The 144,179-nt window shown below is 36.7% G+C and overlaps 1 protein-coding gene across 5 annotated transcripts; it reads left to right on the forward strand.

Moving 5' to 3' along the window:
* Positions 1-6,914: 6,914 nt before the first annotated feature.
* Positions 6,915-103,058, forward strand: DICER1 (dicer 1, ribonuclease III). 5 transcript variants are annotated; one of them, XM_027856534.1, is made up of 30 exons: positions 6,915-7,002; positions 11,006-11,054; positions 29,196-29,262; positions 29,890-29,990; positions 38,557-38,745; positions 39,380-39,542; positions 40,993-41,123; positions 42,846-42,980; positions 43,629-43,789; positions 50,211-50,379; positions 52,983-53,455; positions 54,970-55,102; positions 56,376-56,618; positions 57,077-57,231; positions 58,288-58,420; positions 59,819-59,894; positions 60,856-60,995; positions 66,824-67,003; positions 67,249-67,462; positions 67,915-68,068; positions 69,950-70,132; positions 70,428-70,533; positions 70,648-70,823; positions 71,744-72,530; positions 77,110-77,265; positions 81,934-82,816; positions 87,803-88,071; positions 97,084-97,246; positions 97,335-97,410; positions 98,574-103,058. In XM_027856534.1, the coding sequence occupies exons 5-30, from the start codon at positions 38,602-38,604 to the stop codon at positions 98,737-98,739; spliced, it is 5,769 nt and encodes a 1,922-aa protein (XP_027712335.1). In that variant the 5' UTR covers positions 6,915-7,002; positions 11,006-11,054; positions 29,196-29,262; positions 29,890-29,990; positions 38,557-38,601; the 3' UTR covers positions 98,740-103,058. The 5 variants fall into 5 exon arrangements, with proteins under 5 accessions (XP_027712335.1, XP_027712334.1, XP_027712336.1 ...); XM_027856533.1 differs by lacking the exon at positions 11,006-11,054; XM_027856535.1 differs by lacking the exons at positions 11,006-11,054; positions 29,890-29,990.
* Positions 103,059-144,179: the final 41,121 nt, after the last annotated feature.

Genomic DNA, 144,179 nt, shown 5'->3' on the forward strand with positions numbered 1-144,179 from the left:
ACCCATTCTCCATCATCTTTTCCCCTTTTCAACTCCTTAGCTTATGTGTTGTCTTCCCCCATTAGGATGTAAACTCCTTTAATATAGATATACCCAGTACATCTTGCCTGCAACAAATGCTCATGCTATCTGTTTATATCTGTCTGTCATTCTTTGCCTTGTTCTTTCTGACTTCTCTAACCCACTCCTACACGTCTATTTTGCTGTTAGGATTCCAAAAGCAGAGGGATTGAATATATAGTTCAATGATGCCTTATTTATGTCAGATTGTAGGGGGAATGAAGTATTCCATAAAAATGAAATTTCTTTCTTTTTTAAAGAGATTTGTTGATGCTTTTTAAAACATCACTGTTATTTCCCACTACATTATGCCCTTCTCCCATGAAAAAAGAACCCCATGAAGCAAAACAAACCAACACATTGATTATATCTGTCAGGCAATGTTTTATTCGAAACTTACATTATAGTCTACCACTTCTCTACGTAAAATAGGGAGATAGGATTCATTATTAGACCTCTGGAGTCAAGATTCGTCAAGACATTGAGCTGGGTTCTAATGTCTTTTGGAGATATTTTCCTTTACATTATTGTGCTCCTTCTGTATATTGTTATCCATAAGCAAATTTTCCAGATAGGTATAATATCTTTATAGTAATTAGCCTATTTTAAGCTTAGGAGATAATAAGATGGTCTGTAGGTTCATTTGGTTCCCTCTTCAGCTTTAGGATCCTTAGTTTGGTCCAGTGTTCAGTCACGATCCCCCAGGTAGGAAAATTCCTAACATTTATACAGAAGTTGGGCTCTTTGTCTCATTCATATCTCTCTCTAGTTAACTCCTGGACTCTGTGATTAAGGCAAATTCAATTTACTGGAAACATATGAGTAATGAAATAGCAAAGTATATTTTAGTGTCTGGCCTGTGGATAAACAGGCTGGGAGGGGAAGTTGGGGAAAGGGACAACTTTTCCTCAGGGATTTCTCTCAGCCTGGATTCTCCACTCTGAGATGCCTTTAGAGCCAGTGACTCTCCTTGACAGCTCCCATCTTTGCCCAGATCAGTCCCCTCTGTGCTCCATTCTTGTTCCAACCTTTGGAATTCAGACCCTTAGAGTTTCTTTCCCTTCAAATTTTGAGATAGCATCTCCCTTTTACACAAATGTATTTGTGATATGACCCAGTCTGTCACACAACTACTTTTGTTAATTCAAGGAAGTACATAGGCCCTGTTCACATTCCATTCAATTCTGATTGTTTGATTCAATAAAAAAAGTGTTTGTACCTAGTCGAGGCATCAGAGCTTAAATTTGGTGGTTTTCACCTCACCCTTACTTACGTCTAATTTATTCCTTTAACTGTTGGAATGTAGGGTAGAACTCTTTCTAAGATACTACACATTATACACTTCTGGTTTTTTTAGACACATAACAGTAAATGTCGGGGCCTTATACACAGCAGACACTCATTGGTGAATTGAACTGAATCAAGAGGCAGTGGCAAGCAACCTTAGGCAAGTCACTTAATCTCCCTAGGTTTCTAATAATACTATAAATTATATATTTTTGCATATATGTATGCACATATGTGTGTATGGCACTGTAAGGTTTAAAAATAATAAATGCTATGTAAATATGTATTGGGAGCTATGAACTACTACAAAAAATTTCATTTGCTTTAATTATCCTTTTTGCCAAGTGAAGATGTTCAAATTGGGCATCTAGGTAGCACAGTGGATAGAGTACTGGGAACAGAGTCAGGAAGGCTCATCTTCCTGAGTTCAAATCTGATCTCAGATTCACATTAGCTGTGTGACTCTGGGCAAGTCACTTAACCCTGTTTCCCTCAGTTTCCTCATCTGTAAAATGATCTGGAGAAGGAAAAAGGAAACCACTTCAGTATTTTTGCCAAAAAAAACCCCAAATGGGGTCATGAGGAGTAGGACATGACTGAAAAATGATTGAATAACAACTATAACAAAATGTTCAAATTAACCAAATAATAATCAAAACACATCAATTTGTAGATGTAGACAAAGTCTGACCTAAATGATGTTGGAAGTATGCATTTCATTGTATAAGGACATGTTTCCTAGAATAATAATTAAGTCTAGTTAAGTTGTCCTTTTTTTAAGGATGCTGTTCTTTTATGTTCTTTTCAAGAGAAAGCAAAATACAGACAGATCATTGTGTGCTTTAAGGAGCCCTTGCCAGTTGGAAGAGCTGGTATTAAATGCTGGCTTGCTATTTCCCACCACAGGGAAGTCATTTAACTCATGTTGACCTCAGTTTCATCATCTGTTAAATAAGGGAGATTTGACTAGATTATCTTGGAAGTCCCTTCCTTCTATGAATCCTATTATTGTAAAAATGAACACCATTTAACAAGTATGAAAAGATCTAGTTGGTGTCTATTACCAAGATCAATGGGACTGCAGAATTGTCAGATGGGTCAATCTTTGCCGAAATTACTAGGTCCTTTTATTTGGTATGTTTTAGGGAGGGCAATGTGGCCTAACTGCAAACATACTGAACCATCTGAATTCACCTTAATGAAAATGCCTTCCCTCTGAGATTATCTCCAATTTATCCTGGATATATCTTGTTTTTACATAGTTGTTTGCTCATTGTCTTCCCAATCAGACTGTGAATCCCTTAGGAGTAGGGACTGTTTTTGTCTTTCTTTGTTTGACTGTTATATTTTAATTCTCAGGGAGTCATATAGATAAGCTTCGCCACTTTCTGTTTTAAGCTATTTATTGTTCTTACATTTATTTCCTCTATAGCTTTTGTTTTATATCTCTTACTTTGTTTCATTTAGGCACTCATACAGTGGAAAATCCTTTTTTTTTTCTTCCCCATCTGGTCAATAAGTCAGTAGTAGTAAGACAGACATAATTCCCTTAACACTTAACAGAGACTGGTATCTCTAAAATAGTACAGTAAAGAGTTGAGGAGAGATAGAACCAGAGATGTTGCCAGGGAACCTTAGCGGGGATCACCTTTAGTCTTATGCCTGGAATGCTTTTTGATGTAGCTTTGTCCTCTTGGAATCTCAACAACTTCCAAGGCTCAGCTCAAGTGCCTATTCCCTTGAGAGACTTTTACTGCCTACCCACCAGCAAAGGTAGCCTTCTCCAATCCTAAATATTTTTGTATTCATTTTGAACTTACTTCTTTATATATGTATTGTTTCCTACAATAAAATGTAGGATCTTAGATAATTCTATTTCTGTTTGTCTTTGTATCCCTACAGTCTAGTACAGTATGTTTCCTGACTAAAATCTTCCAGGTCTACAAGATCTAGACATTGGGTTTTTAAAAAGAGGGTTAGGATTGGAGGGAGAAGGTAATGGTTAGTAGGAAGGGGAATGGATAGGGTATAAACCATTTGCTGGACAGAGAGGCACTAGACCTGAAAAACCTGACTTTTCCATACTAAAAGCAGACCTAATGCTACCGTTACCTCAAACTTCATGGTGGACTTGGGTTTGATATATGAAAGTATAGTGCCTTGAGGAACAAAAGTTAGGCTTGAACATTTCCTTTTATCGTACAATTGAGACTAATTCAAAAAATGAGCCACAGTTTCAAAACCAGATGACACCAAGTTATTTTTGCGTGTGGATTAAGTAGGCTTTGTTTAAATTCTTGAGTCTCTGCCCTTTGTTTTAAATCTAGAGACAACAATGGAATGCATTGGATTTTTTTTTCACCTTATCTTTGCATGAAGGATTTTTTTAAATTTTAAAATCTACCACTTTTAATGAAATATGTCTAGTTGGTTATAAGGAACAAAAGGAAAAAGGATAAGGGAGAGTTTCTATAAGCCAATCATTTCTAGGAAGATACTTCACAAACTATGCTGTAAGGCTGGGTAATTTGGCTGGGCCCCTTGAGTCTCACTTAGCTGTCACTTAGTGGATGTGTAACCATGAGTAACTCAACTAACTTCTTTGGGCTTCAGTTTCCTCCTCTTTGAAATGAGTGGTGGGGACTACATGAGGAGTCCTTTCAACTTTGATAGCCTATCCTATTGTAATTTATCCAGCTTGTGGATTCTTGAGAGTTTACATTTCCCTTTCTCTTCTGTCTCTCTTGCCTATTTAAATGCTCATCACCACTACCATAAGGAGGTATATAGAGTTAGGTAAAGTTTATCAGCAACTGTGATAAAGTTTTATTGGGGGAAGAAATATATATTCTTTTAAATTGACCTTTAGGCTGTGGTACACGTATTTCCTCTTCAATCTGGTCTAGATCTACTCTTTTAGCCTTACCTTTACTTGTCACACTAGGGATCCCCAAGGATTATTTTTTAAAATGTTTCATAGGCTTTAAAGGCAAATCTAAAAAAGGATGCCCCTTGTAAAATGGGTTCTCCCTTGAAGTAAATGTATGGTCTCCAAAAGTGAAAGCTCTCTGGGGGCAGGTAGGTGGCACAGTGGACAGAGCACCGGCCCTGGAGTCAGGAGGACCTGAGTTCAAATCTGGCCTCAGACACATAACACTTACTAGTTGTGTGACCCTGGGCAAGTCACTTAACCCCATTGCTTATCCAAAAAAAAAAAAACAAAACCAAACAACACAAAAAAGTGAAAGCTCTCAAGGATTACATTCAGTTGGATTTGTAAGTTCTGAGATATTTTTAAAAACAAAGACAAAAAAAACCCAAAACCTCAGTCTCACTATTTTATAAGCACATCTCAGAAATCACAACTCCAAGAAAGTTTAATTCCTCTAACATTGACTATTTCTATCTTTTGTCATCTTTGCCAACTCGTTGGATGTGTAGTAAAACCTGAATTGTTTTGATTTGCATTTCTCTAATTAGTTAGTTGGAGCATTCTTTCATCTAGTTGTTAATAGTTTGCAAATCTTTTTGAAAACAATTTGTTCATGCCTTTTGAGGGAATGGGGAATGGTTTTTGGTCATATATATGCATATCTATTTATATAATACCTTTCTCTGTTAGTGTTCTATATATCTGAGATACCAATTCTTATCTGAGAAATCAGATACAAATATTTTTTCCCATTGGACTACTTCTCTTTTTATCCAAGATGCATTAATTCTGTTTGCACAGCAGATTTTCGGTGTCATGTAATCAAAGTTACCTATGTTGTCATGTGTAATTGTCTCTATCCCTTGTTTGGTTAGGAATGTATCTCCTGTCTATAGCTGTGAAAGGTATATGATCTGCTATTTTTTTTTTTACGGTGTCATCTTTAATATTAAAGTCACTTATCCATTTTGAATTTATTGTTATAGAACCAGTATCTACCAGAGGTTTCTTCACCCCTTACCTCCCCATGTGTGGACAAAGTCAAGACTTGATTGGCCTAGGCATGGGGCAAGGTTCAAGTCATGCCTCCCTGGAGCCAGCTTCCTGGTGGCCTCTGTTGAGACAAGGTTTCCTGGTCACCTACTGGCATAGAAGATCACACCAAGGGATGAGGGAGAGTCAAGGGGACCTGGCTTGGTGGAGATCTGAAAACCATAGGAGTCACCATATCCTGTTCTGCTGTGGATATCCCCTCTAACATCCTTCCTATGTTAGGGCGAAGTAAACCTCGTTTTGTAAACTGTTCAGTGACTTAGGAGTGCTTCTTTTCATCCTAAAGTAGAACCTGAACTAACAGGATGCTGGGGCTAGGCCTTCCACTAATATTGTGGAATGTGGTAAAAGATGTTGGCCTAAGTGTAATTACTGCCGGACTGCTTTCTAGCTTTCCAAGTAGTTTTTATAAAATTGAGAGTCCCTTCCAAAGTAATTTATGGTTTTCTTTTCATAGGACTCTGGGTTGTTGAGTTCTATTGTTTCTGATTCTCCCTTGTCTACTCTGTTCCACTGATCTAGACTTTTTTTTTAGCCAATACCAGCTGATTGTGATGACTGCTGTTTTATAATAGGTTATATTATATCCCCTGCAGACCAGGGATTCTTAACCTTTTCTGTGTCCTAGACTCCTTTTGTCATATGGTAAAACACATAGACTCCCCAGAATGATGTTTTTTAAATCAATAAAATAAAATAGACCAGATTACAAATTTTTCAAATACGTTATCAAGAAATCAAAACAAGTTCACTGATTCCAGGATTAGAGTGGGAACTCCTTTAGAGAATGGACTGGGTCTTTTGCCTTTTTCTGTATTCCCAGTGCCGAGCATATAGTAGGAACTTAATAAATGACAATTGATTGATCTCTAAGATTCTTTTTAACTCTCTCTTACGATTCTATGCCGTCCACCTAAGCACTTGAGGGAGATAGTAAGGAGTGAGAAAAGAAAACTAGGTTCCCGAACACCCAAGAGGGAGCCTGCCCCCGGGGCAGTCCAGTAGTGCTGGGCAATAGCCCTTGCTGCCCGGGCTCCCATCCTAGGCTAGTCCACGGTCTCATTCAGGGCCGAAAACACCTCCCCGAATACTCCAACCTCGCGCCCTTCTGTCTCGCCACTCTTCGGGTTAACCTTTCTTTTCCCCGGGCCTCGGCCAATCGCAGGCTCGCTCTCAGAAGGACAAGGAGGGGGTGACTGAGTGAGAGAGGAGGGAAGTCAGGGGGTCTGTGAGTGGCTGCAGAATATGGGAGGGGAGCAAGCAAAGAAGTGGGAGGTGGGGGGGGGGTGGCCGCGAGTCGGTGGTATTCTCAGAGCCTTTTTGCGCCGCTGTCGCAGGCTGAGCGCGGGGAGCTGCGGGGAGCCGAATACGGCCGCTGCGCTGTCTCCGCGAGTGCGGCGGGGAGGGGCGGCGGCGGCGGCGGCGGCGGCGGCCGGAGGCTGATCCAGGCCCAGGTGAATGGAGTAACCTGACAGCCGGGGGAAGAGGCGGCGGCGACTAGCGAACGAGAGAGGGAGCGAGCGAGAGCAAATGGCGGCGGGAGCAGCGGCGGCGGCGGCGGCGGCGGGCAGCGGCACAATGAGGCTCGGGCTGTAGCGGCCCAGGGGAGGGGGGAGTCTGGATATCGGGGTCCGATGCTTCCTGGAGCCCTTCTGCGCCCCATCCTGCAGGTAAGGCCGGCCCCTGGATGAACCACGATGGCGGGGCGAGAGCGCCGCGCAGCCGGGCCTGCCCGCCAGCCAGCGTCGGAGCGGCCTGTCCTCCCGCCGGCTGGGCCAGGCCGGGCCAGGCCGCGCGAGGACGCCATTCGCGGGCTCCCCGCCCCCGGCGCCGGGCCCGCTCGTGCCTCCCTCGGGCTGGCCGCGATCTCGCGGACCGGGCCTGAGCCGTGATCCGTTTCTTTGGCGGCCTTGTCTCCGGCTCGTCTCTCCCGCCGCGGCTCCGTGTGCGGTCCATCCATCTCCCGCCCCCCCACCCCCCGGCCCAACCCCTCCCCTGGAAAAAAAGAGAAACAAAAACCAGCCGGGGATGGAGCCTGCGGCCTTTCTGCAAAGTGTCTTTGCATTTTACATGAGGGGGAGTGGGAGACCAAACAACAAAAAAAGCCAAACCATGCTTCGATCCTCCTTAGCACTCTTCCTCATCCCGTCCGGGACAAGCACTGTTAGAGCACTTAAAACCGTAAAGTCAGCTACAAATGATAGGAAAAACCCTATTTATCGTGGAAGCGAAACATTGCCCCAAACCCAGTCCCTGTCGCCTCCTGCGGTGAGTTCCAATCCATCCCCCCCCCCCAAGTATCCTCTCCCTATTATTGGCCTTAGTTTTATTCCTTTTTTTCTCAAAACGGGCAGGAATGATCTTGAAAAATGGCAGGGCTGAAAGATTGAGGCTATGATATCACTTAGAGTGAAAAGCTTGTTTGTGTTTGCTGGCAGATGACCAGAGGAGAGTCCTGACTGGCAGGTGGGTAGAGGCCATCTTTTTGCCCCTCCTCCTCTTATCAGTTTTTATGCATTGCTTCTTCTGCTGGGAGCTGGGGATGTCTTGAATCCCAGACGGCTTTTTTTTTTTTTTTTTTTTGGCCTAGTAGGAAATGGATGCTTTTGAGTAAAGAAGGCACATCAATTCTGGTTTGTGTTTTTTTCAGAAAAGCTGGATTGATTTCTTCAAGTGATCGGTTTGGTCATGTTGCCCGCCATTTAGTGCATCTTTACTAGTTTCTGGCTATTTTAAAAGCACAGTGCTAAATACATACTATGTTCTCAGTAAATACTTGACTGAATAATTTCTAATATATTGCATTTGAGTACTTTCATTTAATTAGTGGAATCAATATGCTAAGAGATAATTAACCTTTATGAAGAAGGCCTCTTGGGGAATATGTAGACACCTTATATGTGTGATCCCTTATGTTCATAATAGTAACTCATATTTACATAGCTCTTTAGTTTTAAAGTGCTTCCTAGGAACAACTCTATGAAAAAGTATTTCCATTTTACAGATGATGAAACTGAGGCTCAGTGAGGGAGATTAAGTGATTTAACCAAAGTCATTTAGCAAGTAGAGCTAGACTCAAACCCTCTTTCCGTTGAACCTTATGCCATATCATAATGTTTATCTGATAGATTGAAAAAATTATAGTTGAATCATCAGACATTTATTAACTGTAACTAATACGTTAAATATTTAGAACATACTTTTTTATACATGGCCTTATTCTCCTATTCTGGTCACTTTGGCTTTTAAAATTTAATTGGAATTTCTTAATATTTAAAGTTACTCCTTTACCATATTGGTCTAGGATAGCTATTATTTTGCAGTAGATTACAGAGGAAATAAAAGTTCCTGAACTGACAGGAATAAAAAGCAAGTTCAAAAGAAAAACAATATATGCAGTTTTTCCTTTTTTCATTGAAGAATTGAAATAGTAATGTTGACAGTACTGAAGTAAACATTACTTATTAACTAATTTTTTAAAAGAACTGAGCCTTGAGTGTTCCTTAAGATAATTTAAGTGATCTGAGGAACAAACTTATTTGTGATGAAGGGCTTATTAATATTTATGGAGATTGATATCAAAACTGAAATCCTCAATTTATTTTGCAATATGAGTTTTTTCATGCTAGTTAATCTGTTTTTTATGGTATACAGTTAATGCTCATTGTTGTATAATTGTATTTTGAAGATTAGTAATAATCATAAACCATTTTAGTTTGGAGGATGAAAGCAGTATAAAAATTATTGACATCTTTTCAATTTATTAAGTCATTTTATTGATAGATAGCTGAGTTTACATTGCCCATTTCTTAAACCAAATCACTTTTTGATCAATTAGAGTTTGGAAAAAGTGAAATAGGTAAGAGAGAAGAATATTTTTCACTCCTTTTTCTGCAAATGTCTTGTACAGATTAGGGTTTTTCTTTTCATGCTTCCAACTCCTGCCATTTCAAGAAGTAGTAGTACATTGGTACACTTTAAGATTTTAAAAGAATAAAAAAAAAGACCTCCATTGAGTTGGGTAGACTCTCTCTGGAGGATCTATGGAAAGACAGGAATAAGAATCGTACAGGATGAGAAGGTATGGAGGGGTTTTGATCTGCATTGATGGAGGGGAGACCTACACCAATGAAATCACAGATCCATCAAACTAAGTAAGATGCTCTTTAAAGTTGCTTCTAATTCTGAAATTCTATGAGTATAGTATACATCTCCGAACACTTAATTCTCCTGACTACTGTACTTTGCTGATGAATGTGATTATCAGTATGGTGCATGTATTCTTTAGCTACATTATTTTTGGTAATGAGTTGAACCTCCTTGGTTTTGGTCGTAGAATACTTTTATTTTCAAATCCTTCATAGTATTCTCTAACTGTTTAAGGTATTGGTAGTTTTTGTGTTGTAGTGTTTAGTTTAATTCAACAAGCATTTAGGTGTCTCCCATGTGACAAGCAGTGCTCTGGCCTCTGCATATGCAAACACAAAAATAGAACAGATTGCTCTCAAGAAACTGCTAAAATGAACGACTATACGTCTGTCATTATAGATAGTAATTCCTTGCTGCTGATTTTTCATGTACACTTTTGTGGCCATTTCCATTTATTTGTAGTAAGGAGAATGGGTTTTAGGAGTGAATCATATCTTAAGAGTTCAGACAGGCAAGCTGTGACCTAAAATATTATTTGGTCCCCAGTGCTTTGAATACTTTGTATCATTTAGTTGAAGTAAGAGTCTGGGCTTGAATCCTGCCTGTGCTGCTGAGTGACTGTGAACAAGTTACTTCACATTCCTGGGCCTCTGCTTCTACATCTTTTAAACGAAAAGCTTAGCCTATGTGGTGTCCAAGGGCCCTTCCAATTAGAACATGTATCTGATCTTATAATCTGATTTATGTCCTGGACTTTTGGCCAAAAGATGTTACAGTGGAGTTTCATGATTTCACAATAGGGTTTGGTTATACTGTTATAATGTATTAATGGATTTATTGCAAAACTAATATTGGCAGGGGTCAATAGCATTGTCTATTACTGGGCTAAATGTGGCAATGGATTAATTTAATTTTAACTGATAATACCAGTCAGTGTATTAAAAGAAGACCATAGCTATTTGAAATGCTTGGGAAATCTAGCTGAAAGTTGATCAGTTTAAGCAGCAATATTTTTTGTTTTATTTTATGGCAGTACTTCCCAGCCTCCTTAAAAAGTGTATTGAATGTTTGATCCTTTCTTAACAACTTAAAATCATTATCAATAGCTGTTATTGTACTGTGTAGTATGTCTCTTTTCTATTATACTATGAACTAATATGTCTTGCATATTTCAGTTTTGTCTGTCTGTAGCATTCAGTTCCTTCCATCTTCCTTTGTAATTTGTTTTTGTTCCTTTGCATGTTTCGTGAAGAAGTTATGTATGGGAAAGAACCCTGAGCCAGAGGGACCCAGGTTTAATTCCCTACCCTTTCCTAGCCACAGTGCTATGGGCAAATCACTTCCTCTCTCTGATCCCAGTTTTCTGAATTACAGAGGGTATGATAATGCCCTCATTGGAGTCTTATGAAAAAGGCTTACTAATAGCATATGTACTGGCCCTAGGATATCCTTGATGGTTTTGTGTGTATGTTCAAGCAAAATTACTTACATATACTTGTTTCTTTGTGATTTCTTTTTTTCCAGAAAGTCAGGAGGGAGGGGACCCCTGCAGTTAAGTGAAGATTCTCTTTAGGTAATTTAATTGAGGTGTATTTTGAGATAGTTATTCTTTGCCTTATATCTAGAAAAGGTTTCTAGAATCTAAGATGAAGTTTATTTTTCTCTATAGGATTAATGTTCTAATCTTTATTGAAAACTGGTGTTTTGTTTTTTTTTAATAAGACCAGGAGTAATATATGAAAATGTCAAGTTAACTAACAACTATGTGGTTGAGGCAGAAAGACCTGAATTCAGATCCAATCTCAGTCACTTAACTAGCTATGTGACCCTGGGCAAGTTACTTCACTTTCTTTGCCTTAGTTTCCTCATCTGTAAAATGAGCTGGAAAAGGAAATGGCAAATCATTCCAGTATCTTTGCCAGGAAAACTCCCAAAAGGGGTCACCAAGAGTCAGGCATAACTGAAACAACAAAACAACAACAAAAGTTAGATTACTTGCATGGATTTTTCTTCCTAAGTTATTTATAGCTAGACCTGGAATTAACAGGTAGAATGTGCTTTTCTCTATCAAAATAATTAGATAAAACTTTTCTCCATCTACAAAAGGATAATTTTAGAGGTAATTGAATTTTGTGCCTCCAAACTTTAGGTGTAAGAATGATTAACATGGTAAAAATTAATCCATTGAAACCAGGGAAACTCAAAACACTAATATAATTTGATTTGGATTTGAAGTATTGGTACTTTGGTTAGAATAAACTCATGTTTGAAACAAATTAATCTCAACATGTAACATTGATGTTTCTTTTGAAAGATGAATTGTTTCTTTAGAGAGGTCTTATTTTCAATGTCCCTTAATATGAATCATCCTCTTGAAAATCTTATTCATATGCACTTTTTGGGCATAGTATGTTTTTCTGGATCCATGGCAGAATAAACTACTCTCAGTTATCTCTTAGTAGTGATGAGAATTGCAGAGCAGGCAGATAATCCTGAAACTAGTGTTAAGTTAGCATAGGTTATTATTTTTTTTTTAATACTAAGAGTTAACTAGATCCTTAGCCCCTATCTGGACTGTCAGTGTTTTTGCTCTTGGCTTCTTTAGGGCTAATGCTTACCTTTGGTTCTTGACAGGGCAAGTTGGTTTATATCTCATATCCAATGGCATATGTTTACTTCAAGCCCATTATATTTACACTCTTTATAACCAAGAAGAATGATTATTACATGTTATACTCATTTCTCAATCTCTTGTTGTGTTGCTTCCCTCCTTATCATTCAATATAAGCTGTTCTCTTCAAGGTCAGTGATGACCTTTTTATTACTAAATCCAGTGACCTTTTCCCAGTCCTCAAACTTCATCACCTCTTTTCAGCATTTGACACCATTGATTACTACCTCTCTTCCACCTGGGCACTCTTTCCTCCCTGGTTTTTCATGTTGCTGCTGTGTTGTGGTTCCCTTCCTACCTATTGCACCGATTCTTCTGGGTCTCCTTTGCAGGAGCATCATTCATGTTTCATCCCCTCTGTGTATCCTAGGACTTTGTCCTGAGCCCTTATCTCTCTGCATACTCTGCTGCTAATCTCATGGATCCAGATATCATCTCTATGCTCATAATTCCCACATTTCCATATCTAGGCTTCTTCTTTCTCCTAAGGTCCAGACCTTTGTCCCCAACTGCCATCTGAACATCTCTACTTGTATGTACCATAGGCATCTCAAACTTAACACATCCAAAACTGAACTTACTATCTTTCTACCTAGTCCTAACTGTCCTTTTTCTGTCGACATCTTTCCTACGTGCTCCCTTCTTTTCTTTGACACTGCTGTAATCCTGGTACAAGCCTTTATCATCTCACTTCTGGACTGTTGTAGTAGTCTTCTGGTTGATCTTGCTTCCTCAAAGCTTTTTCCGCTCTAGTCCATCCTCCACTCAGCTGTCAAAATGAGCTTCCTAAAGTGTAGAGCGGATCATGTCAACCTCTTCCCTCAACCCCCAATTAAATAATCTCCAGTAGCCTACTTTTACTTCCAGAAAAAAATGTAAAATCCTCTCTCTGGTGTTTAAAACCATTCACAACCTGCTTCCTTCCTGCCTTTCCAGTCTTATACTGTACCTCCTTCCAGGTACTCATTAATCTAGTAACACTGACCTTATAGCTATTCCTCTGACAGGACACTCCCCTGACCCTGGGCTTTTTCGATGGTTGTATTCTACCTCCTGGCTTTCTATAAGGAGGTCTTCAATTAGGGTTCCTTGACTTTACTTGAAAAGTACCAACATTCTTCCAGTTATGCAAGTTCAAAACCTAGCTGTCATCTGGACTTCAATTCTCACTCACTCCTCCCTTCACCCCCTTATTGAATCAGTTATGCCAAGTGTTAGCAATTTCGCCCCTTCAGTATCTCTTATATCTGTCCCATTGCCTCTATTCACATCAAAACCACCATTAGTTCAGGCTCAAATGATCTCTTGATTAGACTGTTACAATGGTTTTCCTGCATCCATTCTATCCTTCATCTGAACTGTTGTTTCCATAGCTGCCAAATTGAGATTCTTAAAGAACATGTCATTCCCCTGCTCAAGAAACTTCAGCAGCTCCCTTCAGTGATCTTGAGAATAAAATCTCTGTTTTTCATTTAAGGCCTTTCACAGTCTGATTACAGCCTCTTTCTCCAGCCTTATTATAGATTATTCTTCTTCAAACACTCTCTGGTCCATTCAAACTGATTTACTTTCTATTCCCGCTATATGCTATCCCATCTTCTTGGCCTTTGCTTGAACTGTTCTCGTTTCTGAAATGCCTTCCTTCCCCATTTTTGCCTCTTGGATCCCCTGGCTGTCTTCAAGTCTCAGCTGAAGAACCACATTCAAGAGGCCTTTTCTGACTTCCCTGTCCTCCGCAATCCCCTCCCCTTTTTCTCTCCTCCCAATCACTATGCATTTATCTTTTACTTTGTATATGAATAGATATTACATTCTCCGAGGAGAATGTAAGTTCTGTGAGGATAGGGACTGTCTCACTTTCTGTATTAGTATCCCCAGTGTCTAGCATAGTAATTGATTTTTCAGTAAAAAAATCCACTAGATTGCCCTCTTTGAGGGCAAGACCGTGGTCTGTCTCTGTAGCTCTCCCAGTGCTGTACATTGCATGTAGTAGGTGCTTGATTAGTATTCACTGAATGTATGAAATCTGCATAGCCCTGAGTGTGTCCTATTGAAAACAAGGAAAAAGACTGACCCTTTGCCAGGAAGGCAGCTGCTGAAGTAAAATGTTCTTAAAAGCTTCTAACGGCCATTTCAGAAGCTGGCCAGGTCCTGTTTCCTGTCAGCTATATTCCTATTAGTACTATGGAGGAAATTAAAATTAACCTAGCTTATACAATATTGTAACTGCCAGTTTTGCTATTCTGTTTATTACAGTAATTCCTTTCTTCAATTTCCTTAGGGTGGTTGCAAAGTAGAATAAGGGTAGATGGAGAGATTAGAGAGCCTGTCAGCTTTGTCCTGAGATAGTAATCCTTATTCTTAGGAGCTCTTTTTACTTTTTACCTTCTTACTCTAGAATTCTTTCACTAGTTCCTTAGACTGTCCATCATACCTCAAATTAAACTTAAAGCTGAGATGTTTTTAGTCATGTGATTGTTGGCAATGCATTTAACTTTTAAGCCTTAGCTTTCTTCACGTCTGAAGTAGTGGTAGTAATACCGACTTCATGGAATTGATATTTAGATCTTGAAATGCTGTATGTGTTGACTGCGATTGTGCCTTCTTTCTGATTACTCTAAACAATGTAGGTCTGATAGGAAAAAGATAAAGAGAATATATTCCCTGCATATTTTGGAGGTGTTGATATCTGTGGGCAGGATTGCTGTAAAATAATTTGATTTACGTTACAGGCAGACTCCACGTGTCCCTTAAGAATGGTAGACCCAAAAAGCCTGATGGCCACAGAAATTCTTCTTCTTCTCATCCCTGCTGTTCATCCTTCTAAATATAGACTCAGACTTAAGTGTAGAAGGGGTCTTAGAGGCGAAACCATACCTGAAGAGTGAATCGCCTCAATAGTATACTTGACAAGCAAGCATTCACATTACAAGACCTGTAAAAAAAAAAAAAAACCCTTACTTCCTATTAAATTAAAATTAGCCTCCTTTCGACTTTGATCCATTGGCCTTATTTCTGCACACGGGGTAAATATAATCATAGGTGTATTCCAGTAATAGTTTGTAAAAATGTTTTTTTGAACCTTGAGTCCTTTTACATATTCAACAAATACCTATAGATAATGCAAAGAGACACATAATACCAACACACCTCCTCTCTTCCCCAGTATCCCTGAGTCTAGTTGGAGAGATAAGAGAAATGCATGAACAATTAATTAACAATAGAAAAAAGTATATGATTGTATTGAGTGAATGGTAAGCTTACTAATAAGTGCTTTTGTAGTTCAAAAGAGGGGAGAGATCAAAGACCCTCGAGTGGTTGTGGAAGGGTGTGTGTGTATACAATGTTGTATGTATATATACAGAGTATGTATACAATATTGCAACTTCCAGTTTTGCTATTCTGTTTATTGCAGTGGTTCCTTTCTTTTATTTCCTCACTGATTGTTACATTTTCATTGTGAGCATTTATACCTCAGAAATGGGCAAACACCCCAAATCAGGGCTTGATTTATTGTTTTGTTGATTATCTTGGCTGAAGAAAATAATAGAGAAAATGTTAATGATGCATATTAAACTTAAACATGTCAAATGTACATTTCCCACTCCCACCCCTCAGGAAGAGCCTGTTGTTAAGCATATGTCAGGATAACCCTGGAAGGGATAATGGAGGAGTAGGGAATTTTGGTGGATTTTGAAGAAGGAATAGGCTTGGTATGGAGGAAAGGATAAGGAGTGTTCTGATTTGGAAGGTAGATCGGTTTGAGCCAAGATATGCTAGTAAAAATGAATTAGGCCTGTTTCTGAGACTGTGTCTGTGTATGTATGTGTGTATATATGTATATGTACACATGTACATATATATATGTATGTCGTACATGTAGAGAGTAATGAAATTAGAGTTTAGAAAGATTAGTCTACTGGTTATGTATACATTGGATTAAAGGGGAAAAGATTGGAGGTAAGTTATAAGTGGGTGGAAGTAGGCAGGAAACTTTTTTATGAGGAAAGGAAATAGAATAGTTTAAAGAGACCGACCAGGTTATAAAACAGTTTTTAAAAACAGAAGATATGATAGGCAGGTTTCTTTTATGTGACTGAGTGATATCCTTAAGCATTTTGATTTGTCCAGTAAATGCTTAGTGCTTACTGTGGGCAAACTGTCCTTTCCTTGTGTACAAAGTAATCTGAGGAGAGTCAGAGCACTGACAAAAGCTGGTATCAGAGAAGGCTTCACTAAGGAGGTAGCACCTGAGCTGAGGCTTGAAGGCAGATATGACTTCTTGGAGGGAATGCATTTCCAGCGTGGGGATGGTTGGTGAATAGGATGCATGGAAATAGGAGGTAGAATGTTAGGTGTGGAGAAAAGCTAGTAGTTCAGTTTCGGTGGAGTGCTTGAGTATAAGGTAAAATAAAGCTGGAAAGGGTAGGTTGATAACCAGATTGTCAAAGATCTTTATATTACTGAGGAGTTTGTATTTTATCCTCTAGGCAGTAAGGACCTACTGAAATCTTTTTTGGGTAGGGGAGTGACGTGGTCAGCGTTGTTTCTTAGGGAGAGATTATTAAAACACTATTTGGAGGATGGATGGGAGAAGAGGAAACTGAAAGCAGGGAGACTAATTAGAAGGCAGTTAATGGTCTGGGGAGTAGTGATGATGGGTTGAGTGAGATATCTTGGAAGTAAAATTGACAAAATTTAGCAAGGAATTGGGTGTGGGGGATGAAGGAGAGGGAAAAAAACCAAGGATTACTCAGAATTTACAAAACTGGTAATAGGTGATAAATGGGCAAATGATATTGAGAAAGGGAAGTCAGCAAATAATTCTTACAAAGAACAACCTTCTTTCCATTGTTCCCTCAATCACTGTGTATTTTGTTTATGTCTTATGTTAACTTATCTGTTATCATGTCTTCCTAGTAGATTGTAAACTCCTTGAGGGCAGGAATGGTCTTACTTTTGTATTTGTACTTCCATGTCTAGCACAATGCCTGGCATATAATGAACAGTTAATAAATGTTTGAAAGGAGAAGAGGGTATCCAGGAGGATTATGTGAGCAGTCATGTCAGAAGCTCTAGAGAGGTTCTGGAGAATGAAGACTGAAAAGGACATTGGATTTAGCAGTTAAGAGGTCATTGGAAAGAGTATATTCAATAGAGTAGGATTGCTAATTAGATTGCAAGGGATTGAGAAATGAGTAAGTAGTGAGAAAGTGGAGGCAGTGAGTAGAGATCAGGGGTTAACTTTTATTGTGCCATGGACCCCATGGACAATCTGGTGAAGCTTGTGGACCCCTTTTTCAGGTAATGTTTTTAAATGCATAAAATACATAGGATTACAGTGGAACTCAATTATATTGAAATTCAGTTAACAAAATGTATGTGTGTATATATATATATATATATATATATATATATATTTTAGGCAATTGGGGTTAAGTGACTTGCCCTGGGTCACACAGCTAGTAAGTGTCAAGTGTTTGGTCTGAGGGCAGATTTGAACTCAGGTCCTCCTGACTTCAGGGCCAGTGCTCTATCCACTGCGCCACCTAGCTGCCCCTAACAAAATATTTTTTAAAAAATCCTGTGTCCCAGGATAAGAACTCCGCTAGATGATTGATTCTCTTTTGGAGTTTTGTGGTGAAAGGGAGCAGAACTATAGGATCATCATTTGAGGGGATGTTAGGGAGGGTCAAATGAAAATTTTTTCAGAATGGAGTAGAGAGCAGATCATGTGTAGGTGGTGAGGAAGGAGCCAGTAGATAGTTCAAAGGTATATGTAGAGGCTTTGGAAAGAAGAATTATTTTTCCCTCAAAGACTGTAGCAAAGGAAGAGAGAGGTGATGTAGAGGTGTTTTGAAGTGCAGAAAACAGGCTATTGGGGAACCCACAAAAGATGATGTCCATTTCCTCAGTGATATAGGAGGCAGGTTCATCTGCTGAGAACGGGTTGTAAGGCTCAGGAAGAAGCTATGCATTTATTAAGCACTTACTGTGTCCCACAGGAAGCTCTAGAGATATAAGGAAAGCTAAAAACAGTCCCTGCCCTCCAGGAGCTTATATTCTAGTGGGGAACATGTGAAAATAAGAAGGTGCATAGTAGTTCCATACAGAGTATATGGAAGGTAATCTCAAAGGGGAAGGTACTAGCAGCTGGGGGAATGGGGAAATGTAACTTGAGAAGGTGAGATTTGAGCTGAGTTTTGAGGAAGCCATGGAAGCTAAAGACGCAGATGTGAAGGCGCAGAGCATTTCAGGCATGGAGCAGAACCACTGCAAAGGCTTAGATATGAAATAGAGTCTAGTGTTTGAGAGATTGAAAGTAGGCCAGTGTATTGTACAGTGCATGGAGGGAGATACAGTATTAGAGGACTGGAGTAATAAGAAGGGACCAGGTTATAATGGGCTTTACATGTCAGAAAGACCTTATAGTTGATCCTGGGGGTAATAGGGAGCCATATCTACACTTGGCAGCTAATTCGAGGATAGATTTCAATGGGGAGAGATTCAAGCTAGGGAGACCAGTTAGAAGCTATTACAATAGTCCAGGCAAGATGTGATGAAGGCCTGAACTGGGGTAGCGGCTATGTGAGTTGTGTGATGGAGTACATAAGATGTGAAGGTAAAAATGACAATATTTGGCAATGGATTGTGTGAGGTGAGTTAGAGTGAGGAGTCAGTGGCACTGTGGTTGAGGGTTTGGGTAGCTGAGAGGATAGTGGTGGCTTATAGGCAATTTTGGAAGGGAGGAAAGTTTTGTGGGGAATGATAATGAATCTGTTTTGGACATATTGAGTTTAAGATGCTTATGGGATATCCTGTCTGAATTGTCAAAAAGTCAGTTGATGGACATAGTAGGAGGAAGCAGTATAGCCCAGCTTCTCGCACAACTACTTCACAATTAAATTAAAGGAGAAGATATAGACGCTCATCTTTCCAAGCCCAAGATAATAAATTTGTCCTGCAAGCAAGTGACTAGGGCAATAACTGTGGAACAGCCTGAGATCATGGTCCAGAACTCAGAACTCTGGCAGCACTGTGGGGACACCCAGAGCTAATCACTGACCCCGGCACAACACAAGAAGTTTCCCAGAAGGATTGCCAGTTAGGACAGCCTAGAGCATAGTATAGTGGAATTAGTATACCCTATTTCCCGTGGGCCAACTGCTCCTCAGTGTCCAGAGCTCTGACCCAGCCAAGCAGCCCAAGATCTGGAGCCTGGACTCAGTACAAACTCAGTACCTAGTGGCTCCCAGCACAGAATCACTCAGAACAGATTGTGGACTTGGTCCCCTGCCCAGGAAAGCATAGCAGAAGGATCTTCCAGAGGTTCCAGGTTCACAGATTCATCCCTGAAAGAGCTCCCTACTTAGGTCTGCAATGCCAGGGCATCCAGAGCATATTACTGGAAGAATGACTAAACAGAAAAAGCTAAAGAGCTATTATGAGACTAGAGATGCCCAAGACATAAAGCCAGAAGAAAATAATTCCAAAACATCTATAAGCAAAACTTCAGAGAAAATGTAAGGTGCTTACAAGATCATTTAGAATTCCTAGAAGAAATGATTCTTAGTTTCAACCAAGATGCCCTTCCCAGCTTAACCTCATCACCTCTAATCTCATCACTGTGCTGCTAATTCAAGCCTTGACTAGCACCTTCCTCTCACCTCTGACTGTAGGGCTGGAGGGTGGAGTATTAAGTTCCTCCCAATGCCTTCCTTTATAGAGTTTATAGAATCTGGACTTTTGGGCTCATTCCACTCTGCATCTGCTGCTATGCCTGTTTTCAACTCTACAAAACAAGATCCTCCTGAACCCTGTAGCCCTGGTTGTCCTCTCCCCACCCCCTACTTTCCTGCCTCCTTTTCTGTGTTGTCTCCCTCCATTAGATTATAAGCTCCTTAAGGACAGGAATTGTTTTGTTATTAATTGTGTCCTTAGCACCTAGCACGAAGTGCCTGATCACATAGTAACACAGTAGGCACTTAATAAATGTTTGTTTGATTTTGGATTTTAAAATGGTATTAGGATTAAAACGAGAGTGATAGAAGAAAGAACTGAAAAATAAATGAGAGCTGTGATGGAGACACTTGGAAAGAGAATTAACAACTTGGTCTTTGAGGGTATATCAATTTGAATATTGAAGTTTGAAAGATAAAAACAAAAGTTGGGGTTGTGAGAGGAAGACTGAGGCAGGTACTGGGTCTCTTGAGAAAAGGAAAAAGTGTGACCTGGGGGCTAGTAGATAACAGCAACAGATCTGGGCATTTTGCAAATTGATATAAATAAATGAATAAAGAAGAAACACTTATGAATCATTCACTTTGTGACAAACACTGCTAAATTCTGGGATAAAAATATGAGCAAGCAAAACAGATCCTGTCTTCAAGTAGCTTACATCCTAAGGGTGAAGAGAGCACATCAGGGAGAGTGGTGACCAGGTAAGAGTATTTTGGTGAGGGAAGTCAAAGAGAATGGTGGTATGAATAATAGGGCAGCTGATTGACTTGTCCTTGTTATTAATGATAGTGTTGACATGGTTTCTGTTCTTAGAGCCAGAGTTGGAAAGGAGGGTATGTTCATGGTGACATGGCATGTAGAGCATGAAGATGACTGGTAAAAGGCATGGTGGTCTGAGACTAGGCAAGATTATGTGACATGGATAAAATGAAATTCACCTTGTAAGAAGTTACAGAGTGTGGTATAAGCAGAGAAGGGTCTGGAAGTGACCTCTAGGAGGAAGTGTGAAGATTCTCTGCTTGGCATTTTGTGTGTTCCTGGGGCATGTGGACTGGGAGTGGGGGCAAGGCGGGAGAGCAGCAGACAATTAGAAAGGTGGACAAACACAAGGACCATGTGGCGAAATTTAGGTTTTTATGAGACCCACAAGCTGGAAAGAGAAGGGGAGTTTATAGATCGTTCTTTGTTCCAGAAGGCAGTGAAAGTCAGGCAATAGTGGAAGATGGAGAAAGGAGATGGAATTTTGGTAGCCAAAGGACAGTGAAAGAACCGGGTGATTGGGTATTCTGGGGACCTGCAGGTCTAGATTAAGGGTAGTCAGGATGGGAAGGATGACACTAATGCCAGGCAATATGTGGCAGGGCTGGCCTGTCTGGCAGTATCCAAGGAAGGATGTGGACACTGAATGAGACAGAAAAGGGAGTATCCATGGCCTGGAAATGGCACAGGGAGGAATGGAATATGTGAACGTTCTTGGTCAGTAACAGACGGGACTGTTATTGACACTGGGAAATATTTGTCCTGAAATCTTTGGGTCTTGTTTATTGATTTATTTATTTTCTTATTTATTTTCTCTTTTTCAAAGTAAAACCTTTTGATATACTGTGACTTTTTGTCCTTACAAATAGGATATTGTATAAACCTCTCTAATGTAACCTGAATTCTTTATGGCCTAATGAAATTGTTATGCTTCTTGTAACTGTAATTAGTAACTGTAATTAAATGAGTAATTCAAATATTTCCTAGTTCATTATGATTTGCCAAGTAGACATGTTACTTGGCAGTCATTGATTATTGGTTTTGAATAGTTAGTAGTGGTTTTGAAGGGAAAAAGCCCTGGACTGGTATTATAAGACCTGGGTTTGAATCCTAGCTCTGCAACTTATACTTTTTTTTCCTTCTTTAAAGGCAATTGGGGTTAAGTGACTTGTCCAGGGTCACACAGCTAGTAAGTGTCAAGTGTTTGGTCTGAGTCTGGATTTGAACGCAGGTCCTCTTCACTTCAGGGCTGGTGCTCTATCCACTGTGCCACCTACCTGCCCCGACTTATGCTTTTGTGAACCTAAATAGGACATTTAACTCTCTGGGCCTCAATTTTTGTATCTGTAAAGTGAGGGAGTTGACCTAGATGATCTTTGAAATTCCAGTTCTAAATCTCTAATCCTATGAAAGTCTCTAAAATGATAAATAATTAAGTCTTTAGGTTTTGGTAGTCATCATTTGTGTGACATACTGTGAGTTTTTTCCTTTAATTTTTAAAATTTTGGTATTTTATTTTTTCCAGTTGCATGTAAGAATACCTTTAGCATTCTTTTTTTTTAAATTTTGACTTCCAAATTCTTTCCCCTTCCCACTTGAGAAGGCAAATAATGTGATATAGATTGTACATGTACAGTGGTGCAAAACAGATTCCCATTTAACCATGTTGCAAAAGAAAACACAGACACAAAAAACCCAAAACAAAAACAAAGAAGAAAAGTAAAGTTAAAAAAGTATACTTCAATCTGCAAGATTTTTTCTTTTCTAAAAATTTTTATTAAATGATTAGAAACAAGTAAGACTGCGTATCTGTAAGTCCGTATACATAGTAAATTCCAGGGTTAACTTAAAGTTAGTTGTGTAGCCAGATATTGCTTGAAATATGAGAGTGAATGAGATTGCTAGATGGAAGTAGATGGAAGAGTGCAAAGGTAGAGCTGTGGGAGATGTCCTTCCAAAGTCAGGAAGAATATAAAAATTCACTAAAGCAGATAGGAGAGTGGAGAGGCAGGAAAAGAATCAGACAGTTTCTCAGAAGCTAGGAGAGGGGAGTGTATCCAGAACCAGGGAATGGTCAGTTGTGTTAAGATGACTATCACTTTGTATTAGTCACTGGATACATTATTGCTATACTGTTAAATTTGCTTTTCATCCTTCTGGCATGAATTTTCTGAGAAAATTATTAACTATATTTGAAAACTTTAGATTTATTGTGATAATGGAACAAAAAAGTTGACATTAAAATACAGTTTTATATAGGAGATATTATAAATTTTGTCCATTAGGAAAAGATCAGTAAAGAAAAAAGGGAAAATCATTTGAGCGTCTTTGACTGTTCAGACATGTCTGCCTTTATTTAATGCAGTATTAGTAAACAAAATGCTTGTACATCTTTTCAATGGCACATTCCTTTTATTTCAACACTTCAATGGATCTGATTTCATCAATGTGGGTAATTTCTCCAGTGATACTGACCTCAACTCATGCCTTACCCTCCTATGTAATTCTTTTTTATATCTTCCTGTAAACTCTCCATGGAAAATTAGAGGTTTGGTTAATGTCAATATTCACTTAATTTTTTTTAATTAAATTTTTTCCAATTAAGAACCCATTGTTTTCTCTCCCTCCCAGCTTCTATCAACCCCCAACAACTGAGCAACAGCAACAATAAAAAGAGAAAGAAAAGAAAAAGAAAACCTTCCTAACATAAGCATAGTCAAATAATGCAAATTCTCTCATTGGTCTTCTCCTAAAATGCAGTTTTCACTCTGCTTTTTAAGTACATCAACTCTCTAGCAGAAAGTAAGTAGTATGCTTCCTCCTCATCAGTCCTCTGGAATTGTGGTTTATCATTACATTTAATCAGAGTTCTGTAGTCTTTGAAAGTTGTTTTTCTTTTTAATACTGCTATCATTTTATAAATTGTGCTTCTGGCTATACTCACTTCACTTTGTATCAGTTTCTAGTTTCTTCTGAAACTTTTTTTTATCATTTTTTCCTGGCACAATAATATTCCATTACATTCATATGCCATAATTTGTTTTAACTATTCCCCTCTGGGTGGGCTACTCCCTTAGTTTCTACTTATTTTATAACCCCAAAAAGAGATGCTATAAATATTTCTATACTTATGGATATTTTTCCCTCTTTCTTTGATCTCTGCATTATGGGCTTAGGGTCAAAGGACCATGATTTAGTGACTTTTGGGGCCTAGTTCCAAATTGCTTTCCAGAATGGCCAGACCAATTCACGGCTCCACAGACAATACATTCACATTTCTGTTTTCCAGCAGCCCCTCCAGCAGTTGTAATTTTCCTATTGTCATTGCCAGTCTGATCAGTATGAGGTGATTTGATTTTCATTTCTCTGAATAGTGGTTGTAAGTTATTGTATACTTGATAAATGCTTAGTTTATCTCCTTTTCCAGTTATACATTTGCTGGATAATCACTTTGAAGCTGAGACCATGGTGAGGGAGCTGCCTTTTCCTTGTTGGTTAGTTGGCTGATTGATTGAAGTCTTGCCTTTGACCTATACTCCCTGAGTAACCCTCAGAAGGTCACTTAACCTCCCAGTGCTCCCAAGCAGTTCTTTAAGACTAGACATTGCAGAAGAGTTGCTGACAGGGAAGGAAAGAGAAAGGGTTGGGAAGGAGGAAGGGAATAAATATTTATGTGTACTTACTGTGTGCCAGGCACACATATTTTACAAATGCTACATGTTTTACAAATATTATTTCATTTGATCCTCACAACATCCCTACTAGGTAGGTGATGTTATTATCCTCAAAGTAGCTAGGTGGCACAGTAGTGGCACAGAGTCAGGAAGACTCATCTTCCTTAGTTTAAATCTGGCCTCATACAATTACTAGCCATGTGACCCTGGGTAAGTCACTTAACCCTGTTTGCCTCAGTTCCTTATCTGTAGAATGAGTTGGAGAAGGAAGTGGCAGACCACTGCAGTATCTTTGCCAAGAAAAACTCCAAATGGGATCACGAAGAGTCAGACAAGACTGAAAAACAACTGAACAACACCAAACTAAGGTAAATAGAGGTTAAGTGACTTGCCCAGAGTCACACAGCTAGTGTCTCGAGGTTGAATTTGAACTCAGGTCTGCTTGACTTCAGGCCCAGCATTTTATCTACTATGCCACCAGCTGCCTGATAGTCATTCACATAGAAAATTCACTATGTGGATAAAATCTGGGCCAGACAAAAAAAACGTTTTAACCTTTAACTCATTGATGGTAATGTGCTGCAGACTACTCTTGATCTCCATGTACCTTTCCACAGAATTTGGATCACTTTGGGTGGTTGTGGTGTTCCTTGAATTGTAGTCATGTAGCATGACTGGCCAAATGTTGAAGCTTTAATAAAATGGATTTATTTCAGACACTTGAAAGTGCTGCATGATTTCCCAAATGAAATCTAGCCCTTTCTTCTTATTCAGTTTTGGGACTGGATTATTGTCTGCCTTAATTGCCTATTTAAGATATACTTTTGGCTAGGTGGTACATTAGATACAGCTCCAGACCTGGAGTCAGAAAGACTGTTCTTCCTGAGTTCAAATCCGGCCTAGACACTTAATTAGCTGTGTGACCCTGGCCAAGTCACTTAATCCTATTTGTCTCTGTTTCCTCATCTGTAAAATGAGCTGGAAAAGGAAATAGCAAACCATTCCGGTACATTTGCCAAGAAAACCCCAAATAGGGTCACTAAGAGTTCAACACAACTGAAAAATGACTAAACAACAACAGAAGGATATATTTGATGATAAAATAACCCAAAGATTTGTCTATCAGACTTCTTTTAAATTCTAATTTCAGTGTCAATAATTTTAATATCTCTCTGATGACTGCACCTTGCAGTATGAGAAAGAGGTTCAATGTGTGCAGAATTATGGAGGTTTTGAGTAACTGTGGATTTGTAAATGTTCCAGATATAATTTGTTAGGATATACAATAATTTTATAATAAGTATTCTTCATAAAAGCAAAAAAAGATTCAAAACCTCCTAGGAATAATTTCTTTTATTTTTATTCTAAATTTAAACATCTGTAATTGTAACCATTTCAGTAAACAAACAAAAGAGGATAAAATGTGAATTAGAACTTGTATTCTGTACAGTTTGTTTTTTAAAATCAGCATAGTAGTACCAGAACTGCCTTACTTGTGTATCACCTTCTGAACTTCTGCTTTTTATATGTATTTTTAAAAATGTTTCATTGATTTTTTTTATTTCTTTTTTTTCCATAACTTTTTTTCATTACCTACCCACTCCACCCCCAATCTTCTGCTCAGAAAACTCCCCAGTCAAGCAGAACAAATTCACCCATTGGCCACATATGAAAATGTGTGTCTCATTCTTCCTATCTTAACCAAGAGATGGGAAACATACTTCATCATCACACTCATATAGAATCTTTAGATGCTGATAGCATTGATGTGAGTTAATTCTTTCAAATTTCTTTCCTTTACATTTTTTCATTAATTATATAAATTATATATGTTTTTGGTTCTGTTTGGTTTACTTTGCCAGTTCATAAAAGTCTCTCCACGTTTTGTGGAATCTGATGGTTTTTTTTTTTTTTTCCAGCCAAAGACAAGGGGTTTTTTTTGTTTGTTTTGGTGAGGCAGTTAGAGTTAAGTGACTTGCCCAGGGTCACACAGCTGGTGAGTGTTATGTGTCTGAGGCTGGATTTGAACTCAGGTCCTCCTGACTCCAGGGCCGGTGCTCTATCCACTGTGCCCTCTAGCTGCCCCCAAAGACAATGTTTATTAAAGATCTGCCATATTGGCCAAACTCTTAAGGAATCTGAATATTTGTGAGCTATTGGCTAGGTTTTAAGGAATCTTAGCCAAATCTGATGTTTCTTATTGACACTTCTTATGACACAATATTCTCCATAATTTATTTAGTCATTTCTCAATTATTGGATACTTTGTTTCCATTTCTTTAGTAAACAAGAAGTGCTGCTATAAATTCTTTTATTCTTGTAGATTCTTTTCCTTTATCTTTGACCTATTTGAGGTATATAATAGTGTATCAAAAGTCATACACAGTTTGGTGACTTTTGGGATGTAGCTCTAAATTGTTTTCTGGAATGGTTGGACCAATTCACGACTCCACCAGCAGTGTATTAGTGCCTATCTTCTCAAAGCCCCTCCAACAGTTGTTATTTTCTTTTTGTAGGTTATGGATATGAGGTGGAACCTTAGCTTTAAAAAATATATGTATATACTTCTTTTATTATTAATGATTTGGAATATTTTTTCATGTGGCTGTTAATAGTTTGTTAATTATTGCTTTTCAAAAACTGCTGGTTCATAATATTTGACTATTTATTGGGGAATTGCTCTTTTAGGGATAATTTCTATGTTGCTTTATGGTTTATGTAGCATTTTGCCTTCAATAGTTCTTTGTGGTAGTTAGTACAACTATTTTGTCCCTGTTTTATAACCAAGGAAACAGCCTCAGAGAACTGAGATTACTTGTCCAAGACACACAGCTGAAGAGTAGGAGATTTGAGATTTGAACCCATGTCTCCTGGATCCAAGACCAGTACTCTTTATACTGTATTTCCCACTTCTTCAATCAATGTGATTTGGTAGTATCTTAAAATATCTCTGATATTTAAGTAGCAAGAAGTACTATTCTCCAGACTATAATCCTAGTTGAGAATTAGATTGCCAAGAATTAGAATGTCAAGTCTGAATTCCCTGGAACTATGCTTGTTTACCCTGATCATCTCGAGGCTCTTCTCTCTCCGCTCCCCAATCCCTCCCTCCCCCACTTTGACTTGTTAGGGATAGGGACTAGACTTTGATTTCATAGGTATAGGGAATGCCTGGGTGAGCAGACTTTCTGTACCAGTGCAAGTCCTCTGTAGTTTCATAATCTTAGAGATTTGCTTAAAGTTCTGAAAGATTGTGGCTTGCCCAAATTCACATAGCCAGTAGATGTCAGAGGTCTCACTTGAATGCAAGTCTTTCTGGTCACCCTTGAAGACACTGATTCATTGCTACCTTTCTTACTCTGATAATTGTAAGCATATCCACACTCATTGTTTCTGGAAAGGACACTGACAATCAACTGCCTTTTCTTCAACCCATCATCATATTCTGTTGTTCCCAGACCAAAACTCCATATATATGTTGTCTTTCTTTATTTGAATGTGAACCACTTGAGGGCAGGAGCAGTCATACTTTGTATATATATATATCCCTAGTGCTTAGTATTATGACTGGTATGTGGTAAGGGCTTAATAAATGCTTTTACATTCATATAAACCCTTAATTTCTAAGACTTAGCTATAAATTTCTTTAAGATATTTGTCTTATATTTAAAATGATAACTTAAATCTCTGTAGCATTTTCCTACTTAGGAGCCTAAAGATCTTGAAAATTCTTTTAGTTTCTTTCAATTGTTGGGCAGAAATATTTCTTATTGGTCTTTTAACAGTCACGATTCTTATATTGTGTTTCCCATTTTGTGTGCCATTGGGATTGTGTGGGAGGTGAGCATTTTTTGCTTTAAGGAGAGTGGGAATGAAATCTTGACGCTTCTATTTATGAAGTTAATGGTATTTGAATGTGACACTAGTAAAATAGATGAATTAGAAATTTGTTGGAGCCATTCACTATTGACTATTGTTGAGGAAATCTCATTGGGAAGCTCCAGATGCCTTTAGCTTTCATTTGGGTAGAGTTAGCTGCCATGAGCCTTTGTCTGGAAGATTGCACCAAAGCTATGGTATTTAAATGCTAATGTAGGTTAAGCATGCTGGTTTGTACTAGAACTTGACTAAGTGTCTGATGTGTGGCCTGTCAGGATTCTGGGTTATGTTTAGCTTTTTAGAAGGGCCTAATTGGCAGAAATTGGCAGGTTTGTAATTTTAGCTATGTTCATTAATTAAAATTAGAATCTTGGATCTTTATTGCTTTGTAGCATCAAAACAAAAGGTGCTCCCAATAGATTTTACTTGTCTTTTTAATACTTTTGTCACCAGTAGAATTGTCTAGAGAACTATTAAGACCAGCTGTTTTTAATAATTTAATATTATAGCATTGTGACCTTTCTTTTTTCATAGACTGTTTGTAGAATAGAGATTAGTTTAAACTAGGAAAGCAAACTATCAGGCAGTATTGTCTTTGAATCATGCTAGATGGCATGCATTAGAAATGAAATTAAATACTTAGCAAATTTTAAGAGTTATTTTCTTCTTGTTTTTTAAATACTCTTTATAAAACATAAAATATGATTGCATATGTTAAGTGGTTTGAAACTTATATTATTAAATTTGGTGGTATTAAAAAGCCATTTAAATATAATTGGTCTATTAACTTCTTTATAAGGTATGCTAGGAAATATTAGTTTCTTTGAGGCCTTTTAAAGAGCAGCCCTTACAGAAGTATTCTGTTGTCTGGGTGGAAAAAGAGTATCTAATTTTTAAAAACCTTGATTCCTAGTGATCTAAATTTTAAAACTCAGCGAAACATGCTGCCATGTTAGAAAAAAATGTTCTTTCTTTTTATATTACCTTTTAGGTTATCTAGTGTGAAACAAATTTACAAACTTGGCAACTCTGGAAGAACTCAGAATCAGCATTTTGAGGTAAACATAGACACCAAAGTAATTTTACATATAACCTCGACATCTGAAATTATAAATTTTTATAGCCATGTTATAAAGGTATGATACGAGCAGTTAATAAGGGAGAATTAAAAAGTAAATGTAGGCAGCTAGCATCCACACCTATGTTCTTTTTATCCTAATGTCTTTTTACCTTTTGCTGACAAAGTCATCTGTGCTTTCTTTTTGAAATTAGTTATACCTTTTAACTAAATTCAGATACCATTAGAAGAATTCATCTCTGAATGTTGTAATAATTATCTTTGCAAATTATGTAAAGAAAAATGTAAATCTCAGTCTTTAAAACTTATCCTCCCTTTCCCTGTTACTACTCTCCCCAACAACTTTTTTGGAAATTTTGTATTGAATGGTCTCATTTTCTCAAATTTCTGGCAATTAGCTTTTTATTATAATTGACTTGTTATTTGTTTATAGAGAACTCTGAAATGTAGTTAACTGAGAAAAAAAAACCAGATCATTTTCTTTGCTTTTGACACATAGTGTGTTCTTTTATTAATCCCTTTATACCAGGTGATGTTCTTCCCTTTTGGATTTGTTTGTTTTTCATTTTTATGAAAGTCTCAAACTTCGTTATTTGTTTATTTTTAGAGCAGAAGCTTGGGCATGGTGTGACTTTCCCTTATAAACTGCTATCAGTGTCAAAATGCAGTTCATCCAACAGCAACACAGAGTTCTCAGAAATTAAAACGGTAAATCTAAAATTCAAAAAATAAATAACCCTATGAAGTAGGTACTGCTAGTAGTACTCCCATTTTGCAGATGCATTGTGGTATAGTGGGGACAGACACTGACTCTAGAATCAGAGAACTTGAGTTAAATCTCATCTCTGTTTCCTACCTTTAAGATCCTGTATGAATCATAACTGATAACCTCCTTCAGTTTCCTTATCTGAAGTGATGGAGGTAGACTAGCTGACCTTAGAAGTTCCTTCTAGGTTTAGTTCTGTGATCTATGGTCCAGGTGAGGGAACTGAAGTTAAAAGAGATTGTGACGAAGTCACAATCACACATGGCTTGTAAAATGAAAAAAGAGAATGAGAGTCTAAAAGTTTCTGGAGCTAATATTTTTAACTAAATGATTTTCATTTAAGGCTCAGAATTTAGCTTTGCATATGCTATGTAATACCATAGCTGTGCTCCCATATTAAATTTTTTAATGACAAGTTAAAATTTTGTGGGAGAAACAGCAAGTAACATGACTACATCTGCTGTCTTTGCTAAAGAAATTAATGCTGTCTATATTCAGTTCAACTCTATCATGTAATGTTTTAAGTATACTCTAATTTGTTTTATGTTTTTAAAGATTCATGCAGTTAGAAATTCAAAGTTTTGATCATATTCTAACTTTTGTATTCTTGAAAATTCATGCAGTCAGATTCAATTTCACCATTCAAGTGTGTCAGGATAAAGCTGTAGTTTGGAAATAAATTCTCTTAACCACAGGAATGCTAAAAATTGTACATTTCTCCCTTTCCCCAATACATATTTAAATATATATGTATATATACATATATACATGTACACATACATATATACACACATACATAACACACATATACATATATACACATACATACATACAAAAGTGTGTGTTGCTAATGTAAGATGTGCATGTCCCATGCAGATAGCATAGGTTGTCTAAATTCAACTCATGAGTAGGCATAGATAAATGTCTCTAAAATCTTACCCATTCCTCTCCAAGTGAGACTTTGATTCCTGGCTGGAAAGGTGTAGGAAAAGGGGCCATGAAGTTGGCCACTCAGTTCTCTTCTTAAATGGGGTACTGGATGGGAATTTTATCTCTTTGCACTTGAGGCCTCTCTCCAACCCCTACCCCCAAATATTTCTGGTCTGAGGACATTTTTTTTTCAAGTTCTAAAATAACAAAGCCACTAGCTTCTCTTAACAGTTATCTCTTAAAGGAGAAAGGGAACCTAAGCTTGACTCCTTCCGATCATATGCTAGTTACACAAAAGACCATCTCAAATAGCGAGCAGTGAGTAAATCCATTTATTCAGGCAGATAGCAAATAGAAACTGGAGACGTTCTGCACATTAAACAATACAAGAAAATAGTGGAAAAAGTTGAGATCTTGCTCTGCCCAAAGAGAAGGCACCCAAGAGGAAATTCCCACAGTCTTTATGAAGGCAAACTACAAATCAGGTACGTGTAAGGACATCCAGCTTCTCTTTATATGTTTGTAAAAAGAGTGTTTCTCTTTTTTTCATTAGAGTTGGTTCCTTGAAAATCTGGAACCACATGAGTCTTTTAAAGCAGGAATGAAGCTCTAATGAGAGCTCTCAAACTGTCATGCCAGTTCTCTATTTCATGTAGACATGTAGCCTTCAGTTCTCTCTGGCATTTAATCCCCCACCCTCCCACCGCCCCCACCTCCACCAATTCATACATAATTTTCTGAAAGTTATCTCAGGAGGGATTATTTCCTGAAATTTTAAAAATTTTAAGTTTATATCTTTGTACCAAACAACAAGCATGTTTCCAGGCCCAACTACTATGTGTTTAGGAAATTTGAATTAATTTAGATATTATTATTCTTTTTTTGTTTGTTTTTTTGAGGTAATTAGGGTTAAGTGACTTGCCCAGAGTCACAGAACTAGTAAGTGATATGTGTCTGAGGTCAGATTTGAACTCAAGTCCTCCTGACTCCAAGGCCGGAGCTCTATCCACTGTGCCACCTAGCTGCCCGATATTATTATTCTTAAGAAAAAATATATTTAAGAAGAGTAAAATATTGCCTTTAACCTCTCCCCTCTTCCCCACAAAAAATCCCAAACTAAATATATATTTTTAGATAATATATGCCTCATAATCCTTACCTTTAGGGTAGATGATTATGAGTTTCTAATCATGTTAAAATGAGATTAGAGGTTAAAATGAATTATCTGAATAAGAATCCTTCTAAAATTATAGAAAAGAATCCCTTTTTGTAATGCTGGTATTGAGTGGCTAGGATTTATACTCCCTTATGAGATAACAACATAATATCAAGATATTACTTTTTGACATTAAACTTGAAGGTACAAGATATTGACCCATGTCATGACCATATTCATATATTTTGCATGCCTTGCTGCAATGTAGCGCTAATAATTTATAATTACTTTATAAAGTACTTAATAAGTACTTTGTAATTTAGTCTTAGCCTCTGTATTTGTTGTCAGTTCTTCAATGCTGTACACTGGTGGCCTTGGCTTTTTTATTTTGTTTTAATGTTTTATTCATGCCTTTTGTCTTTACCTCATAGTCATTTGTGGATTTTTCCTTTCCATCCCCACCCTACCCTGAAAGTGAATTCACCATTGTAACAAAGAAAAAGTTAAGCAAAAAAAATAAGTATACAACGTTCTTATCTCTCTGCTCCTTCTCCAGGACCATTGCTGTTTTTGTTTTTGTTGCTCAGAATTCGGCTTCCTTTTTTAGTATCTTTTGATTTACTTGTTTTTAATGTTCTTTTGGATTTGCTTATTTTACTCTGGATCTGAAAATTCATACAAAACTTCCAATGTTTCTCTGAATTCTTTATATTTGTCATTTCTAATGCACAATAATATTTCATTACATTTGTATACCATGTGTTTTTCATCCATTCTCCAGTGAGCACCTATTTTGCTGTCAGTCCTTTGCCATCACAAAATAAAATACTTCTATGAATGTTTCGCTCTATGTTAAACTTCTCTTTAAAAAATAATGAAAACTCCTTGTGGTATATACTCACTAATGGAGGTCTTTGGACTAAAGAAAATGAAGTTTAATCATCCTTCTTAAATAATTCCAAACTGAAATCAAGAACAGTTGAACCAATTCTATTAACAGTTTATTAATTTGCCTTTCTCAGAAGCCCTTTCAATACTGACTATTTCTGGGCTTTTTTTTTGTCATTTTTTGCCAATTTGCTTGGTGTGAGGTGAAATGTCATAGTTGTTTTAAGTAATATTTCTCTTGTTAGAGGCTGCTTCATGATGTGGATTGACAGATAGCTTCACTTTCAGAAAGCCCTGCTTTCAAATCCTAACTCTGACTCATGTAGCCTGTTTTGGAGCAAGTTCAAGTTACTTAACATTTCAGTGCTCCCAAGTAGTTTTTTAAGATTATTAAATGCAGAATAGGTACTGATTTGCATTGTTAGAGGGAATTTTCTCACTGGGAATTCTCTATACCAATGAAATCATGGGTCTAGACAAGCCAGTTCTCTTAATATTAGTTATTTGAAACATGCTTTCATGTGATCATTGATTATAATTCTTTTGAAGACTATTTATTCATATCCTTTGACCATTTGTCTATTGGGGAATGACTCTGTCTCTGGCTTCTTAGGTGGAGTACAAACTTCCTATAGGCCACATGAATCCAGTGTGGCTTTGGACTCTAACCCAGCAACAAATTGTATATATACATTTGTTGTCCAAGGATCAGTATAGCAAGTTGTGGAAAGATTCATTGCATCATTGCAGGGTGGTAAATTTTTCAGTCTTAGCAAAAATACTTATTAGTGGACAGGTTGCAGTTTATGTAGTTGGAGGGTGTGATAACATCAACAAAACCATGAATTACTGAAATATGCAGGCTAGTAAATTCTTAATATTATAAATGACTAAAAAAATTAAAATATTTCAGCATGTGTGTGTATATATCTATATGTCTCTTTGTGTATATATATGCATATATGAGATATATATATATACACACACATATATACATATCCATATATATATTTACAAAATTTCTATTCTGATGCACTGTGGTAGTGATCCTTGATTCTTGAAGGCTATGACAGTGGAGTACAAACTCCATCAGCATACTATAACCTGGGGATTTGGCCAAATGTTTTTTTTTTTACTTTTTAATTGTAATTTTATTGTATTTAAAAATGTAAAAACATTCTTAGCTCCTGGCCCTGGAGGCAGTTAAATTTGGCTCTTGGTTGTAGTTTACTGACCCCCTGCTTTAGAAGATTCTAACAATTAAAAAATAAAATAGACATAAATACTAATTTACATTTTAGCTGTGAAATTATAGTCATACCTGTGAACCATCACAGCTACTCTTTAGTTCTTTTCACTTCTGTAATATAGCCCCTCTGATTAGCTCTCAGGATATCTGCCAGAGTCTTTAAACATTTTTCTTTATCCTGTCAGACATAAAAGTTAAACAGTTCTTTTGACAAAGAAATTATCTTTATTTTTCTCTCTGTACCTCAGTCTCTCTTCAGCCATGATAAGCAACAATCTCTTCACAGATAAGATTTAAAACTTTATCTCTTTACAAATAATTAAAACTCTGTCTCTTTACAAATAGTAATTAGAAGTCTTTATCTCCTCATAGATTCTTCATAGATCAAAGTTGAAATATTCACCCAGCCTCCCTGATTCACCTCAGGGAATGGTACTTAAACTGTTAGAATGTAGACTCTTCAATAGACAATAACAGTTTTTATAGTTTCAATAGAAAAGGCAATTGAAGCTGATGTTACATAAAGAAATCTGGCAAAACCTATGTGACATAATGCAAAATGAAAACAACTAAAAACAAAGAAGAAAGGAGGGAGCTTGACTTAGTCAAGCAGGAGCAGGGAACCTGTGGCCTTCTAAGATCTTGGGTGAGGCCTTTTGACTGAGTCTTAGTTTTATGGAACAAATCCATATATTAAGGGGATTTGTTTTGTAAGGTTTGGATTTGGTGAAGGGCTGCACTTGAGGACCTGGAGGGTCACATGTGGCCTAGAGGCCTTGGGTTTCCCACCCCTGATTAGTGGATAGCATGCTTGACTAGGAGTCAGGAAGATCTGACTTCAAATCCTATCAGATTCTTCCTAGCTGTATGACCCTGGACAAATCACTTAACTTCTCTTTGCTTTCTTTCTTTTCCTTATCTCTAAAATGGAAATAATAATAGCACCTGTCTAATTGAGTCCTTACTAAGGAGCTAATGTTTATAAAGCCCTTCATAAAACCTTAAAGCACAATATAAATGCTAGTTGGTTATTTTCTTACAACTCCTCCAACAATACCTATTCCCATTTTTTGTCATCTTTGCCAATTTTCACTTCAATAATGATAATAAATATTAGGTGTTATTATTGCCTACTAGAGTATATACTAACTGCAATCATACGAAAGGAAAAATGATGAACAAAGAACAATCCTGATTGGAACTTTGGGCAAAGTCACCTAAAAGTTATACTTTAAAAAAAGTATCAGAACTATGATTTCATTGGTATTGACAGCTTCTGGGCAAAAAGAAGCAAGCACCTTTCTATCACAGCAAGTTGGCATCTGTTCTGCAATGGTTTTAAGGGGGTTCCTGGGGCACAATAATATTTATTCTACTTACTTCATAAGGTTATTGTAAGGAAAGCACTTTTATGTCTCTTTGGTTGCAAGCCTGAGTGACTGAGTTGGATGGATCATGATGCCAGCCATAGAAATACAGAAATAAAATAAGTTCCTAAGTCATCCATTCTCCCTCTGGTCCCCTTCTTTGTGTGGAAGTTTCTTTATTATTATTACTAGACATATTGAGTATAAGATATCTGTTGGGACATCCAGTTTGAAAGGACCAATAGGTAATTGGTCTGAAGCTTGGAGGAGAGACTGGTTAGATATATAGCTCTGAGAGTCATCTGCTAGAGACAGTACTTAAACCCATGGTATCTGGTGAGTTTTCTAAGAGAGAGAATATGGAGATAGTAGAAAAGAGGGCCAAGGACAGAACTGTGTGGCATTCCCATAGTTAAGTGGCATGATATGGGTGATAAGATAGTAAAGGAGGCTGAGAAGAAGCATTCAGACAGGTAGGAGATGAACTAGGAGAAAGTAGAATCACTAAAACCAAACTAGAAAAAGTGATGTCACCAAAACTGGAGAGTGTCCAAGAGGAAAGGGTGGTTATCATTGTCAAATGAAGCAGAGAGGTCAAGAAGGATTAGGATTGAGAAAAAATCCATCAGCTTTGTCAATAAAGAGATCATTGGTTACTTTAAAGAAAGAAATTTTGGTTAAGTGATCAGTTTGAAAGCTATATTGAAAAGGATTGAGGTGTGAATGAGAGGAGAGGATGTGAAGGCAGAGAGTATAGGCAAATTTTTCAAGGCATTTGACTGAGAAAGGGAACAGAGAAAAACAGATTCTAACTTAAGGGATTCACCTCACAAAGTGAAAGTAATTTAGGTTTTTTATCAAAGAAAGGGTGAGGGTTTTGGGTTGAGAAACAGAAAAATGTTAATGGAGTATAAAAGAGGAGGGAGAAGATGGTATGAGGGCTAGGGGTGCAACTCCTCCAGGATTTTACCTTTTTTTTTCTTAGCGTCCCACCACAACCTCTGTTTTGAGGACCTTGAGGTACTCTTATCATTGGGGCACAATGGGATGTGGGTACAAGGCTGGGAGAGACAAAAGGAGGAAAACCTCAGGGTGCCAGCAGAGAGAGAAATGGAATTCCTGGACATTATCTGTCTTGGACTGCTCTTATATAAGAAATACATCAAAGTCTATATAGTGTTATTGAACTACTGGTTGGGCAGTCTTGAGATGATGGCTAGGGGATATACTTTGTGTCTAAGTGACATAAACAATAAAATCTATGTCTGAGGGAAGACAAAGGTCATTTCGATTGTATTCCAGTGAATAATGGACAGATTATGTTTCATGTAGGACATTTGTTTATTCTGATACAGACAGAACAAGTGCTTGGTGATTTTTAAGAACATAGATGCCCTTTGTAAAGCTCTGCTATTTTACCATAGTTTGAAAAATACTCTGAGAATGACTGTGCTGAAGTAATAATGATCCATAGCTCTTGTCTCCTTGAGCATCCTCAACTCCCAGTGATGATGCTTTTGCATTATCTACCTTCAAAAAAATGATTTAGTGACTAAATAAACTTTCCTCCCTTGTTGAATTTGTTTCTGAACTCAGTGGTTATGCACCTATGGATTGCTGTAAAATGATTCTGTATAAAAATGTTATTGGATTATAGGTTGAATTAAGTAGAAAAGAATCAAGTCAATATACTATAGTAATATTGTAAATTTAGCATTGGGGTATGGACAGTTGCTCTTGTCATGGAACAAAGACGTTATTTTCTTTTTCTAGGTTTTAGGGGAAGGTAACCAATAGTACAATTGAGAAAAGTCTTCTTTTGATCACTCCTGTTATGAAGGATGGTAGAAGAGATGAATTCTCCCACACTGAGTAGGCTTTACTATAAAGCCAATGGTAATCAAGAGTTCCTGTCTATGGATTGGAAAATTAGAATAAATAATTTATTCAGATTTTATGATTTTAAGTAGTCAAGCCCTTCAAAAAGAATATGTGGACATGGTTACCAACATGTGTGTCACTGGTAGCTAGGTTTCTAGATACTTGGATGAAATGCAGTTTATTAATCTTGTTTTGCATATAGTTTAAATTTTTTCCCCATTACTTTTATATCATTTCCACTTGAAAATGGTATCTCCTTGCTTTTCTACATAGTTAATCTTCACTTGTAACAGAATAAAGAAGAAAGAGGAGGGAAAGTTCACTAAAATCTACCAATATATTAATCAAACTTGGCATTCTATGTAGCATTCCATACTCAGTTTACAAAAGGGAGGGAAGTACTTTTTCTCATCTCTTCTTTGGGATCAGTCTTTGTTATTACAATCACACTGAGTTCAATTCCTTTCTTAAAAATTTATATTGATGGATATTACATTTTACAGTATGATATACGATATAAACATTGTGTATGTTATTCTGATTCTGTTCTACATCAGTTTATAAGTTTTGCCATTGCTTATAATTTTTAAAAAGTATTTTAAAACATACATATAGATATATTTATGTATATTCATACATATGTGATGTAAGTATATACCATACACACATATCTGCATGCATGCATTCATCCACATACAGTTATTTAAATGGTTAAATGGTTGATCAGCTTGAAGGCTCTTTCTTATCTGCAGCAAGGTGAAATGGTAATCTCTTTTGGGTTGAGGTTGATGTGAGACTCAAAGACTTTCTATACTGTTCTGATAGAGTACCCTAATATTAGCAATACCTTATAGTATTTAGGTAGGATACTGTACTTGACTTTGAACACGTTCTTTGGAAATTGAAGAAATGCTACATCAAGTAAAGAGTGGAAAAAGATCCATAGATACGTTATTCTGAGATTTTCTTTATTTCTCTGCGTTTTAATGTTTTATAATAATGCCCTGTTGTGTAATGGTATTCTTTTTCTCTTATAGTAAGCTGTGCTAGAACAAAAATGCAATGAAAGAAACACTGGATGAATGAAAAGCCCTGCTTTGCAACCCCTCAGCATGGCAGGACTGCAGCTCATGACCCCTGCTTCCTCACCAATGGGTCCTTTTTTTGGACTACCATGGCAACAAGAAGCAATTCATGATAACATTTACACCCCAAGAAAATATCAGGTACTAATGCTAATATTAATAATTGAGTTTCATTAACATAAAGTAAACTAGCTTGACATGCGTTACTTGCATCTAGTTTTACTGGTATCAGGCAATCCTGTTCTGATCTATTCTTATTCAAAACACTTTTTCAGAGTTCCATTTTACCTTAATATTTGTGTTTCATTGATTTGATAATATTTCCTAAGTTCCTCATTTTTCCTTGGTCAATTTAAAGATCTCAATATACTTGAACATCCATTTCTTAGATAATTTGGGTAGGCTTCTTACTTTTGTCCTAATAGCCCTGGAATCTAACTGCATTTAAAATAACTTCTATTAAACTGGGAGAAGAAAGTTTTCTTTTAACTTTAGATTTTCTTGTCTAGAAGTGAGTGTTTTTAGTATTGAAGTAAAATTTCTTAAAGAAACTTTGGTAACTATAACTGTTATATGAAATATAAAACTTTCTATCAGATGATTGTCAAAAACATTTCAGCAGGTCTAACTTACATATCATTCTAGAATCTTTTTTTGTGAATTTATTCTGTGATTTCTACAGGAAACAATTATACATTTCTTGCATTCTTTATTGTTGCTGCATTTTACATTTAACAGGTTAAAAGCTTTATTTTTTTTTCCAATGTATTTCTAGGTTGAACTGCTTGAAGCAGCTCTGGATCATAATACAATAGTCTGTTTAAACACTGGCTCAGGGAAGACGTTTATTGCAGTACTACTCACTAAAGAGCTGTCCTATCAGATCAGGGGAAATTTCAACAGAAATGGAAAAAGGACGGTGTTCTTGGTCAACTCTGGTAATTTAAAAAATATTATTTTGTCCAAAAAATTGTATGGAGTAAAAATTGGTGGAGGTTTGTCATAAGGAAATTTTTTCTTGTGTTTATTGATAGGAGTTTGACTAATAATGGCTTTTTAGATTGCTAGGAATAGTCATATTACCTTTTGGTTTTCCTCTTAAATTTACTTGTATTTATTTGAAATAAATGTTTTGCAAGTTCAGATGATTGTGCTTGGTAAATTTTTGATTTACATTATTTTTTCCTGACATAAAATTTATAAAAGAAGTAAAATAGTTCCCCAGATTTTGACATCTGGGTAATGGAGATGACATTTGTTTTAACACAATCAATTAACACACTTTTAAAATTTTACAGACATATTTTTTATTTGCAAGTAAGGGTGGTAAGGTTCTTTATCTGCCTTCTTGAAGCTCTGGCACATATATGAATGACTTTTGAGTCTAGCTTAACTAAATATGCAGTGCTCAAGGTGCTTTATTGAATACTTTAAAAAGTTTAAATCCTTGTTGAGTGATGAAATGATAAATGATCAAATGATTTGAAAATAGTACTACTAGCTATAGAATCACTGTCATTTCTGCCTAAGTTCGTTCCCACTCCCTTGGGCTAGAACAAGTGAATCTTTGGTGACTGGGAATTCTGGTAAGTAAAATTCATTTGTAGAAGTTGGGAAGAAAAGATTTCTCTGACTAAAGGCTGTGACCAAGTGAATGAGGATGGTTAGAAAAGTGACACCAGTTAGTAATATTTTGCCAGAGAGCACTGACACTCTTGTATGATTGATTAAATACTAGTTGTTTTATATATATCTTTCTTTAAACTTAGTATATAAAGTTTATGATTCCACATTTTTTTTTCAACTAGTACTCTTAGTATAGTGGTTTGAGAGCTGGCCCTAGTTAGCAAAACCTGGGTTGTAGATCAGCCTTTGACACATCCTAGTTCTAGTAACATGAGCAAGTCACTTAATCTTTTAGTGCTCTGGGCAATTCTTACATGATAGATAAGTTGCCCATCTACATGGCAAGTATTGGACTGGCCTTGGAGTTAGGAGAACCTCACTAGGAACTTCCAGCACTAATGAAATTACATAGCTTGGTCCAGAAAATAAATATTTATCATCAAGAAAGTGACTTGGCACAGTAGTTAAGAAGACTGGCCTGATAGCCAGGAAGACCTGGTTTCAAGTTCTGTTTGTGAAGCCTATTAGCTATGTGGCCATGGACGAGGCACTTAAACCCTTTCAGTGCACTAACCAGATCTCTAAGACTCTTAGATGATAGGCCACGGCTGTCTGCAAAGGTGAATAGAGCTTTGCCATTGGGAAGTTCCTCATTCTGGTAAAATCATAGTTACGCGCCTTGAAATTTATATGTTATTGGGTCATAGAATCAACTGGGAAGTGTTTATTTTATCTCACATGAAATTATGTGTTGGTATTCAGCAAACCAAGTTGCTCAGCAAGCATCAGCTGTCAGAACACATTCAGATCTCAAAGTTGGAGAATATTCAAGCTTAGAAACAAGTGCATCTTGGACAAAGGAGAAATGGAACCAAGAGTTCATTAAACACCAGGTGAGATGTAGAGAGATTTTTATAATATGTATCATTAAGTATTTTTGAATTTGATTTATAAAGTGATCTTAGCCTGAGTTAGAAATTAAAGAATAAATATATAATTAAAAATTGCCTTGTCCTGTTTTTATCAGTATAATAAACCAATATTTTGATTAGATGGTAAGTTGAATGAGTGCAGGAATAATATCTAACTGAAATATTTTTTTCTCCTGCACATAATAGGAACTTAGTGATTATTGAATTAATATATCAGTCCTGAAGTTGGATAACCCAGTTGTTTAGAGTGGTAATATGATTTTTAGTACATAAAGTGCTAGATTTCGAGTCAGGAAAATTTGAGTTCAAATCCTGCGTCTAACACTTAATAGCTATGTGACCATGGGCAAGTCACTTAACCCCTTTAAGCCTCAGTTACCTTGTTTGTAAAATAAGGATATTTCCTGTAGTACCTACTTCACTAGGCTATTAAGACTAAAATGGGACACATGTGTGAAACTCTTTACAATCCTTGAAACAGTATTTAAATACCAGTTCTCCTGAAAGAAAAGTTAGAGTTCTAACTTAAGAGTGATTTGCCTATCACTTGCCTCTTAATTACTGGACTCCAAGCCAGTAATTCTAGGCAACAGGAGAACAGTTGGAGAAATATGAATTATTATCATACCTCTTCTCCACAGCTTTATGTGACAAAAAGTGAAACTACTTTCAAAATATTACTTTTACATTAGAATGTTTGTAATCTAGGAAATAAAGTGAGGTATCTAAGTGGTGCAGTGGATAGAGCACTGGACCTGGAATTAGAAAGACCTGGATTCACATCAAGTCTTAGATACATACTCGCTGGGCAAGTTTCTTAAACGCTCTGTGCCTTAGTTTCCTCATCTGTAAAATGGGGATAATATTAACACTTGCCTTCCAGGATTGTAATGAGGCTAAAATGAGATAATTTTTTTTTGTCTTGTTTTTAGGCAATTGGGGTTAAGTGACTTGCCCAGGGTCACACAGCTAGTAAGTGTCAAATGTTTGGTCTGAGACTGGATTTGAACTCAGGTCCTCCTGACTTCAGGGCCAATTCTCTATCCACTGCGCCACCTAGCTGCCCTGTAAAATGAGACAGTATTTATAAAGCACTTTGTAAATCTTAAAGCATGTAAAAATGTTGTGGTTTTTAATGTTACTGTTGTTGGTATTAACTTTTCCGAGTTGGAAGGACTCTAAATTATAAAGTCTATGTAACAGAACTTACTAGAAGTTGGTATAATTTCTCAATTTCTACTGAAGTATCAAATGAATATTAGAATCTGAGGGTGGGGGGGTAGAGAGAAATACTTGGTCCATTAACACCAAAACAAATGGCTTGCTTATTGCTTTTTTTTTTTCTAAATTGGTCTAGAAGATTGAATCAATTGGTGTTTTATCAATTTGACAAGTCAATTCAATGAAAAGATCCAGAGATTTTGATATGAATGTAATCACATGGGCAGAGCCCCCATCACTGGGATCTTGGGTCTTTGTCTTACAGTTTTACTTCCATATAGTTCCTAATTATATTTTTCATGTAAAATAAGTGCATGAATTATTTGTGAATATCTTGTTTAACTTAGGTGCTAAATTTTGAAATAATAACCTTTAAAAAAAAAGAAACCACTTGCTATTTTATATAATTTAATTTGTTTAATGACTGATGCACTTTATATATCTGCTTTTATTTTATCTTAGGTTCTGGTTATGACCTGTCAAGTCGCTTTGAATGTTTTAAAAAATGATTACCTATCGCTGTCCAACATTAACCTGTTGGTATTTGATGAATGTCATCTTGCAATCCTGGACCATCCCTATCGAGAAATTATGAAAGTATGGTTGTAAAAGATGCTCAGCTATCAGTGTTTTAAATTATTAGCATCAGTGATTTTTGAAATTAAATTTGTATACCTAATTCATTGTATACAGTAACAGATTATTTCCCAAATAACAATAACTGTGAATTGATAGCAAATCCCTTTTCTCTTCAGTTTTCAAAAACAATAATTTAGGCCTCTTGATTTTAAACTTAATGCCATTACTCACTAAAAATGATGGGGTGTCCTAGGAGAAATTATTTCACCTCTGTGGGCAATTGTTTTCTTATTCCTAAAATTGAGGAGTTTGGATTAGATAGCTTAAGTTCCTTTCCAGCTCTAATTGTATGGGTATCTAAGTAATTTGAAATAAGTTATTAAACATAATTCAGATAACCTATAGGAACAATGTTTACTGAATATATAATTAAATTAACATTTGATTAACAAAGCATTTAAATATACTACAGTAAATTAGGGGGAATTATAATTTGGTACCCCTATAGTAAACCTGTACCAGAATTGTCATTAGAAGTTCTGCTACATAAATCCTTATGTTCATTTTTCAGAGCAGACTTTAAATCTTCATTTTCAGATTTAAGATCACTGGTAATAGTGTTAGTAGGGAAAAATGAAATTCCTAATAACTTTTTTATTATATTAGATCTGTGAAGATTGTCCATCGTGTCCTCGAATTTTGGGATTAACTGCTTCTATTTTAAATGGGAAGTGTGATCCTGCGGAATTGGAGGAGAAGATTCAGAAACTGGAGAAAATCCTTAAGAGTAATGCTGAAACTGCAACTGATTTGGTAGTCTTAGACAGGTATGCCTTGATAGCATACTTTATGTTACTGCGACAAACTCCTTATTCTTGTTTTTTAATACCCTGTCCTGTGCTTCAAACATAGTTTAGTACTCAGTGAATGTTTATTGAATGAATGGAGATCTCTATATTTGATATTATCCTTACACCACGAAACCCTCTGTAGATAGACTGGATATGGGAGAATTTGGCCTTTGTCCCTCTTGAAAGGTTTTTTTTTTCCTTTTTTATTTGGCTTAATTGGATATAGTATTGCTTATTTTCCATTGTTTGTTCCTCATGCCCTGGAATGCTTTCGCTTTTCACCTCTGCCTCTTAGAATCTCTTATCCCTTTTAGAACTCAGCTAAATGCCACATCCTACATGAACCCTTTCCTTATTTCTCCTAACTACTAGTACCTCTTTCATTACTTGTATTTATTTGTATATATTCATATGTACATGCTATTTCTATTAATGAAACTAAGCTTTTTGAGAGCAGGCACTATTTCATTTTGACTTTGTACCCTCTTTGCCTAGCAGTGCCCAGCACATAGTAGGCATTTAAAAAATGCCTTATTGATTGATCCCAGATAGGGGGATAACACTTTTTGCAAAGGCACAGAAAAAGGAAGCGAAAAAAGGAAGAAAAGAGAAGAGGAAAAAGAAGAGAAAAACTGGTGAAATATGAGTATGGTAGTTCTGCCTACTCTATATCCTCAGTTGGCGTAATTCTGTCCACTATCATCTATGATACTATTTCTTCTTTAAGCTTCCTCTTACCCCGAATAGCTTTAAAAACTTTTTTTTTTGGCTTATAATTTGATAAGGCACTCAATTCTAAATTTTAGGTCTTCTGACAGTATTCTTATAGAACAATGTCACACTTTTGTATTCATCCTTTGTTACCTGTCCTTGCTTCCAAGTTTTAAAAACCTAAGTTTGTTGATAATTTCTCTGTGTACTCAATTACATCACTCTCTTTAGACAATTGCCTTTATTGATCTATGTTGAAATTGCTTCTCTTATGATCTTCAGAAATGCATCCCTAAGAACTTCTCATTTCATTCCTCCTGAGCTGACTTCTCTGTAGGATTTTAGGTCTTGAATTTCTACTTGTCCTTCTCTAAAGCATTTGAAAATCTGCTCTGCCAAAATTTAGGGTATATTTTTTTTAGAATATGCCTGTTTTCTCTCCTCTGTTACATATTCTAAAGTTGAGTGATTCCCATAGATCCCAGGGTTCCTATAATCTGAGTATCAGGTACAGAATAAATTATCTTATATTTGAGTTCTTTTTTTCTTTTTGATGGATGAAATTATTAAAGCTAACCAAGAATTTTTTGCTGTTCTCCTTGGGTAGAGATAAACCTCTAGCAAACGTCCATGTAATTGATGTGTTTTCCACTAACTGTATCCCATTCCCAGGCTTCTGATCTGCTTTGTCTTTTTGTACAAGTGGTCTGCAGTATATACTGGATTTCCTCACATGAGTACATCTTATGTAATATATATTTGATGATATAAAATCCCAAACTGTTTGGCTTCACTTTAATCTCTCCTATTTCTTTCGGAATAGGGATTTCCTTTCCAGAGATGTTTTCAAAACATAAGTCCGATTGCAGGAGGGCAATATTTTTTTCTTTGCATAGGGAATAAGCTTATCACCCACACTTTGCATTTGTGTGAGGGTTATGTGAGACCATGGGTTGTATTGCTGGCTCTTTTCTTGATTTTTTTCTTTAATTTTTTTTTGACATTTCTACTGCTCTACAGTCTTCTTCTACCTATGTTATATTTCCTCCTTATGGCATCTTACTTGGCAGATATATTTAGACAATTTTTCTCCTTCCATCTTCCTTTTCAGTTTAAAGCCCTTTTGATGTGATTTGCATGATTATAGAGAAATATAGCTTTAACTAGTTCTTGTCAGATCATCCTTGTCAGATCATCCTTGGTAAAGACCCTACTAAAATTTAATCTGTAGTACTGAAATCCACATTCTGTCATAAATAGCATGTGCTTTGAAAATAAATGTATAGAAATTGATTTTTTATGGAATATTCATTGAAAAGCATAAAAAAGTTGCATGGGATAAGAAGTCAAAGAATTATTGAAGTCTTCATGAATGGAGGCTCCAGAACTACATAGCCTCAAGGACCTCCCTTGTTTACAAAAGTCCTTAGACCTTAACTGGAGAAATTCTTTTGGATATTAGCTCCCCTCTATCTCAGTTTCTCAGATCAGTTCAACAATTTGAATGAAAGATTTTATTAAACTTGCCTGAGTCATTTGAGTGTAGTTCATCTGGAGTTAACCTTTACTTGGAAGTGGCTATTAAAGAGACCACAATAATCCTGTCACTTTCATTTATTTATATATTCCTTTGAGGTTGTCACATAGACTGGTTGTTAGCCATTTACTATCTCCTTGGATTTCCTGTTGGCGTCTTAAACTCAGTATGTCCATAATGAAACTCAGTATCTCCCTCCCTAAACCGATTTCTCATACAAATTTACCATTTTTTTTTCTTTTCCTGTTGAGGACACTGCCATCATTCTCCTCATATTTGACACTTTCTTTTTCCTCCCCCACCCCAGCCCACCATATCCAATCAATTGCAAACTCTTGTTGATTCTCCATCAACAGCATTTCTTGAATCTTTTTCCTTTCTCCTCACACAGCTTCTGCCCTGGTTCAGCCTCTCAAAAATTACCTCCTATCTGGATTATTGTAATTACTTCTTAAATGGCCTCTTTGATTTCAGTTTCTCCCCTTTCTAATCTGTGCTCTGCATTATTGTTGAAATAATATTTCTAAGGGATAAATTTTGATCTTGTCATTTTATTGATCAAAAACTTCAAATGGTTCCCTGTTACTTCTAGGATAAAATATCAACTTCTTTCTTTTGAATTAAAATACAATATGACTCCAGTTTACCTTTCCAGACTTTTTATATATCACCTACTGCCCTTCCCTTACTTATTTCTGAATTTCACTCCTCTTTACCTCCACTCTTAGGATCCTATCCATCCTTCAGGACTCACCCAGTTACCACCTCTTTTGTGCAACCTTTCCTGAAGGCCTTCCCATTCCCCTTTTGTATCTGCAATCCTTAGCCCAGTACTTTGTACTTTGTAGATGCTTAAAAAATACTTGAATTTAGTCCCATTGTTTGTCAGTTATCCCATTGCTGACTCCAAACCTGTAAATTAAGATCCTTCTATTTTCTGTTCCTCCTTGTGAAGATCAGTTATGGAAAGCTATTTTAGAGCTCAAGACTTTATGAAAGGAGACAAGGATATTGTTAAGAGTTTTTTGAAATAAGTGTAATGGAGGTAGAGAAAGAATAGAGGACAGCTCAAATGAGCAAGGCGTGTGAGAATAGTTTTTAAAATTAGTAATATTATATATATACACATGGGCATATATATCCATGTATATCAGTATGACTGCAAAGTACATGCACACATACAAATATATAAACATAGATATACACATGTATGCATGTTTGCTTACAGGTATGTGTATATAGTTCATATATGTATATAGTGCATCTGTGTTTATATACATTTACATACACACACAAAGAAACTGAGGCTGAGAGATGTTAAGTCAGTGCCATACAACTAGTGTTTGAGGCAGGATTTGAAGTCAGGAGCTTCTGACACCGGGTCTAGCACTCTATTAAAAAAAATTAGTAATGTTAAGATTCGTAAAACAATGGCTGAGGAGGGATAGAACTGAAACCTAAGGTCATACAGCCAACCTCTCTTTGTGGATTGGGCCTTTGTGATGGGGACAGGCCTTGCTTAGTTCTGTCTTTGATAAATTTTGACTGCCATTGCCCTTCTGTAGTTTAGGATCATGTGGCTGGTTCTTGAGTCACCTCCTGCTTGTCTGTTTGAATAGGCAGATTTGGGAGCAGGCCTGCCATCTGCTGAAATTCCTAGCTTTTTCATTCATATTCTGGTGACTTAATTTGGGTACTGGCCTTAGTCCTGTCTCCATGTCCATTTCCTTGCACGGTCACCAAGTGGGAGTTGGCTTTGTCTCTTGCTGAAGCATTGATACACTCCTGCAAAATACTGGAGGTTATATTGGCTTCAAGCCTCTTGCAGGGTCTCTCAGAATAGGCTGTCTGGGTATTGTACTTATCTGTCTCATTGGACAGTACCATAAACTGATTTTGAGCCTCATGTAGGGCCTTAAGGTATGTACTCACTGCCCAGTGTGGAACCATCTCAGTTTCCTTTCCTACTAACTTACTGGGACCTGGCTTTCTCCCTATAGTAGCTCCATCAGGTCAGAACTGAAATCCTATTGACTTTGAGCTCCGTTTATTGCATTCAGTCTGGGTTTTGGCTTCCTTGGCAATCCCTGTTCTCTGAACATTTCCATGTTTCTAGGTATCTTTTTTTTTCAGTTTTGAACTAGTTAGAAGAGCTTTCTGGTGTTTCCCATAAGTTGTGTTGAGGCCATTAGCTGAGAATTCCATGTTTTCTTCTCCTCTCATCATCCCATATCACCCAGATGCCTTCTGCCACTATCTCTTCCTTTACCCCTCAGATGAAGAGATGACTTTTCTCCTTGCCTAGGCAAACCCCTATACATGTACAAGTGATCCCATTCAATCCCTCCTTCTCTCGCATAATGCCCCCTCTATCGTACCCACTCTCTCACTTCAGTCTCTCATCTACTGCTTCCCTGCTTTCTACAAGCATGCCTATGTCTTCCCCCATCCTCAAAAAACCTTTACTTGATCCATTCATCCCTGCCAGCTGTCATCCCTTATCTCTCTTTCCTTTTGTGGCCAAAATCCTTTAGGAGGTCTTCTTAATCTCAACGCTCTACAGTCTGGCTTCTAGCCTCATTATTCAACCAAAACTGCTGTCCCCAGAGTTACTAACAATCTCTTAATTTCCAAATCTAATGGCCTTTTCTCAGTCCTTATCCTTCTTCACCTCTGTGCAGCTTTTGACAGTTATCAACCTCTTCTACTTAATACTCTTTTCTCTCTAGATTTTTAAGACATTACTTTCTTTTGTTTCCTTTCCTATCTATCCTTGCTCCTTCTCAGTCTCCTTCGCTTTATTTTCATCCAGGTCCTGTTAGCTAACTGTGGGTGGCCCACAGGGCTCTGTCCTGGGCTACTTTCCCTTCTCCCTCTGTACTATTCCCCTTGATCTCATCAGCTCTCATGGATTCAGTTATAGTCTTTATATCAGTGAGTTTCAGATCTTCTTATCCAGTCTAGACCTCTCTGCTGACCTCCTGGACTCACATCTTCATTTGCCTATTGGACATCTCAAACTGGATTTGCTTTGAATATCTTAAGCTCAGAATGTCCAAAGTTGAATCATTTATCTTTCCCCAAAAACTTTCCCCTCTTCATAACTTCCTTCATATAGTCTTTTGCCAAAGACTGTCAAATTTACTTTCTTAACATTTCTCAAATATAATCCCTACTCTCCTCTGACATGCCACCCCTCTGATACAGGCCCTCATCATCTTTTATTGCAGTAGTCTGCTTGTCGATTTCCCTGCCACAGATCTCTCCTCCTCATTCCAGTCTTTCCTCTACTCAGCTGTCAAAGTGATCTTCCTAAAGCACAAGTCTGACATTTTACCCCTTTCTCCACTCTACCCCCCCCACCTCCATTCAGTAAACTCCAGTGGCTTCTTATCAGCTCCAAGATGAAATATAAATTCCTCTATTTGGTATTCAGAGCCCTTTATAACCTGTCCTCCCCCTACCTTTCCAGTTTTCTTATACTTCACAGCCTGCTTGTACCCTCTTGATCTAATTTGACTGCCCTTTATGTCACACACAACTTTGATTCTTTGGAGATCACAGTATTCCAAGAATCCTAGCCTAACAGGTTATCCAGGACCACATTCGAGTGAGAGATTAATTTTTGAGCTTGATATTGTTAAAAACCATGCACAGTTTTACCGAATGGGAAATTTTTCCAAATGGAATCTAGCCTACTTTTTTCTTCCTTTTAATTCCCGGGACCAATCTTGGAGAAGAATTTTTTTTGAACCAAGAAAAAGAATGTCCTGCTTTACACAAAATGTAGTAAGCCTAGAGAAGTTACTATCCAAAGAAGTGTGATACATATTGAAAGTATAAATGGTTTCAAGAAGTTTTCAGGTAAGTTTATGTTTGAAAGCCCTCTTGATAAGTTATTAAGAGAAGTTTGAGATGTTTTGGGTAAATGCCTAGCCTTTTGAAGTTGACACTAATGGAGAGCAGGCATGCTCCCTCACATTATGTCCTATAATATTACTGTCAGATAAATTCTGTGGTGGGCAAACAATAGGTCTATCATATGATAGTTCTTAAATTTTTATGACGATGTCAAGAAAAATTGTAAAGTTGTGTTTTCAGCAGTGCTTTCTTTGCTGATGAAAATTTGTGTTTATTTTAATCCTAAAGATATACTTCTCAGCCATGTGAGATTGTGGTAGATTGTGGACCATATACTGATACTAGTGGGCTCTATGAAAGGCTGCTAAAGGAATTGGATGAAGCACTTAATTTTCTCAATGACTGCAACATATCTGTGCATTCAAAAGAAAAAGATTCTATATTAATTTCTAAACAGGTAAGAGCATAAATATTTGGTAATGGGAAAGGACTGCTTTAATTGTTTCCTATTCATTTTTCGCCAGTCATTTTGCATTAAACTGAGTGTTATAACCTTATAACTTAAAATATTTCAATTTTATGGTTAAGAAGTTAGGTAAAGAAATTTTCAATGATATTCTAGTAGTGGAAGATAGAAAACTAGTACATAATTTTTTAATACAAAAAAAAAGATAATTCTTCTAAAGCAGCTTTTTTATCTCCTCAAATTAAAATGTATGCAACTTTTTCTCTTTTAAACATTTTTCTTGTTAATACCATACTCCAGTGGGATTCCTGATTTCGGAATTTATAGTTTTTCGTAAATCAGAAAAGCAATGGCACTCTTGGGCCAAGCGTATTTATTTTAGAAAAATAGTTTCAGACTAGCTTTGATTTTTTTGTCAACTACAAAATTTTGTAGTAAGTTTTTCCAATGGCTCATGTCCTAATTGGGTTCTTAATTTTGAGGTCTGAGACTGAATTAATTCTTACCTACCTTATGTATGTATGTGTATACATATTGTTCAAGATTAAAAAGGGATCCTATCAACTTGTGTAACTACCTGGATTAAGATGGTTCTTTCAGTTATTCCTACTTATAGGATCATAGGGACCCACAGTTGAAAGGGACCTAAGAGTTAGTAGAATCCTACTAACTTATTTTACATGTAGGGAAACTGAGGCCCAAAGAGGAGAAGTGATTTGCCTAGGTGACAGAGTAGCAGGATTCAAATACAGGTCATTGAGCTCTAAAATCCAGTGGAATGTCTGCTATACCGCACAGCCATACTCTTAAGTGTTTTGTTTTGTTTTTTTGGTGAGGCAGTTGGGGTTAAGTGACTTGCTCAGAGTCACACAGCTAATAAGTATTATGTGTCTAAGGTCAAATTTGAACTCAGGTCCTCCTGACTCCAGGGCCAGTGCTCTTTTCACTGCGCCACCTAGCTGCCCCAAGTGTATTTCTTAAAAAGTAAGATGGCCAATCCACAAAAAACAAGGAACCATCTTTTAAGGGTTTAAATGGCAAATATGATTGAAATCTGCATTTATACTTTCTAATCAAGGTTAGTCTTTATGTCAATCCCTGCAAATACTTCCTATTCATTTTAATAATTATTCCTCTAGTCCAGGGGTTTTTAACCTGTGGGGGCAGGGGGTGGACTCTATTGGCAGTCAAGTGAAACTGTGGACCTCCTCTCAGAATAATTTATATTTTTTTGTTTTAGAATGAACAGTTGAAGGAAACGCTAAATTTCATTTAAGGCTAGTGAAAATAAAGTTGTAACTGTTTTTCCACCTGAGTTCATTGATTCCCCCATATATGTCCCTGAAGCCTTGAGAGGGATGAGGTCCATGGACTCCAGGTTGAGAACTCCTGCTCTAAATCAGAAAAGTCAAATCCCATGCAAATATTACTATTATATAGATCTTGGGTAAAAATGCCCTTGTTTATCTTACTAAAACAGTTGTAGTAAAGGATCCTCTCTGGATAGATTTAATCTAAAATTTCCCTTCAGTATTTTCTTTTAAAGACTGTTTAGATCCCTGCTTTATTCCAAACATAACAAATGTGGGAGATGGCAGGGCCAGGTAAGGGCAAGGGAGTTTAAGGTCCTAGATTAAACTCTAAAGCTTACAAACTTGAGCTTCTTTGGGAAATGTGTGACTGGTGGGAAACTTTTTCCTATTCCCTCCTCCAAAATAATCCTTCTTTTTGGAGGAAGGGAAACACTCATTGCCCTTTGGAACTCCCTCAGGAATTCAGAACTGTCATCCAGTCACTTTATACCAGGATGTGATCTCATCTTGTCCCTTCTCTTCTTAGAGGGATGACCTAATAACCTCTCTGAGCCTTAGTTTCCTCATATGTCAAATGGGAATGTCATTGTAAAACTTTTTTTTTGCTTTATGGTCAGGTGATTGGGGCTAAGTGATTTGCCTAAGGTCACATTGCTAGTAAGTGTTAAGTGTCTGAGGCTGAATTTGAACTCAGGTCCTCCTGACTCCAAGGCCAGAGCTCTATTCACTGCACCACCTAGCTGCCCCCATTGTAAAACTTAACACAAAGTTCTGAGCAAAATATTTTGTAAACTTTAAAGCGTATTACAAGTGGGAGTTATTGACTATTTTCTAATCATCATCATCACCATCAGGTACAGGAATACTTGCATTATAGTGTTTTCATAGTGTTAATTTAGGGGAAATGTTTTCTCTTTGCTTCTTAAACTAAATTGACCCTTCCTCATTACTTGTATTATTTACTTTGAAATGAGCTAATAAGATTACAATTCTTACTGTGTGAACTTAAAGCTTTGAATTTTTAATTTTTATTGTTTATGATTTTATAGCCTAAAGTCAGATGAGTTGTAATAGACTCATCTGTAGGTTGTAATAGAATCGTGGAATACTAGATCTAGAAGGGGGATTTAATCCTTAAATAATTAATCTTTGTCTTTGTGTTATGAGATAAATTTATTCCCATAATTTGAGAAGTGAAGGCTTAACATTGTGAATTGTCTGATCATTATTGTTTGACTTTTTTTTTTCATTATTTAAAAAAAGTTTATGTATTTTTTATAGATTCTTTCAGACTGCCGAGCAGTATTGGTGGTTCTGGGACCCTGGTGTACAGATAAGGTAGCTGGAATGATGGTAAGAGAACTTCAGAAATATATCAAACATGAGCAAGAGGAGCTGCACAGGAAGTTTTTATTGTTTACAGACACTTTCCTAAGGAAAATACATGCACTCTGTGAAGAGCACTTCTCACCTGCCTCACTTGACCTGAAATTTGTAACCCCGAAAGTAATAAAACTGCTTGAAATTTTACGCAAATATAAACCATATGAGCGGCAGCAGTTTGAGAGTGTTGAATGGTATAATAATAGGAATCAAGATAATTATGTGTCTTGGAGTGATTCTGAAGATGATGATGAGGATGAAGAAATTGAAGAAAAAGAGAAGCCAGAGACAAATTTTCCCTCTCCATTTACCAATATTTTATGTGGGATTATTTTTGTGGAGAGAAGATATACAGCCGTTGTTTTAAACAGGTAAAACTCTATGATTAATAGTTTTTCTATAGTAGAATAAGGAAGTATTTTGCATTTTTAAAGTGATACACAGAAAAACCTTTGAGAGCAACTATAAGGATAACATAAATGTCTCATTTTTATGTAATTGCTAAAAAACAGCTGAGAAGAGGGGGAAAGTACATTTTGGGAAATCTGAAATGAGTACAAGCAGTACAGTATAAGCTAATTCAAGAGATGCATCTCTTACAGTAGATTATGTTTATATGGCTGATGATTCTAGGATCCAAATCTCAGTCACTGTGGAAGCTTCCAGGAACTCTCTGCCACAAACTTGTGGTTTGTAGGCTGCTTCTATTTAATCAAAGGGTATTACTTTCAACTAGATAAATTAGATATCTATAGTCGAATGTTTAAAAATTGATTTATGTACGTTAAAACTATATATTGCTTTTGGTGGATATACTAATAAAAAAGTAATGTGTTTAACTTTCTTTAGCTGTTAGTTGACAGGATATTTGGGCATCCTAGGTGGCATAGTGGATAGAGTGGCCTGGAGTCAGAAAGACTCATCTTCCTGAGTTCAGATCTGGCCGCAGACACTTACTAGCTTTGTGACCCCTGGGCAAGTCACAAAGACAACACACTTTGAACCATTTTTCCTACTTGAGTTCATTTGCTGTGACCACCACAAGAACAAAGAATGCTTGAGAGAGTTGAGTGACTTACTTAGGTTACATGGCTAATTAGTGACTGAGTTGACAGTTCTTTCAAAGTTTTTTTTTTCCTTTCTGGATATTTAGACAATATTATGGAGATATTTAATAAAAATATTAATTTCTGCTTTTTTGTTTTGATTCAGTATGCAGTATAAAATGATTTTAAAGCATTTTATTATTGTCTGGTTCCAGAAGTATACTTTGAAAATCACTGTTCTGTATAGCATTGATGGAAACCAGGAAGAGAGTATCCATATCCTTGAATGATAGGTGTTTTTGTTTTTCGGATATAATAGAACTAATTAAATCACAGGTCTTTGAAAGTTTTGAAATACTAGTATCACACATTAAGTTATAGATTGAATAAATTGACTTTTTTATTTTAAATAAAATGCCTGAGTTAAAGGTAATAGAATATCCACATTATTTTCAAGAATTCTAATGGCTCTAGAAAACTTTAGAGAAAGCAGTTTTCTAGACTGCATGTTCTTCAGCTCTTAATGCTTTTCTTGTAACCCCTTATCACCTAAACAGTTGAGCCTATAGGTGTTGTAATTCTTGTTAAAATGTCACCCTCTTATGCACATATTTTCAGTGGTTCCCTGTTAGCCCCACTGATGTCTTTATAAACCTCTATTTAACAAACAAAGCAGTTGGGAAGAGGAGGTACAGAATACCATGGTCATCTAATGCATGTTGGGAGGTGATGGAGATTGACACTAATTTATATTTTTCATGTGGACCTTACAAGCAGAAGGTTTTCTTAAAAGACCCTCAAGTATGTTTAACTTTCAAATTAATATATAATTTTCTTAGATTGATAAAAGAAGCTGGCAAGCAAGATCCAGAGCTGGCTTATATTAGCAGCAATTTTATAACTGGACATGGCATTGGAAAGAATCAGCCTCGTAACAAACAGATGGAAGTGGAATTCAGAAAACAGGAAGAGGTAATTTAAACAAAAATAAGTTTTCAGTAACTAACTTAGGATTTACACAGACAAGCTGTCTTTAGAAATTTTATTTAGATCTTTAACATTTGTTTGAAATAGTTTATTTACACAAAAGACATCTTTATCATTTAGTAGCTCCATATCGAATCACACTCTGAACTTGAAAAATTGTCCAAAAAGTTAGTGTCTAGTTTTAATTGACCTATCATCAGTAATTTAATTTTTCTTCAGAGGGTTGATGACGATTTCAACTACAATTTCAAAGAAAAAAATGAACTTAGCTCTTGTTTAGAATAATATACTCCAGTTGAAGACTTTTGTAGCAAGTTATACCAGATTGAATTTATGGTTTGATTAACTCAAAGATATTTACACCTTTCTGAATGCTTTTTTAAAGAGACTTTGCATTTACAAAATTTGCGGACTTGATTCGTATTACCATCTTTAATGTCCAAGTTTCAGGTATATTCTTGTAAAGAAACTTAAACTAGAGGTAAAATACTCTTGTTGGAAAAACAATAAAACACTTTCAGGTTTTTAAGTTTGTTTTCAACTAAAGAGTGGTATAGTTCTTGAATCATTTTTGTAGATAAAAGTTTTGTGACACTATTCAAAACCAGTCCTATTGTTCCACCTTTTTGAAACTCAGCTCAATGTTTAATTTTCCCAGTAGAGAGAAAAAAAGAGACCATTGAACCTGGTATATTAGAAAATTTTATACCAAAATGGAATGAATGTTTTTGCTTAGAAAGCTCCTTTCTATGATTGCTGATCACAATTGCTGGTAACTGATGAGCCTCCAAAAAATAAAATAAGCAGGTGCCTGCGATATATGTCAAATATTTGAAAGATTTAGGATATTGAGATCAATATATTTGAAAAACTATATGTAAGAGAAATTATGCAGGTTCTTATATTAACAATATTTCAAGAGTTTTATAAGTGTGTTTAGTCACTTAATTAGATAGACTCACGTCACAGCAGCCCAACTAAATGCTTGGATTTTATGGCTACATTAAGGTATTAATTTGGAATGTACTTTGTGTATTTATGTTGCTTTTAGTTCTTTTACTGTGCTGTTACCATTTTAGCCTGTTGTCTGAATACTCATTATATTACATGTATGGAAATAGTGGCATCAATTAGCTCACTGGTTTTTAGGTTTAATTGTTTTAACTGCCTACTCTTGCACATTGTTTTGACTTCTGTTTTATTGATGGTTGTACAATTTAAGAACTATTTTTATCTTGGGACTTTTTTCTCTTTACAGGTACTTAGGAAATTTAGGGCACATGAGACCAACTTACTGATTGCAACCAGTATTGTAGAGGAAGGTGTTGATATACCAAAATGCAACTTGGTGGTTCGTTTTGATTTGCCTATGGAATATCGATCTTATGTACAGTCCAAGGGAAGAGCAAGGGCACCCATCTCTAATTATATCATGTTAGCTGATTCAGACAAAATAAAAAGTTTTGAAGAAGATCTTAAAACCTACAAAGCTATTGAAAAGGTAGGTTTTCATAAATAAATGAATCTTCAGCAGCAGCATTTCTAGAGAGCTCAGTGTATAGTGATAAGCTTCTATTGAATATGACGTGTTGAGCATTGTAGTCCACCCTATTACAGAACATAACCAAGGGATAGAGAAAACAAAAACCTTTTAATCTAATGAAGAGCTAAGTCTTACACATTAGAATGTTCAGCAGTTGCATTTATTAAAAAAGATGAACATTTATAGAGGAATACAAATACAGATATAATGGAGACTTTGTATTCCTATGTTGAAGGAATATGGCTTGGGAATCATTGGGGAAACCTTTTTGGGGGTGTATGTTTAGGGTTTTGAAGTGAGAAAGGGTCATGGATAAAGAAATGAATTCCTGTTAAGGATTGGCATGTATGAAGGCAGAGAGAATCGACCAGAAGAAGATTTGTTCTCATCAGAAGTTCTTCATTTAAAACATACAGATCTTAAGAAACAAATGTTCCAAGTCAGTTGATTCTGGTGAGACTGAAACTGAACCTATTGTGGATGATGATGACATTTTCCCACCATATGTTTTGAGGCCAGATGATGGAAGTCCAAGAGTCACAATTAATACAGCCATTGGACACATCAATAGGTATGGTACTAAATCATTTGTGTTTATTTCAAGACTAAAAATCTATGGCTGTTAAAAGATTTGTATTTTTAAAAGTAAACAATATCATTTTAGATCTGCCTAAATCATATTGAAATATCCTTTTCCAGATGAGTGATGTACTTTTTTTTTCTTTTTTCTTTTTGGTGAGGCAGTCGGGGTTAAGTAACTTGCCCAGGGTCACACAGCTAGTAAGTGTCAAGTGTCTGAGGTCAGATTTGAACTCAGGTCGTCCTGACTCCAAGGCTGGAGCTTTATCCACTGAGCCACCTAGCTGCCCCAATATCTCACCATGACTTTTTTTTTGTGAGGCAATTGGGGTTAAGTGACTTGCTCAGGGTCACACAGTTAGCAAGTGTCAGGTGTTTGGTCTGAGGCCGATTTGAACTCAGGTCCTCCTGACTTCAGGGCCGGTGTTCTATCCACTGCGCCACCTAGCTGCCCCAGAGTGATGTACTTTTGAAAATACTCATCAGCTGTTTCCACCAAGCCAAGCCATCATACGTATAGAAAGTACACTTTAAACAAAATCTCAAATTCTGGTCAGGAGGTTTAAAAAAAAAGCTGAGCTAATATATAAGCATTCATTGGCAACTCTGGATTAATGGATACATGTTTCTGCTTGAATAAATTTTATTGTACTTGTTCTATAGTAGTTCTTTTTTGAAGTATATGAATATCAGGTGAAAGCATATTTTTTTCAAAGCAGTGACACTAGATTGTTATGCCAATTTGTATTTTTGAGATGGTCTTTATTTACTTTAGCCTGAGAGAGTAGTTTTCACATTTTGGCTTGAAAAAGGTCTGAATATACATACCTGGTTTTTGTAGTATGATGTGTTCTATATAAGCGCATAATAGAATCATTATATTAAAATAAAACACTGATATAATCCTGTATGCCAGAATTAAAAATCACACTCCTTTTAGTACTTTTTATGGTTGCAAGCCAAGTTCATGTTCAAGGTAATGAAAATAAACACCATTATTGTTCTACCCCAGTATTTCCCAACTTTAGAATTTCTTTTTTTTTCACAGATACTGTGCAAGATTACCAAGTGATCCGTTTACTCATCTAGCTCCTAAATGTAAAACCCGAGAATTGCCAGATGGCACATTTTATTCAACTCTCTATCTGCCAATTAACTCACCTCTCCGAGCTGCCATTGTTGTAAGTATGGAAAGTTAGGCAAGACTTTGTGTGTAGAATCTGTAGAGTATTATTTCTTTTTATTTCAGTTTCTACTGTAGAGGAAGCCATACAAGTTATATTTCATTTCTTTTCTTTTCTTTCCCTTCCTCCTTCCAATTATTTTGTTCTGTGATTAAATCTTGTACTTTTAAGATCTACGAATGTGGTTTGTAGGAGTGTAGTTAAAAATTAGGACACCACACACAAAACAACTAGACAGATATATCCTTGTGGAAGAGGAGGAGAAATACCTAAGAATTATTTTTTATATCATTCATAAAATTTTACAGTTGGAAAGGACCTTACAAGACATTTAGTCTAACTTGCTAACCATTTCAGAAGTCCCTTCTTCAGTGTTCCTGACAAGTACATCCACTTTCTGCTTGAGTATTTTCTATTTCTGAAACACCACATTTAGTTGTTGAATGACTCTAATTTAAACAAAAAAAATGCAGTGACTAATTGTGACTTCAGAAGACGAGTGATGAATGCTATTCAATTCTTGGCAGAATGATAATGAGCTAGAGGTGCTAAATGAGATACACATTTTTAGAATTGGCTAGTTGTTTAGTTCTTTTGCTCAGTTATGATAATTTGTTTTAAGGGTGGGCATCTATTGGGGCAAAGCTAGAGACAGAAATGCAGAAAAAAAAGTACTATCATAGTACAGCACATACAAATCACATAGAAAGGATGCAAAGAGGGTAATTTTGTCACTATTATGTTAAGTTTAATGAGTTTTCTAATGAGCTGTATAACAGAAGTTCATGATTGCATATACAGTCCTATTCTTCATATCCTAAAATGTTTATGTTTGTCTATGGTTAAATTTATGATATAAAATCAAATATAAATTTAAAATAAATGGCTATTTGTATTGTGCTGACATCTGCCTAACTTTCATCTATTGCTCCTACCTAAACCTGCTTTCCAGAGCAACAGAGAAAAAGCCTATTCCCTATTCCACATTAAAAATTAGATATCATCACTAATAATTTGTGTTATAGTTACATATATTAAGACAGGCCTCTAGCTACATAAGTGATTGTGTTATACTTGTAATTTTGGGTTGGAATGAAGATTTTCTTTTCACTGTGTATAAAAGGTGTTTTAATTTTATTCAAATTAATTAATTGAATCATAATTTAAAACTGTAATAATGATAACCTTTTGTTCTTCCATAAAAATTTATAAAAATGCATCTTCTCTTAAATGGAGACCTTCCAGTATTTCTTAAAATACAGAATTTTATAATGTCAGGTAAATGGAACTTTAAAATATTGTGTTGAGGTAAAACATATATTACCTATTTTTAAATTAATGGAGTTGAAAACTTAATGATGCTCATATATAAATTAAAGGTCTCATTATTTTCAGGGTCCACCAATGAGTTGTGCAAGATTGGCTGAAAGAGTTGTAGCTCTCATTTGCTGTGAAAAACTTCATAAAATTGGTAAGGATATTTGAAAGGCAGCATCAACACAGAAAATGCATGAATAAAACCTTTGGATGGAAATATTGAATGTTTATAGGGACCCAAATTTGTAGGGATGTTATTACTGTTGATGATGTGCTTTAGTTAAAGGAAATCTTAACAGTATCCTTAACAAATGACTTAAAATAATATAGGAATAGGCTGTTTTGTGTGGAAAAATGCCCATCATTGATTTGCATCATTTTTAGAAATAGCATAATTATAAATGTATTCCAGATATCTATTGCCATGACCCAGCTAGATGATGTTTCTCCTTTAGATAGGTGTGGAAAATTTCTTGTGACAGCCACCCACTTGGATAATTCCATCCTAGTCCATTCTTATAGAGTGAAAAGCAAAATTTAATGTTGGCATTTGCAGTTTTAACGAGAGTAAGATGATGTTTATTTATTTCTTTGTGTGTATGTATGTGTGTGTGTGTGTGTGTGTGTGTGTGTGTGTGAGGCAATCAGGGTTAAGTGATTTGCCTAGGGTCACACAGCTACTAAGTGTCAAGTGTTTGAGGCCAGATTTGAACTCAAGTCCTCCTGACTCCAGGTCCAGTGTGCTATCCACTGCACCACCGAGCTTCAACTAAGATGATATTTTTTGTTCAAATCCCACCTCAGACATTTGTTAGCTCTTTGATCATGGGTGAGTCACTTGACCTTTCTGTGTCTCAGTTTCTTTTTCTGTAAAATAAGGAGTTGGATTCATTGGCCTCTAAGGTCCCTTCCAGTTCTGAATCTGTGATCCTTTGTTCAAAAATGTAATTACAATGATGAATTAATGTTAAATGCTTCTAGAGTTTAACTAGTAAATGTACTTAGTAGAAGTACAAAATGTACTTTACTTACAGAGTGTGATTTTAACTCTTAGAGAAGTGAGGTTTAGGTTACTTATGCTAATTTTCTTTTCTTTTTTTTTTGTTAATGAACAGGTGAACTAGATGATCATTTGATGCCGGTTGGAAAAGAGACTGTTAAATATGAAGAAGAGCTTGATTTGCATGATGAAGAAGAAACCAGTGTCCCAGGTCGACCGGGCTCCACGAAACGAAGGCAGTGTTACCCCAAAGCAGTTAGTATTGATTTTGACTGGATAAGGGCATGATGTCTTTTGGGACCTTATTTCCCATCATGTCAAATCTAAATCCCTTTGTTTCCCTTTGTTTGTACTTTGAGCTTCTTCTGATGATAATTCACATTTATGTGCTAACAGCTTCCATTTGTGTAATGCACTTAAAGTTTGTAAATAGCTTTCCTTGTGATGTGGGCTATACAAGAATTATCCCCATTTTAAAGGTGAGGAAACTGAGGTTCTAAGGGTTGGAGTGATTTGCATAAGGCCTTATACCAAGGTAAGTGGAAAGATAAGATTCACACTTTCCCCTTGATTACATTCCACTGTTGCCCAACACCTACCTCAGTTTCAGCAAAACTAGTCTCCTCACTGTCCCTGAGACAACCAAAGTTCCTTCCTATCTCTATTCCATTGTTCATGCTCTTCTTTCATCTAAATGTCCTGCTTACTCATCTGTAAAATGAAATAATATTTATTCTTAGCTATGTACAAGGTTGTTGTGAGGACCATATAAGATAACATGATGTATATAAAGTCAGTCACACAGTAAATATTTATTAATCAACTATTATGTACCAGGCACTGTACTAAGCGCTAGAGATACAAAAAAACCCCACAAAACTCTTTGCCTCCAAGGAGTTCCAGGAGTCTAATGAGGGAGACAACATGTAAACAACTATGTACAAACAAATTATATACAGGTTAAATTGGAGATAATAGAGGGAAGGCAATAGCATTAGAGGAGATCAAAAAGGGTTTTCTTTACAAGCTGGAATTTGAGCTGGGATTTGAATTTGAGCTGGGATTTGAAGGAACCCAGGAGGTAGAAATGAGAAGGGAGAGAATTCCAGGCATGGGGGAGAGCTAGAGAAAATGGTTAGAATGGGGAGATGGAGTATTTTGTTTGAGGAACAGTAAGAAGGCCAATGTCCCTGGATTACACAGTACAAGGGAATGAGTATTTTACAATGTCCCCCTACTCCTGTTACTTCAGTGTGAGAACATGAGTGTAAGCAGTTCCTACAATAGTTAAAGATTGTAACCTATTCATAACTGCTAATCCTGTGTTATTCTTATCCATGTCCTTTCCTCAGTCATGCAGAGGATCTACCCAGCCCACCTTTTTGGTTATTTACAGTTTCAATATTTCTGAAATTGTGATGTCTCATGATTAATAGACATTATCATTAGATGACTATTGGTGATAAAGGTTGGGCCTCTTAGGATCCAAATGGAAGTTGTTTTTCAGTTGTGTCCAGCTTTTTGTGATCCCATTGATGTTTTCTTGGCAAGGATACTGGAATGGTTTGCCATTTCCTTCTCCAACTCATTTTATAGATGAGGAACAGAGGCAAACAGGGTTAAAAGACTTGCACAGGGTCACCTAGCTAGTAAGTATGTAAGGCCGAGTTTGAACTCTGGCAGAGAAGTTCAGGCCGGGCACTCTATTCACTGTGCAACCCAGCTGTGCCTTCTAAATAGAAGAGATACTCCCTGTCAATTGTCATGTCCTGTAGTTTTCTGTTTGTATGTGATAATGTACCAAGCCCAATAATATAGCAGTTAAATTCAACAAACATTTATTAATCACTTACTATTGTGTTGGACACTGGAAATAGACATACAAAAATGAAAAAAATTGTCCCCGTCCTCAGGGAGTTTATATTTTCTTTGGAAGTTTATATTTTCATCTGTAGAAACAGATAAGTAAATACAAGGTCATTTGAGAATAGAAAAAAACATTGGCAACCAGCAGGGACCTGGAAAGATTTTTACAGCAAGTGGAATTTGAATTGAAATCTGAGGATGACAAGAGGTAATGAGAAAAGAATTCATTCCAGGCAGGGGGGACAACCTGGGCATCTTCAATGAGATCCTTGACCACTCAAAGGAGAAAATCCTACCATTTCACACAGGAAGTCAAGTAAAATCAAGTCAATAAGCAATTATTAAGCACTTACTATGTGCCAGGCATTGTGCCAAGTGCTGAGAACACAAATATAAGCAGAGAAACAGCCACCAGCTCTTACCCTCAAGGAGCTTATATTCTAATGAGGGAAGACAGTATATTAAAAAGGAGTTTGAAAGAAGGTGGGTGGTAGAGAAAGTCCTGTAGAGATGAGGCAGTAATGTAGCCTGGAGAGGAGTGGAGAAATAATTGGCTTAGGCCTTCTTAAAATGGAAGTTCTGAGAGGAGCCAGTTTGGGGGAGGGAGGTCTGCTGATTGACCTCCCTGCTTCTATTCTCTCCTCACCCTGGGCCATCCTCTACTCACCTGTTGATCTTCCTAAAGGGCAGTTCTTTCATCCCTTCCCTCTCCCTTTTTCCTCATTCAGTAAACTCCAGTGGCTCTCTTTTACATCCAGAATCAGATAGAAAATCCTCTTGGCATTCAAAACTATCCATAACCTGATTTCCTCCTGCCTTTCCAGTCATCTTATACTTTACTTCTCCTCATGTACTCTTCAATCCAGTAACACTGGGCTCCTTAATGTTCCTAGAGCAGGACACTCCTATCTCCGTACTCCAGGCATTTTTACTTCCTGTTTTCATGCCTGGAATTCTCTCCTTCTTCATCTCTGCCTCTTGGCTTCCCTGGCTTCCTTTATGTCCCAGCTAAAATCCCACTTTCTGCAACAAGCCCCTTAATGCTAGTACATTTCCTCTATTGATTATCCAGTTTATCTTATACAGATCTTGTTTCATAGTTTTTTGCATTTTGTCTCTCCCATTAGACTCTGAAGCTGCTTGAGAATAGGGACTTTTTAAAAACTCTCATTTACCTTTTTTTTGTGTTCCCAACATTTAGAACAGTGCCTGACACATAAGCCAGTGCTTACTAAATGCTTGTTGACTTGTCTTGTTGACTATACTCCCTCCTCTGAACTTCTGTATGTTCTATGTGTTCTATACCACACACTTTAACAGATTATATACTCTTGTATTCCTGTTACATGTGTGTTTATTGTGTCTCTTCAATTAGAGTATAAATTCCTTGAGGGCAATAATAATATTTTGTAATTCTGTGTCTTTCACAAAGACTAGGTATGTAGGATCACAGATTGAGAGTTGAAATGAACCTCACAGGTCCTTTAATTGAAACTATTCCTTTTACAGGTTAGGAAACTGAAGCTCATGGAGGCTAAATGATTTGCATGAAGTCACACACAGATAGTATCAGAGGGAGGATTTGAACCTTGGCATGTCCTTTGATTCCAGAGTCAGCCGTCTTTCTCCTTTAATACTCTGTCTTGGGTACATATTAAATGTTCAATAAATCAGTACTTGATTGATTTATTGAGTAGGAAAAATTTTTCAATTATGATTCTAACTTATATGCAGTATACTAGCCCAGGGCAAGTAGGAGGCTTTATACTAGTAGTTAACAGCTAAATTTTTTAGGTCTGTCTTTGTTTTGGTACTCAGTAAATAGGGCTTTGACAGTATCACTAATGTCAAATTTGTCTGCTGAGTTGTTTCAAACAGATGGATCATTGTATTTTTAAAACCATGTATTAAGATAAGCTACACAGATAACATGTATTCTGCAGCAGTCATAAATTTTATGTAATTGTCTCTTGGATCTTGAAAATGGTGATATATAGTTTGGGTAGTGATAGTAGTAAGACAGAGGTGGGGAACCTACAGCCTTGAGGCCACATGTGGCACTCTAGGTCCTTAAGTGTAGCCCTTTGACTGAATCCAAACTTGTTCTGTAAATCTTGAACTCAGTCAAAAGGCCCAACCGAAGGACTTAGAAGGTCACATGTGGCCTCAAGGTCAGAGGTTCCCCACCCCTGGTGTAGTAGATTTTGAAACTGCTGTCATGCTTAATAGATATTCATTGAATGATTGGATGATGACAATAGTGACTCCAGCAACAGCATTAAAATAGGGAGTGTAGTTAGAGAACTGCAAGAATTGTGTGCCATTTTGATTTTTAAAAAAAGTGCTAAATAAATGTATGCACATTGGTTTTCACTATGTAACTGTCTTTAAATACATGGCTTCATTTTCTACCCCCCAAGGTATCTTTATTAGAACTTCAGAGAACTTGAATTACCTTGCATTTTTATTCATTCTTTTAGGGCCCATATCCCGGTTTCTTCCTACTTTATGACTTTAGTTCTCAAACATTTTTATCTAGTCAGCCATGTTAGGGCAGCTCTTGGAACCATCCTCAAGATTCCTCTGACTTTTGGTGTGATTTTTATCATTCCTTTGAGAAAGTTATGGCGACAGTAACATCTCTAAGCCATTTCTAGTTAGCTGTGGTAAAAAGATGTATGATGTTAATGGACTAGGCAAGGCAAAATATACTTTTAGAATACAAGGAGATGGTTTGATAGAGAGGAGCTGAAATGGCAAAGAAGAGTTAGAGCAGCACTGGTACTGATACTGAATGATAGCCCATGGTATGGGGGGAAGCACAGTGGCTTTTGGGTCAGAGGACCTGGCTGCAGATTCAGCCTTTGATGCTTATTACCTGACATGACTGTGGGTCAGTTTCTTAACCTTCCTAAGCCTCAGTTTCCTCAACTGTAAAATTAGGGAATTAGACTAAATGGGCTACCTTCTAGCTATAGATATGTAATCCTACAATCAGAGTTTCAGGGGCTGAGTTGCAGGTATGAACTGTGCTTAGCAGAGTCTGTGTAATTCTTTTGAGGTTGCTTTGTGATTTTGGGGGCAGGGATCCTATTTCTAGATATAGCAACACTGGTCTGAAGAACTTCCTAGTATTTTTGTTAAAATTTCCAAATCTTTATTTTTTAGAGAGAATAACAGCTTACCTATTTGCATCCTTGTCTCCAAAATTTTGTTTTGTTTTGCTTTTGCTGTACATATTTTCACCTTCAAAATTCAATAATACCATTCGGCTTCGTGCTTTGATTTGTTTGTACTCTATGATAGTGCCATTGTACTCTGCCTTCCTCAGACCTCACATGGAATATTGTGTTCAGTTCTAGGCACCATGTTTAGGAAGAACATTGTTATGCTCAAAAGTGTCAAGAGGTGAGCAACCAAGATGGTGGAGGGCATTGTAACCATGTCATATAAGGATTGTTTGGATCTGGAGAAGAAAGGTCTCAGGGAGACATAGTAGCTGTCTTCAAGTATTTGAAGAACTATCATGTTGAAGAGACTTAGATTTGTTCTGTTTGGCCCCAGAGGGCAGAACCAGAAGTGATGGATGGAAGTTGTAAAGGAGCAAATTTAGGCTCGATCCCACAAAAGAATTTATAACAATTAGAGCTCTTCAAAAGTAGAATGGCCTTCCTAATGAGTTGGTAGGTTCCTCCTCTAGAGATTTTCAGCAGAGACTAGAGGACCAATTGTTGTAATGGGGATTTCTTTCATCTGTGGCTTAGACTAGACTCAGTGGCTGCTGAGGTAAACCGATCTAAACCCATTATCAAATTTTCTGAATATTCAGTTTCTTGACTTTTTACTAATAAAGAATTTATTGTAGTTTGTTCTTTAAACGACTATATTCATAAATTTTAGGTAGTAAAAAAAGTTTTAGCATTACATTAACAAATGTAAGACCATCTTTCTACATCTCTCCATTAGATTGTAAGCTCCTTGTGTGCAGGAACTGTTTTTTCCCCTCTTTTTGAATCTCAGTGCTTAGCACAGTGCCTGACACATGGTAGGTGTTTAATAAATGTTTACTGATTGATTGATTATTATAGATCTTGTGTATTTATTTCTTAAGCTTTTTTCTTCACAGCTTTTAATTAAAGAAAAATTACTTAATGTCAATGAGATTATTTTAAATGAGCTTGTTTTAGTGATTCTGATTTTTCTCTCTCCAACTATAGATTCCAGAATGTTTGAGGAATAGTTATCCGAAGCCTGATCAGCCCTGTTACTTATATGTAATTGGGATGGTATTAACTACTCCTTTACCTGATGAGCTTAACTTTAGGAGACGAAAGCTGTATCCTCCAGAGGATACCGCAAGATGCTTTGGAATACTGACAGCCAAACCTATACCTCAGGTAGCAATTTCCTATTACCTCTTCTCTACATTACCTTCTACTTCCTTCTCTTCTCCTTTATTTTTCTCCAGAGAAAGGATGGGATTTATATGGAATCTTTTATTAACCCCAAATTAAGTTCAGTGTTTGAAAAGTGATGTTTCCCTTTTATTTAAATATTTCACATCTGTATTTTCTGTGTGTTTATAGGTGATGGCATTCAATCATTAACTTTTGGCTGGGGGCTTTTTTGTGTTGGTGCTTAGATTCCTCACTTTCCTGTGTACACACGCTCTGGAGAGGTTACTATATCTATTGAGTTGAAGAAATCTGGTTTCACTTTGTCCTTACAAATGCTTGAGCTGATCACAAGACTTCACCAGTACATATTCTCACATATTCTTCGGCTTGAAAAACCTGCACTAGAATTCAAACCCACAGAAGCTGATTCAGCCTACTGTGTTCTACCTCTTAATGTTGGTAAGGCTTCAGTCTTAAAATAGAGCAGAAATCCCAACTTTAAATATCCTATGCAGTATCCCACAAAATCACTAGTTCTTTTTGATGGTTAATTATAAGGGATAACTATGGGCCCAGTGATGGACAATATTTCTGTGGTCTGAGCACCAGCCTAAGGTGACCATCACTAGGTGGGTAACAGGGTGATGAATTTTTCACCTGTAGCAACTTTTAGAAATTGTCTTCCAAGCCATAGAAGAATGGCAGTGTGCATTGGTGAAAAGTGGACTGCCTCAGTGAAATCACAGGTCTTTGAAGTATTGAAGCAATTTAAATCTAGGATATAAAAATTTATTTTTCTATTCATAACTTAGAGATGGATCTGATAATGTGTGATCAGAATTGGAAATCTCTTGTCTTTGTCATTTTTATTTCTAACAAAGTAAAGATTTTTTTTTAATCCTTCCACTAAGTTAATGACTCCAGCACTTTGGACATTGACTTTAAATTCATGGATGATATTGAAAAATCCGAAGCTCGTACAGGCATTCCGAGTACTCAGTATACGAAAGAAACACCTTTTATTTTCAAACTAGAAGATTACCAGGATGCAGTTATCATTCCAAGGTGGGTATATCCCATTTTTGCTCATTTAAATGGCTTCAGTATATTTGTATGAATACACTCACCAGCACAAAAGTTTATATATTGATTTTGAAAAATTAATATAGAAACATTATTATTCTTATTTCTAAGTACCCTGTTCCCTCTAATCTTCTTCATTATGTTTACAAATAATTATTTCATGGTAGAAGGATCTCAGCAAAGGAAGGAGAGGTAAATTTAAATGTTTACTTTCTATAGAACATCTTTGCCTGATCCTACTTTCTTTTGCTGCCCTCCTCTGTCCACCCCCAACCTCAGATCCCTACTATAAAATAGAAATAGTTCTTAGAATGGTTTCGGGGCAGCTAGGTGGCACAGTGGATAGAGCACCAGCCCTGAAGTCAGGAGGCCCTGAGTTCAAATCTGGCCTCAGACCAAACACTTGACACTTACTAGCTGTGTGATGCTGGGCAAGTCACTTAACCCCAATTGCCTTAAAAAAAAAAAAAAAAAAAGAATCCATTAAAAATCGTAAATTACAGTGATAGAGTGGGTTGGTCTTTTTTTTTTTTTTTGAGGAGAGAGTAGCAAATATAGCATAATACTGTTACACAACTCATTCAGGGAATAGCAAATATCATGCAATTTAGTTAGACCAAACAAGTTTACAATTTTCAAGGAATTAGAATACTAAAAAATTGAATATATTTTAATCTTTTTGTCACTCAAAAAACATTGCAATGTTTTATTATGCCTTGTGATTGTTATCATTATCCTGTAGATTAGCCAGAATTGAGCTAAACCAACTTTTGCTTTTGTATTCTTTTTGAATAAATAGATTGGGTGTACTTAAAGTATTTATCCTGTAATTTTTTCAGTTTTAGAAATTTTCTACTCTGTCCACCTTGGTGAAACTAAGTAGAAATAATATTCTTAAAAGGCATAGATATATGTTTTACCAAAGCACAAATAAATATTAGTTTTACCAAAGCACAAGTATTGATCATGATGATAATAAGGGGAGATAAAAAGTCAAATGCTAAAGAAATGAATTTTTCTTGCTGTTGAACAGCATATTTTGTGTCCCCACCAAGTATTGAAATAATGTCATTATTATATTCTAGCCAAACCTTACCATAATGCCATGAAATCCTGCTATAATGTTATTAAGCCAATCCCTCATTTATAAGATTCTTCTTATAGAACCATCTGTTACCTATTATATTGTTTCACCCAAGGTTTTACATAGCCATAATAGGCACTTAATTAATGTTTGTTAAATGAATGGAGAGTTAAAAATCAGTCAGGATATGGTTGTCTATATATTTGAGGCCATGTATCTTATTTCTGTAATTACTCCATTCCCCTACCTCAAAATAAGGATATTTGGGGATTTTTTTATTATTCTCATTCCTGACATTTTAAGGCAGTGTCAACTTGAAAAGTATAGGAATTAATGAGATTAATTAAAAGGGCTTTACAATAAGATATAGGTGTAAATTGCCAAAGTTTTAAACAACAGAAATGTAAAAGATACGACGAGTCCTTAATTTTTTTCTTTTGGAGGCAATCGGGGTTAAGTGACTTGCCCAGGGTTGCACAGCTAATAAGTATCTGAGGTCAGATTTGAACTCAGGTCCTCTAGCTACTGTATCACCTAGCTACCTGAGTCCTTAATTTTTTTAAAAGTTGGGTGCAGATCTTATTTTTAGGGTCTATTTGAAATGAACCATCTAAGATATATTATTAGAAATGTATAATTTTCTTAAATGTCATCTAATTTTTCATCCTTAGAGTTATTAACTCAAACTAATAAGTGTTTAAATTAATTTTCTATTAGTTGTGATAGTCTAAACTTAAAGCTAATCAGACTTACCCCTGGCTCCTCCCTTTTTTGTTTAGGTATCGGAATTTTGATCAGCCTCATCGATTTTATGTTGCTGATGTGTATACTGATCTTACACCACTCAGTAAATTCCCATCCCCTGAATATGAAACTTTTGCAGAATATTATAAAACAAAGTACAATCTTGACCTGACCAATCTTAACCAGCCACTGCTGGATGTGGACCATACATCTTCAAGGTGAGAAGTCTCTGAAGTGTGGGAAGGCAGCAGAGAGCATTTGTTGTAGAGAAACTGGGCTTAAATCTCACCTAATGCTACCTTATTTACTACCTTTGTGATCTTGTAAAATGAGGAGGTTGGACTCGTGGCTTCTTAGGTCCCTTCTAGCTCCAAACCTGTATTTGAAAGTCAGTTTACACTAAAGACTTTATTTTTAGAGGTAATGACATATATGTTTATTTTTTTGTCACCTAAAATTTGTGTTGGTTTTTACTATTTGGTATAGTAAAGGACATCTTATCTCTAATTTTAGACTTAATCTATTGACTCCTCGCCATTTAAATCAGAAGGGGAAAGCCCTTCCACTTAGTAGTGCTGAAAAAAGGAAAGCCAAATGGGAAAGTCTGCAAAATAAACAGGTACTGCTTTGACATCAGTATGATATGACTAGATATAATTTTTTATATTATCAAAGTGACCAATTTTTAAGGTCATTAGAAATTACCTGATTAATCCTTTCCCCCTGTTCAAAGATATTGGTTCCGGAGCTCTGTGCAATTCATCCAATTCCTGCATCATTATGGAGAAAAGCAGTTTGTCTCCCTAGCATACTTTATCGCCTGCACTGCCTTTTGACAGCAGAGGAACTAAGAGCTCAAACAGCCATTGATGCTGGTGTAGGGGTCAAATCGCTCCCGGCTGATTTCAGGTAAAATCTTTGCATTATTTTAAAAAATTTTACGTTCTTAGTTTGAAATTCTAGTTATAAAGGAATTGAATAAATGAAGTTTCTAACTTGAAATTAGTTCATATTTTTATACCTTTAAAAAGTTATTCTGAAAAATATTTTAAAAATAAGCGTGTTTGATTATGTGAAATAGAATCATTCTTTGCTTGTAACTTAAATCTTTTTTTTCACTACGTAAAGGAAGATACATTCCCAGGAAGATTGACTCTTGATCATTGATGGAAGGATTCTGTAGGAGATCTGATAGGAGATTCTGAGATGAAACCTGGCTATTAATTTCTAGACATTCCAAAGGATTCTTTCACTTAAAAAAATTCATATCATAATCTTTAATTTTTTCCTCTTACATCTTTTTGCCATCCTCTGCCCTCTTTACTTTCGTTGCAATCCAGGGAAAGTCCTGTGTATTTATTTTTCAGTGCATAAAGATGCATCAAAATAATGAGGGGGACCTGAAATTTTTTTTTTAGTGCAAGTATCAAAGTAATAAAAGCTCATGTTTATATAGTGTGCTAAGATTCACAAAGTTAACTTTCTTCCTAACAATGTAAAGCTTTGGGAGCTTGGCCGATTTTGCCTAAGGCCATGTAACTAATAAATGTCAGATCCATGATGCAGGTTCAGTCTCCCTGACTTCCAAGACTAGTGAGTGTTCTTTCCACTATGCATCTCCATTTGTACTAAATTCAGTCCTTAATAAGTTATAGCATAGTAGATTTTAGTAAGTTGTCTTCTTATAATGAAGTCTGGCTAGATAAGAAAAAGGTTTCTCTTTTGACCCAAGAGAAGATTTAAAGTTTATGTTTGCATGTTTCAACTACTATGTTTTGCGCTTAATATTTTGGAATAATAGCCTTTCAACAATCATATTGTCTTTACAGATATCCTAACTTGGACTTTGGATGGAAAAAATCTATTGACAGCAAGTCTTTCATCTCAATTCCTAACTCCTCTTCAGCTGAAAATGAAAATTACTGTAAGCACAGCACAATTGTAGTCCCTGAAAATGCTGCACATCAAGGCACTAATAGAACCTCTCTAGAAAATCATGACCAGATGTCTGTGACCTGCAGATCATTATTTAATGAGTCACCCAGTAAGATCCAAATTGAAGTTTCCACAGAACTCACAGCAATTAATGGTATTTCATACAATAAAAATCTTGCCAATGGCAGTTATGATTTAGTCAATAGAGACTTTTGCCAAGGAAATCAGCTAAATTACTACAGGCAGGAAATACCTGTACAACCAACTACCTCATATCCCATTCAGAATTTATACAATAGTGAGAACCAGCCCAAACCCAACAATGAATGTACTCTGCTGAGTAATAAATACCTTGATGGAAATGCTAACAAATCTACCTCAGATGGATGCCCTACAAAGGCAGTGACAGTGACCACCAGTTCTTCAGAAACTTCTATTACTTCAAAAGGGAGAATTGATTCTGAACATAGCCCTTCCAATGGGTACTCCTCAAAAACCCTTGGCCCAAATCCTGGACTCATTCTTCAGGCTCTGACCCTTTCTAATGCTAGTGATGGGTTTAACTTGGAGCGACTTGAAATGCTTGGTGACTCCTTTTTAAAGCATGCAATCACCACATATCTGTTTTGCACTTACCCTGATGCTCACGAGGGCCGCCTTTCTTACATGAGAAGTAAAAAGGTAAGCAGTAACGTACCTTAAACTTTCAAAACTAACTCAGAAATAATTACCAGACTCCAGTTTTTGCATAGTATCTGTTTTAATTAGTGTTGTCATATGTAATATCATTTTTGAAAATACCATCTGACTGTTCTGTGCACTTGGCAGCAACCACTCGAGATCAGTACTCGAGCTCCAGTATTCATTTCCCTCCTCTTTCCAGTGACCAGCGAAGATCTAAGCAGTAATAGTACAACTCTTGACATGAAGCTTCTCTTTCAGCAATGAAATATAGAAATTTCTTTGAGTATCTGATTTTCTTAGGTATACTGATTTGCTACTGCTTGAATTCAAATGAAGCGTCAAAAGATGCTTTTTGATTGTTGACTAAATATGTACAAAGCTGTATTCTAGGCACTGGGGGTAGGGGAGGTAAAGTACGAATATGAAATATAGCACACCCTTCCTTGTCCTGGGGAGCATGCAGTCTAATTAAGGAGATGAGGTATGAACAGGGGGAGAAGTTAAATTTCAGTAAAATATTTAAGCGGCAGTACTAAATTGCAGAATAAGAAATGTCATAAAGCAGTATATGTCTAATTATCGAGTCAATTGTACAGATAATTGCTATTATAATTCAGAGGAGGAAGAGAGAACTTCAGGAGTGATCAGGGAAGATTTCAGAAAGGAGATGACCTTTGATAAAAGTCTTAAAGAGTAGGTAGGATTTGGCAAGAAAGGAAGAAAAATGTTCCAGGCAGGTAGAATGTTGTAAGCAAAAGCTCAAGGCATTCTTTGAGTAATATTTCAAGGAAATCATCAATTTCCTGGCAGATAATAATGTTTGCCAATTCTATATGCAAATTTCTAGATAAATTTAATATTAAAAAGTAAAGGGAGAAATTAGAGATAGTAAGAAAAAGAGAACAATGGGGAGGATTAAAATTATCCTATGAATATAAATTGATTTTCTTTCATATTAACTTTTTCTCTTTATATAATTAAAAGACAAGTCTTTTGATGTGCTTTGTAAGATTAAATAGTAATACTTGAGCTGTGCTCAAAAATGCACAGATATTTAAATGGATTCATGATGTCATTGGTCTGTATGTTGAGACCCATTTAAGTCTGCCCACCTTGTGTGATATGAGCTATATTATGATTAGAATTATATCTGTGATTGAATTTCAAAGCATTTTAAGTTTTCTTAACTGTTTAAGACCAAGTTTCATTCTACATAAAGAATTTATGATATTCCATTGTATGTATAATTGGGTATATTATGACATTACTGGCTTCTAATATGTATTTGTTTTAAATAATTGCTAGTCTGATCATCAGAAGCAGTTATTTGATACTTAAGTCATTAAGTTGTGAATGTGGAAAGTTTACTTTTAAAATCTAGTGTCTTTGTATACACATTGTTTATTTTTCTATGTTCTGTATTCTTAGTTGAAAAATAATTTTCAGTTTAGTATTCACATACTAACATGTTAAAGTATGTAGAATGTTAGTTGTATATTGTAATATTTTCCATTTTGTATTCAAGTTGTGTGCTTTAATGAATGTTGAAAATCACTAGAAGATTTGTTAATGTTTTGCTACAACTTTAAGAGATAATGTAAGAGTAAAGTACAGGTAAAAATATATTCAGTATTTCAAGGATCTGTAGTTTCATAAGAGTAGAGTACTTCTGTCAAGAGATTATAGCACCTCTGTAATTAGTAGCTAGTTTATGAGAGTGTTGTGACTGGGAAAATTTATCACTTTATGGTCATTCTGGTCAAGAGTTTTTCTGACATCACTAACCTGGTGCTTATCCAACAGACATAGTTTTTGACTGGGCCTATACTTTGAAGCCGTTTTGGCCTGGTAGGAGCTGTCAGATTTGTATTCCCTGAAATCGTTTTTAAGAACACTTCTGTGCCACAATGAGACATCAGTGAAAGCTTGAAGTGAAGGAAGTTCTATTTGAATGCATTAAATATCTATACAGTACTAATGAAAAATAGAAGGAAACAAAGAAATTGCGAAGTGACCACAAAATGCATAAAATATCTGGAAATTAATCTACCAAGACACACTTAGAACTTAAATAAATATAACTATAGAATATTCTTTATAGAAAAAGAAGAATTAAAGAATTAGAAGATATAGTCACTGTTCATTGTTGGGTTGAACCTATATAATATTACAATGCCAACCAAATTAATTTACAGATTTAGTTACCTATAGAACTTAACATTTAAAAAACTCCTTTGGAGGAAGAAAAGGTTTAGAAACTCAAGAGAAATAATGAAAGAAGAAATGAAGATAATAGCATTATTTGATTTCAAATGATATTATATATTATAATAATAAACCATATTATAATCATCAAGTTTATCTGATACCAGTTAAACAGTAGGAAAATAGATTTGTGGACCTTAAGCAGCAAAACTCTCAAGTAATTGAACACAATCCAGTGTTTCATAAATCTAAAAAGACAAGCTACTGGGGAATGCCTATTTGACAAGAATATATGGGAGAACTTGAAAGCATTTTGGTGGAAAAAATGTGTAGACCAGCATATTCCATAAACCACCATAGGTTCCAAATGCATACAAAACCTAAGTATAAACGGATGATAGCATATTTTTTTTTAAGACAAGAATAACCCAAGTACCTTGAAAGTCTGTGGCTAGGAAAAGAATTAAAAAAAAAATGTTCATTGGTATCTTTTTTATATCACCTCTATTTGCCAATGTACCTTTTCCCCTAATTCTCATTCAAAAGATTATCCCTTTTAATAGAGAACTTCAAAAAAATGGAGGAGGGAAGAAGTTTAGCAAAACTAATCAGCATATCAAACTATTAACATATAAAATGTTCTACACCCTTGGTCTCCCATCTCAGCAAATACATTGGGGAAGATTTGTTGTCATATGTCTTCTTTTGGGGCCAAACTTTAGTTGTTATAATTTCATGCAATTCAGTTGAGATTGTTTTGTTATTATTTACATTTACATTATAGTCATTGTATATGTTTTACTGACTTCATTTTGCATCTGTTCGAATAAGTCTTTCCATACTTCTCAGAATTCATTATTTCTTATAACACAGTAATATATTATCATATTTATGTACCACACTTTGTTTATCCATTCCCCAATGGATGGGTATCCATTTGTTCCCAGTTTTGCTACCACACACACACACAAAATGCTACTATAAATACTTTGGTGGATATGGGGCTTTCTTTTTGTCATCTACCTCCATGGGCAATATGCCTAATAGTGGACTCTGGGTCAAATGGACATTTTAGTCACTCAACCATATTATTCCAAATTGCTGTAAGAGGATATTGCTTATCAGTTAAGAGATAGGGGATGATGATAAAAGACAAAATAGACACTTTCAGTTATGCAAAATTTAAAAGCATTTGCATAAATAAAATCAGTGCTTCTAAGATAACGAGTGAAACTTAATTGGGGGGAAAAGGTCTTTGCTTCAAATACATCTGAATAAAACCTAACATCTGAGATAAGAGATGTAGAGCCATTCTCCAAAAGATAGGTGGTCAAAGGATATGAACAAAAAAAGTTCTCAAAAGTTAGCTAACTAACAAACAGCCATATGAAAGAATTTTATAAATTATTGCTACTAATAGTGAAAGTTAAAACAGTTCTAATGTCCACTTCAGCTTCTCAGGTATCAAAGAAGGTAAAAGATATCAAGAGTAAACGTTAGTAGGCATAGGGGCAAACAGATGCTTTGTCAATGAAGCTGTTACCAACTATTTTAAAAAAACAATTTGGAATTATGGAAGAAAAGTTATTAAACTGTTCATACTTTTTGTCCTCCCAATTCCCTTCTCTTTCCCCAGCAATCTATATCTAGAAAGTAAGTTACAAAAGTAAAAGGCCCCTGATAGAACAAAATTTGCATAGCAATGCTCTTTGTAGTGGGAAAATACTAGAACTGAGTGTTATTGATTGGGGAATGGAAAACTAATTTGAAGTATAGCAATTTAATGGAATATTTTTATGGTACAAAGAAATGATGAATATGAAGAATTCAGAGAAATATGGGAAAACTGTATGAACAGTTGAAAGGGGAAGATTAAATTCCAAATGCAGTATGTAAAATGACTATGGTATTAATGAAAAACAAAAAGACTGCCTCAGATTAGTTGCATTGGCTGATCTTTGTCCTCAAGGGAAGAACAGGAAATATTCCTCCCTCTTCTTCTTAGAAAGGCAGGACCCTACCAATGTGAGATGATGTATATACTGTCAAAACAGATTGCTTTATTGGTTGGATTTTGCTTATAATTTTCTTACAGTGGAGAATGGAAAGAGCATACATATTGGTGAATGATTTCATTTTTTAAAATGCATAACTAAAAGTTATTGGTGGTAGTGGGGGAAGTATGTGGATAGAAGCAGTTAATATGGGAGAAAAGAAAGTATGATGTTTATTATAAACAAATCTTGACCTGAATTTGGAAAAAAAGTAAAATTTGAAAAAAAAATCAACAAAAACATAAAGCAGCTTTGCCTTATTTGAGGTCCATTGTACTTTTCTGAGTGTTGGTGTTTTATGAACATTTCTGTTGAAGGTCAGCAACTGTAATCTCTATCGCCTTGGGAAAAAGAAAGGTCTGCCCAGTCGCATGGTAGTGTCAATTTTTGATCCCCCTGTAAATTGGCTTCCTCCTGGTTACATAGTAAATCAAGACAAAAGTAACACAGATAAATGGGAGAAAGATGAAATGGTAAGTTTTTATTAACCTCTTTGTTGTATAAATGAATTATAATTTGATTTTTTATGTAGGTACCTATGTATTTCTCTTTGTTACTGACATTTTCCTATCTACCAGTAATAGGTGAGGTAAAATTTGGGGCCTAGTCTTGTGAATATCGCTCTTTCTTTAAAAATGTAAATAAAAGTTGATTAACTGATCGATTAATCCTGGGGCTTGTTAGGACAAAATGTCCATAAATGTTTTCAAAATTTGCTGAGAACTAAGTTCTTAGTCACATTTTAAATGAAAATAACTGTTTGAATCCAGTCCAGTGATAACACTGAGGCAATACTAGAACTAGTTTTTAGGAGTCCAATAGAAATGAGTTTCATTGGAGACTTTTCTGCATGCTCTTTTATTATTCAGTTATTCCTATGCATTTTGTCTTTGCTGGTAGAACTGCAGTAATTTTCAGTCTATTACTCACTACTTAAAACTAATTGTTTTAATTGAAGCCAGGAAGTTTCTCTTTTTTTGGTCCATGATTCTCTCTCAGAGTACCCTTGTTCAATGGCAAATGGCTTTTAAAAAAGAGATAGGAAAAAAAAAAGCCTTTCAATTTTCTCAAAATGATTGTTTCATTTAACATGCAATCTTAACTGTTAAAAACAGAATGAAAAATGGCTTGTGATATCTAACCATGAGTTCCTGTGCTGTATGTAAAATAAATACCATTTTTAACAAGATAGTTTTTGCCAGTAGAATTCAGAAATTAATAATCTCCACTAAAGACTTAGTTTTTCAGTTTATATTTTAGCTAGAAAAGAATGTTTTTCATCTTGTAAACTTTTAAAAATTAAGTGGTTGTTATAAACTTAATATTAAAATATCAGTGCGTCCAATTAGACCTGCTTTGCAACTATTTACATTTGAATAATGAATTTCATTGCATAAAGGGTCATACATAACTTTTTAATCTTTCTTTCTTAAGTCTCTGTTTACTTCTGTTCACTTTTCCTCTGAGGTAGTCATGGTTTGTATTCTCTTATCCTGATTCATTTTTTTTTTCCATTTTGCATTATTTCATAAAGGTCTTTCTATATATTCTTTGTTGCTCACATTTGTCATCTTGAATTACTTGTTTTCCTTCTGATTGTTTTTGTTGTATAAAAATTAAAAATATAATATCTATCACATCTTATTATCTTCAATATTCCTTAATATTTTTCTGTTTAATAAAAAAAAACTCTTCTCCATGGTTGTGATAAATATATTCCATTTTCCCGAGTCTTCTCTTATAGTTCATTTCTTCATCTTGTGAACTTTAATAAAAATAGTCAAACAAGCAAAAATTCACTTTAAGGAGGTTATAGGTTTCTTAGAAAATAAAATTTCAGTCTTAGCAGTGAGAAATGCATCTGTAATGTTTAGTTTTAACTTCAAGGCCACCAGAGGGCACCTAGCAGGGTTACTGGAGTTTTTAATACTACATGTTGATTAAAAGAGCTTGCTGAATTTTCGAAATTGGTCTTTTGGGTAATTTCATCTCTCAGAGATTTATATTACATTGCTAAAAAAAAAATACTAGTGTATATATACCTGTACTGATTATTTTTAATGGTTGATTTTTCATTTTGCTCCAGCAGCTCCTGTTACAGTTTCATAGACAACCATGCCTGTAAATAAATTTGCATTCCATGAATGACTATAGTCTGGCTATTCATATTAAATATTTCCAAATGGCATAATTTCTTCTTTGAAAAGTGTAGTAAGTGGATAGAGAGTTGTCCTCAGACACAGCAAAAACTGATTCAGATCTAGGCATTTGACCCTGGTTGTGTGACCTTGGGAAGTCACTTAATCTTCCTGTGGCCCAGGCAGCTCTGTGAGATTTTTGAATTGCACAGTAGTTGGGAGTTTCTTATACTAATGAAATCACACGTCCAAATCAATAAAATAAACTGAAATAAATTTATTAAAATGTTAAATTTTCTTTTTACTTGGAGGAACAGAGGTTTGATATGGTATTTGACTACTTATCACTAAAGCATTTTATATGGTGCTGAAATTCTTAGTCATAGTATACAAGCAAAAAATTTAAAAATTGAGTTACCTAGAAGGCAGATCAAATACAACTATTAGGAAAATAATAGAGGGAAAATTCAAATTCATTTGCATGGTGACGTGAAATTCAGAAATTGCACTTAAAATTTAATTTGAATTTGGAAGAATATTAGAGGAAAAAATGGTATTAATTGGGTAATCTTTAGCAAAATGTTAACTTCCTAATAAAAACAGAGACAAGTATTCTGCTTTGTAAAGATCTATATTGAATAAAGTTATTACATTAGTGTGTTATGGGGGTAACTTCAATATTAAATCACTTTTAATTTTGTATTTTGAACAATGCAGTATGGTGCCATCTTGGGTTTAACCATATTATCTCCCATTTTATGTGTCATTCCTTACTCTTTTCCCCACAACTCTCCTTCATTTGGTCTTTTGGCTAATAGAATAAAACTCCACAGCACCTCACTGCTCTTCATGCTTTGTTTTAATCATTGACACTACTTCATCAACTTTTTGTTATGCTGGAAGAATACAAGAAATCTATTTATTTGAAGAAACTAGTTTACAATTCCTATTTTAATGCTATGAAATAAGCATTTTAAAAGAATATTGGAGTGATTTGGATAGGATATCTGAGTTGAATATTTACATAGAATTTGAGCTTTCATTGAAAAGGTATGAAAACTTTTAAAAAATTATACCTTTTTCACCAGATTATGATTTATATAACTTACAGTTATGTATGTTACATGACAACAGGAACCATGTCTTATTCAAACCAGAGGAAAACTTTCACAGCCTAGCACAGTGCTGTGAACACACTAGCTACTTATTAAAGGTTTGTTGAATTGAATTGAAAGACAAATCAATATTGACCACCAACTGTTTGCAAAGAACTACTTTTTTCCCCCTTGGGTTAAGGTACTGCCCTTGCCCTCAAAGATCCACTGGGAAATATTTATATATATATCTTAAAAAAATTTAGTTCAGTTAGAACTAGGGGTGTACTGGTAAATATTTAACAACCAGGTCTCCTAAAAGCTATGCCACTTTTAAGTTTAATCTGCATTATTTTCTTTGTCACTTTCTCAAGTCTAGAGATAATCAACAAAACAATAAATAAATCCCTAATTTATATAGTTTGCCAATTTCCAAGGTGTAAATGTTCATACTGGAAATTTAACAATTGGTATGCAACTGGTTTTCAATTAGAATTATTAAAACTAATTGTTTGCTACAGTTTGGTCATTCAACACTCTTCATTATGAGGGCCAAAGACTGGCCTATTCATCAGGTATATTTCTAACCTTATATTTGATATAAAAATTGTGACTTGGAAAACAGCAATATTCAGCAAGAAGTATTTCATTTAGTTTTTATATCATAATAGGAGCTAGTTTCCATTGGTCATAACTTTGTGGCAAGGGTGAGGGCTGCTATAGAAATTTCTTTTTATTCAAATTAGAAGTGGTCTTACAGTTCTGGAAAAGTTATCGTTATAGCCATAATTTGATGCCATTCCCTGGTTTGCATTTCACAAACTTATAGTAATAATTAAAATTTAAAATATATGTGGTTGCAGATATTTGAGTTTGTTAATCACTTTTTCAAAGAAATGTAGAATTCCTCAACAATCTAATAAAATTTTTGTAAATTTCTGAAATTCTTGAAAACAAAAGTAAAAAAAAAACCTCAACAAAATCATTTTTAAAGGTTATCACTTTTAAAATGCAATTTTAAGATAACTTGGAAAAGGGTACTGTTATTTGGCATATTTCTAGCATTTCAGAAAAGATCCATTACCCTTGAATCTTAATATTTCCCAAATAAGTTTTTGCCGAAGAAATTGCAATTAGCACAGGTTTCCTGACAAAGTAGATTACGTACTTCGTCTTTCTAAACTTCTCACTGATTTAACTAGTTGTTATTATAAATGATAGTATCCTCATAATAATTGTAGCATTTTTAAAGATATGAATAAAGTACAACACATTTATTTAATGCCTACTGTGTGAAAGTACAGTGATTACCATATTTTTCCTTTTTAAGCAAAGAAATTTTATTTTAATGTGTGTTTTTATCCACATGTATAAACATTTTTTATAAAAACTTTAGTCATCTTTTCTGTTTTAGTGGTATAACTTTTCTTGTGTGTGGAGATCAAACCATTTTGTTACATCAAAAATTTAACTTTACTAACTGGAAAATCCCTTGTTTTAATTCCATTACCATATTTTAAAGAATAATGGGGATCTTTTTGGAAGGTGTAAGAACACCCTGTGTGCAAGTGTTCTTTTTTATTTATTCCGTAAAAGTTAGAAAGCTGAGCTTAACTTTTGCGTAATGAACATTACAAATATATGCTCTTGTGCAAAATCTTAGTTCTTTGTGGATAAAGGTCACTCTGTAACTTCAAAAATAAACAGTAAAATGAACATGTGTTTGTTTATGTGATTAAATAACTTATTTTATGTTAATTGAAAACAAATGGCTGATTTTTAAGTTGACTTTTAGTATTTGAAGTTGTCATTTGAAATTATCCATAACCCCTTGCTTTTATTGAATATCAAATTGCTTTTTAAAGTGGCAGTTATACTTCTTCATTCCACCCTCTTTTCCTCCTTTCAGACAAAAGACAACATGTTGGCAAATGGTAAGCTGGATGAAGATTATGATGAGGAAGAAGATGAAGACTTGATGTGGAGGGTTCCAAAGGAGGAAGTGGATTATGAAGATGATTTCTTAGAGTATGATCAGGAACATATTAAGTTTATAGATAATATGTTAATGGGATCGGGGGCTTTTGTGAAGAAAATTTCTCTTTCTCCATTTTCAACCAATGATTCAAATTATGAATGGAAAATGCCCAAAAAATCATCCCTAGGTAATATACCATTTTCATCTGATATTGATGATTTTGATTATAGTTCTTGGGATGCAATGTGCTATTTGGATCCTAGCAAAGCTGTTGAAGAGGATGATTTTGTAGTAGGATTCTGGAATCCATCAGAAGAAAATTGTGGCATTGACACAGGGAAACAGTCAATTTCTTATGACTTGCATACAGAGCAGTGTATTGCTGATAAAAGCATTGCAGACTGTGTAGAAGCTCTACTGGGCTGCTATTTAACCAGCTGTGGTGAGAGAGCTGCTCAACTTTTCCTCTGTTCTTTGGGGCTGAAGGTGCTCCCAGTAATTAAAAGGAGTGATTGGGAGAACACGTTGTACCCCAACAAAGATAATTTCAACAGTCAGCAAAAGAATCTTTCGGTGAACTATGCTTCTATCTCTGTAGCCAATTTACAGTCTTCTTTATATAAAGACTTAGAATATGGCTGTTTGAAGATTCCACCGAGGTGCATGTTTGATCATCCTGATGCCGAAAAAACACTGAACCACCTTATATCAGGCTTTGAAAATTTTGAAAAGAAAATAAACTACAATTTCAAGAATAAAGCTTACCTTCTTCAGGCATTTACTCATGCCTCCTACCACTACAATACCATCACTGGTAAGGTCTCCTAAAATACAACTTTATTCCTTTATAAATGAAACTTTGTATTGATTACCTTTTGGATTTGTAGAGAGTTATACCTTTATGTTCATACCAAGTGTTTACCTTGTTTGAGAGGCAAGCTTTTTGGAAAATATGAAAGCATTTATCCTTGTCCATGCTGGCATTCTCAATTCTTAAAAAAAAAAAACAATTCCTGCAGGAGATAGAGAGAGTATTGTGACATGGTAGAAATTTTCCTATGAGCCTGATTATGCAGTTCATTATTGAGCTTTGCTTCCTCCCCCTGGCAGTTTTTTCTCCCCATTTGCCTTAAAATCTGCTCTCTGTGTCCATGTCCTTCCTTTCTTCTGTTGTCAGTTGCTCCTAGGAGCTCGGATTCCTCTTCTCTTGAGACCAGGGAATGTTCTCTTTAAACACCAAATCCCTGCAGATCACAACCATTGTAAGGTTTCCATCTCCCTTTATAGAATATCTGTCTTGTCTCATAGGACCATTCATCAGTGGTCTTCCCTCCCACCACTGAAAACAAGATTTCCCTATTCTTTCTTCCTTTGTCAGTCTCTCCCTTTGCACATTCGCCCATTCTCCTGTAGTCTTTCTTTTTCCTAAGAGACTATAGTAGTTATTTTCCCTTCAGTGTTAGCCTTTGACTTGTTCAGCCTGTATCACATATTCCCCTCTGTCATCTTCCTCCTTTTTTCTCTGTTTATGTGCCTTCCACAATGAAGGTGCTCTTCACCTGTAGGCAGAGTATTGTGAAGTTTAGTCCATGATATTTTTCCACTATCACTTATATTTGTCTTCTACTCTCACTCTTGTCCCCTGTGCATTTAGAAAGAAATCTCTTAATGGTTTTTCTGTTATTCGTGGTTGCTGTATTTGTTTAACCTTCTTATATTTCTGTTGTCTGGGTTTTTGAGAAGCAAATTATTTAACTACAATGTATCTTGGAATTTGCAGAAAAGGATTTTTTTTTTCTGGAGGCAGTCTGGATTCTTTTGCTCTTTGTTTTCTGCATTCATAAGTTATGTGCAGATTTCTTGTATTATATTTTGCCTTATGGTGTTGAAAATTTTTGACTTGTGTTCTTCTGGGAGCCTTATAATCCTTAAGTTGTCTGTATACATCCTGTCTTTGAGATCAGTATATTTTGCTTGTATAGAGATCATGTTTTCTTGTAATGTTAACATTATTTGCTTCTCTTTCATTTTATGCTTCACTTTTGTGTGTTTGCATTCCCAATCAGTTGTTCTCTCATTTATTTCCTTGGTGAGCCTTGCTGTGATAGATTAAAGTTTTTCTATTCTGCCAATTATTTTTACTTTAAGGTCAACAAATTCTATTTTCACAATTCTTATTTTTCTCCTAAGCTATTCAAGCTCACCCTTCTGTGGTTCTGTGCTCTCTTTGGAATCTATTAGATCCTCTGCCTTACCAGGTGATGATTCATTTTCCTTTTTCTTGCAGGATTTATTCATTGTTGTCTGGACTCTTTTAATTGATCTGGTCGCTCTGTCCTGTTGCTTTGTCTGTGTCTGCTCAAGGTTTTAACAGAATTTTCTTCCTCCTGCAATGTTTGATAATTTTAGTCTTTTCCCCTCTCATAATTGCTTATCATTCACTTTCCAGCTCCTTCCCCTGGGGTAAGTAGTGCTATAATTCTGGAGCTAGACCTCAAAGCTTTCTTAGCCTCTTCCCATGCTGAGCATTTCACAATCTTAGACCATGTAGACAGCTGAAATTGCTTTATCTCTTGTGCATAATTCCTGTTTTAGAGAAGTTTGAGAGGTATTGAAGATCAGAGAAAATGTGAAGTCCTCCATCTTGTTGGTCTCGTGACCCAGAAGTCCTATGCTTCCCAATAATGCCTATTTAAGATGACTTTATCCATAAATTGGTTCCTATACTTTAGATGAGGCTTCATATCCTTTTTTTCTGTCTGATCTCAAGGAAAAATAAAAGCGCTGAAATTGCTTCAAAGCCCATCCGTACTACATGCTATACAAGGGCTTCCTGATCTCCTGACTTGCTAGTCTCATTCTCCACCCCCCTCACTTTCTACTTACTTTGTTTACTCTTTATAATAAAAATAATAATAATAATAATAGTTACGTATGGTGCCTGTTATGTGTCAGGCCCTATGCTAAGTGCTTTACAAATGATATTTCATTTGATCCTCACAACAACCCTGGGAGGTAGGTACTGTTGTTATCTTCATTTTACAAATAAGGAAACTGAGGCAAACAGAAGATAAATGAGTTGCCCAGGATGACACAACTAGTAAGTATCTGAGGCTGGATTTGAACTCAGGTCTTCCTGACATCAGGTCTAGCGCTCTGTCTACTGTGACACCTTCCTGTCTATGTGCATGTGTTGTCCCCTCTCCTCTAAAAAATATAATTTTCTTAATTCTTATCTTTGTCTCCCCAGTGGCTGGCACAGATTTGTTGCTTAGTAAATGCTTTCTGATTAATGCTATCAATGATTCTTGAATCAACATACATAGGGAGAGACTGTCCTTAGAATATTTCAATTAGCAAGGTCTTGCTCACCCAGAAGAGAAATTTTTAAAAATCACCATAAGGTTGAATTGTACATGAAACAGTTGGAGGTTAGAGGCCTGGCTTCATAATGATGGTGTGGGGTAAGCAAAGGACCCAAAGGTGAAGTTGAAATTTTTATTGAACTTAGATGAACAATTATTTAAATTATTTTAATGAGTTCTAGAAAAAGTTGTTGAAGCTCATTCCTCTTCTCAACCCTTTACAATATGTCTTCTAACCTTAATACTCAAATGAAAGTGCTCCCTCCAAAGTTATCACTTATCTCTCAATTGTGGAATTTGATGCTTTTCTGGGTCTCTTTTCTTCTCTTTACACTGTCTATAGGTGATCTCATCAGCTCTCATTGATTTGTGGATGATTACCATCCATGTAACCAGCACCAGTCTCTTTCCTGAGCTTCAGTAGCAATTGCCTCTTAAATATCTCAAATTGCATCTCAGCTTATCATGTTCAAAACCTAACTCATTATCTTTTCCCAAAAACCTATCTCTCTATTTCTGATGAAGTCACTTCATTTTTTCTAGTTTCCCAGCTGCATAACCATGGCGTTATCCTTTATTCTTCCTCACTCTATGTATCCATACAGTTGCCAAATCTTGCTGTCGCTACCTCTGCAAGATCTATTGTGTCTTCTACTAACACAGCCCTTTGTGACCCCTAAGCTTTTAAAGCCCTTTACAATCTGGTCCTGAGCTATTTCCAGCCTCATCGGACCTCACTCCCCCTACCACACTGATCCAACGAAACTGGATTTCTGTCTGCTTCTCACCCATGACACTCCACATCCTCTCTCCATGTCTTTGTTCTTACTATTCCCCGTTCCTGTCCTTACCTCGGCCTTATAGAATCCCTTTAATTCTTAAAGTTTCAGATCAGGTACCACCATTTTCATGAAGGCTTTCCTGATCTCCCCAACAACTTGTGCTCTTCTTCTCAAACTACCTCATATTTAACTACTTTCTATTTATTTTCTTTATATTTATTCAGGGGGTACATAATTATGTTGTTGTCTGTCCCACTAAAATATAAGCTCCTTGTGAGTAGAGATACTTCATTTTATGCATTTGTATCCCCAGTGCCTAGTGTAGTACCTGACATGTGGTTTTTAATAAATGCTTGTAAATTGATTATTGATTGTTATAGTTAAGGCTACTGGAAACAAAACTGATGGAAAATATTGATGTTTTATACACATATTTCTTTTTTATTCATTATTGAACCTGAAAACTCAAGAGACTTTTAATGAATAAGTCTTTTAATCATTTCTAAGATAGTAAAAATGATAGTTTATTATGACGGTTTTGAAAATCTGATGACAAATTAGGTACGTTTCAAATCTTTACTCATCTCACAACTCTTTACTTTCCAAATCCATAGGTAGGTGTCAGAATCCAGTCCTGTTAGTTCATATCTAGAAAATGACTTTACTTTTCCCAAAAGACATGTTGAGTAATATAACACTGATTATGCTGAAGTAATGATATATGACTGAAAATATTAGAATAATTCACCTGTTGACCACTCGGTCAAGTCAGTGCCCGAATATATGATGTTGTTAAACTGGAAATTACTCCTTAGTGAGGTATCATTCAGGTTTTTATAACTGATGAAATAAATGACTCATTTTGGAGTATAAATTTTAGCGTGTGAATTTTAATTCCCAATGTCTTTTAGAATATTATCCCTCAAATTAATGTATCTTTCTGAAATATGTTAGCACTAAAAACATTTTTTCTCAAAAAATCCATGATAACAAGTCCAATTAAATTGCTGTGTGATGTTAGGTAATTAGTCAACTTCTCATACATAAAATAAAGAGGTTGGATTGGATGTTCTGAGTTCCCTATTAGATCATCCAGCCTATAAGTTTATGCAAATACCTTTTTAAAAAATGCATCTTTAAGTAAGACCAGTTCATAGATTACGTAAAATTGCTTATAAGGAACAGATTCCTTCTTGTGCACATACAGATACTTTAAAGATAACATTATACCTTTTGTTTTGACACCATAATAATAACTAGATATTAATTACTACCACCTGCACCCCTTCTCTCTGCTGGAAGGTGGGGGCCGGGGTGTTCTCCAGAGCCAAGATTGTTTCTTAAAATCATGCAGCTCTTTTTAGTGGTTTCTTTTGCATTATTGTAGTTGTGAATATTATTTTCCAGGTTTTCCTTACTTTTCTGTACGTCTGTTCATAAGTCTTCCCAGATCTCTTTCAGTTCTTTATATTAGTTGCTTCTTGTATCACAGTAATATTCCATCATTCATATGTTCTAATATACTTAGCTATTCTCCAAAAGGTAAACACCTACTTTATGTCCAGGTTTTTGCTGCCACAAAAAGTGCCAAACAGGTAATATTTTAAGAATTTGCTGTGACAACTGCTTTAAAAAAAATTTACTTCCTCACAGATTGTTATCAGCGCTTGGAATTCCTGGGAGATGCAATTTTGGACTACCTCATAACCAAGCACCTTTATGAAGACCCACGGCAGCACTCCCCAGGAGTTCTAACTGACCTACGATCTGCTCTTGTCAATAATACTATCTTTGCATCATTAGCTGTCAAGTATGACTACCACAAGTACTTCAAAGCTGTTTCTCCTGAACTGTTCCATGTTATTGATGATTTTGTGCAGTTTCAGCTTGAGAAGAATGAAATGCAAGGAATGGATTCTGAGGTTAGTGGTTTCTGAATTCAACATAACTGTGTTGCAGTGTATTTGTAACCTTATAGTTTGATGTTTTACAGCAGCATAAAGAACAGGTGAATGCCATTGGAAAGTTAGTGGTAAATGTACATTGAATGCCTTCTGGGGAAATTTTCTAAACTTATCTCAGGTCCTCAAATAGCTCTTTTACAACTGTGATAGAGTGCAAATGGCCCAACAATAGAATCCACTCAGATTCTGTTTTGGAACTTTAATCCTTGAGAGCACAGTGATAGGTGCACACTTCATTTCAAAGGACTTTTTCTTACCATTCTTATTAGACTTAACTATTTTACATTCTCTCCTATTTACTGTGGTAAAAATAGTGGCAATCAAAAGAATTAATCAGTCAGTAAACATTTATTAAGCACCTACTATGTGCCAGGCACTGTGCTAAGACATTTTAATTTGGAAAAAACCCCTGTGCATTATATAGTTTTTCTTTGCATACTGGACGTTTTATGTCACCTAAACAATTCCAATTCTGTTTGGAAAGGGAAGATATTATTTTTGAAAAAAATAATCACAGTTTGGTTTTCATGCATTGACATTTGGCAGGCTTTTCAATAACTTCAAAAGATTCACAGGGGAGCTAATTCTGATATCTTTGAGGCGTAGCTGCAGTTTTAGATTTTTAATAGGAAAAGATACTAAATCTAATGCCTTTCAGATTTTTGTATCCATTCCAATCTTTTGGCAAGGCATCCACAAGCCTCCTAATACTAGAAATAAAATAATTTCCTATCTTTCCTCTTAGCTTTGTTTTCATTTAAAGTGTCAAGAAAACTTAATTTACTCCCTAAATAACCTGCATCCTTCTAATTACCTTACCCTTAGTTCATGGCTTTTCAACTGTATTAGTAGAATCATTAGCACAGCTTGTGGCCTTTTGATACAAGGGCTAGTGATGGGAAGAGTGGATGCTTCCATGAATGGAGCCTTTCCATTTCCTTGACTTCTTGTCTATTATGTAGGATTACATTGAATGAAAATTAATTAAAACTCATACTCTTACTTTTTTCTTCATATTTAAAACTTTATGAAGTTAGCAACAGTGCCAGTGTTATTTAGAGTGGAAATGCTTTTACATAATATAAATGTTCAGGAGTCATTTTTTCTAAAAGAATTTATCTCAATTTTCTCTAGAGAAATTTAAGCATACAATTATATGAGTTGCTTGATATTACTTTCTCTTTTCTCCTTTGATGTCAGTGTATCAAGCTGTTTTTGTAATCTTAGGACCATCTCTCTGTTCCCATAAATAAAAGTTTAAAAAAGTTATAATCAATAGTGTGATATATTTATAATGGTGGTATGTACTTTTTGAGGGGTTCTTGTGTTTTCAGTTGCTGTATTTTTAGCTGCAGGTAGCTTGCTGCTACATATAGCTGAAGAAGAGGTGCAGGTTAAAAATGGAGTAGTATGCCTTGGCAAAGTTCCTGTCATTGGAGGTCTTGGGAAGGATGTTATAGAATGACTTTGGTAGGGATTGAATTCGATGATGTCAGATCCTTTATAGTTCTCAGATTCCATGATTTTAAGTACTGGGAAGTAATCTTTATTTCAGAATAATAAATAATTTTTCATTGCTGTGTCAATTTTTTAGGGTTTATATTTTAAGTACCTTTATTGCTTCTGAAAGGTATTGGGATTGATAGCTTCAGTTCTTAGCTTATTTTGTTTAGCAGGTGGAAATGATAGTTTTAAATAATGTAACTCCATTAATGTAATTCTACCTTTCCCAGAAAGAATCATTATGATGTTGAGAACTCTGCGTTCTGTTTCATTCAAGACATTCAGCAATAGTATTATTAGAGGATTTGATGGGGGTTAAAGGTAGTGAGTGATGTTTGTCTACTAGGAATCATATTAAAATGAGCTTGTTAAATGTTAACCAGTCACTCAATAAACATTTATGTGCCTTTGCTGTGTCAGGCACTGTGCTAAGTGCTGGGGATAAAAAGAAAGTTAAAAGGCAGTCTCTGGTCAGGAGTCAGAAATATGGGGGAGACAACATGCAAGCAACTATGTACAGACAAGCTAAATACAGAATAAATAGTAAATAATCAGCAGAGAAAAGGCACTACCATTAAGGGAATCAGGAGAAGCTTGTTACAGATGGTGGAATTTTAGCTGGGACTTGAGAGAAGCTAGGAGAAAGAAATGAGGAGGGAGAACATTCCAGGCATGTGAGAATGCTGTGATAATACCCAGAGTCTGGAGGTGGAGTGTCTTGTTCAAGTTGCTGCACGGATGCCTGTATTGCTAGATCACAGAGTATGGAGGGGAGAGAGGAGAGTGTATGATATAAGAAGACTGAGAAGGTGGGAATAGTGGGTTATGAAGGGTTTTGACTGCATAACAGGATTTTAATCTTGAAGGTAAATAGAAAGCCTTTGGAGATTATTTAGGGAGAAGGGGAGTTGTGACATAGTTAGACCTGAATCTTAGGAAGATCAGTTTGACAGCTGAGTGGAGGATGGACAAGCATGGGGAGAAATTTGTGGCAAGGAAACCAACCTGCAAGCTATTGCAATAGTCCAAGCATGCGGTGGTGAGGGCCTGACTGTACCAAGGTACTGGCAGTGTCATAAGACAGAAGGGGGCATATGCAAGAGATGTTGTTGTGAAATTGACAGGCCTTGGCAACAAACTGGATGTAGGGGGTGAAAGAGAGAGTGAGAGATGATACCTAGATTGTGAGCCTGGGGGACTGGGAGGTTGGTAGTGCCCTTAACAGTAAAAGGGAAGTTAGGAAGAAGAGGAAGTTTGGTGGGGAAAGATAATGAGTTCAGTTTTGGCTATGTTGATTTTAAGATGTCTGTGGGACTTAGAGTTGAAGTTGTCCAGTAGGCAATTGGAGAGGCAAGTCTAGTGGTCTTATTCTAGTGGTTAGGGCTGGATACGTAGATTTGAGAATCATCAGCATGGAGATGATAACTGAATTCATGGTGCTGATGAGATCATCAAAGGAAGTAGTATAAAGGGAAAATAGAAGAGTGATCAGGACAGAGCTCTGTGGGCCACCTACAGTTAAACAGGACCTGGATAAAGATCTCGCCAAAGAGACTAAGAAGGAACAGTCAGATAGGAAGAGAACCAGGAGAGAAGAGTGTCACAGTAGAGAAGAAAGTATCAGATAGAAGATGATTATCAAGTGTCAAAGGTTGCAAGAGGTCAAGGAGGATGAGGTTTGAGAAAAGACCATTATGTTTGGCAAAAAAGAGATCTTTAATAACTTTAGAGAAAATGGTTTTAGTTGACCGATGAGGTCTGAAAAATCAGCCACAAAAGGGAGGAGAGATACAGGATAATAGTTAGCAGGGATGGAAGGGTCAGGTAAGGTTTTTTGGAAGATGGGGGAAGCATAAGTATGTTTGTAGGCAGTAGAGAAGCAGGTCGTAGTCAGGGAGAGATTGAAAATAAGTAAGAGTGGAGGTGATGGGTGGGGCAGTCAACTTGAGAAGATAGGTTAAAATGAGGTCACTTGGTATAAGTAGATGAATTTGTTTTGGCAAAGAGAAAGGCTACCTCTTTATATTAGACAAGTGAAGGAGGAGATAGTAGCAGAAAGACCTGGGTGATGTTAGATGAGAAGGGAGGGGTGAAGAGGGAGATCTTGATGAGTAGCTTTATTTTTTTCAGTAAAATTTGAGGCAAGTTTTCTCTGCTAAGAGGGTGGGAGGGATGGAGAGCCATGGGAGTTTGGAAGAAGAATAAATAGAAGATTTGCTGTGATGAGTGGTATAGGGAGTAATTATGAAAATGTGAAAGGATTGCCTTGCCAGAGAGGTTATATAACATAAATATGTGGTAGACCCAATTTATTGATTTTTCTCCAGCAACAATTAGCAGCACCTGTGTAGGAGCAAAGGTGGGAGTGATCCAAAGTTGAGACTTGGCAGGGAAAGATCTTTAATAGAATAAGGGGGCAAGGGAATCAAGAAGAAAGTGTAGAGTTGAACTGGTTTATCAAAAGGTTAAGATGGGGAAGGGAGGGGAAGAGAGAGTGGCTTGTGCATGGATGATGACCTGGGAAAGAACTGAGAGGCAAGGGATTGGAGGTCATGATATGGACAAAGAATAGGCTTTGGGGTTGCAAGAGAGTTGTGGAATGATACCAGATTATGATCAGATAAGGCAATTTCAGAGTTCATGAGTGTGTAAATGGTGCATTTGTGAGTGATGATAAGACCAAGAGGATGACCATCTTTTTGTGTAGCTGAGGTGGGGTGGAAGAGTAGATCAGGTGAAATAAGTAAATTGAGGAACTATAAAGTTATGTGTTTTGAAGGACTATATGTTGAAGTCTCTTAGTATGAGGGCAGGAGTGAAGGAGAAAAAAGACTGAGTTAGACACTGAACTCATTAAAGAAAGAAAGGGGCTGTCTTGGAGATCAGGAGACGACAGCCACCAGAATTTCTATTGGATGATAGATATGGATTGAGTGAACCTCAAAAAAGGAGGGGTTACTGAGTGATGGTGGTGGAGGAAAAACCTGGAAGTGGCAATGAGGAGCAAAGATTATTCCAATTCCCCGACTTCAGCCAGTGATTCAGGAAAATTCTACACTTTATAGCCTGCCATTCCCACCTTTTCAGTGTTTTTATACCATATACTCTCTTGTCTCTCCTCCATACTCTGTGATCTAGTAACACTGGCCTCCTTGCTGTAATTTGAACAAAACTCCCTCCTCCCTGGCCTCTCATTCCAGCACTGGCTGCGCTATCACAGATTCTCCTTGGGAGCCAGGTCTTAGTGAGAGCCAGAAGATGGAGTGTGAAAGGAAAAGATGTAAGATGAAAACATGTTTGTTGCCTGTGGAGCAGGCATTCTGAAAAGTATATGGAATGGATGAGTAGCTTTAGAGTGTGATATTGTTGGGGTTGGGTTGAGGTGAATGGGAATAAGGGATCAGGCAATGAGGGACAGGGAAGGGGGTTTAAATGATGATCTCTAGGGGTTCAGAATTACTAGAGTAGGGACATTATGACCAAAGGGTCATAATTTGTTAACTTTAACAAAGGGTTAATTTGTTAACTCTGCAAGAATGAGTTTTAGGTATACTTTCATTGTCTTTAGGGGTTCGACCTCTTGGTGGATCCTGCTATAGGCAATTCAAGTAAGGGGACAGGTACTTAGAGTTGGAAGGAATGTTGTTACTCCCTTTCCCCTAAGTCCACCTCTTCCCCCACTAACTCTACCCCAGTTGAGCCCAGGCACCAAGCACCAGGTAACTCAGAACCTCAAAAGCTATGTAAGTCACAGAGAGCCCCAAATACTCTCATTATCTGTCTCTCCCCCCCCAATTTGGAGAATTCCTCAGGATAGCACCTCTCATAAAGTAATTATTGTTTTGATTGATGTAGGTGTTATATAATTTAGATCTAAGTTAGTCTAGCTCTTTAGTATGTGACATATTCTTTAAATTTTTTTAAAAATCTGAACTTAAGTACCCCCCGAAATGAGCACTTCCATATGTAAAAGTAGAACACAAAATAAGGATTGTACAAGAGACTGAATCTTGATTTCACTGCTTACTTCTTTAAGCATATAATAATTTGAAACTTTTATTTAAAAAAAAAACTGTCCTGATTATACTCTCTTCTGAATTTCCTTCTGTATATATGCTTTTTAAAAAATGTTTCCTTGGCCTTCCTTTCTTTAACTTTTTTCCTTTTTGGGAGCACCACCATGGGTAGTCTTTTCCACCCTCCATTCCCCCATCCTCTCTAATTAAAAACAGGAAGGGGGCGAGGGAGGGAAGAGCTCTTTTAACAAATAAGCATAGTCAAGTAAAACAAATTTATATAGTGGCCACGTCCAAAAATGTATGTTTCCTTCTGCACCTTGACTTCATCATCTCTGTGAGGGGGTTTAACGTGCGTCATCATAATCCTGGAGACTGGTTGATTGAAAGTTGTTTTTCTTTATATTGTTGTCATTGTATAAATTGTTTTCTGGTTCTGCTCACTTCACTTTGCATCAGTTCCTATTTCCCAAGATTCTCTGAATTTGTTTCTTGTCATTTGTCATTTTTCTTTTTAGGCAATTGGGGTTAAGTGACTTGCCCAGGGTCACACAACTAGTAAATGTCAGGTGTTTGGTTTGAGGCTGGATTTGAAATCAGGTCCTCCTGACTTCAGCGCCGGTGCTCTGTCCACTGTGCCACCTAGCTGCCCAGTCTCTGGTCATTTCTTACAGTACAATAGTATTTCATTGCATGCATATATTCAATTTGTCCATCTATTCCCAGCTGATGAATATCTACTTAGTTTCTAGTTCTTTGCTTGTTTTTTCTTCTTTTAATCTCCCCCTCAAGACCTAGAAGTGTGTTTTGCTTCTGATCACTTCTTACCCAGTATCATTTCCCCTTTTAATCCTACCTTTCCCTCTCTCCACCTATTTCCCTGTCAAATTTGATGTATTTCTACACCAAACCTGTGTGTGTGTGTGTGTGTATGTGTGTGTGTGTGTGTGTGTGTTCAACCTTCCTTTGTAAGGTTCAGATAAGAGTGAGATTCCTCTGATGCTTCTCCTCCCCCCCCAGTTAATTATAAGAAGTAGTAAGTTCCACCCCCTTCTTTCATCTTTCTACACTAGTGTGTTTCTCTTACCTTCTTTTCTTTCCCCATTTAAAATTCTCAGAACAGAACCAGTCCATTCCCAGCTATCTTGGACGGAGGCAGGGTTGGGAGCAGGGGATTTCTGTCCAGAAGAACATAAACTTTCTGAACTTCCTCCTCTTGCTCTTCCTTTTCCTCCTTCTCTTCCTTCTCCGAGCTTCTCAGGGGCCCCTGACATGTGTTGTAAAGGTGGCAAGGTGACACTCCCCTCCCTGACCACCCACATTGCCTTCAGCATCATCTCCTGGCTTTGAAGGTTTTTTTGGGGCATGGGAGGAGGTATTTTCACCACAGTGAGGAGTTAGGGAACTTACCTGCATCACCCCCAGAGCACTGTGACCTAATAGGGATAGGCCCATGACCTTTGGGGAGAGATTTCTAGGGGAAGTCCTTTGTGACTTACCAATTCTAGTTAGTTCTTAAAGGAACCCTACACTTTTAACTCCAGCATGTTTTTTGTCTGTTAATGAAGCACTGCTACCTTTCTCCCCTCCCCGTCCCCTCATTATTAGTGGGACGAAACCTCCCAGACTAAAAATTTGACCTCTTGTTCTGACGTATAAGAGGAGATTACTTTGGAGTGTATGAAATTTCCCTCTAAACCCTTCACTTTTCCTTATTAGCAAAAAGTCAGTCTGGAAGAGCAGCTCGTTGTCTCTGCTGTCATTTGAATAAGGTATAGACTTTATGTGAGTTCTTTCTCACTATACCTTCACTCCTTTGGTCACTGGCTGTTTATTCTGCAACTGAGTCATCAGGCCATCTGGAGCCAGCCTAAGTTTTGTACTGCTGCTCCTGCCTTCTCATTGTGAGGGCTTCTGTCTGTTATCCTGAGGAGTAGCCAAGTGATAGAATGTTTAGTCCCTTTAGTAACCTTGGGGGTTAATCTTTTGTTCCCAGATAATCCATCTCTGAAATTCTGGGAGGCCCAAAGGATTAAATCCTTTTACCACTGAACACCCTTGCAATCTTAGGCTTTCAGGCACACAGACACTATACTTCATGGGGAGTATTCCATCTCCCATGGATGTCTTCCTCCAGGGGATTCCAGCCTCTAAAAAGCCATCCTAATGGCAATGCTCTTTCCATTCAACTTCAGACACCAGTTGTAGTACAAAAAGGTAGAGAATTGGTCTCGAAACGTGACATTGATACTCAGGAGTGGCAGTTGTGGGAAGGGATGCCAGCAGAGAACAGCATAGGTATGTGGATCCCATTGTCCCTAGTTTCACAGGCCACATATGAGATTATTGGTTCAGTTTTGTGGTGGAATGCACACTGATCAAAGGCCCCTGAAGGCCAAAAGCCATTTAAGGTTCAAACTTAAATAAAATTTTTAAAGAAAGAACTGATGTGGTACTTATAGAAAACTGTCCTGTCACTAGTGAGGTGAGGTAGTTGCGGGGGCGGGGGGGGGCGGTGTTATGGACCACTGAAATGAGGGCATTTTCTGAATTGCCTAATAAAGAATGAGGGATGAAGGGCAAGGAGCCAGGAAAATGAACTCTCAGTCACAGCATAAAAGTGATGGTGTCAGGGGAAGGTTGGGGAGGAGGCATTCTGGGGGCAGTTAAGCTTTAGCATACATGCGTCCAGGGGGTGGCTGGGACTGAACCAGTCAACTGAGTTTTATGGGCTCATAGTTGAATTTTCAGATATTTCTATATGTTACAGTTCCTTGTAGGGGGATATTTCTTCCTTCATTTACTCATCTCTCTAGCCTTAGTTTCAGACCTTTGCACCATGCTGCCCATACTCATCACTGTTACATTCTTGATGCTTTCTCCAGGGAGCCTTTTTGGTTTCACTGACTGGATACAGTCTGGCTGTGCTAGGAGACTGCATTCTTGTTTACTTATTCTGCTGTTGACTATTCTAGTGACTGTTGCCAATGGCCTTCTGGCTGATGTTTTGGCATTTCTGGGATTGAAGAAATGACTTAATGTAATTTCTCATTGGATTTTTTTTTATCATTACTCAATTCAGGATGATTTTTAGGTTTTTGCTGTAGTAGATATGTAGGAGCTGGGCTGGCTGTATGTACACTTTCAGGCATCTGTCTTGGCTGGAAGTATCTCCATAACTGGTATTCTAAACAAAAAAATAGTCTTCCTGTAGCAAGAGTTCTTTTGCTTAGTTAATTTAGTGGTTTGTTTTTATTTTTAGTTGTATTGTCCTTTGATTTTTTTTTATATATGGTTACAGCATTGTGGTTTATATTTTGTTTGGAATGTTGAGAAAGTTATTGACCTTTACTGAAATGAAATATCAAGGAAAATGATTATGTCATGTGAAGATTAGTTTTAAAAATATATTATTTTTTCCCTTGATAATAACTGTTCTTTCTTTTAACAGCTTAGACGATCTGAGGAGGATGAAGAGAAAGAGGAAGATATAGAAGTACCGAAGGCCATGGGAGATATATTTGAATCACTTGCTGGTGCCATTTATATGGATAGTGGAATGTCATTGGAAATGGTTTGGCAAGTCTACTATCCAATGATGCGACCATTAATAGGTATTATTTACTTTCAAGAAATGATGAATTGTAAAATAATTTATTGCTCAGGGAACATTATTCATTTATGTTTTCAATCTGATTATAGAAAAATTTTCTGCTAACGTGCCCCGTTCTCCTGTGCGAGAATTGCTTGAGATGGAACCAGAAACTGCCAAATTTAGGTAAGAAGATGGAGGCTCAAGTCAATTCAGCAGTCATTAAGTTCCTGCTACACATACGTGGTTCTCCTATGTGATAATTCACTAAATGACAACACTAATAATAACTAATGATTCCTAAAGGAGAAATGATACTTTTTCATGTAGAAACTCCAAGGATGAGTAAAAAAGATCACCAGGCAAGAGAGTTCGAAGCCCCAGGTGCTGGTCCTGGCACTGCCTTTATTAACCATTACTGTGGGCAAGTCACTCCTCTCTGAGCCTGGGTTTTCCCATTTACAAAATTGGGATAATTCTATGGTATCACAGATTCGTTCATAAGATTTAAAGCTGGGAGGGACTTTAAGTGATCATCTAGTGCAATCCCTTTACTTCACATATGAGTAAACTGAGGCCCAGAGTAGTTAAGTAAGTTGCCTAAAATCTCACATATATAATAAAGAGAAGAGCTGAGGTGATTTTTAAACTCTGATATTTTGATGTTATAGGATTTCTCTGAGGAAAATGCTTTTCAAAATTGTCCCTGTTTATTTATAGACAGATATAGATATACCCATATGAAAAGATATATCTATATCTTTGATGTTAGTATGTACTCTGTATTATGGCTTGTTGGCCTGAGTGAAGGGGAGAGAGAACTTCTAGGAACTTAAGTGTATTTATTAGGTATAAATATCTATAACTTAAATTGAGATTTTAAACTTAATGATTTTTTAAAATAAATTGGTTTTAAGGGAAGTCATTTTAATATGGTTAAGTATTAGTCACATTATCAGATGTGGGTTAAAACCAAATCAATCTTGGTCTCTATTGCTGTAAAAGTTTTATAGTCACTAAAAAATCAGAATTAATAGTAATTTTATTTGTAAGTCTGCCTGCTCATCATTTCTTGTAGCACTAGCACAATAGTATTCTATTACATATGTATACCAGCCATTCCCCAGTTGATGGGCATCCCCTCAATTTTATTTGTAAGGGTTCTGTCATTTCAACAGTCCCTTCCTTGGTAATTTATGTCTTCTAGCTTATTTGCCCACAACACTTTTTAGTTTTACCGTTTTATGCTGGACTAAGGAACGAAGGCAAGGCTAAATCTCTTTTTTGTGCCGTCTCCTGGGTGCCGGATGTGATTGAGCTTCTCATGAGGAATGTTGGTTTTCTTTCAGCCCTGCAGAGAGAACCTATGATGGGAAGGTGCGAGTTACTGTGGAAGTGGTAGGGAAGGGAAAGTTTAAAGGCGTTGGCCGGAGCTACAGGATTGCCAAATCTGCAGCTGCAAGGAGAGCACTACGAAGCCTCAAAGCAAATCAGCCCCAGGTTCCCAACAGCTGAGACTCCCACTTGGAAACAAAGAGTAAAACTGAGAGTAAAACACATTTTTAAAAGAATTTTAAAGTTGATGTTGAGAGGAACAAATTGAAGACAGAATTTAAGTTTGTTTGAAAACAGAGTAGTAGCAGAGTCAGACATTTAACATGTATAAAAAATGTTGGAACTAATGGTAGTTTTAGTCTTTTGCGCAAACACAATCTTGTCTTCTTTCCTCACTTCTGCTTTGCTTAATCACAAGAGTGCTTTAATGATGACATTGAGCAAGTCTCCAAAACCATTGTTGTCAGGTCTTTTGTCAGTGCAGCTTTGCTTAGTGTTAGAAGGCCAGGGAGCATACAACTAAAGCAGTTGCTAGATTTCTGTAGTATGATCTTGAAATTCCTCCATCTGTGCACTAGTGCCAGTCATGAACCAGTTTATAAACCGTACTGAATGATATGGTATGAGAGAAAGTAAGTGTGCCAGTCAGTATTGTCCTCTATTTCCATGTTATCTTAGTGTCAGATGACGTTCCCAATCATTATTGCACTTATTAGTTAGGGACGAACTTATCATTGAAATGGCTGGGCTGGCATACTGTTAGAATAAAATTTCAGTTTTCTGATGCCACATGATCTTGCATAGAAAAGGTTCTTGCCTTAAAAAGTAAAACCCTCATGGATGTGCTTTTTTTATTTCTAATCTTTTTAGAACAAATTTATTTTTCATTCCCAGCATTTTATCACGTGTCATATAATGAAACAGCTCAATATTTACAATTCATTAATATAGCTGGATTATAATACGTTACCTTCATAGTGAACGTACATAAATTATTTGAAGAGAAAACACAGAAGATATGGTTAATCTATGGAATTTTTTAATGCCATAAATACAAGTGGTCTTTGGCTAAGTCTTTAATTTCTTTGAAAAATGCCAGCTAGATAGTTCTAATTAAGGGAATGTTTATGGGGAAAAATTTTGCCATGGAAGCCAAGCCGTTGCTCTAACAAAATAACCTTAGACATATCACACCTAAAATATGCTGCAGATTTTATAATTGATTGGTTACTTATTAAAAAGAAAAAACCAGAGCACCTTTACACTTAGACTTCTCATAGGAATTTCTTACTGTGCTTTTCACAATGTTGCATGCGTGTGTCACCTACCAAAGCTCTGCTGTTAAATGCCAGGAAAGTTTCATGTTAGAGATAAACTGCCGTACTCGGGATGCCTGTGATTTAGGTCATTGATTTAGAGAAACTAGCTCATTGTTGTTTCAGTCTATTTGGAAAAAAAAAAAAAAGAGGAAAAAAGTTGCATTTGTAGGCTTTGGGCCTAAATTTCTTTGATTAGATTTGGTAGGCACTCTTCACTTAAATACCTCAGTTCTTTTATTTTTCTTTTGCATGCATTTTTTTTTTCTGTTTGGTGCTATGTTTATGTATTATGCTTGAAATTTTAATTTTTTTTTGCACTGTAACTATAATACCTCTTAATTTACCTTTTAAAAAGCTGTGGGTCAATTTTGTACTCCCACCAATATACCAGTAGAGGTTTGCTGCAATTTTGCTCCATTAATTATGCTTGAAGTTTGAGAAAGCTGAGCAGAGGTATTTGATGTTTTCCAGCCATCAGTCTGAACTTGATGCTTCATGTAATGCTGTTTTTGATGTGTTAACTCACAATTGAATACTGTATTCCTTGCTTTTAACTGCTCCAGAGAACAACCCTTTGTGCATGCACACGAAGAGAACTGTCAGCTCCAGCTTTCAAAGAAGCCTGAATGACAGGGGAGATTGTTAAGCTTCTTGAAAATTAAGCTTATTTATTAGACTCAGATGTCTTAAAATTTAAATTGAGATTCTAAATTATTTAATGAATTTTAAGAACAAATTAATTTTAAGGAAAATAATTTTAATGTGATGTTTTTAAAAAAAAATCTCAACCTAAGATATAGCATGCTAAAACCAAGTCAATCTTGATCTGTATTACCATACATTTTTATAGCTGCTAAAATAAGGATCGATATTAATTTTATTTGCATTGGTTATATGTGGCAGTAGTTTCAACAATCCCTTGGTAATTTATAAACTACCTGATGCCAAAAATTGAGGTTTTAGGATAATTTTAAGGAAATGAATAGAAATGTTAATTTTTAGAAAAATTAATAGAAATTCCATTATCTCCTGGCACTAAGATCAAATGTTTTCAAAGTGACACGACATTGGAGAAAACATTCCTCACTACCTTTTTTAACTTAAAAAAATTTAGTAATCTCAGTTGATATTAAAATGAAATTAGGTCATAGGATTCTCAGGGGTTCAAATTTCCTGCTGCCATCAAAATATTTTATCAACAGCTACTCCATTTTTGTTGGGGGAGAAAGAGCTTAATTTAATTTTTATCTTGCCTTTCTGAAGCATTCAATGATCCCCTCGTTAACTAGGCAAGACTATGACTTAGGTATCTGAAAGAGGTATCTTGTGACTGCTAAACTATAGTTCCTGCTGCTGATATGTTTTTGATCCTATAAATTTCTTCCCAGTGTAACCTCATCGAAATGTTTTGTATCCATGTATTAAGACAGCTCATCCTATGTTGCCATGTAATAAAACTTTGTATTCCCTTCTGTTCACGTTTGCAGTGTTGAGCAGAAAATACTGTTAAAGATCTGATAGTTTGAGGAATAGTCAGTCATAGGAGACTGTTGCAACTGATCTTGAGAGGGGATCTGCACAGACTCCTTCTGAGAGGATTGTGTGGGGCTTAGTTGGCATGAACCTCCAAACATTTAAAGTTTTTTCTTAATTCTATCATACTGTACTTTCAACAGTTTTACTATGCTGCGTTTTTAATAGCTTTTTTTTTTTTGCGCTGTTCTGTTCATGTAGCACAATAAAGCATTGCACTTGGTACCATGCTTTACCTCATTTCAAGGAAAATATGCTTAACAGAGAGGAAAAAATGTGGTTTGGCCTTGCTGCTGTTTTGATTTACTGAATTTGAAAAAGATAATTATAATGCCTGCAATGTGTCATATACTTGCACAACTTAAATAGGTCATTTGAAATGTCTGTGGCATTTTTACTGTTTGTGAAAATACAACAAAGATGTGTTAACAAAATTCTTAATTATGTTTTAAAATTGTTGGTTATATTTTTATTGTTATGTGAAATGATTAAAATTAGAATGACCTCTGACACTCCTGTAATTATCTCTGAACAAACCAATATTTCACGTACCTGGTGTACTAGATTGGCGTCCGAAAGAGTCAAGCGCCTGAAATGATACACCCTGTTTAAATATCGAGAAACTCTGGTTCTGTTTGTTAAGTTCATAACTGCTATTATTCACATAACAGCATTGTTCTTTCAGCATTGTTACTGGAAATTATGCTGTGACTTCAGAGTACAGAATATAATAGAAATTTAAGCCAACCACAGCACAGTCTCAGAACTCATTGAAAGGCCCAGTTGACTTAAGACTATGAATGCTGAGGTAAAGCTTCAGCTCCTTTACATTCAGACAGTGCCACCCAGCTGAGATCCTGAGACCTCTATTTACAATATACATAAAATCCATCCCTCCTGGGGCTTTCTTATCTACAGAAAGGAAACTCACTTGTCATATTTGTTACCTTATAAAGTGATTTTAAGTATGTTCAAATGTGTATATTTTTCAACCACTGATTAATTTTCAGGAATTTATTTCCAAATGAATTCCTTTATTTTATACTGTACATTAAATGTTTTTAAGTAAGATATGCCATTTTAAGACCAAGACTATTATTAAAAATGAATATCAAAATTGTGGTTACACCAGTTGGGAAATTTCCATTGCGGTAGGCCATTATATATTCCACTAGCATTTAAAATGAAATTTTCAAAGGTAACTTGTAAATACATTTCAATCATTCGTTATATCGATTTTTTCCCCAGCCCACTTCCATGGGCAGCAACCACAGACAATTTTAAATTGCTTTGTCAATGCACTCAATATTCACTGCAGCAGCAGGTTGTGTAGCAAAAAGCGCAAATGTTTTGTGAACAGGAATGGAAAATTGCAGGCTTTTTAAAATTGTAAATAGTTTTGATGTAAAAGATGGTTAAAATCAAGTAGAATTAATAACAAATATAATTTGATGGACAATAAAATATTTACCATCACATGCTGCAGCTGTCTCTAAGGGACATAAAATGTAATTCATTCATACTGTAATCATGCTGCAGAATTTTGCAGTCTGCACCTTATGGATCACAATTACCTTTAATAGTTTTTTTAATGTAATAATTGTAGCTGAGTATATCTCCAATAAAGTTATGGTCTGTTCACTTTGAGTCCTTTTATTTGTTTTATTGCAAGCTCTAAAATTTTCAGAATTGAAGTAAGGTAGATTTTTGTTCTTATTTAAAGTGCTTACACTTTAGAATTTTTTAAAATGCAAATTCACTGAACTGGGTAATTTTATGTTTAAAACTCACTTGAATTAGATAAAGGAAAAAAACATTTAGTGTCTACTCTGTGCCGGGCACTGTTGTAAGTGCTTTTACAAATATTCTCTCATTTGATCTTTACAACAACCCTGTAATGTAAGTGCTGTTAGTATTCTCATTTTATATTTGAGGAAACTGAGGCAGAGATTGAATGATTTGCTCAAGGTCACATAGCTTATTAGTGTCTGAAGCTGAATTTGATCTCAGGGCTCCCTGACTCCAGGCTCAGTGTTCTCTCTATTTTGCTACCTAATTATTAAATTTTCTAAAGCACTAATTTACTAAATTCTTAAAGCACTAATTACTAAGTTTTCCTCCATGCAGCCTTGGAAAATGAAGTAATTTCAAATTACTTGAGAGTATCAACATGATATAATGTAAGTTTAGGAATTAGAAGATCTATCTGGTCTCTTAATTTTGCCATGAATCGGTCATATGACCTTCAATAAGCATTTTTATTATGTGTCTACTACGTTCCAAGTGTTGTGCAAAGCGATGGGGATACAAAAAAAGACAAGACAATTCCTCCCCACAAGGAGCTTACAGTCTAATAGGGGAGACAATATAGAAACAATCTTGGACAAACAAGATATATATGAGATAAACTGAACATCATCCCCAAGGAAAGGCAACCACATTGAGACCTAAGGAAGGTTTCTTGCAGAAGGTGGGATTTTAACTGAGATTTGAAGCCAGGAGGTGGAGGTAAGAAAGGCAGGAGGGAGAGCCAATGAAAATCACTTGATTCAGGAGATGGAGTGTCTTGTTCAAAGAGCAGCAAGATCAGTGTACCTGGAATGAAGCTTGGGATTTGTTATTATTTTGATCACTTCAGCAATGAAGCTTAGATGGCATGTCTGTCAGATTTGTGGATGACACAAAGCTAAGAGGGATGTCTATAACAGTGGATACAGAGGATTACAGAAGGCCTCTGACTAGACTTGGACCAAATCTAATCAGAGGAAATGTAATAAGGATAAGCATGAAGTCTCACACTTGGGCTCAAAAAATCAACTCCACAAGTACAAGAAGAAGGAGGCATCCTAGGCTCATTGAGAAAAGGTAGGGTTTTGGCAGATTCCAAGTAAACTGATACGGCAGACAAAAGAAAAAAAAAAGCTAACTCTCTCCTGCTTACAATGCTTGTTGCATAGTTCCTAGAATGAGGGAAATGATAGTTCTGTTATACTTTAGTTCTGTTACATGTTTGGATCAGTCTTCATCTCAATTAAATTCAGTAAACAGAAAGAGCCTACTTTGTGCTGGGTACCGGGTTTACAGAGCCAAAAAGAATACCATTTCCAGCCCCCAAGGAAAGCTTGTATTCGTTTGCTGTATTGTACCACATTTTAGGAAAGGTATTTGCTAGGTTGGAGGAAGGTGACCATGATGAAGGACTTTGATCAGTACACATATAAGTTGAAGGAAATAGGATGTTTTGCTTAAGAAAAGAATTAGGACAGTTTTAGTTGTCTTTTTTTTTAATGGTAATTTTTTATTTTTTTTTTGTTTTCAACATTTACTTCCACAAGATTTTAAGTTCTAAATTTTCACCCCATCTCACCCCTCCCCCTGCCCCAAGATGGCATGCATTCTAAATACCCCTTCCCCTAGTCTGCCTTCCCTTCTATCTCTCCCCCGCTTTTCTTATCCCCTTCCCCTTCAATTTTCCTGTAGGGCAGGATAGATTTCTGTGCCCCATTTCCTGTATTTCTTATTTCCCAGTTGCATGTGAAAACATTTTTTTTTAAACATGTGTTAAAACTTTGGGTTTCAAATTTTGTCCCTTCCTCCCTCCCCACCCACCCTCATTGAGAAGGCGAGCAACTCAATATAGGTTATACATGTGCAGTTATGCAAAACACTTCCATAGTAGACATGCTATGAAAAACTTAACTCTGTTTCCCTTAATCCTATCCTGCCCCCCCCCATTTATTCTATTCTTTCTTTTGACCCTGTCCTTCCTCAGAAGTATTGGCTTCTGATTACTCCCTTTCCCAATCTGCCCTCCTCTCTATCATTCCCCTACTCTCTTGTCCCCTTCCCCCACTATTTTCCTGTAGGGTAAGACAGATTTCCCCACCCAATTGAGTGTGTATGTTATTCCCTCCGTAAGTCAAATCCTATGAGAATAAGATTCACTCATTCCCTCTCACCTTCTCCCTTTTCCCCTCCATTGTAAGAGCCTTTTCTTTTCTGTTTTTTTTTTTGTAGAATAATTTACCCCATTCTACCTCTCCCTTTCTCCTTCTCCTAGTATATTCCTCTCACCCCTTAATTTTATTCTCCAGATATGACCCCTTCATTTTCAACTCACCCTGTGCCCTCTATCTATCTATATCTATATATATGTACATATAATTTTTTCCCCTCCAACTACCCTAATACTGACAAAGTTCTCATGAACTACAAATACCATCTTTCCATGCAGGAATGTAAACAGTTCAACCTTAATAAGTCTCTTATGATTTTCTCTTTCCTGTTTACCTCTTCATGTTCCACTCAAGTCTTGTATTTGAAAATCAAATTTTCTATTCAGCTCTGGTCTTTTCATCAAGAATGCTTGAAAGTCCTCTATTTCACTGAATGACCATTTTTTCCCCTGCAGGATTATATTCAGTTTTGCTGGGTAGGTGATTCTTGGTTGTAATCCTATCTCCTTTGCTCTCCGGAATATTATATTCCATGCCCTGCGGTCCCTTAATGTAGAAGCAGCTAAATCTTGTGTTATCCTGATTGTGTTTCCACAATACTTGAATTGTTTCTTTCTGGCTGCTTGTAATATTTTCTCCTTGACCTGGGCATTCTGGAATTTGGCTACAATATTCCTAGGAGTTTTCCTTTGGGGATCTCTTCCAGGAGGATATTGGTGGATTCTTTCAATTTCTATTTTGCCCTCTGGTTCTAAAATATCAGGACAGTTTTCCTTGATAATTTCTTGAAAGATGATGTCTAGGCTCTTTTTTTGATCATAACTTTCAGATAGTCCAATAATTTTTAAATTCTCTCTCCTGGATCTGTTTTCCAGGTCAGTTGTTTTTCCAATGAGATATTTCACATTGTTTTCTAATTTTTCATTCTTTTGGATTTGTTTTACAGTGTCTTGATTTCTCATAAAGTCACTAGCTTCCAATTGCTGTATTCTAATTTTTAAGGAAGTATTTTCTTCAGTAATCTTTTGGACTTCCTTTTCCATTTGGCCAATTTTGCTTTTTAGGGCATTCTTCTCCTCATTGGCTTTTTGGACCTCTTTTGCTGTTTGGGTTAGGCTATTTTTTAAGGTGTTATTTTCTTCAGTATTTTTTTGGGTCTCCTTTAGCAAACTGTTGAGTTGTTTTTCATGATTTTCTTGCAGCACTCTCAGTTTTTCCTCTACTTCTCTTACTTGCTTCTCAAAATCCTTTTTGAGCTCTTCCAAGGCCTGGGACTGATTCATATTTTTCTTGGAGGCTTTGGATGTAAGAGCTTTGGCTTTGTTGTCTTCTTCTGGTTGTATGTTTTGATCTTCTTTGTTACCAAAGTAAGATAATGTAGTCTGACTCTTTTTGCACTGCTTACTCATGATCCCGGCCAATTACTTGAGTTTTAAACTCTTTGTTAAGGTAAAAGTCTGCTTCCAATGTGAAGAGTGTACTGTCCCAAGCTTCGGGGGTTTGTACAGCTGTTTTCAGAGGTACTTCTAGGGACCTGTAAATTTTCAGTTCTTCCAAGGTGCTATGATAAGGGAGGTGTTTCCTAACCACAGCCACAACAAGCTCCAACACACCAGTGTTCCTCCGAGCCCCAGAATTGCCCCTTAGAACTGTGACCCAGATCAAAGCACGGGCAAAGCAAGGGATTCCTGCCTCAGCACTGGCAAAGAGATCCTTGTAATACCCCTCTGATCAGTCACTCGATTCCCCCTCAGTCAGTGGGCCGGAAGCTCAGGAAACAGCCGCTGCCCCGAGGGCACGCTAAGGGTCTTGTGACTGAGACCTAGCTCCTCTCTCACGCAGTCACAGACTTTTTCCACTGACCTTCCACGTTGTCTTTGGTATTGCTGGGTTGAGAAGTCTGGAAACCGCCACAGCTGCCCGCAATTCAGTCCTCTGAGGCCTGCTGCAGGGTCACTGCGGCCTACGCGCCCACGCCACACTGCGCCCCTCTCCCAGCCGGGCGCGATATGCCTTTCTGATCAGCCATCCAGGCTGTCTTTGGCTGGAAATTTGTTTCACTCTATCTTTTTGTGGGTTCTGCTGCTTTAGAATTTGTTTAGAGCCATTTTTTTTAGGTATTTGGAGGGCTTTGGGAGAGAGCTCATGACAGTCACCACTTTCCCTCTGCCATCTTGGCTCTGCCCCCCTCCCTTAGTTGTCTTTTGAGACCTGTAATGTAGTGGGCATTAGACTTGTTCTCTTTGGCTGAAGAGGGTAGAACCAGGAAAAATGGGTAGGAGGTTTTAGAGAAACATAAATATCTGCTTGATGAAAGGGAAAAAACAACTCCTTATAAATTAGAGCTGTCCAGAAATAGGATAAGCTGCCTCAGAAGGCAATAAGCTTCCCTTCACTAGGGGTTTTAAAGCACAGGCTACAGGACTTCTTGTTGAAGATATTGTAAAGGGAATTCTTGGACAACTATAGGTTGGACTAAATGGTTTCCAAGGTCTCTTCCAGCTGACATCATGATCTTGAGTGTCTTTAATCTTTGAAAAGTGATTTGCTGAATTTGGTGCAGATGATAATTACTTGGCTTACAGAAGTAAAATAGTAATTATTGATGTCCAGAGAAAGTAATGATACTAATCTGAAATTATTTCAAATTCCTCAGTCTTAGAAGATGGGTAGAAAAGTATATTCTTCCCATTTTACAAATGAAACAAGTTTTAGAGAGGTTAAGCATCAGAACAGGTTTGAAACTTAGGTCTCCTGACTCTAAGTGCCCTTTCGACTATGCCAGACTTGACTCCCAGGTTACTGTGGTAAAACTTACCCTTCTGTGATGCAAATCATAAAAATCACGTCCCACAAGGTAAGCTGATGTTTTAAAATCATTTTTTAGGTTAAAGCTTCAGCACCAGGTCTGTGATCCTGTGTCTGACGTGAAGATCTCTAGAGTGAGCTCTTCCAAATTGCTATTCTGCTGCTTAACTAAACTTCATGACCTTAAACCTGTCACCTGCCTTTTGGACTTCAGTTTACTTCTCTATAAAGTGAGGATCTTTGGTAGTTTCTAAGATCCACATTTTCTGATCCAGTGTAAAGTAAGATAAACCTTGGGTTGATTGGCAGAGACATACCCTCGAGGGAGAACACCAAACTCACCAAAAACTAGTACTGTAGGTAAGTATGGGCAGCAGGGCAGTCTGAGTCAGAAACCTCTTACTCCATTGTGCCTGTAGTTCCTGGAGTCAAACAGCCAAGAAATGAGCAAGTATCCTAGAGTATTAATTTTTTTTAGACAAATAGAGTTTTTCTTTATGTAGATGTATAAAATTAATTTGCTAATGACTTGATCATATCCACCCCACTTTAGCATTCCTGGGATAGAATTAATGCTGATGGTATTCCTAGTGTCCAGAAGTTGGGCCTTAAAACACATTTTCCCATCGAAATGCTGTTCTAAATGGTAGTTAAGTATAAATAAAAAGTACAACTACTAAAAAACAATCAAATTTGGGATGTTGTAAAATTGTAAAAACTCAACTTGATCTAAACAAAGCTATGAAAAGACACCCTTTCTCTCTTCTCTCCTTTGCATAGGTGAGGTTCCCTGCGTGTGAAAGATTACTTAAAATATTAAATTTTTAAAAAATACATTGATTTGTTTTGCTGATTTAAAAAAATTCTCATGAAGGGATAGCTCTCTTGGAGGGGAAGGAGGAGGGATGTACAGAGAAATGTAGGTGATATAAAAACAAGATACCCATAAAGATCTAATTAAAAAAAAAACTAACAGCTGATTTTAAAAATCCCTCGCACTTATAGATCCTATGAGACTAGATGTGTGAATCTTGGCCCTCACATTAATAACATGACCATGCGCAGCTCACATAATATCCATGAGTTTGTTTCTTCATTTGTCATAAAATTTAGAGTTAAAATGGACCTTAGAGATCTAGGCCAAACCATTGCCTGCCCTCTACCTTTATTTTTTTTTTAAGTAGATGAAGAAACAGATTCAGGTGAAGTGAGCTGCCCACGATCACTTGAAGAGTTATTGGCAAAGCCAGAATTCATCCCAGATCCTCTGGCTTTCTAAATCCAGTGCCTTTTCCATTATACCGCCCTGATATGCTCTTCTTCATCCACTTGTGAAGAAAGACACCTTTAAGGGTTGTAGAATTGAAAGCTGTTACATGGGTTACTATTTAGTTCAGTTTTGGCTTTGCCCTATTACTAAGCAACTTAAGTCTAGTTGCTGTGACAAAAAAAAATGCTGAATCTAATGTGATAAATCTAGTTAACCCTTGTTTGTATACTTTTTGTTTGTTTGTTTTGAGGCAATCAGGGTTAAGTGACTTGCCCAGGGTCACACAGCTAGTGTCTGAAGTCCTGTTTGAACTCAGGTCCTCCTAACTCCAAGGCCAATTCTCTATTCAGTGTGCCACCTAGCTGCCCCATTGTGCACTTTTTTGTGAAGCCCAAGGCAAGTCCTCTGTATGCAGCCACAGTAGATTTCCTTCTTTCATGAATCCTTTTTTGTTGTTCAATCATCGGTCATGTACGACTCTTCATGACCCCATGGACCATACTATCCATGGGGATTTTCTTAGCAAAGATACTAAAGTGGTTTGCCATTTCCTTCTCTAGTGCATCTTTTTTTTTTTTAACCTAAGGGAAATAATATATCCTACAGATGTCTCAAGTTCAACATGCCTAAAACTGCAATTCATCTTTCCCTCTCAAGCCCGAACCTCTTCCAAACTCTCCTATTTCTATTGAAGACACTTTTGTTGTTTTAATCTTCCCAGCATATAACCTCAGCCTTATCCTTCATGCCTCACTCTCCTTCACCCCGCATAGCTAAACTGTTGCTAAATCTTGCTATTCTGTCATTCCAACATATCTTGCATCTGACTGCTTTTGTCTGCTTACAGAGCTACCACTTTAATTCAGGCCCCCATCATCTCTTGCCTAAAACAATTACAATGGCCTCCCCAATCCATCTTCCATAGGAGCTCCAAAACTGACCTTCCTTCAGTGTCTATCTGACTATACCACTATCCTATTCAAAGAACTCTGGTGGCTCTCCTTGGCCCCTAGGATAAAATATAAACCCCCTTGTTTAGCTCTTTAAAGGTCTTCACAAACTGGCCTCAACCCATCTTTCATTATATATTACTCACTTTCCCACACTCTCCAATCCAGTCAAATTGTCCCTCTCTCTTTTCCCTATGTAAGACAAACCATTATCCTGTCTCTGTGCCTTTGAATGCCGTCCTTTCTCACCTCCATGTTGTAAAATTCCTCTCTTCAAAACCTTGTCCAAGGACCACCTTCTCCACAAGGCCTTTCCTGTTGCTACTCCTTTCCCTCTCTAATTACCTTGTATTTAACAGCCTTGTATTTGTATTTATTCTGTATAGGCTTCTATATGTATATGTTGTATTCCCCCAATAGGATATAAGTTATATGAGAGCAGGGATTGTTTCAATCAATCAATAAACATTTATTAAGTGTATACTATATGCTAGGCACTGTGCTAAGCACTGGGGAATATAAAAAGAGACAAAAGAGTTTCAGTTTTGTTATCTATATCCTTAAGGATAAAGCATCTGGCATATAGGCCCTTAATAAGTACTTCTGGATTGAGTGATTCATTGAACATCTTAACTCTTGCTCGTGAGATTTTAAAATTGAGACATTAAAGATCTCTGGTTGGACCCCGTGTTTCACAGAGGAACAAATCAAGGCCCAGAAAGAGATGACTCGCCCCGTTATAGAAATAGTAGCAAAACCAGAGTTCAAACCCAGGCCTTCTGACTACTTTTACAGAGAATGCTCTTTCCACCTCACCATGCTGTTATTTTGGATTCTGTCAAACAAAAGGTATGCCAAAAGCTAGATGAAAAACAATAGGAATTCAGTTCAATTGGATTTAAGTGTCTACTGTGAGTGAAATACTGTATTGGATAGGGTGGGGGGGGGAGAGATAAAGTTTAGTTAAACCCATCCTTGTCCCCATGGAGTTAACTTTCTAGTAGAAAAAGAAAACAAATATCTAATTACATTTCACAATAATACAGGGTAAATGTTTCCTCCCCACTTCCCCACCCGCTTAGAATATAACCTTCTTGAGAGCAGGGGCTGTGTTTTTGTCTTGCTTTGTATCCCTAGTGGGGATACAAAGTACCAGGAATATAGTAAGCACTTACGAAATGCTTCTTGGCTAAATACAATAGAGGAGCAGAGCAAAATGCTGTATGAAGTCTGGGGAGGGATAGAAGGGGGAGAGGGCTTGTTACATGTTGGGGTAGGGAGAGGGAGATGAGGAAAACCTTGGAGGAAGTGATATTGAATTGGAACACATTTTTTATCTTGATGATGATAAACATCAAAGCATACATGAGCAAATGAATTTAGTACTTCTGGAAATGGAAAGATTTATAATCTCAGAGGGAGATAGAGAAGGGTTAAAAATGCCTCTAATTTGAGGACAGTGATTTACTATGAAACAATTTTAGAATGAGACCTACCTCTCTTTTTCCCTTCTCAGGAAGGAGGAATTGTTTTATAAACATTATCATTTGATTATGATATTTATATACATAATTATGTGAATGATCATTTGAACCCTGTTAGGCAATGAATAGTAGCATCTCCATTTCACAGGTGAGGAAACCTGCCTGGAAAGGTTGAGTGGCAGAGCTGGAGACCACATCCAGATTAGATGACCCTTTCCATCCATCCACTGCTTTGGCAACTTGTGTAACATTATCGAAAAAATCCTTCTTGGTAAGATTTGGATTGCCTCTAGTCTGTTTCTCAGGAATGGTAATAGGATTTGGTCACTTCCTAAAAAGCTGCACCTCTAGTTCCTGTGCACTTACAGGAAAATCACAGAACTTCGAGACTACAAGGGGATGTTGAGTTGAGAAACCTTCCTTGAGAAGTTTTACACTCACTCACATTCTCTCTGACAGTCGAGAATTCCCTAGTCTTGAGCCTATTAGGTAGAAGGTATCTCATGACTCTGGCCACCTGTAACCTAGTCCACTTGCTGCATAGAAGTATTTTAGTCATATTCCAATGGTATCTGTAGGAGATTTGCTACCTTTATGATAGCAATTTATTTGCTGTTTCTAGGAAATAGGCAGTGCACAGCTAGGTCCCAATGAGTAAGAATAACAAATCCTCCTGGAGTTGTCACGTTACGTGTTAGAATTTGGACAGCATCTTTCCATTGGACTGGAACCATGTTTTACGGAACTTCAAATAAACTTGGAGGACAGATAGGTGGCACCGTGGATAGAACACTGGGCCTAGAGTTAAAATCTATCCTCAGACACTTACTAGCTGTGCGACCCTGGGAAAGTCACATAAGTGTTTGCTTCAGTTTCTTCATCTGTAAAATGAACTGGAGAAGGAAATGGCAAACCATTCCAGTATCTTTGCCAAGAAAACCCCAAATGGGGTCATGTAGCTTTGGACACAACTGAAAAACGATTAAACAATGACAGCAACAAACTTCAAATAGTGTAAATTCAAATATATGTGACAACTTTAAAGGATTCATTATTCTCACTCATTGGAACCTAGCTGTAGGGATAAGTGCTGGGTTTGCAGTCAAAGGATTGAGATTCAAAACTAAACATCCTTCTTACTATTTATATGATTTTGGGCAAGTCACTTGCATGCTCTGGGCCTTAATTTCCTTATTTGTAACATGTAAGTATTATATTGGGTGATCTCATAAAGGATGATCCCTTCCAGCTTTAAATGAACCTATGAACTTTGTTTTTTGATGTGCAGCTGACCTGTGTGCAAGTCTTTGGTTTCCCAGTCTTTCAAATGGGTAGATACTGTATGGGGTTATGAAGTTGAATGAAACCATAGGTTAGCACAGATTTCCAAGTGACTGGAGTCAGCCTAATAATAATAATAATAACTAGCATTTATATTAGGTTTGCAAAGAGCTTTACAAATATTTTCAAATGTATCTTCATCATAACCTAAGGAGGTGCTATTATTTCCATTTTACAGATGAAGAAACTGAGGCAAACAGAGGTTATGTAACTTGCCCAAGGTCACAGAGCTAATAAGGGTCTGATGCCAGATTTGAACTCAGCTATTCCTAAGTCTCATACACTATCTGCTGTGCCACCTTGCCTTTTCAATCCCTTTTATTCCTGGTTTTCTGCCCATTTTCCTCAGAAATGGATTGATAGGCAGATATTGGTTACTTTTATAAAAAAAGTCTGCTTGAATTTTAAGTTCTTCTAAGAGCCTAGAGTCTGGATTGTGTCTCATTTGGTGGTTAGGTTTTACTTCTGCCGATTTTGGAATAACAGGCTGATTCAGTTCTCCCAAGAAGCCAGGATTGGAATTTGTGGTTAAATACATATAAAATCACAAGCTAACATTTCCAGAGCTAGACTTGCTAAAGGCAATTGCTTTGACAAAGCGTAGGTACAGCCAACAGCCTGAGCTTGCTGTAGGGTAAGAAATGCCTGTGCTTTCATAGTACTTCTTCCAGTGTTTGACTTTAGTCACAGAACCCTAGAATATTATGGCTAAAAGGGAACAGAGACTATAGAATGGTAGAACTGAAAAGGACTTAATACTTTGAATGTTACAGCTGGGAGAGACTTAGAATATAAAATTTTAGGGTTGTTAAGGACCTCAGAGCCCACCTGTTCTAATCCCTTTATTTTGCAAATGAGGAAACTCCAGTTCATATAGTTAATGTTACAAAAGGTTATATAGTTAAAAGTTACAAAAGACAGGACTAGAACCCAAGTCTCCTGAGCCCCCAGTCCAATGTTCCTCTTTGTTATTTGTAAAATTATGTTGTTGATAATAACAACAATAGCCCCTCCTTTGGGGAATACTGGCTATTGACCCTGTTCAAATCTCTTCACTGTTTAATGTTCCAGGTCAGAGGTGTCAAATTCACCACCCTTGCACCCCAAGCTGCTGGTAAAACTCCAAGGCTGCCAGAATCAGATTAACAGGCAAATGGGAAATGTGTAACAAAATAAAACAAAAATACAATACAACATAAATAATGTTAATTTGTGATTTTCTAAGTCAATATGCAGCCTATAAGGACCTGTTGCCATTTGATTTTGACATCTAGGCAATTCTCTAAGACTATATATATCAATATCAGAGAAAGTGCCATCCTGCATTGGTAAAAAAGAGTTACCTCATCCGGCAATACCAGTGAAATGATAGGCCTAGCTTCTATCCCTAAGAACAACAATAAACAACAGCTGGCATTTCTATAATATTTTAAGGTTTGTATGAACAGTGCAGAGAAAAGGGCAGTGTTTGAGTCAGACCTGGGCTCTGCCAGTCCTATGACCTACATCTTTTCTTTGGACATCTGTAAAAGGATGGGGCTATTTCTAGCTCCAACAGTCCAGGATTGAGGAATCTGTGCACCAAGGTCCCTTTCAGTTCTGAAATCCAGTGTCCTAGTATGTATTCTAAGTGAGAGGTGTCAAACATGTGCTCCAAACCAGATTAACGTATAATTGGGGAAACATCTGACAAAAAAATAAAATAAAAATGCAATAGAATATAGATAATGTTAATATGTGGTTTTCTGACTCAATACGTGGCTTGAAGGGATTCTTGTATAAAGTTTAGTCCCTGCCCTTCCCTCCCACCCCAATTTGAGTTTGGTGCCACCATTCTAAGGTTCACATCAACTCGTAAACATTCTATTTAGTGATATGGTTAAAGCATAGATTCAGAACTCTAAGGGACCTTCAAGGTCATCTAGGCCAAACCTCTCATTTTACAAATGAAGAAACATGGCCCAGAGAAATGAAACAACTTGTAGAAGGTCACACAGGTAAGAGAGAAAGCCTGGTGTGAACCAACATCCCCACTTCCTCCCTGAAGCACAACGTTTCACCCTGCTCTAAAGGTCCACGTTCCTTTCCTGAGTTAGAGTTGGATGTTCCCCCACTGTTTCTGAACAGCTGTTGCCATTCATTCCTGATGGGGAAATAAGTCCTAAATATTGCAGCGTAATGGATTCTTTTACTCCTGTGTTCTGAGTGATGGGGTAGCACCATGGTGACGGGTATAAAGCATTTGAGATCCTTTGGGATCAAGTGCAAGATATTACTAAAACAAGACTCCATTTAATAGGTGATAAATCTTGATATTGTAAATTTAATATAGTTTGATGGTTGTAAATCCAGTGAATCTACTGGAGGCATTTGCTGTTTGTAGTATTTATGAAATATTTAGTCAGGTGCTTTGGAAGGTCCAGTTTTTCTCATAAGGTACTAATTTTGCTGGGCTTAACAAGAAGATTTCATATGGGCGTCAAGTATGCTGCTGCATTTGACCTTTCCAGTGAAAAAAATGTTTCGTTATAGCCATTTTCTTTTTCTGACATGGCAAAATAAACTGGGTATTCATAGACTCAGAGAATGCTGAAGGGGCCTTAGAGATAATCCATTCTAATGCAGTTATTTTATAGATGAGAAAATTTAGACCCATAGAGAGTAGTATCTTGTCCAAAGTCACACAGCTAGTTAATGGCATAAAAACAATTAGAATCTAGGTCTTCGGTCACACTCATGTTAATGGCTAGGACAGTTACACTGTGTAGAGTGGTAGACTTGGAGTCAGGAAGAGCTGAGTTCAAATCGGGCCTCAGACACTTTCTGACTCAGTTTCCTTATCTGTAAAATGGAGATAATAATAGTACCTACCTCTCAGGATTATTGTAAGGACAAAATTGCAAAGTACTTTGCAGGCCTTAAAGTGCTATATAAATGCTTGTTATTATTATTCCATTGTTTCAGTCATATCCGACTCTTCATGACTCCATTTGAGATTTTCTTGGAAAAGATACTGGAGTGGTTTGCCATTTCCTTCTCTAGCTAATTATACAGATGAGGAAACTGAGGCAAAATTAAGTGACTCCTCCAGGGTCACACAGCTAGCAAGTGTCTGAGACCAAGAAGGTGAGTCCTGATTTCAGGCCCAGCATGCTATCCATTGAGCCATTTAGCTGCCCCATATAAATGCTAGCTATTATTATTATCGAAGAGAAAAATAGATTTAGAGTAAATGTAAGAATTGACTTAAGGTACAGCCTTAGAAATAAGTACAATTTTTTTTAAAGTAAATAATGTGGCATAGTGGAAAGAACTATGGTTTTCAGTTTTCATACCTATCATATGACCTTGGATAATTCATTTCCCATTCTCTGGCCCTTAGTTTCCTCATCTAAGAATTCAAGAAAGGGTTTGAACCAGATTTTCTCTCAGGTACCCTCCAACTTTAATATTCTGTGTTGCATAATTCTAAGGTCCTTTCCAGTTCTGACACTCTGTGATTCATATAGTTAAATGAACTTTAGCTCACAGTCTCTTGATCAGGATGCTAGAGTGTGTATGTTAAATTGTAAAACATATTTCTGTTCTAATCCTGACTTTTTTTTATTGACTTGCTCTGTGACCCTGGACATATTACTTAGCCTCTCTGGGTTTATGTAAAATGAAGGAGTTGGATTAGATGGTCTTTAAAGCCCCTGCCAGCCCTAATGATCTCTGCTTCCATATCAGAACTGTCTCTAACACAAGCTTGTTGAGATGAAGAATCCAAGCCAATGTGGAGCAAACCTGAATATGGCTTTCATTTGATTAGAGTTTTGAATGAGGAATAAAATTGCTTGCTGTTCATTTTTTTAAAAAATTCTCCAACTGGCCCAAACTTTACTATTGGCCAAGGACATATTTTTCAGATTATGAAAAAATGAAATATTTAATATTTTACTTTCACTCACCGAGATCCTCCTCAAGATTTCAGGCCCAGAGGATACCATAACAGTCAATTTTTGTAATTTCCAGAATAAGTTAATTTGAATGAACGGTAAAATAGTTTATTTTCTGGTGATTTTCCTGAACTGATGATTTTTTTTTAAGTCGGTAACTGGAACCTAACATGAAGTAGAAATAGCAGTGGATTTGAAGTTAGATGACAGTGGGTTCCAGACGCAGAGGCAACTTTTACTAGGACCTTGGCTAAGTCACTAAACTCTAAAACTAAACCATAGTATCCTCCCCTGTAAAATGAGACAGTTGACCTAGATGATCTCTGAGGTCCCTTTCTATATCTAACATGCTATGCTCCTATTATTCTAAGGCCATCGACAACTCTGACATTCTATGTTCTGTGATTCTAAGGCCCCTTTCATCTCTAACAATGATTCTATGAAGTCCCCACTCTAGCTCTGCTCTTCTAGGTTCTGTGATTGCAAGGCTCTGACATTATACAGTTCTGATCCCCTGGTTCTCTGGCTCGAATGTTCCAAACTGTAATTCTGTGGCCTTTCTAACACTAACCGTTTTATGATTCTAAGTGTTTTGTCTTCCCCTCTACCTACCCCTTCCTCTCTGTAACCCCTCGAATGTCCCCTAGTTGATTGGTTTCATTTCATAATTAATACTAAATTCAATTGGCAGTTAATAGGAACTGACAATTTTTTAAACAGATGGTCCAGGTCACTTGTAAGTTATTTGTCAAATATTCTTTGCAACCCAGATACACTGCTTTTGCCATTGTAACCAAAGGCCTAATGGCCTTCTGCTATAATTACAAAGCCAGGGTGATGACGGGAAAATCCATCTTATTTGAAAGTGTTTTCATGTCAGCAAACAGATTGCGAGGCCATTAGGAAAGTTTTTGTTCAAGATGTGTCCAGCTTGAGGTTTTTAATTTGTTTGAAGTGTTCACTAAAACAGAATTATGCGGGAGTTTACATAAAATGAGAGAACGACATGAAAGTTTTAACTTAAGCAGCAAAATATAAAAGCTAATCTTATTTAAAAGTAATATGTATGTCTTGATTGAGTGCCCAGATACACTCAACTGGGACTTTTTAGTGGAATCGGTTCTAAGCTGTTACACTGAGTTATACAGAAGAGGGTTTCCTGAGCTTATATTGCCAGACCTGAAATACTCTTGTGGCTGCATTTAATAAAGAAACGAAAGTCTTGGGTAAGGGGATATGATTTTTTATGACAGAAGGAATGCAAATAACTTTTAGTCTCATTGCCTCAACCAGGCTTGGTCTGATTTGATGGCATTTAATAATGACTTATAACCTGTGCTGACAATGTGCAGGCCCTCACAACGTCATTTAACTCATTTATTCTGCTTGCTGTAAAAACAAAGAGATGGCAAATAAATATATGGAAAGTTCATTGTTTGTCAGAGGGCCCAAGCCAAAAGTTTTCAGTGACCTTTTAAAATATGGTCCCAGGCTAGCACTAAAATGTCTGTCACTCAGCACACACACTTGCACAGTTTGGCCTTTTGACCCACGCATCTTGTTCTTCTCTCTTTCAACTGGGTGTATGAATTTCGAATCAGCTGCAGCTATTTAAGCTTTTGCATTGGAGGATTACTGTAAATTGCAGTCTGACAATTACAATGCGCAGCGCACCAGAGAGTTATTAATGGATAGGCCTACTGACCGCCTTTCAGTGCTACCCCAGACCTGGTATTCCTCAGGCCTAATGAGATCCAGGGGTAGAGGTCTCCCCCATACCCCCCTCTCCAGGAGTTGGGGGGGGGTAAGGTTGGGGGCTGCTTGTGGGGGAGGTGTTCTTTTCAGATATCTGCCCCTAGCAGAGGAAGATATCAATTGATTATGGATGGCTCCTATCGGTGGAATCTCTAATTCACCTCTTGCTTAATGACTTGTATTGGCTTAAAGAGCTCAAAGTTATTTGACAGCATTAAGCTCAGCTGACAAAGGCCAGCAGGTGGTTTTAATTGAGGCTTTCTACTTTCTATTGCAAGAGATTTTACTCAAGACAGAGCAACAGTTCAACAGACACAAAAGAGGCCCGTAAAAAAAAAAAAAAGTCTGCTACATTACTCAGACTGGGCCTGGGCCTGGAGCTGGAGTTCACTCCTTGGCTTTCATTTACTTGATGGTGGGATGGGGAAAGGAGACAATTTCCCCTGTTAGAAATTCTGCGGCAGCCTCTCCTCTCTTGGGTTTCAGTATTTATTTTAAGGGATGAATTATGTATGGGCATAAATTGTGTTTGACACATCCCAATGTGGAAAAAAAAATTAAGTTTTTCCTCGCTATGAAAAACATTCTCCAGAACATATCACACTCAGAATGAGTCCAAAAAAAAAAAATTAAAAAAACCTCAAAACCAACAACCCCCACCCCCTCCCCTCCATGGATGCTGTTGCTTAGTTTTAAGAAATTAAAGGGACACTGTCTGAAACTTGAGGAAGGTTGGCAATGATTAGTGAGAGAATGAAGGCATATTTACAAATGTGGGCTGATAGGATCACCAACTAGAACTGAAATCCAAAGAAGGAAGAATCAAAATTGAACTAGCCATAAGATAAGCACCTTGCTGTTACAAACTAATTATATGATCATATCAGCATAGAATGTTAGAAGTGGACAAGGCACTAGAACATAGAATGGTAGCAAACAGGGTGTTAGAGAATAGAACAGTAGAGCTAAAAGGGAGCTTAGGACCTGGAATGCTAGCATTGGAAGGAATCTTTGGCTACAAATATGTAAGGAATAAAGCATATTAGGAACTGCAAGGAATCTTAAAGATCTTCTATTCCAATAAAACATTTTTAAAATAAAGAGAGACCCAGAGAGGGCAACTCACCCATGGCCACCTAACTAAGTAATGGCAAAGCTGTGACTAGAACCCAGGTCAGGTCTCCTTTTTCCCAGGCCAGGGTCAGTTCAAATGTACCATACTACGTCATTTCCTCTGGCAAGTGCCAGAGCTTACTGGAAACTTTAATTTAGCTGGATGTGTCCTTGGGGAATGTGTTGAGGGGCACCAGTGGCTTAGAAGGTGGTCATTGTGACCCCTGATTTGTGGGGATGATGTATTTTGCAAACTCCAGGGTCAAATTGTTCCAACAGCTTAGCATGCTCCATAAGTTGTCAGCAGGTTGGCAGACACTCCAATTCCCAAAGAGAATGAATTCATTTTAAAGTTGGAGAGCATGGGAAATGAGAGAGTTTTTCATTCTAAAAATTAATTTGGGGAAATTGGCTTCAATTGAGTTGAGCTTATTTTTTTTTATTTTGGTTTTAAAAAATAAATATATGGCAACACCCATATCATAGCTCTTCAGTTAGGTAATAACACAGGAATAAAGTCATTCTATCCTTGGCTCTCAACTCTTGTCTTTCCACACTGCTGCCTGTGGTCATCTTTTTTACTCTCCCAAATTTAATTCTGGGCAGCTATTGGCTCAGTGGTAGAGGGCTGGGCTTGGAGTCAGGAAGACCTGAGTTCAAATTTGACCTCAGACATGTGATCCTGGGCAAGTCACTTAATCTGTTTGCCTTAATCCACTAAAGAAGGAAATGGCTAACCACTCTAGCACCTTGCTAACAAAACCCTATGGACAGTATTGGCATCACGAAGAGTCAGAGGGCTGAACGACTGAAAAACAACAAATGCAGATGTCTATATCTTGTCAGTTCCAGACTCCAATCTCCATCTGCTTATAGAATGTCTTTACCAGGATATCTTGCCAGCTCCTCAAAGTCTATACATTCATAATCAAGTTTATCATCTTTCCTGCTAAACCTGCTTCTCCTTCAGACTTCATTATTTCTGTCAGGGATACCAATGTATTGCCACTCTCTGGTGGTTTTTTTTTTTTCGTGGGTTTTTTCCCTTTCTTTATCTTTCATATCTAGTCAGTCACCAAGTTCTATTGATTCCACCTCTCTAATCTCTTGAGTATCTGTTCCTATCCTCTCTGTTCTCGCTGTCACCATTCCAATGCATACCCTGATTGCTTACTGACTGAGGGAGCTATAGCCTCTTGAGACAAATCTTTCTGTCTCCATTCTATCTCCCTCCAATCCATCCTTCATACATCTGCCAGATCAACCTTCTTTATACACAGAACTTGTCACAGCATTCTATTGCTCTAAATATTTCAGCTTTTGGCATAATTTTGCTTAACTTGGTGTCATACACAATTTATCTTTCTTGGTTTTTTTTTTATGAATTGATACTACTAATATTCTTTTCAAGTACCAGGAATTGAAAAGTTCATTGAGCAGTTTGATCATTGATATACGTGGAGATGCTTGTCTCTGTATCCCCAAAGTCCAGTGCAGGACTGAGCATGTCATGGATACTTGAATATTTCACTGTATCCATGATCTCATTTGTGTATACATATCAATATGAATATCTTCACTGTAAATGAAAGCAGAAGATACAAAGAAATTGCAGCTAAATGAAAGGATAGCTAAGCACTGGTGACACAAAAACAGGAGTGAAAACAGTTATTTCTCTCCATTTTAATAGGGAAACAACATTTACATATCTAAGTGTATATGAGCCCCTACCAATGTGTTTATCGCTAATGGTCAACAAGATGACATAGTTCAATCAAAAAAAAAGTAATTAATGAAATGGAATAGTAAGAAAAGTAACAACAAAACACTTCCCTATAAACTGGATACACATTTGCCCACAAATACTACATTAGTGGGGAGAGTGGACACATATAAGGAATATATGTGGAGGGATGTACACATAGGGAGTACATGCAGCCAGGGTGCATTCAGGGAGGAGTGCACCTGTGACTAAGACTCATTCCTAGAGGGAGAATATACCTACAATGCAGTAAGGCTGCTTGTGTCTTAAAGTGATATCATCTCACTGTTCTTTGCTGGTCTCCTGATCTCATCTAGGTGCTGCTTTGCCAGACCCTGCTCTTCTTGACCAATGATTTCTAGTAGATAACTATTCTGCTGGACATGTTTCTGTAATCTCTACCAAGATGCTGCTCTACTGGATATTTACTTAGCAGGTAGTGTCAAACTTCTGCCTTATCTAAAGTCCTTAGCTGTCATTTTAAGAGAAAAATAAGTACTGCTGTGCTCTTTCAGATTAAAACCCATAATCTTTATCCAGTTCTTTTAGAAAAAGCTCCCATTCTAGGATGAGCAAAAAGTCTCCTGGTGTTATTTTCTCAAGAGTCTTGGGGAGAAGAGGGAGGGAAAGGAATAAACATTTATATAGTGCCTACTCTATACTGTGTACTAAATGCTTTACAAATATTATCTCATTTGATCTCCACAACAATCCGGAGAGGTAAGCACTATTATTATCCCTATTTTATAGTTGAGGAAACTGAGGCAGAGGTTAAGTGACTTGCCCAGGGTCATACAGCTAGTAAGTGTCCAAGGCTGTATTTAAACTCAGTTCTTCCTGACTCCAGGCCCAGAACTTTATACACTGTACCACCTAGTTGCCATCTTGGTATCTTGGCTGTTTCTTATTTCCCCAGTAAAACATCCTTAGCCCTGGATGCAAAATTTTAGAACAAAGAAGAGGGTCCTGTCAACTCTGTTGACTTTAGACATAGTCTTTTCTTTGGACTCCTCTTTTTGGTCCAGGGCTTGGGTACCTCTGAAAGAAACCACCTTGGCTTATTGTCAGCATTCTATAAATCTCCCAAATTTTTATTTCTGAAGGTAAAACTATAAGCCAAGTAATGGTTATTTGCCTCAAAACTCAGGAGTTAATCAGATTGATCATCTTAGCTCTGGAGTTCAGAATTTCCCAGTTTTCAAACCCTGAGTACTTTCCATTCTCTCGCGTAGTTGAGTGCAGGGAGGGGAAGAGCTTAAGAAATAAGAGGTCAAGGTCACTGTCTCTGCTGCCTGCCTAACTACATTCCTGGCCATTTGGAATACAGATGCCACTAGTTAAGGCCTGAAAGGGCCTTTGCTTCATGCCCTTACAATTCTATTTCTGATTCTTCATTTAGTACTTTGGGGACTAAGATGTTAGAATCCAAATGTGGTTATTTCACCATCGTTGAAGAAAAAAAGCATTATGGAAATGCTGACATATCTGTTCCATTTTAATCTTCTTTTTACTTTTGTCTTTAAAATGGTGATTCATGAACATTTAGAGAAGGAAATGAAGATTTCAAAAAATTTCATCAAGATGAGTTCATGCCAAACTAAGCTTCTTCTCTTTTCTTTTTTTGGACAGAATACTGGACTGGTACATTCAGGGAATACTTTAGTTATAGTTTAGCTATATTTTAGAAAAGAATTTGACAAAATCTATCAAGTTATTTTATGGACAAGTTGGAGAAATATGGGTAGAACAGTTAAGTAGGGTTGTGGAAAGGGACAGGGTTTGTGCAAAATCTTTTTGATTTGATTTGATTTTTGATTTGATAATCAAAATTATTCATTTTACACTTTGTAATGCTTTCTATCTCTCATTTGGTCATAAATTCTTCCCTTCTCCATAGATCTGATGGGTAAACTATTCCTTGCTCTCCTAATTTGCTTATGGTATCAGGCTTTGTGTCTAAATCAGGTATCCATTCTGACCTTAGCTTGGTATATGGTGTAAGATGTTGGTCTATACCTAATTTTTGCCATACTGTTTTACAGTTTTCCCAACAAGTTTTGTCAAATAGTGAGTTGTCCCAGAAGCTGCAGTCTTTGGGTTTATCAAACACTAGATTATGATGGTCATTTACTACTGTGTCTTGTGTACCTAATCTATTTCACTGATCCACCACTCTATTTCTTAGCCAGTACCAGATAGTTTTGATAGTTACTGCTTCATAGTATAGTTTGAGATCTGGTACAATTAGTCTACTTTCCTCAGCATTTTTTCCCATTAATTTCCTTGATATTCTTGACCTTTTGTTCTTCTAGATGAATTTTATTGTTATTTTTCTAGCTCTATAAAATAATTTTTGGTAGTTTGATTAGTACGGCACTGAATAAGTAAATTAATTTAGGTAGAATTGTAATTTTTATTATATTGGCTCAGCCTACCCATGAGCAATTGCTATTTTTCTTATTGTTTAGATCTGACTTTATTTGTGTGTAAAGTGTTTTGTAATTGTGTTCATATAGTAACTGGGTTTGTAGACAGCCAAGTATTTTATAGTGTCTACAGTTATTTTAAATGAAATATCTTTTTTTAAATGGAATATCTCTTGCTGCTGGATTTTGTTGCTAATATTTGGAAATGCTTATTTCTGTGGGTTTATTTTGTATCCTGCAACTTTTCTAAAGTTGTTAATAATTTCAAGTAGTTTTTCAGTTTATTGTCTAGGATTCTCTGAGTAAACCATCATATTGGCTGTACAGAGTGATAGTTTTGTTTGCTCATTGCCTATTCTAATTCCTTCAATTTCTTTTTCTTCTCTCATTGCCATAGCTAGTACATTTCTAGTACAATATTGAATAATAGTGGTGATAACTGGCACCCTTGTTTCATCCCTGATCCCATTGGGAAGGCTTTTCTAGCTTATCCCTATTATAGACAATGCTGTTAGATGTTTTAGAGAGATATTACTTATCATTTTAAGGAAAGTTCCATTTATTCCTATGCTCTCTAGTGTTTTTAATAGGAATAGGTGCTGCATTTTGTCAAAAGCTTTTTCTGCATCTTTTGAGATAATTGTATGATTTCTTTTGGTTTTGTTATTGATGTAGTCAATTATGCTTATAATTTTCCTAATATTGAACCAGCCCGTGCATTCCCGGTATAATTCCCACCTGGTCATAAAATCCACCCCACTTTAAGAAAATGTCACCAAGTGAGTATCCAAACTTACAAAACAGGAAATCTAGGGAGTCCTTCTAATCATAAATGGATTCTTTTGGCTTTGCCAAAGTGTTAACATCCTTTTGTGTTTACTAAATAAGCAGATTCTATAATTACTTCAAGTTTTTATTTTTAATTTTTAAAACATTTTTAGGCAATTGAGGTTAAGTGATTTGCCCAGGGTCACACAGCTACTAAGTGTTAAGTGTTTGGTTTGAGGCCAGATTTGAACTCAGGTCCTCCTGACTTCAGGGTTGGTGCTCTATCTACTCTGCCACCTAGCTGCCGCTTACTTCAAGGTTTTTACAGATTACTTTCCATGATACTTGGAAAGGAAGCTGGGGGACTGCTGGGGAGATTGTTTGGTTGTTGTCCTTCATGCTTGAAGAGGACCAAAGTGACATCATTATGTTGGGATTGATGTACAGTTTGTCTGACTGTGACTGATCAGACCAATATGAGCTCAGAAGGCTCTACCATAGGTTGGGCACAAATAGTCCATATGAACATTTGTAGTGGAGATATTTCTAAATTTTCACATATCACATGGAGTACAGTGCCTTCTGTGAAGTGAGCATGCCATGCTGGGTAATTCTGTGCTAGTGTCTCCTATATCTCACAAGCAATTCCAAAACTCTTCAGAGACACGTTGAAGGTGTCCTTGCTTCTTCTGAGCTTCATATGAGCTCTTGCCTTATGTGAGTTCACTGTAAAATAGTTTTTTAAGGCAAACATTAGACATTAGAACAATGTGGCCAGTACATAGGAGTTACACTCTCTGCAGTAGAATTTGAATGCTTGGCAGTTCAGCTCAAGAAAGGACCTTATTGTCTGATACCTTATCTCGCCAGGAGATCTTCAGAATCTTCCTAAGACAATTCAAATGGAAGTAATTCAGTTTTCTGGCATGGAGCTAGTATACTATCTGGGTTTCACAGGCATCCAACAATGAGGTAAGCACAGTTTGGTAGGCAGCCTAATACCTCTTCTCTCCCACACTTTCCTTCAGAGCCTCCCAAACACTGAGCTAGCTCTGGCAAAGCATGCATCAACTTCATCATTTCTGTGTACATCCCTAGAAAGTATACTGCTAAGGTAAGTGAACTTATACATAGCATTCAAAATTTCTCCATTTGCTGTAATGGATAGTTCCATGTATAGATGGTGTGGCGCTGGCTGGTGGAGAACCTCTGTTTTCTTGGTGTTGTCAGGTCAAAATTAGCACAAGAAGAGGAGAATCAATCCATACTCTGTTGCATACTCTGTCCATACTCTGTCTAAGTAGGGACACCTGAAGACAAAGTGTTTAGAATCATTGGATATGTCACTTTAAAGTAATAGTTAACATTTAGTGTAGTGATTTACATACATTATCTCATGTGACCTTCTCCATCACCCTATGAGGGAGATATAGTAGATAATATGTCTACATTTTAGACGTGAAGGAACTGAATCTCAAAGAGGTTAAATTACCTGTTCGTGGTCAAACAATATGTGGGACTTGATGTCAGAGGTTAGATTCCACTCTAGGTCCAGCATTCTATACAATGTGCTTCTGATACATACTCTAGGCCTCATTTTTCTGATGTATAGAATAATAGAGTTGGACTCAATAACCTCTAAATTTCTTTCCTACTCCAAGCCTATTCTCCAAGTTGGCTGACATGCCAAAATCAAAGAATAAACATCAATGGTTTGATATCAACTTTGACAGATGTCTCTAGTAGAATGCACCCAGGGATCTGTTGCTTTTCATCATTTTTATCAGTGTTGTGGAAAATGGAATAGATAGTCATGCTTAAATAAATTTCCCGATGACACAAAGCTAGGAGAAATAGGCAATGTGATGGATGACAGACTCAGGATTCAAAACAAGCCCAACAGTTTAGAATGTTGGATGCAATCTAATTAAACTATATTTAATAGAGATTAATGTAAATTCTTACAGTTGGGTTAAAAACATCAGTTTTACGAGTAGAAGTTAGGGAAAGTTTGGCTAGACCAGTTTGCCTGAAAATGAACTGGGATTTTCTACCAGACTAGACAGTAGTTTATCTGAAAAAGAGTTGCCAGTTTTAGTAGACTGCTAACTCAGTATAAGTCAATCTGAGTATGATATGGCAGCCAAAAATGGTAGCAGCAATCTCAAGTTGTATTAATTAAAACATAGTGGCCAGAACTAGAGAGGTGATAGTCTCACTGTACTGTGCCCTGGTCAAACCTCATCTAGACTACTGTGTTCAGTTCTGAGCACCACCAAATTTAAAAAAGGGCATTGATTAATTAGAGAGTATACAGAGGAATGTGACTATACTGGTAAAGGATCTTAAAGTGACTTCATAAGAGGATAAGTTTAAGAAATTAAGGATGTATATAATCTGGAGAAGAAAAGACAGGAGGGTCTACAAGTATCAGAAGGGCTATCACATGGAAAAGTGATTAGACTTATTCAGTGTAAACTTATAGGTTCTAAGAGCAATGATTAGAAGCTGCAGGGAAGCAGATGTAGACATTATGTAAGGAAAAACTTGCTTGTAATTAGAGTATCCAAAAATAGAATGGGATACCTTAAAAGGTTATGGTTTCAGGGATTTTTGGTCCATTGTGAATTAGGTTCTCTGAGACTATAAGCTGCAGAAATTATAGAAATCTATAATGGATAAGGGAAGTTTCTCACTGTACTGAGGGCAATTACAAGTTTGGCCCCAAGTGGAATAGACTAGATGCCTTTGAGGAGGTCACTGTTATTTTTCAACTCTGAGATTTTGTGAATGGACAGTGTGGTGTGCTAGTGATACTAATGATGCTAGGCTATATTAAAAAAAGGCACATTGTTCAGGACTCGTGAAATGATGATCCCACAACACTCCACTCTTGTTAGATCATATCTAGTTACTGTGTCCAGTAATACAAAATACTGTGTCCAAAATACATTGTTGTATTTTAGGAAGGATTATGATGAGCTTGAGGATATCTAGGGGAAGAAAACTGTGTGAAATTATGTCAGTTAAGAATAGATTGAAGGAATTTAGCCTGGAGAGCAAAAGACTTAGATAGGAACATAATTATTCTGAATTACTTACAAGGTTGTTATGTGGAGAAAAGATAAGATTTGTTCAGCTTAGTCCCAATGGATAGAGCTAGCAGATAGATCAAATGAGATAGTGTATGTAAATTAATTTGCTAACTTTAATACACTCTACAATGATAGTTATCTTTCTCCTCACTGTCATCATTACAACATAATGGGTGGAAGCTACAGGGAGGGCAGATTTTAGTTTGATGCAAGAATGAAATTCCTAATAATTTAAACTGCTTCTCTATTAGAAATTTTTAACCAGGGTTTGTGGAGGCTCAAGGGTTTGGTTGATGGATTTTAAGATGTCCATGTACTTGGATGGGAAAAAAATACATCTTTATTTTCACTAATTTTGAACTAAAATTTAGCATTTACTTCCCATATGAATGTAGGCATCAAATTGTTATTTTGAGAAGGGGTCAATAGGCTTCACCAGATTGCCAAAGGAGTCCCTCATACCAAAAAGATTAAGAACCTCACCTTTAGAAAAAATAGTCTATATCAAGTGGTAGACGATTTCCTATCACTGGAGACCTTTAAGAAGAGCCTGGATGATCATTCCTCAGAGATATTGGGGAGCAATTCCTCCTTTAGGTATGGGTGCTCATGTTAAAAATTCTTTAATGGTGCCTTAAGCAATAAATAAATTCTCAATCATATTACAAATGCATTTTTCTTCTGTGGTAATAAGCATGTGAATGTTTAAAGCATTATAGGTTTGTTATTACAGTGATTCAAAATTGTCATATCATGTGCATGATTCAGGTGTTCATGTAGCAATGATATCAAACTCTAACACTTATGCCCAACTGCATAACATGTTGAGGTTTTTCAACCTGTGATCTAATTGTTTCCAAACTACCACAAGAGTCTGACCTTCAAGTACAAACCAATTCCTGAAAGACGGTCAGACATACACATACCCTCATTTGCATTCTGTGTGCTGTACCATATTTCCTTCTGTTATCCCGTAATCCCATGCAATCAGTTATGTAATCACATGAGCAAGATTCTTTGAACATCCATGTTCTAGCAGTGCAAATGTCAAGCTATTTGAAAATCATGATCACTGGGCATGCATATTACAAGCCATCTTAAAACCATCAAGAACTATCACAAATATTCTGCAGAAATAAATCTTATATTGTCTCTCATTGCAATATTATGATTCTACTATTGGTCAGATTTTCAAATAAACTGTTTGGCAACACTGGCCAGTCATTCAGTAAAGTTTATGTGCAAGTGTTTCTGGCATACCAGTGATAGAAGAGAAGAATGTCATATCTGAAGAGATTCTTTCCTACAAAGGTTAGTTAATATATAAACATGGTTAAAACAAAAGCAATGCAATACATGTAATTGAACTTTAAGTACATTATCATTTAATATAGTGAACTTGTCATTATCTAGTAGGAAAGTAAATATTTTATATTGTAACTGACTATTCATTTTTATTGATTGGTTAGGCATCTAAAAATGAAAAAGTGAATTTCCATCTTTCAGCAAGAGAGCTTGTAAAATTCTTCTACCATTTCCCACCACATATTTGTGTAAGTAAGCATTTTCACTTCATTCTCACTTTAAATTAAAATAAAAAAATAATCTTGATGCGGAACTGGATTTAAGACTATGTTCGTCTGCTGTTGAGTCAAATATTGCAACCAAATTTTAAAAAAGCGACCAAATTAAAAATAAGTCAACATCAGAATTAAGTTTTTATGTGATTATTATATTGTTAAATATCTTCCAGGTTGTAAATTACTTAATTAAAATGTTATTCATATTCAACAAAATGTTAAAAATAAATTTAATATGAAGTCTTGTAGATAATAGTAAGGATATGAGGTCTTGGTAGATTGTATGATTTAATTTTACAGAATGTTCCACAAAAATATTATAATTACCATAAAACTAGACTAATAAGACTATACCAAAAACTTTTGGGATATAGCCAAAGCAGTCTTTAGAGGAATTTTTAAAACTCTCTAAACACTTTCATCAGCAAAAGAAACCTGACAAGACAAATGAAATGTATGAAGATGTACAGAAATATAAAATCCTCTGATTGACAAAAGAGGAAATAGAGAATTTAGATAACACAGTGTCAGTAAAAGAAATTGAGTCAGCCATAAATGAATCCCCCAAGGGGGGAAAACAAGGATCAGATGGATTTACAAGTGAAATCTGTCAAATTAAAAAAAATGATTAATTTGAGATATCCATAAACTGTTTGCAAAATAGAGAAAGAAGAGAATTCTACTAAATTTCTTCTATGATCCAAATGTGTTCTTAATACCTAAACCAGCAAGAGACAAACCAGAGAATGAAAACTATATACGAATATTCTCAGAGAATATTGACCTCAAAATATTAAATAAAATAATAGTAAAGAGATAATAATAATGTATTAAAAACACTATATATTATCACTATGATGGCTGTATACCAGGAATACAGAGTTGGTTCAATATTAGAAAAACTATCCTCAGATCACATTAAGAACAATATAATAATAATAAAAACATGATTATATAAATAGAGGCAGAAAAGATAGAGGTAGGCCACATGGCACAGTGGGTAGAGCACATGATTTGAAGCTAGGAGACCTAAGTTTGAATCATATCTCACGCTGTTCTTACCTATGAAATGGGATTAATAAATGCACCTACTTCACAAAGTTGTTGTGAGAATCAAATGAGATAATTGTAAGGTGCTTTGTAAACCTAAAAGTTTTGTATAAGTGCTAGCTATTAAAAAACAAAATATAACATTCATTCCTATTAAAAACATAGGAATCAATGAAGCCTTGCTTAAAATGATAAGTAATATCTATCTAAAACCAAGAGTAAGCATTATCTGTAATGGGAATAAATTTGAAGCCTTCCCTTCAGGGATGAACTAGGGATGCACATTATCACCACTATTATGCAAAAATGTTAGTTATAGCAGTAAGACAAGAACAAAAATTGAAGCAACAAAAAATAGGGATGAGGAAATAAAACTCACTTTTTGCAAATGATAAGATGGTAGACTTAGAGAACCCTAGACAATCAACTAAAAAACTGCTATAAACAATTAACAACTTTACCAAAATTGTAGGATATAAAATAAACCCACATAAATGATCATCATCTGTATATACTACCAACAAAAACCCACAGGAAGAGATGGAAAAATTCCATTTAAAAAATAGCTACAGACAATATAAAGTACTTGGGAGTCTACCTGCCAAGATCAACTCAGTGATTATATGAACACAGTTACAAAATACTTTACACAAATAAATATAGATTTAAACAGTTGAAGAAATATTAACTCATGGGTAGATGGGCCAATGTAATAAAAATTACAATTCTACCTAAGTTGATTTACTTATTCAGTGACATGCCAATCAGACTATCAAAAATTATTTTTATAGAGCTAGAAAAAATAATTACAAAATTCATCTGGAAGAACAAAAGGTCAAGAATATCAGGAAAATCAATGAAAAAAAAGTGTGAAAAAAGGCAACCTACTAGCACCAGATTTCAAATTATATTATGAAGTGGTAATCATGAAAACAGTCTGGTACTGGTTAAGACATAGAGCAGTGAATCAGTGGAATAGATTAGGTGCATATTATACAGTGCTAAATGACCATAGTGTTTAGTGTTTGGTAAACCCAAATATACATGCTTTTAGGGCAAGAATTCACCATTTGACAAAAATTGCTGGGAAAACTAGAAAGCAGTTTGGAAAAGATGAGGCATATACTAACATCTCACACTGTATACCAAGATAAAGTCAAAATGGATAAGTGATTTAGACCCAAACAGTGGTATCATAAGCAAATTAGGGAAGCATGGAAAAATGTACCTGTCAGATCTTTGGATAAGGGAAGAGTTTGTGACCAAACAAGAAATAGAGAGGATTGCAGGAAGTAAAATGGATAATTTTGATTAGATGAAGTTAAATAGGTTTTGTGTAAACAAAACAAATACAGCCAAAATTAGGAGGAAAACAGGAAACTTTCTTTGATAAAGGCCTTGTTTCTCAAATACATAGGGAACTGAACAAAATTTATAAAAAACCAGAGTCATTCTCTAACTGGTAAATGGTCAAAGGCAGTTTTCAGAAGAACAAATCAATGAAAAATGGAAAAACATTCTAAATCACTATTGATTAGAGAAATGCAAATTAAAATAACTCTGTGGTACCACTTCACACCTTTCAGATTGGTTAACATGACAGAAAAGGAAAATGACAAATGCTGGAGGGGATGTGGAAAAATCGGCACCTCTAATGCACTGTTGGTGGAGTTGTGAACTGGTCCAACTATTCTGGGGAATAACTTGGAACTATGCCCAAAGAGATAGAAAACTATGCCTACCCTTTGACCCAACAATACCACTACTAGGTCTGTATTACAAAGAGATAGGAGAAAAGAGAATAAGATTTATTTGTATAAAAATATTTATAGCAGCTCTTTTTGTGGCGATAAAGAATTTGAAAATGAGGGGTTGCCCATCAATCCAGGAATGACTGAGCAAGTTGTGGTATATGATTGTGATGGAATACTATTGTACTGTAAGAAATGACAAGCAGGATGGTTTCATAAAAACCTGGAAAGACTTACATGAACTGATATACAATGAGGTGAACAGAGGCATGAAAACATTCTACACAGTAACAACAATACTGTAAAATGGTCTACTGTGAAATGCTTAGCTACTCTGATCAAGATAATGATCCAAAACAATTCCAAAGGACCCATGATGAAAAATGCTAGCCACCTCCAGAGAGAGAACTGATGAACTCTGATTGCAGATTGAAGCATTTTTTCACTTTTTTTTCTTACTGTTTTCCCCTCCCCTAACATGGCTAATATAGAAATATATTTTGCATGACTTCACATGTATAATTGATATCAGATTGCTTGGCTTCCCAACAGGTATGGGATGGACAGGAGGGAGAAAGAGGATTTGGAACTCAAAATTTTAAAAAATTAATATTAAGATGTTTTACATGTAATTGAGAAATATTTAACTAAATAAATAATTTTAAAAAAGAATAAGCCATATAAAAAAGTATCAACAAAGGTTACAACACTATATTGAAAAGATTATACGTTATGACCAGTTTGGATTTATACCAGGAATTCAGAGCTGATTAGAGTTAGATAATATTAGGATATATATCACCATAATAGACTCTATTAATAACAAGAACAATAAAAATTACATGACTATCAATGCATGTAGAAAGAACCCTTGACAAAATGCAGTATTTGTTTATGCTAAAACATTAACATATAGAATCTTTCTTTAATATGGTAAAATAGTATCTATTTAAAACCAAGAATTAGCTCTAGCTGTGATGGAGAAACAAAAGTTACAGGCCTTTCCATTGAAGTCATGGGCAAAGCACAAATATCTATTGTTGCTGCTATTATTTGATATGGGTCTAGAAATGCTAGCTATTGAAGTGAAGTGAGCAAGACCAGGCCAAAAACTTATACAGTAACAGCAATATTGTAAAGATAATCAACTGTGAAAAACTTAGTAACTCTGGTCAATACAATGATTCACCACAACTCCAAAGGACTCATGATGTAAAATGCTATCCCCCTTCAGATAAAGAAGTGATATACTCAGAATGCAGATTTAAGCATATTTTTATTCTTTTTTTTTGTTTTTATTTTTCAGAACATGGTTAATGTGGAATATGTTTTGCATGACTTCATATATATAATGCATATCATATTTTTGCCTTCTCAATGGTGGGAGGGGCTAAAAGGAGAACAAGAATTTGTAACTGAAAATAAAAATAAAATAAAAAAATAAAGAAATGCTAGCTATGGTAATAATATTTTAAAAATCAGGGAAACTCACATCATAAAAGAAAAAAATTATTGCTATATACATGCTAAAATCCTGGCACTATCATACATGAGCACTCTTTTTAAACGAGTGGGCATTTATAGATGGGAGCCCATTTACAAAGCTACTATTACATTCTACAAGTGGGAACTCAGTATCATTACTATACATAAAAAACAAAAAACTGGACCAGCAATTTTAGCGTAGGAAGCTCCTAGTGAGGAACTTTCTCTACAACAAATTGGCACCTTCTCTGAAGACACCAAGAGGTTAAGTGACCAGGGACTTGACCAAGGTCATCCAGCCAAATTAGAGGTAGGACCTGAACCCAGTTCTTCCTGCTTCCAAAGTCAGCATCTATCAATTGTGACATGTTGCTTCTCTTTGTTGCACATGTCCATGTCATTATAGGTTATACAGGTGGAGTTCCTGCATGTCACTGTGATACTATTAATGGCAAAGTCCCATAGATGCTTTTGTTTGTGGGTGCTATTGTGATTGTTACCCTAATCAATAATACGTGTTGGCCCTGAGAGAGATTTGACAGCATCTAAAAAAGAGTTTTCTCACATGGGGCTTAACAGGTATTTAGTGTCTGCTGAACCCAAAAGTTCAGGGTCACAGTCTCCTACTAGATGGTAGTCCATGCACTGTGACCCTGGGGCAGTGTATCTCAGCCATGGACAGACAAGACACCCTGGGTGGAAATACAGACCTCATGTACTCTCTTGAATGCCTATCTCTCAAAATAGGCATGCCAGCAAAACATAGTGACACACACAGAGACTAAGGAGAAACTGAAATCACAGCTAAACTTCCTCATTTCAAAAAGATTCCTACCTGATTTTTTTTTTGTCATCTCACTATGTAATTGATTACTTTGTATATGGGATAGTGAGGAGATAGTTTTAAATAACATCAGAATTACTCATATTGCAGTCTCCTTAAATATTTGGACTGAAAAGAGATTAAATATGAATAGAGAAGCTAGAGGAGACACCTACCTGGCAAAATGTCTCCACCTGCTTTCTTCTACCAACTGCACTGCCTTCCCTTTAGTGCTAACACCCAGCATAGCATCTGGGCTACATACAGATTTATTGGAGGATATAAGAAATACAGTTGCCACTGATAGCTAGTCTATGAATGGTTTGTACTGGCCCTTAAGAAAATTTTAATATATCCCCCTACTAAGGGGTTTGTCGATGGTGTCCTTCCACTGTTTCTTCTGAACGTCCCTCTTCCCTGGAGAAGCTTCTCATTCCCAGATGGTACTTCTCCTACCATTCTCACTTTGACATCTTTCTCCCCCATCAAGCAACCAAGACCATATTTTAAAAAGGGCATTGACATGAGATCCTGTGCCCTGTGAGATTAAATAGTGCAAGTATTATTTTCCTTATTTTACTGATGAGAAAACTGAGGCTTAGTAAGATTAAGTGATTTGCTAAGGTCATCTAGCTACTGTAGTAAGTGTCTGGGCCAGGATTTAAATTTAGGTGTCCATTTAAATTTAGGTATCAAAGTCCATTTCTTCTTCCACAATACCACACTGTCTTAGACATATTGAACTATATTTCTTTGATCATTAACCTCTAGGCAAGAAGCCAGGATTAGGTAAGGATTTATTTCTCTGAGGCACCATTTTAAATATGAGTAGGCTGAAGTCTTGAGGAGTGAAGTATCTTGCACAAAGTCATATAGCTAATGATGGACAGAGCCAGAACTCAAATCCAGGTCTTTGGACCTGGTCAATTCTCCTTCTACTTTACCAGACCTTGTCTTGGAGTTGGTAATTCCTACATCCGAGTACTTCCTATTTCCCGGGGTGGGGGTTGGGGGGATGGGGAGAAGGAGATATAACCTTAGCCTTAGTCCTCCAGGAGTCTGAATCCCAAAGGGGTCAGTGCTCAAAGCAGTTGACAAAGTAAACATTTTCTACACTGTGTTCTGTGAAACCTTGATGTTCAGCACATTGCTTAGTACGAAACTTTCAATCTTAGTGACATTTTCCCCTTTAAAATGAAAAATACATAATTATATATATATGAAATTATGTATATCACCAAACTTCTGTCACTATTCTGTTTGAGAGGGGGTGTTGGGACGCTGAGGGTCTAGATGTTGCACAACATGGGAAAGGTTTTACAGGTTTTACAGTCTTGCCACTGTGGAGAACAAAGTGAAGGGCAGTGGACTGCAGTATTTCTGTTCTCATATTGGGAAAACCAATGTGTTTTAACAAAGCTGGTGTGCACCAGTTTGATGCTCTATCTCTACGGAGAATAGCCTCAACTTGTGTATGAGAATGTGGTGATAACAAGAGCATGTTATAAGAGTGAGTGGAAGTGCGTAGGAGGGAAAGTCTAGATGAGGTTGAAGGCTTGGTGTGGGGCAATAGATGTATACTGGGCCTTCTCCTTTTTTGTTTTCTTCCTTATGAGGATGTCCACTGTGGCATTTTGCTCAAAGTAGGGCTGATATATGCAGAGAATTAGGCAGACACTGGGTAGGGAGAAAGACAATCCCTGTCAGGAAGTGAAGGGGTTGGGGTTTGATTTTGAAGGTGAACACACATAAACAAAAGGACAGGCCAGGTTGGCATCAAGGTATCCTTGTGCCAAAGCCTAAAGAGCTAAGGAAAATGGGGAAAATTGGTACAGTCACAAGCATTTGCGAAGTGCTTACTATATGCCAGGAAGTGGGCAGGGTGCTGGGATTACAAAGAAGGGGTGGGGGGCAAGACAGTCCCTGCTCTCAGGGAGCTCACAGTTTAATGGGGTAGACAGTAAGCAAACAACTATGTACAAACAAGATATAGACAGGATAAATAGGAAAAAATTAGCAGAAGAAAGGGGATCAGGAAAGGACTCACATAGAAGGGGAAATTTTATATGAGATATGAAGGAAGCCAGGGAGGCAGAGATGAGGAAGCAGAGTCCCAGGTGTGGGAGACGGCAATGACAATGCCCCAAATTGGGAAATATAGTGTCTTGTATGAGGTATAGTAAGGAGACCAGTGTCACTGAATTATATTCTATATGATAGGAAGCAAGGTGTAAGAAAACTGGAAAGGTAGAAAGGAACCAGGTTGTGAAGAGCTTTGAACATGAAACAGAGAATTTCATATTTGAGCCTGGATTTGATAGACACTGGGGTTTGTTGAATAGGTTGGTGATGTGGTCAGATCTGTGCTTAGAAGTTAATTATGGACTGGAGTAGGAAGAGACTTGTGACAGGAGACCAACCAGCAGGCTATTTCAATAAACTAAATATAAGGTGATGATGGCCGGCAGTATCAGACGAGAGAAGGGGGCATATACAAGAGATGTTTTAAAGACAAAATCTGAGAAGATTTGGCAATAAATTGAATGTGTGGAGGGGGAATGGGAGAGTGAGGGATCAAGGATGACACCTATACTATAAGTCTGGGTGACTGGAAGGATGTTGGTGCCCTCTACAGGAATAGGAACATTAGGTACAGAGGAGGGTTTTGGTAGATAGAAAATGAGGTCCATTTGGGGCATGTTGAGTTTGAACTGTCTGTGGCACATCCAGTAGGCAGTTGAAGATGCATGTCTGGCAATTAGGAGAGAGTTTAGGGATGAATAAGTAGATCTGGAAGTAATTAGCATAGAGATCATAATTGAATCCATGAGTGCTGATAAGATCAAAAAGTGAAATAGATGATGAAGAGAACAGGGCCCAAGACATAGCCTCGGGGGAAGTCCATAGTGAGTAGATGTGAATGAAGATCCAGCAAAGGAGAGAGAGAAGGATCAGTCAGATAGGAAGAGAACCAGGAGAGAATAATGCCTTGAAAACTAAGAGAAGAGAGTCAAGGAGAAGGAGAATCCATGTACAAGCAAAAAGAGACAGTCCTTGCCTTTAAGAAGCTTATAGTCTAAAGGAGGAAGCCAATATGTAAAAGTAAGCTAAAAACCAGGAGGCAAGCATGGATGGGTGAGGGTAGAGGGAGAAAGTACCTGGGAGATGGAGGAGAAAAAAAAATCCTTTAGTCAGGAGTGGAGGCTGGAGAGCCTCTTCAAATTTGGCCTCAGACACTTGATGCTTCCTAGCTGTGTGACCCTGGGCAAGTCAATTAACCCCATTGCCTAGCCCCCCCCCCAAAAAAAAGGCGATAGTAGTGACAACACTGAGTATTCATCGTAAGTACATATTTCAGTGTTCTAGTTATTTAAGTATGAAAATATGCTTAATTTTTTCCACTTTGCTCCCAAGTTTTCCTGACTCCTTTTTGTATCATAAGTATTTTGTAATTACAGGGCATAGAATCATTGAATCACAACATTCCCAAACTGGAAGGAAGTTTAGCAGCTAATTAGTCCAACCCACTTGTGAAAAAAGAATCCTACTACAACGTCCCTGACAAGTGAGTATCCAGCCAGTACACAGATCAGCACTGATGAGATGTTCAGTCTTCTTCTAGACCTGTAGGGCTCTGGGGCCAAAGTAACATGAAACAGCTGGTTCCTGTGATTTGGGTACCCCTTAGCTGTGAGCTCTGAGAGCCAATAAGAAGGCAGTTGCCCTTGTTCATGATGGAGTAGTCTGTCTTCAAGGAGACCATGTCCAGGTTTTCTCCTTATTGAACACTGCACCCCTCTGGCCTGGGATGCTGGGTCAGCATCAATCTTGCCAAGACTGGGTTGCTTAACCAAGGCACATTTGCATTTTTTATTCCATTATTGCATCAGGCTCTGGACTAAGCCTTCCTGTATGTCATTATTTCTGGAGCAGTCTGTGCCCAGAGCCTTTCTCTGGGAAGAAACTCATTAGAGAATATGAGCTGTGGGAGCAGAATGGGGCTGTTGGAGAAGGAAGTTTAAGGAACTCTGGCAAAACCAGTGCCTTCAACTTGCCATTGGCACCACAGGGTTCATTTTGGAGAAGCTTGAATTAGTATCTGTTTCCCCATTTAGTCTTGAGGGGGAGAAGATTTCTTTCCTGTAAGTGGTTTTTGGAGTTATTATTTTTTTATAATAACCCAAGAACTCCTCAGAGAAAAGTGTTAAAGGATGGATGCTTTTGGACTAAACTTGAGCTGAAGTTAGAATTTGGACTTCATAACATTAGACTGTGAAGGAAAACAGTAGTGAAGAGAGGGGGAGGGAAGGAAGAACCGAAGGGATTTATAGGCTGAGCAAAGCCCAGTGTCTTTGGGGACTTTCCTAATAGATTTCATGGTTTTAAAATGTCACAGTTCATGTATCTGTCACGGCACACATTAAGAAAGCTGGCACCTGCCATGTGTGAGCAAGTCTGGGCCCTGCTCTAATGAGGCTCAAGTGAAAAAGGCCTCCAAGAAAAAGGAATAACTTGTCCAGACACCTGACAGGGTGTGAAGCTCTAATTCTGTGCTTGGCTTTGGAGAGGCAGCTGGGGCTTCATTCAGTGCAGTGAGATCCTTCAAGAGCCTAGTTCTTAGACGAGGGTTTCCTTTCCCTCTTCTTTTGGGAATGAGCTGAGCATCATGTTAAGTGGAATAGAAGCAGATCCTTATGAACTGATTATTCTTTTCCTCCTCTCTGGCTTCCTAGTCCTCCAGCTTTTCATTCGCTTCTACTCCTCCTGCTTCCCTGTTTCTTCTTGTTCTTCTAATCCTTTTCTTTCTATCCTTTTGCTATCCTTACATTTCCCCCCTTTTTTGTTCTTATTTTTTTACCCTTTTCACCTTTTTCTTTCTCCCTGTTCTTTGAGCTCTGTGAGGACAGGGACTGTTTAGTGATCTCTGCATCCCCAGTGTCCAGCATAGTGCCCAGTAGCAGGTGGTGTTTAACAAATGTTTGTTTATTGAACTGAACAAATGTATTAAGTGCCTTATATAAGGCACTGCTTTAAAGGAACTGCCTAGAGGCAGCTATGTGGCTAGGAAATAGAGCTCTGGGCCTGAACATCCAAGTTCAAATCTGGCCTCAGACACTTTACTGGCTGTGTAACCTTGAGTAAGTCACTTAACCTCTATCTATCTCAGTTTCCTCAACTATAAAATGGGGATAATAATAGCATGGTACTTCTTGGGGTTGTTGTGAGGATCAAATGAGATAATAGTTATAAAATACTTAGTATAGGGCCTGGCACATAATAGGTGCTTAATAAATGCTTATTTCCTTCCATCTATGAGCCTCTGTGATAAAGATTAAAAACCATATGGCCCCTGCTCTTCAGAAGTTTATAATCATAAAGCCTTCTTCCTACTTGCCCTCATCTTTCTGTATTATTGTTATTCCTCCTCTTCCTCTTCTTGAAGTCTTCTCTTTCTTCATTTATATCATTTCTTCATTATATTCTTTTTTCTTTCCCTTCATTCTTGTAGTCAGACTCTTTCATTTCTTCCTTGGTTTTCTCATTCTCCTCCCACAACTCTTTCTTTTGCTTTCTGTCTCCTTCTCAGGCTCATTGTCTTGTTTCTTCCATTCCCAGTTTCTATGGCTTTATCAGGAAAAGGAAGAAGCTGGAATAAGCATTTTGGGGAAAAAACATGTGCATGTAAAGGTTCAATGAAAATGAGAAGCTAAGGCAGGAAGACAGGGAGAATGCGATGGGTGAATGAATGACCCAAGGATTGTAAAACCTGAATGTGCAGATTCTGGGAAGATGAAGGAAGTGGTTGGGATTGGGAGGATGAGTCCATAAAAGTAGATAAAGAAAGGAAAAGGAAAAGAAACAGGGCAGTATAATGGGAAGAACTCTAGGAGTCAGAAGATTGACTTCTAATCTCCACTTTCTCACTCACAAACTGTATGACTTTGGACAAATCACTCTCCTTTGTAAGAAATGGATCAAACATGTTACCCCTAATCAGTAGTATTCAGTGGCTCCCTATAGCTACAGGAATAAAATACAAACTCAGACTGACATTTAAAGCCCTCTGCAATCTGGTCCCCATCTTACCTTTCCAGACATTTCACATTATTTCCCACCCCACACTCTACATTCCAGACAAACTGGCCTACCATCCCTTTCCTGAACTTGACAAGCCATATCCCATGTCTTTGAAATGCTGTCCCTAAGCCTGAAGTGCAATCTCTTTTCACCTCCACATCTTAAGAGTGCCTGAATTCCCTCAAGACTCAGATTAGGGAGCATCTCCTGTCCTGATTCACATAGCTATTATTTCTCTCTTCTACTTTAAATTACTTTGCATTTACCTATCTGAGTATATATTATATCTCCCTACTGGAATACAAGGTCCTTGTTTTATTTTTGTTGTTATACCCCAACACTTAACACAATGCTTGGATAGTAAGCACCTAACAAATAGTTGTTGAATTAATTTGTTTCTTTTACTTTCTCTCTCAGGATCTTAAAGCCCCATCATAGTATAATATAAATACATTATATTGAGAAAGTAGGAGCAGAAGGAGGTGAGAATGGTTGGAGTGTAAGTGGGGATGGGGAACCTGAACCTGGATACCTATGGATAGGATCAACACCAATCTCTAGCTAAGCTATCAGATTATATTTGAGTCATCACATAGTTTCTGAAAGCATGTTAAAGATTTCTCCACAGAATAAGAAGATCACAGAGTTGAGAGATACCAAAAATCCAACCCACTACACAAAAAGTTAATCCCCTCTGCAGTGTCTCTGACAGGATACATCTGAAGCAACTCCAATGTCAGGGAACTCCTTCCCTCCCAAGATGACAAATTCCATCCTTGGACAACTGTCATTGTTAAGAAGCCCTTACATCCATTTGCAGATTTGGATGTGACAATTACAGCTGCACCAAAACGAAATGGTCTGCCTTCCTTTAAGGAAAAGTGGATTACCACTCATTCAGACTATTGAACAGTGTCATTCCTCTTCTGATATGGGATAGACCAAATGGTCTTGGAGTTTCCTTTCAACTCTGACATTCTGTGATTCTGGATACTCCAGCTTATCAATGTCCTTCTTAAACTATGGCACCTAGAAATGAACACAGTACTCCAAGTGAGCCATTGGATAGAGATTTGGATGGGGATTGAACCTATGATTTTATTGATATAGGAATAACTGGGTGAGGAAATTCCCTCTACTAATACAGATTGGCACATTTTCTGGAACTTGGAATCTTAGAGAGTTATTTAGAGAACTGAGAGGTTAAGTGACTTGCCCAGGGTCACATAGCCACAGTGTCTGAGCCAGGACTTGAACACAGGTCTTCTTGGTGTTGAGGCCAACTTCCTATCCATTACACACCTTGATTCCATAAGGAACAAGAAATAGAACTAATTTAATGAAATATGAGAAGACTTGTACAAAATGATATAAAGTGAAGAAAGCAGAACCCAAAGAACAATGAATGAATGAAGGAAGGAAGGAAGAAAAGAACTTTTATTTAAGCACTTACTATATGCAAAGCCCTGTGTACACAATGATTACAATTATATAAACAAAGACAACTTTAAACAACATCAAAGTTCAGATACAAAAGTGGTTGATGATGTTGATACTAACTTATTTCTAAGTTTAGGCACATGCCCTTCCTTTCTTCTAACAAATGAATTAACTATTAAGAGGTAGGTCACATGTACGATTGATTAGTTGGAAGTCATTCTTTTTTTGCTATATTGCTTAATTGTTTTTAGAGATTATATAATGTATGGAACTGACTTGTAAATTTGTTAGGGTTTATATTACATATTAAAAAAATTTATCAATAAAAAATAAAAAAGTTAACGTGAAAATTAAAAAAGAATTAAAGAAAGCACCTTTATCCATTGACTGGGATTCTGCCTCCCTGTAACCTCCACCCATTGTGCCTGGTCCTGTCTTCTAAGGACTAAGCAGAATAAATCTAATCCTTCTGCTATATGATAATCCTTCAGGTATTTGAAGCCAACAATTATGTCCCTCCTTATGTCCAAGATGTTTATAAAAAATCCTCTGCCCAGAACTGAAAAATGTTTAATATTCCCTCCCTACTTGACAGGCCCTAGTAAGCTGGACCATTGGCTCCAAACACCATGGCCCAGGCCCAGGATGTGACCTTGGGCCAATAGCTTCATGTCCTGTGACCTTCTTTGCCTCTTCTGTAAGATGAGGGGGTTGGACTTAATGCTCTTCACAGTCCCTTTTAGCTCTAAATGCACTGGGAATGTTCCCCAGGTTTTGTAGCTAGGAATATTGGACAAGGGAGCCTGCACAGCTGACCTGGTCTGATTTGGATTTGACAAATCCAGTTTGGCTGATACTTAGCACCTACTTATCCTCCAGGGGCTGGGAACCTGATCTCTTAATGATTTGCTCCAGATATTTTCCAGGGAAGGCCTGGAGGTTGCTGGGTCAGGACCTTGTTGATATCATTAGCAGGTGAGGATTCACTGAGTTGGGAAATAAGGTGTTGTCAACACAGAACATGGTCCACGCTGTAACTCACTTCGACACTGACACCTTCGATGTTTTTCCAGGATTATTTTTTGCTGTTTAAAAGCTTACCCATTTGCATGTGATTCTGCCTCAGTACAGAAGGAATGGGAGGTTGCAGTCAGTGTTCCTTCCTTTTGAGACATGAAGAAGATATTTATGGAAAACGTTTCTGGCATTTTCTCCTTCTTAGATGTGTTGTCTTGCCCATTAGAATCCGAGCTCCTTGACAGCAGGGACTGGTTCTGCTTTTCTGTTTGTATTCCTAGCACTTAGCACAGTGCTTCACACCTAGTAAAGGCTCAATAATAAATCCTTTTTCATTCATTCTTCATTCACTCATTCATTTGTTCTTTCATTCTAGTGGTTGTTTTGGCTTCTGTTTTTCCAAGAAAGAAAATATTTTGAAACCTTTGTAATTTTTCTGGATCCTTTTGCTTTCTTAGAGTCATTGGATGTCTGATCTAGAAGAAATTTTGGAGAACATCTTGCCAAACATTCTCATTTTACGGAAGACAAACCTGAGGCCCACGGAGATGTGACTTGCCTAAGGTCACTCACACAGCAAATGGGTAGCAGAACCAGGTTTAGAATATAGGTTTTCTGACTTCCAGTACAAGGTTTCACACTACACTGTATCCTCCTTTCTCTTTTTCTCTCTATCTCTCCCTATCCGTTCCTCCCTACCATCTTCTCTTCTCTCTCCCTTTCTCTGCTATACTCTTCTTCTCTTTCCCTTCCATCTTTCCTCATTCTTGTCTTTCCCTCCACCCACATTCTCCCTCCCTCTTTTAATCCTTTGCCCACTCAATTTTTCTCTCCACTCTCTTTCCTCTCTCTTTACATCAGGGGTTTTTACCTTGTAG

The sequence above is a fragment of the Vombatus ursinus genome, unplaced genomic scaffold (genome assembly GCF_900497805.2).
Source record: "Vombatus ursinus unplaced genomic scaffold, bare-nosed wombat genome assembly UNPS02011572.1, whole genome shotgun sequence".
Lineage (NCBI taxonomy): Eukaryota > Metazoa > Chordata > Mammalia > Diprotodontia > Vombatidae > Vombatus > Vombatus ursinus.

What these genes read in the sequence shown, in the direction of transcription:
- DICER1 (XM_027856534.1), top strand. Translation starts at nt 38,602, where the DNA reads ATGAAAAGCCCTGCTTTGCAACCCCTCAGCATGGCAGGACTGCAGCTC. An exon ending in CCTACAAAGCTATTGAAAAG is followed by an intron (nt 56,619 to 57,076) that starts GTAGGTTTTCAT and finishes TAAAACATACAG; the next exon opens with ATCTTAAGAAACAAATGTTC. An exon ending in CAGCCAAACCTATACCTCAG is followed by an intron (nt 67,004 to 67,248) that starts GTAGCAATTTCC and finishes GTTGGTGCTTAG; the next exon opens with ATTCCTCACTTTCCTGTGTA.